Genomic DNA, 144,179 nt, shown 5'->3' with positions numbered 1-144,179 from the left:
TCGTGAGTTTCTTCATGGTATATTTGGGGAGAGCACTTCCAGCCCCTCTTCTGCCCACCCCCACCATCCTTCGTATGTCAGTGACTCGGTGCTGCAGATGTCTTGCCAGTCTGTTCACCTGCAATTGCCCAGAGGCTTTGATTTAAGGAATTGTTGCCAGAGGCTTGCGTTATGTAAGAAATTATTATGGTTACGAGAGTGTGGTGCTTCTTGCAAAGAAGACATCGCCAAAGAAAGATAAGTGTGGATGTGAAGCGATTGCTTTGTCCTAGCCCATTTCAATTGTTCTCCCAGAGTTCCAAGTGTGAGACACATGACTCTGCTAATAAACAAGAGAAAGCCTGAATGCATCTCTGGAAAAACCAAAGGGAGCCGAGAACAGAGCAGCGGGGGATAAAGTGCAGATGGAAAGAGACACTCTGCTTTTCTTCCCCCTTTGTTTCAGTCCCGATCAGCCTATCGGTGCATAAAGTGGACTAAAAACAGCAATTCAATATTTTAATTAATTCTGTATACAATAAAATATTCAAATCTAAGAATATTAGTACAATCAATGAATATATTATTATTTGCATGCTTTAAAAAGTTATAATTCTATAATGTAATTAGTTGTACTGGCAATCAACTTCAGTATGGTGGCCGTAATGTGGGGTACACCTCAATACAGCCATGGACACTTCTGCAATGCTACTATTAGAACTCAGTGGAATTGTTACAACCCAGAAGTGTCCGTGATTGTACACAGGGACTTTTAGTACTTTTTATGAAATATTTACAGGAAGCTATTAACATCACATGATTACAATTCCTATGATTACAAATGTTTACCTTTTGTACTTTCGTATACTGTCCTACAATCTACGAATCGTCGAAATGCAGCATTCTAATCTTAATTTACTGGGTGTTTCATAAATAATTGAGGGAATACAAAAATCTATTGCAAGTAAATTATTGAACTTACATTAACGAAACCAGTCCAGAAAGATCGAGGAACTCAAACAGTTTGTGCATGTATGTTTCGTTAAGCTGAGAGTTCATATCCCTGCCGCTAGGTGACACTCAAATCACCCACATGACTCACAATGTCTTGTGCAATGTTTTGGTTCCAAGGATCACCAGACCTTACACTGTGTGACTTCTTTTTGCTAGGTTTCATCAAAGACAGGGTTTTCGTCTCACCGATGCCACATGATATCGCAACCCTAAGGGTGTGTATCACCGCAGCGATAGACACTATCGACAGGCCCATGTTGATGTGATTATATTGGATTGATTTAGTTTATTTTACTTTGCGTTTTGTGCCTCTTGGCTAATTTGCGAAGATGGGGATGAGTGATGAAATTGATGAATGGACATTCACAAACAACCAAGCCTGAGGATTCGAACCTGGGACCCTTGGCATCGCAGCGCAATGTGCTAACCACTCGGCCACAGGGTCTGGCACCATGTTGATGTGGGTGTAGCAAGAACTAGACTATCATATCGATATGTGCCATATCACTCATGGTGCACACTTTGAACATTTGTAAGTGTAAAAAAAAAAACTGAGTTCCTCGTTTGTTCTGGACTTATTTCATTAACGTACGTTCAATACTTTACTTTCAATAAATTTTTGTAACCCCCTTAATTATTTATGAAACACCCAGTACTTCCCTCAACTCTCTTCGTGGTTTGCTCACAGGCACCACAGAAACACAAACACAGGCTTTCATTACGCTGAGCCCCGTACACACATGCACTTATTTAAAAATGCAATATCCTCCCACTGATGAGAGATGAAAGGGTCTTTGCGTCTCGTAATTTTGCCATGGAGAGGCCTTTGACAAAGATGTGCCAAGATCAGAACCTTTTTTAATGGCAATAAGACTCTGCAACTACTATTGTGGGAAAGACAATGTGACAGTGTGTCATAATAAAGGGGAAAAACTCTAGTATTTATATTAGGGTCTCATAAGTTTAATCCAGGGTGCCAATTAAGAGTGGTGATGTGGGGCACTTCCCATCTCGCAAAAAGAAACAGGCCAACGACCAGGAAAGCACTATTTCTCCTCTTCTTAGAGGGTGTCATTCCATTTGGCAAGGTAAATTGCAAATATGTTGTACAAAAGGCACTTTAATATTATAGATGTTTTTAATTCAATATATTTAATGACACTATTATGTATATGTACAACAGGAATTAATTTAACATTCTTACTTTGCTGACTATGTGTTCATATAAAATTTGATTCATATATTTTAGTTCCCTCTCAGTTGTTCGCTCAAGATAAGTCCATTAGATTCATTTGTCGTCTGTCAAACAAGTACCTTACATGTGCTAGAATCCACAGGAAAAGATTTTCCTTTAAAAATATTTTGAGCCTTGGCAACACTGATTGAAGTTAGGTGCGATTTGACGTTTGCACGGAATCGTCTGGCATTATTGACCATAACGTACTTCAAATGTTTTGTCAATAGCTTCATTTGTGTTGTTTATGTTGCCTTGGAGATTGCGCGACAACAATAAAATGGAATTAACTCGTGAACATTTTCGTGCGATGATTTTTTACGATTTTCGACGTGGATTATCAAGACAAGAGTGCATCGATCAACTTACTTTTACATTTGGCGATGAAACACCATCCTTTGCCACTGTGAAACGCTGGTATAACGAATTTAATCGTGGCCGCCATTCGCTCACCGACGAGATTCGCGAAGGTCGTCCAAAATCAGTTGTTGTTCAAGAAAACATTGATGCTGTGCAAAACCTAATACTGCAAGATCGTCATGTGACATACTGTGAGATTGAGGCAACCATAGGCATTAGTTCCACCAGCATATATAAAATATTACATGATCATTTAGCTGTGAGAAAGGTATGTTCTCGTTGGATCCCACACAATTTGACAAAAACTCAAGAAGACGCTCGCGTCAATTGGTGCAAACAAATGCTCAATAAATACAATCGTGGTGCTTCAAAAGACGTATATAAGATTGTAACAGGTGACGAATCATGGATATATGCATATGAGCCGGAACGTAAACAGCAGTTGACTGTATGGGTGTTTCAAGATGAACCTAATCCAACAAAAGTTGTTCGCGCTCGAAGCACATCGAAACAAATGGTCACCTGTTTTTTCGGGAAAACTGGTCATGTGGCAACTGTGCCTTTAGAGGTTCGTAGAACAGTCAACTCTGAATGGTACACAACAATTTGTTTGCCAGAGGTCTTCGGTCAAATACGGAAAACAAACAAACGACGTCGGATCATTCTTCATCAAGACAATGCCAGCTGTCACACATCTCGTCTAACAACCGACTTTATGAACAGTCAAAAAATCGAATTGATGGGTCATCTGCCGTACAGTCCTCATTTGGCACCCATTGACTTCTTCTTGTTCCCGAATGTCAAGAATAAATTGCGTGGAGAACGATTTTCATCGGCGGAAGACACCGTTGATGCGTTCAAAAACCGTATTATGGAGGTGTCTCAAGTAGATTGGAAAAACTGCTTTGACAAATGGTTCGAACGAATGCAAAAGTGTATTGACCATAAAGGAGAATACTTCGAAAAACAATAAAGCAGTTTTCAATGCCAAATTCCTGTTTTTTCATTGTTAGGCTCAAAATATAAATAGTGACCCTCGTAATCAGCATATTTGATTTAGTAAAGAACACTTTCTTTCATCTCGCGGCAAGACACAAAGTTCAAATTTGTTGCACTGTGTAATTTGTGCAGAATTCCTGGAATTCAAGAATTCCCAGTGAGCAGCCACCCTTATATATCTATTGATTTTGTTTTCAACATGTTGCCACTAACTGGTAGAGTTGCAGCACGTTTTTGCCAATGTGACATATTTTTCAATTTTTATGACATAATTACATACATATTTTACACTTGCATAGGTCAAAGTCCCAGGCCTAGTAATAAGTTATGAAATGTCATTACAAGAGGATAAAATGAAGGGAGATACTTCCACATAAAATTATTTAAATGCCTTGCTCTTCTTAGTTAGATAAGAAGAGGAGGTGGAGAGGCAAACAAAAACTCATTGACAAGACAAGACAGATTTCTGGGAGTCAAGTAATGCGAACAGCTTTTAACATGCCCATGAAACAATCTCCACCAATTTCTTTCCCCTGGTTTATGTACTGAAATTTGCCATTCGAAAAATGTTGGGTCAACATTGCTGTGTGGTTTTTACGCACACAGCTGGAAAATGGAAAGTACATGTGTAAAAGTTTGAATGTTTGTAAATGCTCTGGCCTAGGTTGCTTTTTGCTCAGTGGGCAGGGAAGCACACAGTTGTTTTTCCTCAACAGCTTTCCTGTTTTAAAGGTAACAATAGAGCCTTGCCCCGGTGGTTAGGGGCGGGCCGTTTGTCGGAGGTATAAATACCAGGTTCCGACTTGTTACGGACTCTCAGATCTCAGAAAGTTGCCGGCTCTCTCAGACTCTTACATCTCAGACAGTAGCCGTCACTCCAAAAACTCAGAGTTGCCGACTTTCTCAGATACTCTGATACCATACACGATGGATTGAGGCAGTTTTCTAGAGCCAGATGGATGTATAGAGATGCACAGAGAGGGAGCGCCGTATGTATAGGGAACTCTGCATGATAAACTGCAGGGGTAGATTAGCGCTATGCTAAATACTGCACTTGTAGAGTGAAGTCCTGGAAATCCTGTTAAGTGCATTTCTCTTTTTTTGGGTCAAAAGGCAAGGGAGCAGTTGTAATGGATTGTAACGGAAAGATGTATATACGACAAAGGGTAGAAGTGTAAAATAAATGTTGTATATATTGTGAAGAGAACAAGGGAGAAATAAAAAAAAACATAATTTCCAAGCCATCCATCAGATCTCGGTCAGTCATAACAAATAACATTCCTCTGCAAGATCAGCAGTGACGTAGGAAACGCACAACATTCCTTCAGTGCCGGGTCTGAAGGCTGAAATAAACAATAAACCCGGAACGATTAATAAGCAAAATGTCATACCACCAAAGGCAAATAAAAACCTAAATGGTTTTCGAAAAGTGACAGTTGCTAAGAATCATCCAAGAACCACAAGAATCGGCAAACTTTCTTGGCCTCAGGGCCGCAACAGCAAGACAGCGAGCATCATAGAAGACCCAGGGCAACCGCAGAGCATTACCATCGCCGCAGAGTCGCCGACTGCTTGCTGTCTCTTACCCCACGCTTCACGGGATTGACACTCGCTCTCATCATCCTTCAAGCCGCGACTTTCACAGGAGCTTCCAGATCCGATCGCAGCCTGAGAATCACACCAGTTGATCACGCCGAGGCCATTCCATTGAGCACCAGCCAACAGGCCGAAGTCCATTGTCCAGCCACTTCAGACGACCCACGATGGCCGATCGCCAGAACCTGGTTAGCACTACGCCTCACTGGACGATCATCGCCAGCCTGTCGAGGAAGCTGGTCGAATCTGCAAGTCCATCCCCGACAGACTCTTCAGACTGCCTGACCGAGAGGTGAGTTGTCTTTCGACTGTACATCCCTTGCTTCTCTCCACATCTTGTCACGGGGCAATCGAGGGAGATTGTAGGGTGACCGATGTACCATCTAACGTTCTATCGTCTGACTTCAAGCAAGTGTTCACCCATCGATCCCGGTCAGTAATCCAGAACCCGGTGAACGCATCAATGTAGACACAACTCCGTGAGAAGTTAATCTTTCCAACAACATAAAAAGATCTGTGTTCCCTCAAAACACTTAACTTTGTAACCATGATATAATGAAGCAGTTCACCTGAACAACAATGGTAGTCAACACCAAAAGTGGATCTATTCAAGTTTAGCCATATTTGAAAATTTAACAATACTTACCTACTTGTAAAGTCAATTTTCCTTCCACTGTCATTCCAACGTAGCCTATAGTTTCCATGGCTACTCCAAGCAGAGTGAGATCTTTGCTTTCTAGCAGCTCAAAAAGGGTGTTTACAACCTTAGGATATCTTGAAAATATTTTCTTTGGCCAAAAATGAGCAACATTCCCAAAAAATCTGATTAAGCCTATCAAAATAGAGAAAGTGGCATTAGTTAAAAGTTACTTGACTTGCATTTATTTACACACACACACACACATACAGAGAGAGAGGATGCATGGGGGATATGGTGCTTACGGTTCAAATAAAAATAACACCACCTTTCGACAAGTGGACAGTCATAAGTAAATATATATAAGTGTTACAAGTCATGACATGTATTTTCTTCTTTGAGAATGCAGGACCAACACAAAAATTTGAAATATACAAATGGAAGAGGACACTGCATGGAACTCAACAATGTATGAACAAGGCAGGTCATGTGTACCACGGGTTATTAGGGAAGTGCCAAAAAAATCATTAAAGAAATCATCATTCCACATGTGAGTATTCACCACAAGGCTATAGTGGAACCACACACAAAAGAGCCTGCGCAGACCCGCAACTTCTGTGCATCGTACTCCCATGTGGAGGGGACGGGCAGAGTGGAGCATGCTTCCTTATGGCCCAAGTTGAACGGATCGAGGGGAAGGTGCATGAAGGATTTTGGTCAAAGGTTCTTTTGTTCTTGGTTGCTCTATACATTAGCAGTACACAAATACAAGGGCTGCACTCAAATTGCCCTATCCCTCAAAGTAGTCCCACAGAGCATCCACAAAACACTGTCAATGGTGTGGGAATACCATCCACCTCATCAGATGTAAGTCAAGACATCTCACGTTTCACGGCGATGGCAATGTCTTCTCAAGTCTGAAACCATCTCCTGCAAGTGGTTGCTTTATTTTGCATATGAGGTCAAAATCACAAGGGCACACATCCAGTGAGTATGTTGGATGCTCTAGTACCTCCTGTCTGGGTCTCATTTGTGGCGTAGTGGTAACATCGCTGTCTTGTAATCTAGGGATCCTGGGTCCAATGCCCGGTGAAGGTACATTGCAAAGAGGTTTGGATCCCACTTTGAACTGTAGATCCAGTCTCGATAAGACTATATGTGCATAAAGTGGACTTGAAACAACAAATCAAATTGAAAATCCAAAATACCTCCCATCCCCAGTGGTTGGGTATCTCCCATACAAACACTGCTTTATGCAATGTTGCATTGTCTTGAAGAATGATGCATATTCCAAAAGGTCAGGATGTTTGTCCCTAATGGCTTCCACCAACTCCCTGTCGCATTCTCGGGCAGTTCTTATTTTCCATACGAATGCTGTTCACACCAAGTAACTTCCATTCTGAACAAAGGCTGCCTCACCACTGACCTTCTAGCACCCTCCATGCAATAACCCTACTTCCCATTGCCACCTAGTGATGATATGCTATTACAGGTGACTCACTTTTCTAGATGCAAGATCCTATTTGTATTGTAGTTGCTATGACTTTCTTTCGTTTTTGTGAAAAATATATAACGCATGTAGAACGATACTTTTTTTAATGATTTTTTTGGCACTTCGCTACCAACCTCTGGTCCACATGACCTACATTTTTCATACATTGTTCAATCCAGTGTCTTCTTCCATTTGCATATTTCAAAATTCTTGTGCTGGTCCTGCATTCTTGAGAAAAAAAAAATAGTTGCCATGGTTTATGTCCGAACCCTTGTACCACCACGTGACAGCAATTAATAAGGCATTTGTCGAAAACTTCAGATAATATGTCAGTTTTGTCTTTTTTGTTGTTTCATAGAGGGTAATTTGAAATTCCTATTACAAACTCCTGGGGCTTGTAGAGGGAACCGAACAGATGGGTTTTTGAATAGGAACCAATATCTGAAAACATGCCATGCAGCAAGAACAGCAAAATCAAAGAAATAAAGGGTTTAGTTGGGGGAAGCAAAATTCGGGCATGCTGGGTGAAAGGGCAATGACAGTGAACAAAGAAATGGTTTCAAGGTTGTCTTTGTGGTAGACAACCCACATTGATGAAAAACGGGGTGCTTATGACTTCACAGTGTCCCGCGCCATGGCCATGCGACTGCATTATGCTTTGGCTCCAGCTATGGGACATGCGCAGGTTTGAATCTCCTGGGAGAGAAGTGTAACAACTTTCCTCTTGAGATTTAGGCCTGTGTATGGGACCGGGGACATTGGGGAGGTGTAAATGAGTAGCGTAACCCGGTCATGGAAAACTACAATAACAACTGGGGGGTTCGTCGTGCTGACCACACGTCATCCTGTAACTGGTTGGATGGTCTCCCAACCCAGGTGAGTGAGTGAGTAGGATCAGGCAGGAGTGAGGCCAGCAGTCGGTACGCAGGCCCGGGCCCTCAATGGTCTGTTGTGCCACGAGTTATGTTTGACCTCACAGTAGGAGGAAGATCACCTGATGCCACATGCCTAGCAAATATGCTATGTTGAACAGTAATTCACTTGCCATTAAGTCTTCATTGAACATGCATAAATTTACAGTGAATCGCAATGTAATGGAAGACCTCATGTTGCCTTTATCTAGAATGTTTACAACATGATGTGACTCCAGCACACACCATTTTTAACAGAGTTGTTCAACGAGTTCACGAAACTGTGCCTTCACATTGAACAACGGCATGTGGTGCTCCTAGAAGAGGCCATACTTCTGAAGAGACACCATGAACAAGTACCTGGACCTGACAGCATCGTCTGGCATCTTCTGCAAGCACGTCAACTATGTCCTTACCACCTACCATGCACAGAAGATACACTTGATGGGTCCAATCAATTTTGTACCATGTGTAAACTTCTGTATGTGGCAATTGTAGCTTTCCTGGTGATGTGATTTGAACAAGTCAACTCAGGTTATCAGCCAGGTTATTTAGATGTGAGCATCCAACGCTTCAAGGGCATGCACGATGTTCTCACCGATAATTTTTGAAACTGATACCGATGCCGATATTTAACCGATTCCGATACATAAGATTATTAAACAGAAATGGGATGTTATTTTCAGCATGACAAAAATAAATTTGCTATGTACATTTCTATTGTATATCATATGTATATACATATATATTCTCAAGAGATGCGAATGTACATTTGCATCTACAAAAGGTTATGTGAACCTAGATATTTAACATTACTACACAAGCAGTTCTTTGAAATGCAAAATGAATTCCTGTTCTGCCAGATTCAACTTCAGAAACATGAGATTGGGAAGCACTTCAGGAAGTAACCTACTTCTTCTCTTATCTCAAATCTGTTCAGCAACACTGAACACTCAATCACTGAATACTGATTCAGCAGTATGCCCAAGTATTTTCTCAGGACTTGCTTCAGGTTTGAATATTCATTTTTGAATTTCCAATACAACAGCAGATCCTGGTTCAGCAATGTACTGTTTTTATTTCCGATTTATAGTTAGGTTGATCCTCTGAATGAGTTTGCAATAATTGTATTACAAAAACTCTACAATAATGACGAATCATAACCAAATTTTCAATAAATCTTACAAAACTAGAATATAAAACTTATTAGAAGGTAAAAACTCTAGTATAATCTGTACCGGTTTAAATATCGGATTTTTGCCGAATCCGATACCGATGTGTCAATTTCGGCCGATTTTCATACATCCGTAATCGGCTTCGGCACATCCCTAGTAAAGACCATCCACAGACCGCCACTCAAGACCAAGGTACTGCTCCGCTCAGTCAACGATGACCTGGAGCTCTGGATTCCAGGAGTGTACAGCATCCCCCGTGAATGTGGGACTCCATACATTGTACAAACAGGATGAGCCATTCATCAGAGATGATGAGGGCCTTCCCGATGGCAGTTGTTGCGTCATTGCCTTGTAATCAAGGGATCCCAGGTTTGATATTCAGTGGAGGCACATAGTAGTTTGGATCCCACTTTAAACTGTAGCCTTACTGTGCATAAAGTGGACTTAGAACACCAAATAAATAAAATAAAATCATCAGAGATGAAATGAACATCAAACCTACATCATGATCTTCCAAGCAGAGAAGTCAGGACTGGCAGAGCACAGCATTAACGAGAGTCATAGGATTTTATTTGAAGACACCAAGATCATATTAAAATGTGCTGGTTTCTGGGACAGAAGAATAAAGGAAGCCATAGCCAATCACGGAAAAGCAAGAATCTCAACAGGGATGTGGGACTCCAGCTGTTACGCGTGGAACTCACTTCTCCACAAAAGCATGACATTTGCCAACAAAACACAGGATCCAGAAAGAGCCAATCACAGGACAGAACCTAAGTTCTGCCCCCTCCACACTCACAAATAGAACTTTGCACTGTTCTGCAATTCAACATACCCTGATGATGAGAGCAATGTATGTGCTCGAAACGTTGGACATTAACATCGAATTAACCTGCCTGATAACCTAATAGCAATTGTTCTGTATGTGGTTCCTACACTTGGGCAGACAAGCGGTAGTTTCCACAGCTAATTCTCTTCACCGATGAACCAAATACACCAGTGAAGCTGTTTTGAACTGGCCAAAACAGACATGTTAGGTATGACAAAAATGCTCATGCCACATGGATTCCAGGAAAGGTTTGGCATCAGTGCGTGGGAAGATATCATATGAAGTTATTACATTGGGCAAAATGTTCTTCCACTCTGCCTAATGGGGGACACTTTATTGAGCTTGCTGCAAGAAGTATTTCCACAGTTCTTGGAAGACGTTACCACTGAGCATTTGGCAACAAATGTCGTTTCAACACAATGATGCACCAGCACACTTTGCACATGCCATCAGAGATCATCTCGACCAAACATCTGGAGTACGATGGATAGGTTGAGGTGGCCCAACTGCTCAGTAGATTTAATTCCACTTGAGTTATTCCTGTAGGCTCCACGAGACAGTGTGGAGTTGGATGAAGATTTGCTTGCAGGACTTCTGGATGTGACACAAGAGAATCAACATACACCAGGTATTGTTGAACAGGTGTACCAGAACATGCTTTGCACGTATCGACATTGGTGATCGCCAGATCAAGTAACTGTTGCAGCCTGCATTCAATGCTGAACAAACAACTGGAACTGCACAACAAACATGACCCCTGTTTCAAGACTTCACATGACATGTGATTGGATAGAACATCCTGTCCATACAGGAACACTGTAAACATTTGTTTATTGGGACTGGACTTCTCGTTATAAATGCTCTTTGATCAAGTATAAGCTGGAGATTTAAAACACCTGATCTGTTGTTTATTTTCTATTTGACTCATGGTGCATTTACAGACAAGTTTGTAATGGGAATTTCAAAACACCCTGTATATATATGAAGGTATGACATACTCAAATGTAAAACATACATTGTATGTTGGTCAAACAGTATGTTTATTTTTTAACCAAACTGAATTTTAAAGCACAGATTTTTCAAATGTATGGTTAGTGTTATAAAAAAATGCTACAATAATAACTATTTGTCATAGAGTTGAGATTTGTCTACTTTTTGATGGAAATGCCAGGGCTTTCACATGAAGTAAAATGTTGACATCCCACCTCGATAGAGGTGCAATTATAAGAAGAAAAGCATAAAATTGCTCCAGAAATTCCTTTTCAGGGAGACACTGCAGCCATCGCAATAAAACACGGTGAACAGAAAGATTCCAAAATGCAATACTGACTTGTACCTAAAATTGTGCTAAGTATTGATGAAAATTATCCTTTAGTTCATCATTTAAAAAATATATAACTGAAATGCACTACATGCATGCAAAAAAGCAGTGTTGTCAACTATATTCCCCAATAGGTTATGGCAGTGGCGATGCTAGATAAAGGGCAACTAGGGCACTGCCCCACAACAATTTTAACATAAAAAGTTCATCTGAAGAGACGATCGGTATATAACTAAAATTTTTGTTATTTCCCTCAACTCCTACGTTGCGTGCACCCTGTGCAAGGTTAATATATTTCTACGTCCTGTTGGAGAGAGTCCGATCTCAGCTCTGGATCAGTCAGTGATGTCATGTCTCAGGGCAAAGATTTACAGCATAGGTAAGGGACGGTATACCCTCACAATAGAAAAGTGCAAAATTCGTATCCGTCTTTGGGCAGTGGACGAGGTGCCCTGCTCATTCATGTTTCCCTCCTTAACTTTTCAGTGTTTTTAACTCTTGGCAGGCACTTTATTCGTTCTTCCAGCCTTTGTACTTTCACCTTCCTCAGTACGATGCAGCAATAAGCTACAAAAAAAATTCTTTGAATGCTTTTCTTCACGCTAGTCCCTCAGTGATTTCAAAAAGATCCTCCTTCCCTTCCATTGCATACGGATTTGGATTTGAGTGAGTTTGCGTTGCATTCCATCTGTGTGTGTATTGATCGCTTATGAAATAATTAGTTTATCGTGAGTGAAAGGGTTTATAGTTACTGTACGTGTGTATTTATTTGTGTGATTGTGCCTGTGTTCCAGATAACTTTAGATGCAGATTATCTTCATAAGTATAAACAAACTATTTTGGGAGTACATGGCCAATGTAAAGTGTTGTAACTGAACTTAACACTACATCATCTTCCTAGTTAGTTATTGATATCAGTGGATACTTGGTGAAGTAGAAACTTTAATATCTACGCCTTTCAATTCACTGACAATGGAAGAGAAACTGCAGATAAAGCGACTAGGACCACATCAACCAAATATTTCAATTCAGCATTCAACAACATGTAAGGGAAATCAAGTAAATCGGAATTTTAACATGGACTGGTATCAACGAAAAGTGTGGCTTTGTGGTTGCGATAAATGGAGTGCTTTATTTTGCTTTCCTTGCATTTTGTTTGGACACATACAGGTATAAAGGACATGAAACATTTGTCAGAAAAGATAAAAAGCCACGAATCTTCAGAATTGCACATTAATGCATGTACGGATCTTGCATTACTGGATCGTGTAAGTATTGCTAAACAACTGGACACATCATATCGAATAGCAGTGAAACGGCACAATGATATGGTTGACAAGAACAGGAAAATTCTATCAACTATTATAGACTGCATTACATTTTGCAGTGTATTTGAGTGTGCATTGAGAGGTCATGATGAATCTGCAGATTCAGTTAACAGAGGAATATTTCTTGGTCTTGTAAATTTTGTGGCAGAACTTGATTCATCATTAAAAGAACATCTTGAGTCTGATAGTGTATTTAAGGGAACCTCAAGCACAGTGCATTTTGGAAGTATGAAGAGAAGAAATAAGCATTCAGATAGAAAATGCTCATTTTGTTGCAATTCAGGCTAATGAAACTACAGATTCTTCTTCACAGCTACAACTTGTTCTCATTTTTTGCTATGAGAGATCTGGAAAAGTTTATGAACGATTTTGGGGATTTTTTAATCTTGCTCATGCCAGAGCAAACAATATTGCAGAAATATTGTTATCTGAAATAGGTCAGTTCTTAAAAGATAAGCCATATAAATTAATTGCTCAGTGCTTCGACGGGGCAGCTGTAATGAGTGGGCAACATGCAGCTGTTCAAACACTTATTAGGAAGCATTATGAATATGCATATTTTATTCATAGCTATGCCCATCAATTCAATCTCACCATGCAACATGCTACTCTGCATATAAGTGGGGGTCAGGACATTCTTCATGCATCTTACTGGCTTTGCATCATTCTTTTTGAGGTCACCTCAGAGAATTGCTGCTTTAGAATCAGTTGCATCAAAGCAGTTGCCCAGGATAATTCCTACGTGGTTGAATTTCAATAGCAGACTGGTGAACACAATATTTGAATACAGGACGGAAATTATTGAATGTCTTGAAAAAAATAGAACAGAGTGCCGAATTCGACTGTGTGACAATTCGAGAGGCAGCTGTTTTTTGTTATCAATTGAAAAACGACATCTTTATGTATTGGCTATCACTGTTTCACAAAATCATGCCGCATGTTGACCACTTGTACGCCGAAGTTCAGAAAACGAACACGGACCCAGTACAAGTACATGCTGCTATAAACAAATTCGAAAATGCAGTCACGGACGTGAGAAATGGCATATCTGGAAGAGAACGTTCATGCAAGGAAGGAAGTGATCCAAAACGTAGGCGTAAATCGAACTCAGCAACAGCGAAGCGAGCGGCATCTCTAGAAGTTTGCGATACCATAACAATGCAAGCCCATGAACGCTTCTCATTCACAGGGCATCTTGTTGCTTCAACACTTTTTAGCTCAAATAAGTTTGAGACATATGCTCTAAAATTTCCTGAATGTGAGGTAAACGCTGCTGTTGATGCATACTCCTTTCTATGTAAATAAGCCACGGCTGAAAACTGAACTAACTACGTTGTATACGACAAAAGATTTCAGAATCAGTAGTGGAGCAACCTCCCTCCTTCAGTTCTTCCTTCATAACAACTTAGAAGGGGTATACGCTGAAATTGTGAAGCTGTTACGTGTTATTGTAACCACTCCCATGAACACTGCGGAATCAGAAAGGTGTTTCTCTACGCTAAAGCGCATTAAAACTTTTATGCGTAACACCATGAAGGAGAAGAGATTAAATGCATTGGCCATGCTATCTATTGAAAAGGAACTTATTCGTGAAATTCCTGACTTCAACAAAAGAGTAATCGAGAAGTTTGCATGTTTAAAGAACCGCAGAGTGGACTTCTTATACAAAGACATAACACATTAATATTAGTTTTCATTATTGGCATGGTGAGGTACAGAAAGGAAGAGAAGCAAGACCCCCTCCCCCAGTGTTAAAAGTGTGAATGTGTGAACATTTGACATATTACTGTATAGTGAATCAACTACTCTGCACTAAATAACTTTGTGTGGAATCGAAGTCCATGCCCCCTCCCTCTATTAAAAGACAAGGAGCAGCCGCTCGTCTGGAGATAGATATTCACCATCATTGTCATCACAGTTCCTCGTGCGAAGGAAAATATTCCATCATTATAAATAAAAAAAAAAGTATTTTATTTTCTCTCATTTCTGTAATTAGTATCTTCACTTCTTCATTTTATTTTGTTATTGATGAGCAGTAAGGGGGATTTCACCGTCGTTGTTGAAAGTACGTTTGGCAATGCTTCCTTTCTCATGCCCTTTATAGCAGAGCTAACAGTGTAACATTTTGCTAACCATTCCAGTATCTACCCAAAAGTTTTATTGCAAGCATATAGGGTTCCCACCTCAGTAATCGAGGTTTTTTTTTTAATTCATGTAATTTCTTCCATATGTTGCTGATTTTTCGTATTCCTATGTAGTGAGTATTTAATGCTCTTTGGAGAGACATCTTGATCCGAATTTGTTACATTTCATTCCAAATAGTGACCCATTGTTATAACAATTTACTTACTCTATGTCAAGGAACTCTTCACAAAAACCTTACAGAGGAATATAGAGGTTAACTGCCCCCCCCCTCCCCAACCCCCCAAAAATGTGCCCTGCCTGCCTGGAAAGGCCCCTGGGTTATGGAATGGAAGATCTGGTGTGATTTTTTGGTGGAAAATACCAAGTTAGATCTCAACCCCAGAAAAAGCAGCAAAGTTACATAAAACACTCAACATTTCTTCATACCACATTTAATATCCAAATCTCATAAAAAGTGAAGTTAAAGACCTCTGAGTGACATCAAACACAAAGCAAAAATTTAATAACCATATGGAAATTGTTACTCATGTTCAGAAACTTTGATTCATAACCAGGTCAAGCAAAAACTTAACAAAAATAGTCAACAAACACTGTCTTCAACTGGTCAAAAATAAAATATGCATCAGTAATCTGGAATTCAACTGAAATAATTAATTCAAAGACATGAATGCATTCAGTCAACACAAAGCCCGTGGAGATAATGATTCAATACACATGCCTGTTTTCATTTTATGAAGTGAACTTCCTTTTTGCATAATATTACGAAATTAGATCAGAAACACTGCATATATGATTACAAGAAATACAAAAATAAAACAAAATAAGTAAAATATGCATTTATATTAAAAATCAGATTTCTGTTTTCAATCTTTTGAGTATTTGAACTCTACAAGTACGAATCTTGAATTTAATGAAAATTTATGCCTTAATTTAAGAAAAGAAAAAATCCTTATCAAGCTTTAAATAAACAGCCAGTTAAGTTTGGTGGTTGACTTGGTACAATCACATACACTTCTGGGTTGTAACAATCCCACTGTAAGTCAATGAGTTCTTTACAAACCCAGAAGTGTCTGTGACTGTACAACATTGGCACAGAATGTCAAGGACACAGGCTTGATCATCAATTGAGCCACAATTTCCATTAACATCTCAAGAAAATCTCATTACCTGGTAACAAAATAGAACCAAGAGGGTCTTCCTCGATGGAGGTAATTCTGTCGGCGAACATTGCTATTGTTCCATCAGATTCCAAAAATTGGCACCCATGCTCACACAAAGCCAGTTTAGTTAATAATTCCAAAACATTTAAATGCAGCAGCACATCATCTCCATTTAATTCTTGCATTAAAGATGATATGAAGTCTGTAGATTTTACAACTTCAAATGTTTGAGGCGAGAGTGTAGCTACAGTCAACACAACCTAAAACCAATTACAAGAAATAATATTCAAAAACACAATCATTATAATGTCATTGTTCATGACACCTTATTCTGACATTTCTGATACACAGATAGTGACAAAAACCTGATTCATTACATTGAATTTCTTTTTGTGTTTTGCAGGGATTGAAGATAAAATAAAACCATAGGCAACAATTAAAGAATAATATCAGAAATTAAATTCAGAAACTTTAGATAATCCTTTCCTGCTGAGACTTAATACTAGGTTCTGTGAAATACACATCCACCATGCTGAACCTGTAGGTTCTACATAGCATACAATCACTCTATATTTCTTATTGAAAATACGAGGGTTATTCGGAAAGTAACTTCCATTTGGGTATATAATAAACACCAAGGCATTGTGAGAGTTTTTATTATATACAACTGAAAGAGACAACTCTAAGCTATTTTTCTACATAAGCACCGTTTCTGTTGAGACACTTACGAGGGTCACTATTTATATTTTGAGCCTTGGCAACACTGATTGAAGTTAGGCGCAATTTGACGTTTGCACGGAATCGTCTGGCATTATTGACCATAACGTACTTCAAATGTTTTGTCAATAGCTTCATTTGTGTTGTTTATGTTGCCTTGGAGATTGCGTGACAACAATAAAATGGAATTAACTCGTGAACATTTACATGCGATGATTTTTTACGACTTTCGACGTGGATTATCAAGACAAGAGTGCATCGATCAACTTACTTCCACATTTGGCGATGAAGCCCCATCCTTTGCCACTGTGAAACGCTGGTATAACGAATTTAATCGTGGCCGCCATTCGCTCACCGACGAGATTCGCGAAGGTCGTCCAAAATCAGTTGTTGTTCAAGAAAACATTGATGCTGTGCAAAACCTAATACTGCAAGATCGTCATGTGACATACTGTGAGATTGAGGCAACCATAGGCATTAGTTCCACCAGCATATATAAAATATTACATGATCATTTAGCTGTGAGAAAGGTATGTTCTCGTTGGATCCCACACAATTTGACAAAAACTCAAAAAGACGCTCGCGTCAATTGGTGTAAACAAATGCTCAATAAATACAATCGTGGTGCTTCAAAAGACGTATATAAGATTGTAACAGGTGACGAATCATGGATATATGCATATGAGCCGGAACGTAATCAGCAGTCGACTGTATGGGTGTTTCAAGATGAACCCAATCCAACAAAAGTTGTTCGCACTCGAAGCACATCGAAACAAATGGCTGCCTGTTTTTTCGGGAAAACTGGTCATGTGGCAACTGTGCCTTTAGAGGAACGTAGAATGGTCAACTCTGAATGGTACATAACAATTTGTTTGCCAGAGGTCTTCGGTCAAATACGGAAAACAAACAAACACCGTTGGATCATTCTTCATCAAGACAATGCCAGCTGTCACACATCTCGTCTAACAACCGACTTTATGAACAGTCAAAAAATCGAATTGATGGGTCATCCGCACGTACAATCCTGATTTGGCACCCAAAGACTTCTTCTTGTTCCCGAATGTCAAGAATAAATTGCGTGGACAACGATTTTCGTCGGCGGAAGATGCCGTTGATGCGTTCAAAAACCATATTATGGAGGTGTCTCAAGAAGATTGGAAAAACTGCTTTGACAAATGGTTCGAACAAATGCAAAAGTGTATTGACCATAAAGCACAATAATTCGAAAAACAATAAAGCAGTTTTCAATGCCAAATTCCTGTTTTTTCATTGTTAGGCTCAAAATATAAATAGTGACCCTCGTATCATATCGGCGAACAAGGTTTACAATACCCATGTCAAAGAAATCTGCCGCTTGTGCATTCAGCCATGCAGTAACACTGTCCTTGAGCTCCTGGTAATTGTTGAAGTGCTGTGCCCCTAGCCACTTCATCATTTGTGGAAAGAGGTGATAATCGCTAAGGGTCAAATCTGGGCTGTAAGGAGGGTGGTCAAACAATTCCCACTGAAAATGTTGGAGAAGGTCCTTGGTTCGAGCAGCAGTATTTGGGCGAGCGTTATCATGCACGAGAACAATGCCAGAACTCAACATGCCTCATCGCCAGTTTTGAATTGCTCGTCGCAATTTCTTTACGGTTTCGCAATACACTTGGGCGTTGATTGTTGTGCTTCATTCCAGGAACTCCAACAACAGTGTCCCTTTTCTGTCCCAAAACACAGTTGCCATGAGTTCACTCGTGGCTGAATGCACAGGCGGCAGATTTCTTTGACATGGGTATTGTAAACCTTGTTCGCCGATATGACAAGGGTCTCAACAGAAACGGTGCTTATGTAGAAAAATAGCTTAGAGTTGTCTCTTTCAGTTGTATATAATAAAAACTCTCACAATGTCCTGGTGTTTATTTTATACCCAAACGGAAGTTACTTTCCGAATGACCCTCAGGTTATCTTAGAATATTTAAGCTTTGCGGACAAGTAGGAACTGAAAGGAATTAATTTCACACTGATTCCTATTCTTGAGTGGGATCTACAGAAAGAATCTGAAGTGGTGTGAATCATTACTGTTATTGCATCTTGCAAACCATGTGACTACAGGAATTCCTGAGACGGCATCTACCAGTAGGTTTTGTTATCTGCACTACCTTACAGAAGCAGAAATGGAATAATTGCTAACTACAAATAAATCAGGTGATGAACATTCTGATTTTGATGAATTAGTTCCGACAGTGAAGATTCAGATTATGCTGACATGGACACTTCTGGGTTGTAACAATCCCACTGACTTTCAATGCAATTGTTACAACCCACAAGTGGCTGTGACTGTATGAATGTGTCCCTTAGTCCACACACTTTAAAAGTACAAAATTCATTTAACACCCGCTTTAATTAATTTTGTGTAAGAAACTGTTACTTCCAAGACATCTGAATATTGTTTGATCTTCATACATTACTCTACAATCCGCACTTTTTTTCCAAAATTGTAGCCCCCAAAAACTGGTACACGGAATAATTCGGACAGCCAACATGAAACCATGCATGTTTTTACTAAGTCACTGTGAATTTCTTTAAAAAATAAACACAGTAACAAAAACTGAATATGAATAACACAGTACTTCTGGGCTGATCATTTTTTTTTTTTTTATGTATCCCTCTAATAATAACCTGTGACTCAACAACTCGGAAAGGGTCTTGGCCTATCTCCCGACTGCCAGTCTCCCTCCCCAATGGACATTTCCACTAATTTTTTAAGACCATTTTTAAAATCTATACAATTGACAAATAACCCCTGCAATTTCCCACGTTCATGTGCCTTCATTTTTAGGTAAAAAAAATTGACTTTCCAATTTTCGAGCTGAGCGTTGCGCACAAAACACACCTGCGCCATGTTGTGACTGTCGTCTGCATATTGTGTTGGCTTCATTTGGTATTAGGGCATGTCTGTGCCTGCTATGAGATAATTGATTGGAAAAGAAACATAATTACTAGAATCGGAAGTGGTAGTTACCACTGTCAGCGCTTTACCACAGTTTTCTCCACCGAGTTAACATTACAAATAAGAATATACCGTTGCCTTGCGCAGAAACAACAAGTTTCCATCTTGTGAGTTACAAGAGCCGAGCCACCTGAATTTTGTAGTTGGTTAGTGTTGTTGATATCACAATGGAAAATAAAGAATTATAAGTTGTGCATTTTAACATTATGCACAAAGACGAGTACCAGATGCCCCAATAAGTTATTCCTCCATGTACCCACGACTGGAAAAAGGCGACTTACTTGGTTGTGATTTGCATGGCGACGACACATCAATGATAAGCTACAAGAAAAATAAACTTGGTCTGTGAAAGTTATGTAAAAGTGTATATTCTTTTGTATTTCTAAAAATTAAAAAAAAAAAAATATTTATTACTTACGTAAAATGAGTATCTATTTTGTACACCGACAACGTTTCGGGAACCACTGTTCCCTTCTTCAGGCCTTATATTTCAGCTATCCGAAAATTGCCATAACCTCGTCAATTCATACGCTCGTCAGGAAAAGGAATTGGTACATTTTGGTAAAGGTAAAATATTTGGAAAACACTAAAACCTTTGCTTTACCCATGCTTACTGCTTTTTGTTAAAAATAATAACTATAAAACCTTCCACTTAAGAACCAGTGCAAGTTAAAACTTTTAAAAAAGCAAAGAAGCCCCTTATCATGCTATTCCCATGCGGACTGTCTGTGCTTTCCCTATCGAATGCGTGAGGTTGCTAGCGTGTCGACTCTCCCCTCCCCTACTTTGCCCCTACATTTCTCCTCCTCGTTACATCATTTCAAGATCAACATTGCGTACAACTTGGGCTTCGTGTATTACGTCACAGGTGACCTGGAATCCAATTTTCTCGTATTCCCGTTTCTCCCATTTTTTGAGCAGTTCAATCCATAGTTCGTCTATATTTCCATCTTCTCTGTTAAGCTTATTCTCTCTTATTTCTACAAATGTACGAGGCCTCATAGACGTTCCTCCTAAGCAATTCTCCTCTTCCCTTATTATTTCTCGTACTTCTATTTGATGTACTTCATCTATAATGTGCTCCGATAGTCCGGTTCGGGGAACCTCCTCCCTTATGTCTTTATCATGTTCCTTCCAACGTATGCTCATGATTCTACCTGTTTGTCCTATACACTCTTGATTCGATAGGGAAAGCTCAGGCAGTCTGCATGGGAATAGCATGAAAAGGGGCATCTTTACTTTTTTTAAAGTTTTAACTTGCACTGTTTCTTAAGTGGAACGTTTTATAGTGATTAATTTTAACAAAAAGCAGTAAGCATGGGTAAAGCAAAGGTTTTAGTGTTTTCCAAATATTTTACCTTTACCATAATGTACCAATTCCTTTTCCTGACGAGTGTATGAATTGACGAGGCTATGGCAATTTTCGGATAGTTGAAATATAGGACCTGAAGAAGGGAACAGTGATTCCCGAAACGTTGTCGGTATACAAAATAGATACTCATTTTACGTAAGTAATAAAATATTTTTGTATTTTTAATTTTTTGTCGGTAACGCGTCTGACTACCATGCTCAAGGTCCCGGGTTCGATCCCCGGCCGGTTCAAATCCGGGAACTTTTCTAACGTTGGAAGCAGCCTCGGTGCCCACCCAGCGTCGAATGGCATGGGTACCTGGGGGAAACCCTGGGGGGGTAAAGGCGGTCAGGGGTATGATGCTGATCACATCACCCCCACTCATGACCGGATCAAGGAAGTGTGGGGCATGGTGCTAAGCACAGGGGAGCACTTTACCTTTTTATTTTATTTTATTAGTTTATAATATTTCTCATTGTATAATAATCATTTCATTTTTTATAATTTTTTATTAATGTTATTACTTCTACTATTCAAGTTTTATCATTTTTCACTTTATTTTTCTGTTGCAATCATGGACGTCGAAAATTGTTCCCATTTATATAATAATAATAATGAAAATTGGAATAAAATTGGTTTATTTTATTAGTTTATAATATTTATCATTGTATAATAATAATTTTAATTTTATACATTTTTATTGATGTTATTACTTCTACTATTCAAGTTTTATCATTGTCCAGAGTTCCTGCAAAAAATTCTGGCAACGCACTTGGTTGGAATAATGTCTAAATGAAATTAATTTGTTATTATTATTAACAATAAAAATAACATACTTTCTGTTTCTTGTAACTTGAAATGAATGATTCCAACTTCTAGGAAGTGGTCAACGGATCGGTTCGAACACCCTGCCCCTTGCGATGCTCATATACATTACATTACTTTCGGATACGCAGAAAAAATAAAAAGATGCTGGTTTGTATCATCGTACAAACAGACACTGTAACATTTTTCTCCAGGTAAATTTATTGCACTGCAGTAATACCACCACTACTAATAATAATAAATGAAGATTAGGAACGATCGCTACTTAGAAAAGTCTTGCAACAGCATAATATTGATTGATTTTGAATATGCTGTCAATAATCGAAGTAAATGTAAAATGTGTGAAATTTCCCTTGCAAATCTTAACTCGCTGTCTTTGCTCCTCTCATGTCTGCTACAATATCATTTCTCCAAAACATGAAGCTACTGTGAATGCATGTACACATGTTAGATCACTGGAATTGGATTTTGTATATCTTTCGCCTGTTTATAATAGAAACATTAATTATGAAAATCACAGAAAATCTGTAGTGTTCTGTTCAGCGTTACAAGCATGAGGAGCATTGCCTTCTTGCACACCGTTTTCACTGCCAAAGAGAACTTCATAACTGCAATATCCAATCAGAGGCCGTTTCAATTTTCGTGACGTATATCATCAATCTGGTACAACTTCTAAGGTCAATTTTTAGCAAACTATGTCGAATTAACACAAACTATTTTGCATAACATTAATATAAAATGAATGGCATGCAGTGATAAAGTTAAAATGATATTTTAGGTTAGAGTTGAAATGTCTATTTCCTCACGATGCTGGGTTGCCACAGGTCCTATACATAGGCCAAAAACCCAGACTGAACCCAGGTGGACTCAAACCCATGCCATCCCGCAGTTGGGAGTCCAAAGCACAGCACAGACCGCACGGCAACAACGGAGGAGTACTTATGTAACCATCTATTATCCACTTTAACTTTGGGAGGCAGAATTTGTAATAAATTGTTATAATGGTGTGAAAATAAAACAAATAAAAAAACACAGTTTAGTTCTTTTACACTCAGAATAACAGCAGTGGAAAATATTGCAATGAAAAACCGTACCCGTCAAAATGACAGGTTAGTCCTAATTGGTAGCTAGGAAATCGTCGTCCCCTTACTGCAAATTCACACACAAATACATACAAATGCACTCACCTCATAGACTCTGAATCGAACTGTGTCACTTATCTCCATTTGCCTCCTCAGTGCTTCCATAACTTGATTTGAGAATACTGTGTGGAGTCCTCTTGTAGTTTTTGCCATGTTAACTAACAGGGATATGGCAAGCTGTGCTACAGACAGTTCAGCATCTCCCAAGCAATTCACAGCTGCAATCAACAATCTCTGGTTTTCACAAATTTGATTCACTCCCATGTCGTTTTTGGCTGCTCGCAAAAGCTGAAAAGATTAATATGAAATGTAGTTCTCAACTATGTACAGAGTATTGGCAGAAAGTTGAATTCAAAGTCCTTAATATATTGAAAAAAAAGTACCTGCTTATCCAACCAGTTAGCAGGACATTTTAACATGCAGGGTTTCAAAAGTCAGGTTACATAGGGATTTATGTGTGCACCTTGAACATTAATGCATTTGTGCAAGTGACATTTCCAGTTCTCCAGAACCTTTTGCAGAACGACCGGCATAATCACATCGGCACATTACACAATGTGTTCCTTCTGATGCTGGATGTTCTGAATCTTAACTGAGTAGACGACTGTCTTTAACCTTTTGTGTCCCAAGTATCTCGATCGAGATACCCAAAAGTAAGCCTCACGGTCCCAAGTATCTCGATCGAGACGCTGTGTCAAGGTCGTAGTTTTTACGTTATAACTTTTCTATTTTTGGCTAGAATTTCGATTTTTTTTATATATATATTTTTCCTAACACATGTATTTAACAGAAATGTTTTTTTGCATTTTTTTGTCTTCATGAAAATGGAGGGGAAAAGGTGGGAAAAGGGACTTCCCTTTTGCCTCTTTTTTCAAGGTCAACTTTTTGCCGACAAAGGAAGACCGGCTTTGTTGTTCTAAAGCAGTGCTTTTTCACTCCCTCCTATTAACTGCATTAACAGTATTCGATGTCAAAAAGTTTTCCGTGAGGGTGCAAGCAGGGGGAGGGGGAAGACTGGTTGTTGAATCTGGTGAGAATGGTTGAACACAGGTTACCCTGCATTGTCTAAAAATAGAATGTCAAGCAGCTGCAAGAATCGGCGCTAATTTTTCACTGCGTTCTAGCTTTTCGTCCGTGAATGTTGTGCGTAAGTGTTATTTTGTGCCCAAGTGCGAGGACATTTTTTGGGTGAAGTGACAATTTTTTAAAATTATTTTTGGGGGTATTCTCCCTTCCCCCTCCATATATACGCCAAATTTGCATAAATTTTGCATTTTGTGCATTTTTACATTTTTTTTCGGGGGGCGGGGGGAAACACCATTTTTTTACGAAAAGTATTTTTGAAGGGATTTTCCCCCTCCATATGTACGCCGAATGTGCATAAATTATATATCGTCTGAATCTGTGATTCATTCTGCGTACAACAGTATATCTTTCATATCTCTAGGGCATTTAGTTTCTGAGCTATAGTCATTTCAAGGTACCCCTGCATTTTGAAGCTTCAATCAGTGACCATTCCTTTTGGGGGTACAACTCAAGTTACATTGGTCATACGACAATGATGCAAATATTTTTCTGTTTCTTACATGCCAGCGATAATTTCTATGTGCATTTTGAACTTTTCATATCCTTTTTTTCGGGGGCCAGGGGGGGGGACCCCATTTTTTTAAAAAAGATTTTCAGGCGATTTCCCCCCCTTCCCCCTCCATATGTACGCCAAATGTGCATAAATTATATATCGTCTGAATCTGTGATTCATTCTGCGTACAACGGTATATCGTTCATATCTCCAGGGCAAATAGTCTCTGAGCTAAAGTCATTTCAAGGTATCGCAGCATTTTGAAGCTTGAATCAGTGGCGTGCCGACCATTCCTTTTGGGGGTACAACTCAAGTTACATTGGTCATATTATAATAATGCAAATATTTTTGTGTTCCTTACATGTCAGTGATCATTTCCATGTGCATGTCGACACTGTCATGTACTTTTTTCTTGAGGAAGGGGGGGGGGAACCAATTTTTTTTCCGAAATTTTGGAATTTTGAGAGTTAGCCCCCACCACATATACACCGAAATTGCATAAATTTCATATAGTCTGAATCTATGGTTCATTCCGCGTACAACGGTATATCACTCATCTCTCTAGGGCAATTAGTCTCCGATCTACACTCATTTAATTGAAACTCTGCATTTTGCTCAAAATCAGCTCGGGACCGAGAGGCTTACATGTGAAAATGGCCTTGGGACTCAAAAGGTTAAATGACCCCAAAAGGACAAAATCCATTGGTCCGGTAACCGTGGTGGCCACTCAACGGGATCACGGCAACCGATCCATGCACCAGGAAACTGGACATTCAACCATTCACGGAAAATTAACGAGACATGGAAAACTTCCTTTGTAGCATGACTTTTGACTCACTCTGTAGTACATGCATTCTTTAGGTGTCTGTTTAGAGTAAATAAAATCCATGGGTAAGAGAGATTACAAAGTGCAGAATAAAGGCCTGTAGAACAAGTCATATTATAACCAAAATTGCCATGAGAGTGAAAATCAGGAGGAAAGGTGGGGGGGGGGGGGAACATGTTGAAAAATATGTTATTCCTCATTTTATTCATATACGTACAGTATACTACCAAATCTTTTTTACAGATTCAATTAATGTTCAAACAATATTTCATGTTTCGTTCTCATTTTCTTTTCCACTGTGTACTTTAATTTTCAGTTCTTCACCATCATCAATCTGAGAGGAACTTCTTCAGGTGTAGAAAGAGATGCAAGTCTCTGGGTTGTAAGGGGAATGATAAGTAGATGTTTTTCATAAGGGTCTACAAACATTTGTGCGACAGGTGCCTTAACAATTGTGGTTAATATAGATTGTAGTTTCTGGTGTAAAAATTCTGGCAATATGGCTATAATGACTGTGAAAAACATGTGCCATTTTTGTTCACAGTGTGATGGAACTTATTTTCTAAATAGCCTGAGATTATAATTTGTCATTGGCTCCTCCTATTGTTTTCAGTTTCTCATGCAAATGAGTTGCTCCAGCATTTGGGTCAGTGGTTACTGTGCAACGAAGCCACAACTCCTAGATTTGAATCCTGGGTAAGACATGGATCTTAACTGGGCTTGTTCCTTCATCTTCTTAAAAGATTTGCCATCTTCAATGCTCTGATTAACCAACAAATAAATATGGCATAAAAGAACCTTGATCTCTGCACCAAATTTCCTGGGTTTGTCATCATCACAATTGAAAAAAGTAGCACAAAAACAAATAAAAAACCTACAGAGAAAAGAAAAAATACACCCATGTGGTTGCATATTAGGATTTTAGAATACAAGAAAAATACAACATACTTATCATTTCATAGTCCTTCTACAATTGCACTTAGTTTTGGTGAAGCAGGGAGTTTAATCCCCTTCACTGTGATTAACAATCAGATGTGTAGGCTAGGACACAATGTTATCTGAGCAATTCCTTTCGCTTCACTTCACTGATCTTTATTCTCACTTCCAAGTGATATATACTGAGCATGCCTAGGTAGTATGGGTTAGGCCCGCTTTAGACGAAAGCATTTTCCTTAACATTTATATGCCGTGACCAAATAGTTACCGTGTAAAGTGAGAAATGTTATGGCATTTCAGATGCAATGGCATATTTCATGGCATTTCTCAAGGATACAACCGGCTCTATTGCCGTAGCATTTTTCGTAGCATAACCAATCAGAAGCGACCTCATGGTCACGAGTGCTCATGTAATGGTGGTCGCGCGAGATGTAAACAACGTATCACTTCACACTTTTCAACGACGATAACTATTCAACCGAGAGGAATATCGCTTCGTATTAAATAGTTTTAGGTAGAGAAGAATGGCACCAACTAAATACATGCTTTACAACACTTACTGTACATGTATGGAAGAATATTTTAGCTCTTTCAATTGTAAACACCATGCACAAAGCATTGACGGTGTAACTCGACGTGCCTTTCGTGCTGTATGTATTGTACATTGTAATTGAAAAAGCTAACAGAAATGTTCCATAAAATGCTTTCGTGTAAAATACTATCTGCTATAAGATCTTTGGAAGCATTTACGTAGCATTTATGCTAACAAAAAATGTTAAAGGAAATGCTTTCGTCTAAAGACAGCCTTATTCTGTTAATGCAATTCTGATTGAAACTATAAAGTGAAATTTCAAAATTTCAACTCTCAGGAGTTTGATTCTGTAAATTTGTATGAGAAAACAAAATGTTATGGTCATTCCATGATTAGTAAAGGCATGCACATTTCATTTCTGACAAAAACACAAAATGTGAAATAACACAGTGTAATGTTAATGTTTCAGAAAGGTGTGAGGTGCATTTTCCTACCCTGTTTTGTGACAAAATGATGTGAAATGAACTGCAAAATGCAAAATAGACTGTAAAACATGAAATTTAGAGTTTATTTACTGACACTTCACTTTCTGAAGTTTGATTTATCCTGTGAGTTATGCAATTCACGAAAAATTGATTAATTATGCCGTAAAGCATATATTATTTAAGAAGCAAAAATGGATCCCTTTATACAGGAATAACTTAACACTCTGGTAACTATATAAATGTGCTATTAAAAGGGATATGTTTGTTTTGTGTAATAAGTGCAGTTTTTAAACCAAATTTAGGATGATATTCACATTTTAAAGCCAGAATGTCATTTTATGTACCACTTTTGATCCAATTTTTCACCGCTATAACACCGAAATTTTATTCTATTTGCCACTTTTGATCACAAAATTGACTCAGTTTTTGTACCAAAATTTTGTTTTTATTTACCAAAAACATGTGCCTCTAATGATTAGTCATCAAGTAAAAGGTGTAAATGTATACTGTCTAGATGTCTTTCCTTAGGAAGTTGATTGATTGAGTTGGTGTTTTAAGTCCACTTTCCGCACAGTAAGACTAATCGGGACAGGACCTACAGTCTAAAGTGGGATCCGAACCACTAAGTGCCTCCAGCAGATATCGAACCCAGAACCCCTTGATTACAAGGTGACGATGCAACCACTGTGCCAGTGGGGAGTACCTTCCTTAGGTAGTGTAAAGGATGTTACCATGAAAATTGTAAATTTGATTGATTCTTCACAGACACATGATTCTTTATGTCTGTTAACTTAGGAGTTGTTGCATAGGAAATATGATCGCATATCGCTAATAAAGTTTAACCTGTTGAGGATGGTTGGGACTACAGCTGTCCCAGCACTTCATGGTGGCATTTAACAAGTAATTTATTGAAAACAAAAAATGATATTTAGTAATTATTATCATTTGTTTGTTTATGTGTGCATGAAGGTACGACACACTTGAATTTGAATTAAATATGAGCATTGGAAGTTTTTCAAAAGTTGTTTTTTAATTTATTTTCCCCATGAGTGTGTTACTTTGAGGAAAAAAAAAAGAAAACCCACCACAACAGTTTTTCATCTATATTTTTTTATGACATGGAACACTGGAAATATTAAAAAGGCACCCTTAAAAATAAGTTGGAGTACCTCTTCTACCACTCCGCCGAAATTGTTCTGGAAACAGTAACTATTTGTGATAATACAGAATCATCCTGTATATATTACATGCTTTTTCTTTATTTTTTATAAAATTTTGATTATTTTTTCCTCTATATTTGTAGGTTTAGTATCATCTAATTTAATAATTATATTATTCATAATAACACTTAATATAAAATTACACTGAATTTCTTTATTAAGGTCAATCCTACCATATCATTGTGGCACATGCAAAAACTGCTGTTTAAGTACAAGAATAACTGAGTTCAGCTGCAACATACTGAACCCAGATACAAGATAAAATATTAGTTACCTACAGTTTAGGCCTAATGCAACCACATTTTACTCCACTTCGTCTCTGTTGTAGCATCAATCTCAGTAAAGTCCAAATGTCTAAGTGTTTAATGGAGCTTGCTACCATTGCATAGTAGAAAAAAAAAGTGTGACGTGAAGTCAGCACAACAAACCCCCGGTTGTTGTATTACCATCACACTACTCATTCATAGCTCCCCAATCAACTCACAATGTGGGTGACCACCAGTCCAAAAAACCTCAAGAGAAAAGTTGATACGCTTCCCCCAAGGAGACTCGAACCAGTACACATCACATAGCCTGAGGCCCAACATTGCACAGCCACAGTGTGGAAAATTTGACACGAGTCCTCCAAAAATAGCAATTTCCAAGTAGCCATGGCTGTCATTGACAAGTCAACGAAATGTTTAGTATGCTAGTGTGCAGTGGCATATTCTCCCATGTTATCTGGTTTAGTGCCAGTAAACCAACTAATATCATATGTAGAAATTGCCGAACTTCTGTTTTTTTTTGTATGCCTGCATTTGTATTTTACTTTCATTGCGCATAATTAATATATAATAAATATAGACAAAAAACAAGACTTGTTAAAATAAACCACGTCAATTTTTTAGAATACGCTGCCGCTAGTGTGCAACCAATCAATGCAAGGGCTGCCTTCAGGAGTGTGAATACCTATGGACACAACAAGAACCTTTTTTAAAGCAAAAGCAAGACAGAATATGCTATATGAAGGGATGGTGATGCATGTATGATTTATGGGAGGAGCGAGAGAAAGCCTATGACTTGAGTTTCTACTGGCATGATGATATTTCCATACCATACTCTGGTTTTAGTATGCTTCCTATAGAAAAAATAAATGACAGTGACAGCAATGAACCTGCCATGCATGGTTCATATATATTGGATAGAAATTGTTGTTTTTTCAAGAGGGCATTTTTCTCAGTGAGAAAAACTTTACTGAGAAAAGTTTTTCCCTCTTGATTTCCTGTACATACTGTGGAAGTTTGTTATTGTATGGTAACAATCGTGACAAAAATATATGTTTATGCCTGGGTTATTTATAGTGATGACAACAGAAGAGAACTTAAAATATAAGGTATGCCCAAATGAAAAGGAGACCTTCCTTTGCTGTAGTGGCGTTGTATCTAATCGAAGAAGGTAAATATGTTTGCTGATAGATGGTGCAGTGTTTGCCCCAATTTGCAGGTGTAGTGAATGGTTTTGCCTGCTGTTTCTTCAGTTGGCGAGAGTTGTTTTGCGGGGACGAGTGCATTATGTATTCCTCCAGATCAACTGTAATCCAATTTCTTCATGCAGAAGGCGAGCATGCTTCACAAATTTATCGCAGGATGAAGGATGTTTACGGAAAGCAGTGTCTCTCACGTTGCACCATATTGCGTTGGTGTCAGCATTATGAAAGTGACGTGAAAGCACCAAGGACTTGGCACAACGCGGACAAGCGCATGTTGCTGCTCCAGGATAACGCTAGGCCACATGTGGCCAAGAAGACCCTCGACCTGCTGAGAACATTCCAATGGGAAGTCCTTACACATCCTCCGTACAGCCCCATTTTTTCCCAATGTTACTCCCATATCTTCGGCCTCTTAAAACAATCACTGAAATGTCAAAGGTTCACCTGACGAGGAAGTGCATGACACTGTGGAAAACTGGATCCGTAAGCAACCCAGAAGTTTCGACATTGAAGCCATTCACTCCCTTCCTATGCGCTGGGATCAGTGCATCAATATCAATGGCAATTATGTGTAGGTATCATGTTACACATTAACTGAAATTCACATATTATGTAATGCAAATATTCTATATTATAATATTCTTTAGATATGACCGCAGTCTTCTTTTCATTTGAGCATACCTTATATATGAAAAGGAACCAACATGCAGAAACACACACATCACTTGGAGGTGATTTAAAACACACTCCCTTCCTTGGGTGACATAACAACAAACTTTAGGCACTAATACTGCTGAACTAGTAATTAATCATTGATCTTAACCCGTAAGGACATGAGTATGGGTAAAAATTAGCAACCCGGTTTTGAAATATATTTTTTGATAACTTCTGATATTTGTCTGACGCCCCCTTCTCAGTACCTTTCCAAGTGTCTGGATCTTGAATCACATGTCAGTTAGTTCGTTAGTTCTGCTAGCAGGCCTGTAGAAACACTGCCTGGGTAGATTTCACCCAACACATGCTCATTCGTTTCAGTTTGGTATTTCAATATGTTCTTTTCTTCTTGTTTCTCTCTATTGTATGATTCAATGCAAATGTTCAAAATTAATAAAATTACATTGATTAATGAAGGTATTACTATTTACATGCTTTGAACCAATTAAAAAAAATTGAGCAGAATGAGTGAGACGAGACTGCCAAAGCAGATATGGGAAGCACGTCCACAAGGAACAAGACCAAAAGGAAGACCAAGAAAGACATGGAATATGAGTGTCAAAGAGATTTTGGAGAAACGAAGCATAAGATGGAAAGAGGCACAGGAAAAGGCGTTAGACAGAAATGTCTGGAGAGCTCTCTGTAACCCCTCGACACAGGCAGGTAGAAGAGGACGCAACTAAGTAAGTAAGAAAGTAAGTACATGTGCCAAACAATATGCCATAACATATCAAAAAATGTCAATCACATAATTAGGTGTACTTACCTCTTTCAGTACAAGTTCTTTCACTTCAGGAGCTGCTTGTCCCAATGCCTGCAGGATGGTTACGTTGTACTGTTGCAAAACAAGAGTTGAATCCAAGGTTGAAAGTAGAGGACTCAATACTTCACAGCCTAGTTTAATCAGCTCCCTAAAATTCACAGCAACACAGACAGACGGTTAGTCTCAATATAGATTGTTTAATGAACTACGATAATAATATATTGCATATAATTAGAGGCATGCATATTTCATTTTTGACGAAAACACAAAATGTGAAATAACACATTGTAATGTTAATTTTTCATGTTTCTGAAAGGTGTGCGGTGCATTTTTCTATCCTGTTTTGTCACAAAATGATGCGAAATGAACTGCAAAATGCGAAATAGATTCTTAAACATGACATTTACTGTTTATATACCGACCCAACATTTTCTGAAGGCCGAAGTATCCTGTGAATTATGCAGTTCATGGAAAATTGATTAATTCTGCTATAAATTTTTGAGAAGCAAAAATGGACTCCTTTATACAAGAATAAACTTTATATTCTGGTAATGAATTAATGTGCTATAAGAAGGGATAGCCTATGTTTATTTCGTGTAATAGTGCAATTTTTAAATCAAATTTGGTATTATAATCACATTTTTTAAAACCAAAATGTCATTTTATATGGTGCTTTTTCACCGCTATAACAGCGAAATTTCATTTTATTTACCGCTTTTGAACCCGAAATTGACTCTGTTTTTGTACCGAAATTTTGATTCTTTAAATACCAAAAATATGTGCCTCTACATATAATTTATTACAAACATATCTAGATTAGTACTTAAAACCCACCGTTTTCTATAACAGCACAATTAAGATAAGTAATGTTCCATCCAATACACACTTGAATATTTCACTCGACAAAATATAATTTTTATACTTTTAGCTTTGTTTCTTGCACTATAATGCTCATTGTTACATTCAACTGTTTAATGGATGATAGGCTACTCAACTTGACCTCATCATGCACAGGGTTACCAGACGTCCGATTTTTCCCGGACATGTTCTACATTTTAGTCTTATGTCCGGCGTCCGGGAGGAATTTGAAAAATATCATAAATGTCCTACATTTTGAATGTCTCGTAATATTAATTAGGAAAATACTTGTTTCAGTTTAACAGAGAGAAATCATGAAAGTTACAAGTCTATGGACTGCACTCCCAAACTCAATAGTGAAATTCATTTTGATTCAGTCATTGCCCAAAAATAAAATAAAGGTTTCTGCTAGAACATTAAGGTCACATCTGATGATGTCATTGTTCACTGCCTGGGTGGGATATCTTGCCTTAGGGTTGGTTTATACTGATGGAACAAGGTGTTCCCATTCTTATTCAATATTTTGATTGTAAAGCAGGGGGTATAGATATCAAAGTTACTGAACTAGAAACTACCCTGGATGAAACTTCTGGAACCATTTCAAGTCACTGTATTTGTTGATATTTGTTTGCTACTCCAGGTCATAATGAGAGAGTATTTTCATTACCATCAGTACAACGGAGCCATGGGAGAAATATTCTTTTCAAAAATCTGTAAAAAGTTTGATACTGGGGTTCAGTATAATTTGAAAGAGTTTGACTGTTCAGTCTCTCATAAATATATTTTGACTATACGTAAAATTTTGATAAAAATTGACTCCCCTGAGAAGTTAAAACATGTAAGAAATTTATTGTTTAGTATTGATTAAAAGTTTGAAAATTTTTTATTTAAGAATTCATTAAGATGATATATTTTTTTTAAATCTGAAAATTTATTTGTAACATGTTCTGGACATGTGTATTATTTATTGTGAATATTTTGTGTCCTACATTTTGACTTAATGTCCTACATTTTCTAACATTATGTCCTTCATTTCCTTACAGCGATCTGGTAACCCTAATTACGCAGTGAACTCTGGGAAGATGAGCAAACAGATTCACATGTGTCAAGGAAAACATATGAGAAGCCTTTTTACAGCGAGAAAATTTGCATTTCATCACTTTACACACTTTCACAGTTTCTGTAAGGCTTAGAAGTTAAAAAGCGCACATTCCTGATGTGATCACGATAATCATACCTTGAATCATATGCACAATGCTCACCTGGCATATTTTTAACATAGGGTCTGATCTGTTTGCCCGAAATATGGCACAATGAATTGTGAGGGAATTTGTTCACTGTATCATAGATTACCATCCATTCATCCACAGCAGAGATAAATAGACACACTCAATATCAAACTACAGTAAAACCTCGTTAATCCAGACTAATGGGGGGGGAGGTAAGTTGACCGGTTTAACGAAAGTCCGGATTAACTGAAATAACCTAAAAGAACAGTAGAAAGTGTTTGGAACTCAGTTTATAGTAACAAAACACGTTTATTATGGTGTATTTAAAGGGCATAGGCCGAAATACACTATACAGTACAGTACAAAGTCTGTGGGAAACAGAATTTCATCAGTGGTTGACTGCCTTTTCTTTGAGAAGTTCTCTTGTTGACTTCTAGCCACATTTAAAACCTTGCATTCTGATTTTTTTCTTCTTTTTTTGTGCCTTTTGCCTGTCCATATTAAGCGAAGTCCAGCTTATCGGGGTCTGGATTAACGAGGTTTTACTGTATACTAGAACTTGGTACTCCCTTCTTTCCACAAAATGTATTTGTTGTACTTTAAAGAATGTAAACCGTGTTTTGTAAGTCCCCCTGGGATTTTGAAGTTTGGCCATGCAGCAGCAAACACACATACAAGATAGCAAAGCATGCCAATCAGTAGAGAAAATGTACAAGTTTGTTTCGTGACAGATGCCATGGCATAGTTACCAATTTCTCAACTAGGAGTCAGTAGCATGCAAACATGGCACTTTCAGCTTAACAGAAGGATTTGTTGTGTCCTGAAATTTGCTAAAACCAAGTCTATTGTAAGAGGGTGATGTGGTTTTCGAACCAAGTATCACACAGAACCAACAGACAATAGGAGACAATAAGACAAGTTGTACAAGGCTGCCTTACACCCTGAAGGGGAAAGAAGAATGTAAAAACACTACAGCAGTCAAACCTAACAATTTCAACCTTCTGTAAACATAAAAAACTAACACTAGCAAGTGAGAGTGTAGTTGTAATAATACTAACCATGCCAAACCTGAATAGCTAACCTACTCACCTAAGCATAAAAGAATATGATCACAGTAATTTTTAACAATTGCAATATAAAAGAGATGCAAATGCCATTGACAGATTTTCACATAATACATTCACTTTGCAGCACACATGTAGATGGCTGCACTAGTCATATCCTCGGAGACAGTCAATTAAAGGCTGCTCACTGGCAAACATGGGATCGGAACATCATCAATCATCATCAATGAGGGTCTGAGGCCAGACCTTTTCAGTAACCTTCCAGTGAAACATTTCGAGTGTCAGGACTTGAATCAGCTGTCCATTACTTCCACTCAGAGGGCTGTAGAAACAATGCCTGGGTAAATTTCACCCAACGTGCATCATTGATGTTCTTTCTTTGTCATTTTTATCAATTGTGATTCAATGTAAATGTTGAAAAATTAATAGAATTAGATTAATCAATGTAGGTACTGCAGTGACCAATCAAGGACCACGATGAAATTCAAGTATAATTCCCGTTTTCAAGGCGAATTTTCCAAAAATTCAAGGGTACAAGCAGATGATTTCTCTATTTCAACCTTACCTATTACCGCCTCTCACCACCCACCCGCCCCACAAATATTGTAACAATATAAAGGGCTTGTGATATTAAGTGTATCCAAAAATTCTAATTCAATTCAATTAAACGGTGTATATATTTAAAATATTTAATTTAACATGTTGACTGCCATGAGACCGAAATGTGGGTCTCAAGTATCGCTATTCGTGAAGCCGTAATACCCACTTTTGTGTCTCACCTCAGCAATTGCTTCAGGCCGCGATACCCTATATGGGTTCCACTTGTTATTTGCTAACATGATCAAAGATATTGTTTTGGCTCCAGAATGTTACACTATACTCGTAGCCTGGCCCTAGATAGCAACCGGTGATTACAACAATGGTGTACAAATGGCCGTAACATTGTAGTAATAAACCTAGTGTTCTGTAATTATTTATGATGACTTTATTTTGTTGATTTTCAATACAACAACTGATGCATTTTTTAATGCACCGTTGTTTGATATTTGTTGTATTGCAGGCTAGAATTAAACAAAGAAGGAGAAACATAAAGGAAGAAGAAATTTAGACTATACTCTGTGCGACTGAACGTGTAGATTGCATTTCGTGCAATATTTTATGGTGGATGCACTTCTGTTATTGTATGTTCTGTTGACGATGTATGAACAAGAAGCAGAAAATGTGCGTGCAGTACTGGACGAGCTTGATAGTTCAAGTCATGGAAGTTCGTTATTTGAAGAAACACAAATTATACTTTTTAATAAAAATTTGAGACACAGAAATGGGTCTCATCGCCCTCTGTTCAAAATTCTCTTCTCCAGGCCACGATACCCAAAACTGGGTCTAAAATTTAAATTGAATTTTCAATGTTTTTTTTGGCTTGTTTTGAAATTTCTTGTGCTTCACAGATCTAATGACACCAATTTGATCCATTTTCACAAATTGTTTTAACTTGCATTTTCAATGTTTTTTTGGCTTGTTTTGAAATTTCTTGTGCTTCACAGATCTAATAACACCAATTTGATTCATTTTCACAAATTGTTTTAACTTGGCCCCACGAAGTAATTCACACAATCTGGCCTTGGAAGTCAACGTGTTAAGGTGCGGAGTTTACATTTGGGTCATTCCATGTCAAGTGAACCAATGAAAAACACCTGACCATCTCTAATTTTATTCATACTTAATTGTCGTGAAGTACTACCTAAGGTATGAAAACTGCAAAATTTCAGATTTTTATCTGTTGTACTTTTCTAGTTAGAGCCCTCTAAAGTATGAAAAATAGCACAATTTGCCGCACACATGCAATCACAAAAAGTCATAAATCAAGCTAGAATTGATGTAGAAAGTTGGAATAAGAACCAAATTGTTGCTGTTGCTATGAGCTTTAATTAGATATATCACATGACTACTTTTCAATTTTTTTTCATATCAAGGTCATTCAAACTTTTTTTTGAAAATAGAATTTTTCAAAAACCTATACTTTGAATTTTTTTAAAAAATACACATAGAAACATACATATTTCAACATCAAGTCTTAGAAGTTTTGTTATGGGATCGCAATGGGATCATACTTCTTGACATGTATAAACGAATAGGTCCTATACACTAGGTAAGACAATACGACACAGGAATATTGCAATGTATTAGGTACAGTCATTAAATAACAGGAAATTTTATTATAACTTTCAGGGAGATTGATGCACAATGAAAAATTGTATCACTGGACAGAAAATGGTTCCTTAGAAATACGCCACATAGGTGTCGGGACAATCAAGCAGTTTGCACCTGCGCAGTAGTACATACAACATGGCCGCTTCTTCGCTGTCAACTTGCACCAAAGAAGAGCAACCAAGTGTTATTCGTTTTTTGTGGTCAGAGGTTGTGAACCCTTATGAAATCTACAGTAGAATGAAGGTTCAGTATGGAGACAAGTGTTTAAGCAAGGGGAGAGTGCACAAATGGGTGGAAAGATTCAAAAACTAAAAACAAAATGTGAGTGATGAACAGCGGAGTAGGAGAACAGTTTGCGTGGGAACTGAGACAGTGAAACAGCAGATCGACCAGCAAATCCGTGCCAACAGGCGAGTCACTGTTGATGAAATTGCCATGTAATTGAACATGAGTCATGTATCTGCATTCAATATCATCCATTATGACCTTGGCTATAGGAAAGTGTGTAACCAATGGGTACCAAAGCATCTGTCGAGTGTTCATAAGCGTGCGTGGCAGACAATCTCTCAGGAGCACTTGGACAGTTATGCTCATGAAGGAGATGCTTTTCTTCATCGAATTGTGACAGGAGACGAGTCTTGGAACCAGAGAGTAAGACACAATCGATGGAGTGAAAGCACCCAACATCGAAAGTCAAGAAAAAAATCAAGACACAGGCATCCACTGGGAAAGTGTTGCTAACGATGTTTTGGGATGTCAATGGCCCTATATTGGTGCACTTCCAGGAGAAGGGTCAAACTGTGAATAGTGCTCGATACAGTGACATGTTGGTAAGCAAGTTGAAGCCTGCCATACGATCAAAACGTCGGGGAATTCTCTCAAAAGGAGTATTGCTGCTCCACGACTACGCCTGCCCCCATACAGCTGTGCATACTATGGATACAATACATGATATCTGAAATTTGAGGTGTTGAAACATCCATTATACAGTCCCGACTTGGCACCATCGGATTTTCACTTGTTTGGGCCCTTAAAAAAAACATTTGCTGGGTCAGAAGTTTGCAGATGACAACGAGGTGATCAGGGCGGGGCAAAGATGGTTACACACCATGTCAAAAGGTTCTTTTTTGTGGAGGGCATCCGCAAGCTTGTGGACACATGGAAAAGTGTGTTGAAAAGCAGGGTGACTAGGTCAAAAATTAAGGCAAAAACCATTTCTGTACGTATCCATGTAAAAAAAGTCATAATACAATTCATGTTATTTAATGACTTTAACTTGTAAATTCCATTCATTTGTAAAGGAACTATGTTGTTTACCAAATTGGCCAAATGGTGAAATAATGGGTATGTAGAAAAGGGGCGTAACTTGGGGGTCTCGCTTTTGGGGGGGGTAAGTTGTTAGCAAATATTTGTTAAAAAAATATTTAAAACATTAAACTGAATATTTAAAATATATTTTAAAACAATAAAAAAATAAAAAAACACTTTACAATATTTTAGGGCTGAGCCGATAACGATACCGGCGGTATCGACATTGGTAAGTATCAGTTGATTTTCTTTTACCGATACCATCTGACACCGAAGATTTTCAGTGGCTAGAAGAGCGGGCAAAGGCAACAGCTCGACTCAACATTTGTCCTTCTTAAAGTTCGTTCACCCTTCCTTGAGAGATTGGAAGACCAGCACAGGAGGTTCCATAGATTTTCCTAGAAACACTGGATAAAACTCCACTAGATTGGGAAGCAGATGGCAAGATCAAAGGCATGGGTAAGTGAATGCTGAACCTAAATGTGACCATGAGGGGATGGAACTGCTTAGTTAATGCTGTAGGAAATAAACCATTCATTGCCAATTCTTGCTTGAAGATCGTGGCTGTAAGATACGTGAAAGTTTTTACCCCCTCTGCCACACTAATGCCAGGTCCTGAGCTGGGGAGTTCTTGGAAAAGAGGGATGAAGGTCACTGTTGAAATTAGCTTGTAGGCTATTATCTAATTCAAGCACGATGGGGAATCAGGAATTTATACTTATCCTCTTCACTTCTGTCTTTCGTGTGACTGACGGTATTGGCCAATGATGGCTATTTATTTACGCCGAAAGCCAGAGTGGTTAGCACATCGTGCTACGACGCCAGGGTTCGAATCCCGGCCTGGCCGTGGATGTTTGCGAGTGTCCATTCAAAATTTAATCACATCATCACTCATCCCCATCTTCACAAAATAGCCAAAAGTGGCAGAAACAGCGAGGTAAAATAAAGCAAATCAATCAATTATTTCCACGGAGATTAGATTGGGAACGTACGGCTTTGAATGGCAGTACTACGAAAGATAAGCTAATCGGGACTGGACCTACATTTTAAACTGGGGCCCGAAACCAATATCTGCCTCCACTGAGTATAGAACCCGGGATCTATTGATTAGAAGGAGACAGCGGTACCACTACACCCCTCTAAAGATTTATGAACTTTACTTTCATCTAATGGACATACCATCATTCCCTTTGTTATTCAATAAATATTAATTTTATTTACTTCTTTGACATGAATTTCCTTCCTTGTTTTTACACAAATTTTAGTGGTCTTAATTACATGTAAGCCAGATGATGAATATTTGCTGTTTTACCTCTGATTTTATAGCATTTTTTTTTTAATATTTATGTAATAACAATATCTTTTAGTCAAGATAGAAAGAACAAAATAAGTATTAACGTAGTCTTTCCTCTGTTTCTTAGCCTGTGGTTACATACAACAATACTCCATACGCATCGGAGAAATGAAGTACTAATTAATTAATTTTCATACAATTACAAATAGTTAATTAAATAGAGACACTTGGCTCGAACCTATTCCCCAAATTATATATTTCTAAATACATGCCTAGTGATGTGACGAGTTGGTATGACTCGGTAACTAGCCTTTGTTACTTTGTACTGGAATTATACAAGTATCGGTATTGGCAAATGGTGGTATCGGCTCAGCTCTACAAAAAATCAACTGATACCCCCGGTATCGGTATCGTTTCATCTCTAATATATTGTAAAGACATATACATTATTTCACAATTTGGCCAATTTGGTAAACAACATAGTTCTTTTACAAATGAATGGAATTTACATTGCAATATTCCCGTGTCATATGGTCTTACCTAGTGTATAGTATTTGTTTATACATGTCAAAAACTATGATCCCATTACAATCCCATAACAAAACTTCTAAGACTTGATGTTGAAATATGTATGTTTCTGTGTATTTTTTAAAAAATTCAAAATATAGGTTTTTCAAATATTCGATTACCAAAAAAAAATTTAAAAAAATTGAATGACCTTGACATAAAATTTAAAAAGTAGTAATGTGATATATCTAATTAAAGCTCATAGCAAAGGCAAGAATTTGGGTCTTATCCCAACCTTCTACGTCAATTCTAGCTTGATTTATGACTTTTTGTGATTGCATGTGTGCAGCAAATTGCGCTTTTTTCCCATATTTCAGAGGGTTCTAACTGGAGAACTACAACAGATACATATCTGCAATTTGCACATTTTGCTACCTTAGGTGGTAGCCTACTTCATAACAACTAAGTATGAATAAAATCAGAGATGGTCATGTTTAAAATTGACCAAAATTTGTTTACTTGACATGGAATGACCCATTTTCCATACCCGGACTCGAAATACATCTACAAACAAAATGTTTCGAGATATACTACAGAGGTTGTTTCCAATCTATGGTGACAATTTCAAACTGCTCCTACTTTAAGAGAAACCATGTCACCACCATCGAGAGTGTTTTATTTGGTGGCCCTGCATCTTGGTGATTGCCCGACAGCGAAGTTTCCACTGTAGGAGACTGGCACGAAGTGTAGTTATGCGCAGCCTCAACCACTCCTCCTGACAGGCTTTCCATAGCCCTTCAATGGTGCTGGAGACAATGCTTCCTGGGAGACAAGGCTCATTTCGGTAGGCTGAAGGTGCAAATGTCCATCGGTGAGGCATCAGGTGACTTCACTGGAAAGTCACGAATTCCAGTTTCAGCTGCAATTTTTTTGGAGGAAGAGGCGGCTTGAGTGAGATGTGTGACTTGACACCTTGTTTTGAGTTTATGAACACCCTCTTTGCGTTGCTTCTCCAAACCCAAATCGCGGTGAATGATGGTATGCACTGTCTTCAGTGATGTTTGTAGCCTGTTCGCGATACTTCTCTATGTGGCTGGAATCTCCCTGATGACCAGCATCCGGACATCCCAAACTGTAGCTGGTGTTCGGCTAGTGGCAGGCCGGGGGTTGGCCTGTTTCTGCCCCACAAGAATCATCCCACGCCTCGCCTTACCTGCCCCTTTCAACACCTGTGATATGCCATTTTTGGACACAGTGAATCCACGCTTCTTGCAGTTTTAAAATTGGCACTATCACTGTAGTTAACGTTGGAAAGTGCAGATATGTAACCCTCCCAATATGCACTGATTTTTGGTGGCATTCTTCCCGATACGCACAGTCAACGGTCCAACGTGCCCACACGACTGGCAGCTTCATTCTCTTCCCGCTTGGTGGTGCTGCAAGAGGTTTGCAATTTCGTCACCATAGATCGGAAACAATCTCTATAATGTACGAAAAATTGTTATTTGTATAAGAATTTCAAACTCAAATTTACTTGATCAACTTCAAGATATCGTATCTTGCAAATAATTCGTCTCTTTGATACATTTTTCTGAAAAGGACACTAAAAATGTAAATGGATTGAGCGAATACTCTTTTATTTTCACGCAGATTTCTTTTTCTTACTCAATAAGATTAAGAGCTAAACTAAAAACTTGCCTCAGGACATTTATAAATATGTATAAATTCAATAGCATTTCGATTAAATAAAGTAGAATTCATGCATAATTCCAGGACTTTAGAAACAATTTGCTTGTGGGTAATTTTTACCCAAACGCGAATTCTGATATCCTAGCAAAGAGCATGCTTACTGCCATAATACTGAATGAAATATATGTACACTTCCATTATTTAACTATTCAACCCTATAAAGTGTGGCACTTTATTATGGTTACAAGACATCCTCTTTTACCTGGATATGTCATCTTTTTTTGGTCCTAAAAATGTTCCAAGCAGGTTTTTATGAAAATGGGGAAATATCATCTTTTTGGGGGTACAGAGAACTGCTTCAACATCAAGATTCATAACAAAATTTTATGCTTGTAAATAATTGTTTCCAAAGTAAGAAAATACCACTCTCTCAGTTGCAAGTGCAAAGACAAGAAACTTTCTTTCCAACAAATAAAAATTGTTGGATGTTTGCATCTCTTCTGTTGTTGCCACTGCACCACATGAGGTTTTGATTTAAAAGCATTTGCAACATCTACTACTACATCCCGCAGTGAGCCGTAGTTTCTAATAATAGGTAAGAATATGTGAGATGACTTGATTTGTGTTTCTTGACATCAGAATTATAAAATAAATAATAATTTTTAACTGCTTTACTCTTATTTGTTGTATGGTAGTGGAGAAGTAAAGTTCTGTTGATCAGTGATGCCGAAGAGCAAATTTGCTTTTAATGACAACTTACAAAAATGGTTTCCCAATTTTAGGTCTGGTAGAAACAACACCGCGCAGAATGTCTTATCATCCACAAGGCACATTTGGGTAACTGTTTGATATGGGGAAATCGCTTTTCTTCAATCTTACAGAAGAAACTACTTACGGAAATGAGTTTCTGCTGTATTATCAAAGTCTGTGCAGGTATTTTCTTTCATCGTTGAATCTATTGGACCGGTAATTCATGTATTTTTGAAGAGAAATATATCTCCGACGCACAATTGCCGTTGCTTTTACTTGCTTTTGTTGCATATGTTAGATGACATAACCTCCAGTGTTTCCAACCACGCCGTTGTGTTGCAAGAAGGAAAAAAACTAATATGACCCCAAATTTTAACTGTTTGCCTAACCTAACTGAACCTAACCTAACCTTCCGTGAATGGTTTGTGGGGCATTTTTCGGTTAAAAACTATGTTTGCCTAACCTAACCTAGCCTTACCATGAATAGTTTTTGGGGTTATCCGTAAAAGGTTTGTGGGACATAGCTGTGCCCACCATACTGTCTTACAAAAGCGAAAAAAGGAAGAACAATATATACTCGTAATGTGAAAAATTGAAATTATTTTCGTGAGAAAAGCAAAGTTCCACCTTAAAAAATGTTTGGCAATGCATAATAGGTAAGTACCAATGTCAAACAAGAAGAAATGAACCAGTGAAAGGTGTTTTCCCCATACCAACAGGTAATCACATTTGTTTCAGTTGCTAAAATTATTAGCTATTCTGAAATGGTGTAAAATTACTTTACAGGATTGGGGGATCTACAAGGGTAAAAGTTGTATATCGGCCGAATGAATTTCTTCATTTTTACACAAGAAAGTACGGTAAGAAATTACTAGAAATTACACCTATAACCTCTTCGTTTCGTCAACTTTTGACATTTGTACTTACCTATCTGCTTCGCGGAACATTCCTTAAGGTGTATTAACGTTTTTTTGATCAAAGTAATTGCAATTTTTCACATTACGAGTACTTCTTTCTCGTAGTCTTTTCGCTTGCCTGAGACACAATATGGCGCATACATCTTCCTACATAATTGCGTGTCGTGCTTGTGTTTTGTCGATTTTCATTCGTTATGCAGTGTTTCAACCTTCGGAACCCAAGAAATACCCGTGAACAAAGCGCATTTGATCCAATTTTTTCTTTAAACTTTTTTGCATTGTTTTATGAAGAAAATTGTAATGTTTCGTAGCGCTATCCATGAATGGGTTTTGGGGCTATCCGTCCCGAAATCGGTTGGAAACAAACTAAAAAAATATTTTAATTTGAAATTTTTTAATCCAAATTTCCCACCAATTCCAGGCTCCGCCCCCTACCACTACCGCGCCTCCGCTCCGGCTTTCTCTATAGAGTCCCCATTAAAGGCATGTTAGAAACTGGCCGGAGTCACCTGCCTCCAAACTTTTAAATTTGAAGAAATCCATTTCCCGAATATGGAAAACTTACCTGAATTTCACCACGCATCCACGACACATCATGCTTCTAACTTTCGTTGCAAACACAGACAGTTCGAAACACTGGATACCCAATGAACATGAACAAAAGACAATCACGACGCGTGATGATGTACGAAGGTGTACGCGCCAAAGGCTATTGTCCGTCCCACATCACACAAAACACCTTCCATATGTTAGACAATGCCACAGGAAGTTATTATCGTAAGTAGTTTCTTGTGTAAAAATGAAGAAATCTGTCCGATGAATAGTAAATTAGTAGGCGCGTGGCCTACTAACCTATCCACGTGCCAATCGTTCGTGGGGCTAGCGCCAATGGTTCGTGGGACTATCTTTTTCACTATTGAAACCTTTGCGTGGCCTACTAACCTATCCACGCGCCAATGGTTTGTGGGGCTATCTTTTTCACTATTGAAACCTTTGCGTGGCCTACTAACCTATCCACGCGCCAATGGTTCGTGGGGCTATCTTTTTCACTATTGAAACCTTTGCGTGGCCTACTAACCTATCCACGTGCCAATGGTTTGTGGGGCTAGCGCCAATTGTTCGTGGGGCTATCTTTTTAACTATTGAAACCTTTGCGTGGCCCTACTAACCTATCCACGTGCCAATGGTTTGTCCACACCCGGCACAAACTTTACAACACACCCACCACACGTCATTCTCCAAACCCTCGATACACAGTTCTAACTCTCGTCGCAAACGCAGGGAGTTCGAAACACTGAATACCAACAAAACACAATCACGACACGTCATGATAGTCACGACGGTGTATGAAGGTGATGGTGTATGAAGGTGTATGAACTTCATGGTATACGCAGATGTACGCGCCAAACGCTATCTCCGTCGGAGAATTAATTTTCAACGAACAACATGAATTTCAGCTATGAAACATTGCAACATCACACAAAACACCTTCCCGATGTTCGACAATGCTACAGGAACTTATTACGGTAAGTAATCTCTTCTGTACAAATAAATAAATGTGTCCGAAGGATAGTAAATTTTTACCTAATACTTTACAAAGAGTAAGAAATTTCTCTATCGTCACGATGACAAGGCAATTACACACACGAACCGCACTTACCTATCACTTACTTCCAAGCAAGAAAAAATAAGTTCAAGCCGTGACATATTGGCAACATGTTTTAATTCAGTTGTACTTAGTGCACTCACTGCCGTCTTCAATTCTGCCAATATTATCAAGCGTCGCGAAGGATCTGTCAGTTGGGATAATGCTGACACAAACCAATCAGGTGTCATAGCCATTTTCACAGGCCAACTTTATAAACTAACAGTACGCAGCGAAAGAACAAAAAAAATATTTGAAGTTACTATTTCCTGTACTGTGATGGCATATATATGTTTTATTCTCTCACTGTTTGAAAATAAATCCTGTTCCCTACCGGCTTCTAGATTTCAGGACATCCACATTTTCTTCTTTTTTCTTCATACACACACACAGTAAAAACAAGCGTTCACGAGTCTGTGATCAGTGTTGCCAAATACGATTATCAAAAAAGTGTTCAATCGCAGCTACCCCAACCAGTTAAGCCCAAATGATGGCCGAGTGCACCAACGCCGATTATTTCGAAGTTCAGATGAGCGGGATCAATTTTGATTCACTCTAAATGAACTTGGTTTAAAGATTTGCATTGCACCAACGAAAAACGACGTTCAAGAGATTCCGTTCAAATGATCCGAGATTAATTTGTAAGGCTATACCTGATTGGTTGGCTAAAACAAATGACAATCAAGAACCCCACCGAATAGTGTGATGTGTTAAAGTATCAACGTGTAGGAGAAGAAAGTAATTCGGGCTGCAAACTTATCTGAATTTGAGAAATGTACTGATCAACCTTGTCGACGAGTACAAGGATGTAGTACGGTGTAAAGAAATAATAATCTTAAAAAAGAACTGACGGCATAAGACAAAAGAATAAGGAGAAAGCATGGAACCTTCTTCTACGGGACTTCAATGCCTTACGAAATGCATTCGCGAGAGAACAGCGTACGCTGAAACTCGCCCGCTCAATAAAGATATTTTATTATTATTATTACTGTATTGTTGTAAGTATTTGAATTTTTCATTTCTTAATTCTTATATATTTATATTGTCATGTCGTGTAGCAACACCATGTAGCAATATCGTAACATTACTCTGTTCTAATTTACCTTGCACTTGCACATGTTTTGTGTTCTGGGATAGAAAGTACAGTATTTAGAAAAATTTCGACTTTGCACCACAGAACCACAAATTATGATTATTATTTTGGCAGTTTTTAGTTTACTTTACACAACTCTCGAATTATCAGCATTGTACATCCAACATCTCTAGCGTTTGCACGCCCTCGATATCACTTTCCGCTTTGTTTATATTCAAAAACAACTGCCTGCAGTCGAAGCGTCAGTATCGTGAACCAGGATCGGCCACCAAAACGGTCTCGAATGGCCGTTCAGAAGATAAACTCGTTTTGATGTTCCTAGATCGCGATCAAGTGTTGAACCGTCTTCGTGCAATGGAATTTTCCAGTGATCCTTTCCCGATTCGAGTTTAAAATTTGATCTTCGTTCGTGCACACGGCCATGAGCCGGATAGGGGTGTTCCGAACCGAAGTTTATTAGTTGAAGCGGAAATTTTCGGGAAGTTCGGGACGGAAGTAATTCGCCATTTCCAGACCAACTCGGGAAATTTTCGGGACGGGAAATGTTCGAAATTTCCGGACACTGGTCTCGAAACTTTTACACATCATTTTCCCATTAAGTAATCATTTTTGCATTAACAATGGGCCCGTTCCGAAAGTCGCACGAGTTTAACGCGTTAAACGAGTTATGGTAACTGGCCGTTCCATAAGTGCATCCGTGCGTTTCGTGAGGTTCATTATGCTGTCCCAAAAGTCGCATTCCGTGCGTCTCGTGCAAAAACGAGATTCACCAAACGCACGGGCCAGGAAGCTGGTTTCTTCAGTGAGAATCGTCTGCTCCCTGCAGACACCGCGGGTGCATGATGCACTACTTCGGGAATTGTATTATAATTTTAACAGAGAGTGATATGAAGCAACATGCACAAGGTGTGTGTGCTTCAACTGTTCTTACAATGTGATTAAAATGATTAACAGTATCCGCAGTAGAGTTTATTTCTGTCAGAAGGAAATGCCTTCCGCTGGACGCCATGCGGAAAATTTTTGTAAACAAAACGCTGCGCCTGCGCTTTCGTCTAGAGCGTCCCATAAGTCTGTAAAATAACTGGTTTCACCTAGTGATGGGTACCATCGACTAATTTCCACCATCGACTAATTAGTCGTTAGTCGAAACAAAATATCGACTAATTAGTCGAAAAAATTAGTCGACTACTTTTTCGACTAATATTAGTCGAATTAGTCGTTCGACTAATATTAGTCGTTCGACTAATATTAGTCGAATTAGTCGTTTGACTAATATTAGTCGAATTAGTCGTTCGACTAATATTAGTCGAAAAAGTAGTCGACTAATTAGTCGTTTGACTAATATTAGTCGAATTAGTCGTTCGACTAATATTAGTCGAATTAGTCTTTCGACTAATATTAGTCGAATTAGTCTTTCGACTAATATTAGTCGAATTAGTCTTTCGACTAATATTGGTCGAATCAGTCGTTAACGACAAATATTAGTCAAAGTGGAACTATATATTTTTCTTATTATTTTCAAATTCCTCCACTCTTGTGCTGAGCTGAGCCAGGCTAAATTGGACTGTTTATAAACGAATGTTTATACACACACACACACACACACACACACACACATATATATATATATATATATATATATATATATATATATATATATTTCTTAAGTTTGACATTAGTTTTAAGTTTAAGAATATTTTCATTACGGTACAATGCTTTTAAGATAAGATCTCTAGTTCACATGAAGGCCATACATTGAGATTTAAATATTGCGATATCTTTCTTGCACCACTAATGATACCTAGGGATGGTTAGGTCTTTGAATTCCAAGAAATTCTCCAAGTCCTGAATGCGTATCTCTTGAGAAAAGACAACATTGTAAACAACAAATAGCCACATGAATGACTACAGCAGGGGCACCTTTCGCTTTCAATTTGGCATGCTGTGAGGCGGTACCGGAATTTTCCAGTCACTCACCTTTCCAAGAAATTAAATACACCTAGGCCATTCTCCCTCGCATCACTTCTTAGCGATAAGCCCTCTCTACTTCAGTGGTCTACGCTTCGTCTGGAAACGGAATCAGAATCTGTTGTGTTCGATTTCCACTGATATAAGTCGGAAATAAAGTCGATTTCGACTGAAATTAATCGTGTGACTATTTCGACTAATATTAAATGTGAGAAAATTTACTAATGTTGCGAAGTACTTACTTAAAAAAATAATTCTCTGCGTCCAAAGATCACGTGTCGCTCTAACTGGTTTCGTGATCTGATGCGTCAATGCGTTAATGCGACGATTGCGAGATGAAATATTATGCTTTCATAGTGTTAAGCCTTGTCAATCAAGATAGAATCCTCCCCCTCCCCTCAAGTTTTGGCACCCAATCCCATCTATGTTTGAGGGCCTCCCCGATGGCGCAGTGGTAGCGTCTTTGCCTTGTAATCAAGGTTCAATACCCGGTTGAGGCACAAGTGGTTCCGATTCCACTGTAAACTGTAGGTCCAGTCCCGATTAGCCTTTCGGTGCATAAAGTGGACTTAAAACATCAATCAATCAATCAATCAAAACCATCTATGTTTGACTATCAATTAACCAATCATGATAATTAGATGTATAGAAAATGATATATTTTTAAATTAAGTATGTGATAGCAATGATACTTATAATGAAGAGCATGTCTGAACTCCACGAACTCTCCCTCAGAGTGCCCAGACATAAAACACGGAGCAAGGAAACTTTCCACACTGCAACGCCCAGACTCTCGCTCATACAACGTTCAATATTCCAAAGGCTACCGAAACAATTCAACAACATCTCAAACCAAGTAGATATATTCACTGCATATTCGTCTTTTATCACCAACTTGAAAAACATTGTACACAAGTAATGCATTGTGTAAATAATCTGTTTACCTTGGTACTGTCTTGTCTTGTTTATTATTTATATTTTGTTTATTTTCTTTTCTTTATTATAATTTTTTATTTTTTGGTCTTGTTTAGTGTTTAATATGTTCGTTTTAACACCAGTGTACTTTTTACTGTTGTTTCTTTCCGGTTTAAAATGGCTTCTGCTGTACTGGAAATTTCAATAAATAATTAATGAAAAAAAAGACATTTTTTCATTGTGAACAGTGACGTGCACTGAGGAGTAGCTAGTCTAGCAGAGATAGATCAATCAATCTCACATCTCGAATTATATTCAAATCACAATATTTATTGTCTTGTTAAAGCCACCACAGCTCGTACGCAACACTTTCTTTTCCACGCGCCTCTCGTCCATCGGTGTTCTCCGCGGGCAAAGCTGGCTGGATACCCTAGCTCGCTCTTCTTGCGCCAGACCAGTTTTCAGGTAGAAATGGCCGGCCCAAGGAAAAGGAAGATTTCTACATCTACCTCTCTTGTCCCCTCGCCCCCCGCTGCAATGGTTGAAAGCCCAGGCTTTCAGGTCCCCCAGTCTATCTCCTATAGGACAGATAGGGGATTGGTTTCTCATAGATTTTTTTGTAAATCCTGTAAACAACTCAGGGTAAAATTTTCTGCAGTACTTATGTTCTCTATATTTACACAACCTTTTACACGTTGTACAATATGTGCGTATGTATAATATGGGATGTAGTTTTATTATTTATGAAATGGGAACGTGTTATATGCAGACAATGATGTTATGCTTTCTTTCTTTTTTTCTTTTACAAATATGGAATATATAATGATTAAATTACAAATATATGCTCAGGCTCTATCTGACTCTCGTTTTAGTAGTGTTTTATTTAAATATACTACTCTTGGTCTCTAACAGTCATAAATACGGATGTATTTATTTGGGCAAGAGAACGCGTGTTCATATTGTTGTTGGTTTGGTTTATTTTACTTCGCTTTTCTGCCACATTTGGTTATCGCGAAAATGAGGATTGAGTGATAATATGATGAAATTGGTTAAGGGACCTCATATGAACAATCCAGGCCAGGATTCGAACCCGTGATGAGTGCGCATTCTTGTCCTATGTGTTGCAGTGAATAATGAAATAATTTGGAATAAAAAAATGTATCTCAGAACTCAAAAAGTCAAATGAATATCATTGAAGAAACTACAAAAAAGTGTGTTGTGTTTTGTTACCTGTCACCAAATCAACCAAGCGTGGGGGACTGGTTATCATAGCGCGCTACGACACCAGGATTTCCGGGTTCGAACCCCGACCCAGGCATGGGCGTTCCCTGTGCTCGTCCCTTCATCAATTTCATCGTATCTTCGCAATTAACCAAATGTGACAAAAAAGCGACGCTAAGTAACAAAAATGAAATCAAATCATTGATTGATTGCTCAATTTGGTTCATTTTACTTCGCTTTTCCGCCACCTTTGGTACAACAAAATAGATGAAGGAACACACACAAAGAACACAAATGGCCAATCCGAGATTCGAACCCAGGATCTCTGGCTTAGAGTCCAATCAAATAGTTTTTTACTTTCGAATGTGGGTGGGGTTACGTGTACTTTTTTCTAGTACTCATTCATAATTTTGCAATCTTTTCCTGTTATTGAGATTCTCCTTTTTTGTAGGAATACTGGCCCTAAAGGATGGGGTTACCCACACCAACCCCCCCTCCCCTTGAGCACGCCACTGACTGCTACCCCAAGTGTCGACGTCACTGATCGTGAATGCAGTTCGAAGAAAGTCGGGACGGGGATTTAAAACAAGGACACTCTGGGCTGAATCCGGGCGTCTGATAGATATGCATCAATTAAACCTTTAAAGGTTATAATACTAAAATTATAAAATAACCAAATATTGTAGACTGCAGAGTCCTGGAGCCTATCTCGCTTCGCGAATAACCCATTCATTTATGTAAGAATAAAATCGAATTTCTTGCAAAATCTGAAAAATCGTCAATGTTATTTTCGTAGGTTTTACAGCTTCATATTAAAACATTTCATAGTTGGAGGGGGTAAATGACCCCATTGCCCCACCCCTTGAGTATTAGGCTGGACATGGATGTTCTTTTTGATCAATTCGTCCTCATCGTCGTGGTTACCCAAAGTGACATACATCCTCTATCTTTCTTTATTATTATCCTCATTTTACATCGCTTTTATGCCTCTTTAGGCTAATCGGGATGATGAGAATGAATTGTGATTACAGGAAATGGATGAGTGGAAACTTACAAGAAACACCCATGTCCACCACAGGATTCGAACCCGGAGCCGTAAAAGGCGTGAATGTGAATGAACCACCCTGCGCGCTCTGCCACCGATGTTGCTGGCAAATTTGTACCCCATAAGGGGCAGAAAGGTAAATTAACATCTAGCGACTGCAGCAAGTTTGAGATCGTTCTGGACAGCGTATATTTTAGTATTTGCCCCACGAACATAATTAATGTTTATTTTTAATTAAATTAATTTTACCTTACCTTGCATCAGAGCTGGTGGATTGTAAACTCTCTTCTTATATTCGACCGGTTTTTTAAGTTTAAGAATATTTCCATTCCAGTAAAATGCATTTATCATAAACCCTCTAATCCATCTGAAGGTCAGAAATGGATAGTTTTGCTTTTAAAATGTTGCGGTGTTTTTCTTGCACCAACAATGTGCACTGGCCTGTGAATACCAAGAAACTCTCGGAACTATGAATGTGTATCCCTTCAGAGAAAACAAAAATAGCGACATGAATGACGGTAGGCATCGCCCCCTGGAGGTAGGGAGGGATAGAGCTACAGCAGGGTCAGCTTTCCCTTTGCATACCAGCTCTGTCGCGGCATCAAGGGATAAAAGATTACAGTCACTGACCTTTCCAAGAAATACCTACCTGCTTTGCTTCCCTTCTTGACAATAAGCCCTCTGCTCAAGTAGTCGATTGTTCGTCTGGAAATGAGACATGTTCGGTCATTTCGACTAATATTAGTCGGAATGTTCCCGACTGAAATCAGTCGAAATGTTTCCGACTAATATTAGTCGAAATGTTTCCGACTAATATTAGTCGGAATGTTTCCGACTAATATTAGTCGGAATGTTTCCGACTAATATTAGTCGAACGACTAATTCGACTAATATTAGTCGAACGACTAATTCGACTATTATTAGTCGAACGACTAATTCGACTATTATTAGTCGAACGACTAATTCGACTATTATTAGTCGAACGACTAATTCGACTAATATTAGTCGAACGACTAATTCGACTAATATTAGTCGAACGACTAATTCGACTAATATTAGTCGAACGACTAATTCGACTAATATTAGTCGAACGACTAATTCGACTAATATTAGTCGACTAATTTTTTCAGTCGACTAATTTTCATTAGTCGATAATTTTTTCGATGGTTTTAATAATCGACTAATCGACTAATGCCCATCACTAGTTTCACCAGGTTCACGAGCCGTTACTTTCGTTCGTTTCGTTATGACTTTCAGAACGCACCCATTATCCGAGAGTTTCAGACCCTTACAATGCAGAAGACATCGAAAATTAAGCACTTTCAAACATGACAATTGGGAATTTCCTGTCAGTTCGGGATCGGGATGGTATCCCGAAAAGTCAAGAAATCATTAACCGGAGACGGGATCGGGAAGGGAATCTTTTCCTGACCCCAGTACCCACTTTTTTGGGATTCCGTACACCACTAGATGTAGATTTCCTACTAGCGCCGTGCTCTAATTGAAAAGTGCGCCGTTACTTTCTTTTCCGTCGCTTCCCTGTGTCCGTCGTCGCCTTGTAATCAAGGGGTCCCGGGTTGGATACCCGGTGGAGGAACATAGGGGTTCGGTTCCCACTTTAAACTCTAGGTCCAGTCCTGATTAGCCTTACTGTGCATAAAATGGACTTAGAACACCAACTCAATCAATCAATCAAAATCCTGTGCCGTCGATATCATCCAAATATGAATGTTGCCCCCGCAAAGTTACACCTACGTATGTGCAGGCCGTACTTTCCAGTAGTTCGATGGATTGGTCTGCAGCAATGATATATAAATAGCAATATAGCTGACTCGCCGTGGATGAGTGAAGCCACTCCGTGTACGGCAAGAACACCTCGGCTGTATGGCTGTATGCACGGTAGCCGTAATAATTATGGTTATTTCTTGCAGTGCATGCAATTGTATTACAACTGCATAACCCTGGGAAAGCCAGGGTGGAATGTTTCCTTTCATAGATATGTATTTATTGTGTACCTAGTACATTTCTATTGTGAAATACGTAACTATTTTATGTATATGATACTAGAAATGTGAGAATGCGTGAAAGGAAGCCAGTTCGTGTATCGCTCAACAAATTGTTATACTTTTATAAACCTTCTGCTCTCTTCAATTCCTCAAGAAGTATATACAGTACATTAAGGGTAAAAAAATATTGTCAATATTGCCCCAACCCCAAATATTTATATGAGGTTGCGGCTTGTGGGGACAAACCACGAATATGTTATGGATGTATTAATATTTTCCAACACACTACACTTGAGATCGAGGTTTTTTTGTTTTTATTTTGTGCAACCTGAACACAGTTTGAAAACTTCTTATAGAGATTGGCAAAAATAGAAGACAAGTATTTCTTTTTAATTCATGACATGGCATTTTTCCATGGCGACATATTTATTTTGTAACTGCTACGCAGTTTGATAGCCCCTGGATTAGTCGGTTAACTTGTCAAACAAAATGCAACTTAGGTAATTATTTCTTCTTTAAGAGAAATAAATGTGGCAACATTTTTCATAGTTGCAGGGCAGTTTGAAAAACCCCAGGAATTGTCCGTTAAAACTTCTTTAAAAAGGCAAGAGAGGTTATTTCTTTGGAAAATGTCCAATTAACATGTTTTTTTGTGCAATTTCAAAGAATTTTATATGTACAAAACCTGTTAACATTACAAACATTTCTATTATTATTTATTAATAAATTAAGCGAACTGAATGCTATATTTTATGTTTAGGAGGCACGTATCCAGAAATATATTTCAGAGGCTGAATATCTGAACCAAGTCATTCAGAAATAATAATAATAATCTTTAAAATTATACGTTCATATAATTTATATGTGTATTCATAGTTATGTGTAAATAAAAATATATTGTATTGTTGTTATTACATGAATACAGGGTGAACAGAAACTGTAGGGACAAACTTCCGGAGGTGATTCCTGACAGGTAAAGGAACAAAAAAGTTCATATCGACATATGTCCGAAAATGGACGGTGAGTCTGCAATAAAGCAATTAGTACCGGTACACATTACAAGGCGTGACTTTCATCCATGTTGCAACAGGTGTTCAAAGTGGATGTAATGCAAGCGTCCACACGTCGCATCATGGATTGCCTCACTCGTTCGAATGTTCCAGCCTGTACCCGAATAGCGTCACAGGCTACACGGACACGCTGTTCAAGGGTCTGCGCATCAGAGCGGGCAATGCCACAGGCCTCGGCCGATCCATCTTCTGGGGAAGATGTTGTTGATGTGTTAACGAGCAATAATGCCAAAGTGGGCTGGCGCTCCATCATGCATCAGCCACATTACCTGTTGTATTGCCAAAGGCACATTCTGAAGCAAAAGAGGCAGAGTGCTCTGCAGGAATTCCAGATACGTCTGTCCGTTAAGGCATTATGGGAGAACAAATGGTCCAAGTAGGTGGTCGCCAATAATCCCTGCCCAAACATTGATGCTGAACCGTTGGTGATGAGACGATTCAACCATTCCCCGTGGATTGGCTGTAGCCCACAGATGACGATTAGTTGACGATGCCATCCCTACCAAAGGTCGCTTCATTGGTGAAGAAGAATGACGACAGAAATCCCAATATGGTGGTGGCCTGTTGCAAAAACCAGCGACAAAACCGTTCCTTTGGAGGAAAATCAGCTGGTGATAATCCCTGCACACGTTGCAGGTGATAGAGATAGGAGCGTTTTTCATGCAGGATTCACAACACCGTCGCTTGGCTTGTATTGGGGTTGTTCTCAATATCGTGTAGTACACGTTCCTTCAGATCTGGTGTACGCACATGCCGCAACAAACGCACATAAATAGCTGCAAAGGTTTTGTGGTTTAAGTGGTGCTGTCTGTCCGGGTACGTGGCTCGATAAATCCGTGCGGCCTCTCGACCGTTTCCATCTACTTGACCGTATACGAAAACCATCTCGGCTTGTTCCTGGTATGAATAACGGACCATGGTGCTTCGACGTTATTTCCAATCACACAATCTGCAACACAAAAAAGCATCATGTGAGTGTTGTTATGAGAGGATGATGTCGTTCTTCAGTGCCATCTACCTTGGCAAATATGTGTTTCCGGACATATGTTGATATGAACTTTTTTGTTCCTTTACCTGTCAGGAAACACCCTCTGAAGTTTGTCCCTATAGTTTCTGTTCACCCGTATATAAAAATATTAGATTTAAGACTAGAGATATAACAGCTTGTATTCAGTATCTAGCTTGCACATACTTAAGACCGACAAAATTTATGTAAAACAACTTCTCTGGCAAGGAAGAAAAAAAATAGAGAATGGAATATGTTTTAAAAAATATACAGAATGGAATATTTATTGAAAAGTAAAGAAGTATGTTAGATCCAATTAACGAAAAGTAAAGTTCGTGAATAATATCTTATGCACATTATTATAAATAGTAGTGTACATAAATCTTCTTTGGTACTGCCATACAAAGCCGTATGATCGCTATATAAACCTTGACTTCCAGTAAGTTCGGTGGAAATAAATAAACAAGTTGAAAACAAGTACATTTTCATTATTTTTAGTACTTGTTAAGTCTTTCGGGGGGTCAAGACCCCCTGGAAGACGCTAAATACGCCCTTGTTTATGTTGCATTAAGGCAGTGGTTCTTTCAGCCTGAAAATTATAATCTTTCCGCTTAGCTACTTTCTGTAAAAAAGCGAAGTATTTTTGCATGACTTTCCACTAATTTAGTAGCAGTGAATGAATTTTATTGCATAAAAGCAATTTACAATGTGTTACGAATTCATTTTTCATACTTACAACATTCTTCCCAACACAAAAAATGTAAAATGCTCGAAATTGACATTCGTAAGCATAGCTTCTAATGAAGGATCCCGCTCTTCCTGCCGTACATGGATGCGCGCATGAGTGACTTCACCTGCAACCGTTGCAGAGAGGCGGAGCACAATGGCGGCGATTGGGGTCCAAAACCGGGAGGGGCAAAGACAGTATATTTCCGTTTGCAGTTGCATAGTGCGGGGGAAAAGTGGCGAAAAGTGGGGGAGCAACTGCCCCCTCGCTCTCCCTAATCGCCGCCACTGACATATCATTTGTCTGCAGCGGCCACTGATAACATCAGCATATCCTCATCCCGGTCATCTGACCATACAGTGTGCGATTTCTACCTGTGTGATTTCGTCAAAGACAATGTTTGAGCTCCTCAACTTTTACATACACTGCCGGAACTGCGAAAACGTATCAGAGGCGCAACCACGATTCTTTCTCTGGGGGGGGGGGAGTGTAAGGGGTACCTTCCACGTAGGCGCCCAAAAGTCAGCCTCACTTCCACGTAGTGCACCCTGGATAAGAGACTAACGAGGCTCTGGCGACTGGCACTATGGCCAGTATAATTTTGTTTGTATTGTCCTGTTCTTTTGTCCTTATGTGTGCTGAGTGTTCTTTGCAGCGTCAGCTTTTAACGAAAGTCAGAACATTTTAATATTTTATGATTTTAATTAAGCAACGTTAGAGTTGTTATGTGTAAAGATAAGGGGCTGGACCCCGTATAGTGTGACGGGTGCAAAATAGCCTTAGTGCTGACGCACCCAAAATTTTAAAATCAAAATCAAATCAAATCTTTCTCTGGGGGGAGGCAAGTACCAGGATAAACGTACCAATAATAATAATAATAACAACAATATTATTATTATTATTATTATTATTGTAGTAGTATCAAAGACGTTATTATCCTCGTAAATCACATAAAAAGGGTTAGAAGTCGGTGCTAAAGCATTAGTGTTGGCACAAGCGATTTGAATTTTATTTTCAAAACATTCAATTTTACATTAATAATGGAAAACAAGCACACAAACTTTATTTTTGGAAGACAGAAAATGCATGATAAACGCATTCCGAATAAAATTATTTTTTACACATAACATGTATAACTTTCACGTACAATATGTGTTTTACACATATGCAACATTTTGCGACGTAAAATAAGAAAAAACATGTGTAATATGCTAAAACTAATTGTGTACGTATTCAAATCTTCTTTCATACATGTACAGTACATTACATAATCAATCTATCCACCTCGTAATAAATCAACAGGTAAAAAAAAGTAAAGTGCTCCCCTGTGCTTAACACCACGCTATGAAGGCATATAGGGGGTGTGGTAGTAACGCTCCACACTTTCTTGATCCGGTCGGGAGTGGGGGTGATGTGATCAGCATTACGCCCCTCACCGCCTTTACCCCCCAGGGTTTCCCCCAGGTACCCGGGGCCGCTTCCAACGTTAGAAAAATAAATCAACAGCAAAAATTATATAAATTGTCTCTGAAATGTGCGCTTTCCTTCCCCTGCAAACAATTATTCATGCAATTAAGAGGAGTCTTATTTCTCTCTCTGGTAGTTTGCAACACATTACAGAAAACAACCATAAATTGCGAGCCAAGCGAGCAAGAAAAAGTTTAGATCTAATTATTTGCAAACTGAAAACAATGTTTATTTTATGTGGCGCAAATAATTTCACGGGACAGCACGGCATTCTCTCTTTTACAATCTTCTTCATTTACATCGGTCGGCTCCCAGCCTCTACCTAGAGCTCTGAACTTGGTAAGATTAAGAAAAGCAGGTATTTCGAGTAAAGCGTGCAAGAAAAGTTTACGAAATGTATATTTTTATTTGCATAAAATTGGAAATCGAGGTTGCGGAATGCCCTTCTGTGCCCCCTGCAAGTGCTCTTGGCCGTCAATGTTTGACCCCGCTTGCACCCTTAGAATCGATTTCCGCCAAAGGTTGGGGGAAATGCTCCCCTGCCCCCTGTGGTTCCCCATCGGAAACGTTACTCAAAACATGCTTCAGAAGGTTTGGGAGAATTGAAGTACCTCCTCGACATCTGTCCTGTTACACATGGGTCCAGGGACGTCGTTAGGGGGGGGCCTGCGGGGGCACCGGCCCCCCGAAACGTTCATGTGGCCCCGGCAAACTGTTCTACATTTGCTGAAAATTTTACTTTGATGACAAATATTGCAAAGTAGGATTTTAATAAATTTTGCTTTCAGTTTGAAACACTGTTCTTCAATTTGAGTTTCACGAACCCCCAAGCAATACCTTTCTTTCCCATTTGACTGCTACAGTGGTTCCGGCCAAAGAATGGACTTGGAAATTATATTTTTATCTTTTCCGTCGAAAGCCAAGGAGGGTCACACGAACGGCTGAACCAATCGACTTTGTCCAGTTGCCGTGGTGAGGGGAAATTCTCGTGGTACTCTACGTTGCCAAATTTTTAGTTTCGAGTCGTTTCCGAAATAGGTGGCACCCTCAACAAGGGCAAGGGCGGCGAAGCCTAAGGATAAAAATACAGTGAAGCACTGAACAAGTCTCACATTGCCAGAAACTCGCGAGGAGAAGTTTCAGGCAATTCAAACCCATGGAGTTAAATGGAGAACAGCATAGTGGAGCCCCGCTCCTGGCGAGAGGTTCCCAAGAACAAACAAGATTTGATCTTGGGTCCCTTTTTCCAAGTGGCAGCTCTGTGATTGGCCCACTCAAGGTTACTCCCCCTCCCTCGAAGTAACCCTTTCCTGCCCTTTTCACGTGCTACTGTGACATAAATAGGAACTGAAAATGTTTTAATATGAATGAAACGAAAGCTCAATTTGTCACGGTAAATAGAGATAAACCTGCGATATGCAATAAATTGCATGAAATTTTGATTGAATGATTGATTGATTCGCTTTATTTTATTTTGCTTTTTCTGCTACTTTTGGCTAATTTGCGAAGATAGGGATGAGTGATGATAGCATGAAATTGATGAATGGACACTCACGAACATCCATGCCTAGGCCGGGATTCGGATCCGGGGCCCCTGACGTCGTAGCGTGATATGTTAACCACTCCGCCACGGGGCCCGGCAAATTGCATTAAATACCGTCTTGCAAATGTTGGAAGCACGTAGCTCCATAGATCGGCAAAGAAAATGTTTAAGCGGCCTTTTTTACGGATATATGGAAAGATTCATAGAGACCGATATATCCCAACAATATTCCTAATTAATCATTTTAACTGTGTCCCTATTTTTAGATATTCGACGTCCCTTTCCTGCCACTTTGGCTAATGGCGACGAAGAAGTTGAGTGATGGTTAGATGTAATTGATGAAGGGGCACTCACAAGTAATACTTGGACTCGTGGTATCGTAGCGCGTGCTAACCACTCCGCCACGGAAATATACATTACTCTCGTAATCACCACCATAATGGCTCCATTAGTATAAGATCCATATGTGTCACAGAAGAATGTGTAACTTTTAAATCAATTTGTGGTATTCTCAGGTGGAATACTAGTTTTATTTATTTACACATCAAGCCTTACACCACATGAAATATTTAAATTAAGAGTAAAAATATTAATAATAATATAATTCCATACTACTCGCATTAGCAACACTGTATGTATTTGTAGACCCATTGTTATTCCATCCAAATAGAATTATTTACAGTAATTCGTGGCGTAGTGGTTAGTGGTTAGCCCAGAGCACCACAACACCAGGGATTCCGGGTTCGAATCCGGGCAAGGGCATGAATGTTTTTTGTGTGTGTCCCTCCATCAATTTCGTATCGTCAATTGTCCTTATCATCACGATTAGCCGAAGGTGACAGAAAAACGAAGTAAAATAAACCAAATCATTCAACCACTATTATTACTCGATTCGCTCGCGCCACATGCAATATATTGTGCTACGTATTTTTACGTGAACAATTTTACTTTCTACAATGAGACTATCAAATAGTAGGCTGCTTATATTTAAGTGGGTGGGGGAGCGGAGTCGGGCGATCACATTTTACTCCTAAGCTTCGTAATTGATAATTTACTTTTAGTTTTAGGCATCTTGGCATCTTAGCAGTGTCGAATTTATGCAAATGCAGAGGAGTAAGGGGGTTTCAAGACGTTCATTCTGCATATTTTATTTTTTCTTGAAAGTTTATTCACACGAAATTACACAAATATTCGAAACTAATGGCAAGCTAATCTTAATATTCACTACCAATATCAATTGACATTTTATCTAAAAGAAAATTACGTAACACGGTCACTATTGCCGCTCAACTGAAACAATTGGCGGACAGAGCGGTTTGTGCTGGGGGAGGGACCTCAAAGTGTGACCATCTGATCATTGGATCCCAAAAATGTTTATGGCCTGACCTGTCTCCGTGTCGATGAGAAAGAGTCCTTGTGTTTCACCGTGTTTAATGGTTAAATTGATGAAGGGACACTTACAATTACCCATGTCCAGGCCGGGATTCGAACCGCACCCCTGGCGTGATCATAAACCGCTACGAAACCAGAGGTCCCAGGTTCGGACTTTGGACAGTTATGGTTGTTGCATCATGTCTGTCCCATCGCCATTTCATCGTGTCATCATTCAATCTCATCATTGCATTTAACCCAAGAGGTAGAAAAATGGTACATTATATTAATAGCTTGTTAATTGTTAATGGTTTGATAGAAAAATCTTACATTTTGGATTTGGGCCCCCCCAAACTGATCAACCTAACTACGTCCCTGCATGGGTCACATATTGAATGAATTTAATGTCTCTGTGAAACTGCAAATATTCCTCTTCCAAATAGCGGTAATATAGTATACTTCTGTTCAGTATGAGTGAAAAGATGGTGATATAAAATCGTCCAATAATTTGTCTGTATATATATATATATTCTTGTATACCAAAGAAAAAATGAATGTACTTAAGGAAATAATTCCTACTGCATAGCCTAGTAATTGATGAAGGCACTTTTTATTACTTTTCAGAAAACAAATTATGTTTTACACAAGGTATGGAAAGTCTCGTATATATAATTACAAGTTCTTTGAGTAAGTAACAAGTACGTTGGGAACAATATATTAACGTGCTAATTTTCATCAGCTCCGAAAGAATATTGTAAAACACTTCCTTATTCTTCGTTCCTCATGTAATACTGCATTTTCACAGTTCCACTCCCAAAATACTCTCTCGCTCTAGAAGCACTTGCCACAAAAGGGTCACAAAGGCAAAACAATTTCACGAATGATTTTTCATAGTGGAAATCTGAGATCGGTGTGTTTCAGATTCTCTTCGATCCACCTGTCCGCCCGATCCAGAAGTTCTGGCGTAAACTCCTCATGCCAACCTCCTACCACACCTATAAGGAAAAAATTAACATGAAATAAATTTCAATTAATTTTATTCCATGAATGGTACACACGAGAGTGTGCATTGAGTTATTGTTCTACAAATTCAGACGTCTCTCATTTTCATTAAATAAATTTGTAAGACCTATACCTCTCTAATTGAGCGATACACCTATGCTTTTGTATTTCAATGTTCTACCCGTTATTCTGGAATAAAATATTCCAACTAAACACATTGTTCTCGTGATCCCCATCATACGTGGAAGTGTAGGTTAAAAAATATTTCCATAAGCATCTCACTTGTAAATTAATGAAGCAAGGATTAGATCTACCAATAAAAATCACATTATGAGTTTTACAAAGTCAAAAATGCCACCGCAGTTGCAAGAAGAGTTTGAGGTGAATGGCGAGAACTCTGTCAAATATTGTGCACATACACACACTCACACACATGGTAAGGGGGGTGGAAAAAGTTTGTCGAACACCTGGAAATTGGCATCCTTCATTTCAAGTTCCAAAAAAGCAGAAATCTTGTCATTTTTATTCTTAATAACATAAATAGAGTTAATTTAGTTAGTATTCGAACACAATAACCCAAATAGAAAGTGCATTAAATAGAAAAAAATAAGATAGTGTGCAAAACAAGAACCAGTTTTTTTAAAATATATATATATATATAATCTATCATTTAATCCAAATAATAAATGATTCTACAGTTTTCAAAATTCCAAAAAATATACCGGCTGATCCGTTTGAGATGTCAGAAAAGTAAACCTTTATACACAAGAGGTTAATGTACGCATCTCCGAGCAGCTTGTTGTAATATAAGCAGAAAGGATGTAACTTTCGAATGAGTGGAGGTTTACAGACTTCAGCCACATGGCGGCGCTAATGTACATGGTGATCACGCCACAACAGCGCACACAGTATGTCGTATGGTATGCGAAATTTTCGAGTATTACATGCATGCTACTGCCGCCACGCAGCTGGAGTCAGTAAACCTCCACTTACTCGACACTTACATCTTTTCTGCTTATATTACAACAAACTGCTCACAGATACGTACATTAACCTCTTGTGTATAAAGGTTTACTTTTCTGACATCTCAAACGGATCACCCGGTAGTTTTATTGAGAGGTCACACTACATAAACTTTATGAGTAAACTTTCCCCCTTAACTATTAAAGTCTTTTCTCGAACGAGATGTGCAAAATTTAACAACAAAATTCAATAACTATGAAATTCAGTACACTAACTCTATGAAATGTAAATAATAATCGAAAACAGTAATGTTGGATATCCACTCATCTTATGAATGGAGTAGCAAAGTCTCCTAATTTATAATAATATTAATAAGTTTGGAATGAAATTGGATTGTGTATTAGTTATATGTATATTAGTTATAATAGTTATTATTGTACAATAATACAGTTATAACAGTGATAATAATAATTATTGTTAAAATTTCTGGTAATCAAGTTTTTTCAGTGGCCTGACCGCCCTTACAAAAATTTCTGGTGACGCCCTTGTCAACACACATTAGATCTAATGTTTCTAATATGAGACGAGACCAAGAACGAGACAAGCATCCTTAGTCACCTCTCTCGGTACCATCTCTTCTCTACTGTATTTCTCACTTCTATCTCTTTTTTCAATCAACTAACCCTTACTTTATCAAACCACTGCTTGAATTTCCGCTGGAACCTTTCTTTGACAGTGAAACTAATGGCACGCTTTCCATTACATATGAGATGACATTAACCTGAATACGTGAAGGGTAGATATGCCATCGTGACACACACACACCTCTGGCACTAGATGGGGTGGGAGGATCTGTAGCTTGGAGCTAGGGCATACATTTACGAGTTTATTAATGTAACAATATATCATTCAATACATTAATTCGTACTTCTTGCACAGAGTACAAGTGTCATCCTGGGTTAGTATGAGAGCATGCAGTACATTTCTATGCTGGGGTGAACGAAGATCTCCAATTTTACACGCCAGTGGCTAAGGATGACTGGGGCAAGGAAAGTATCTTCCATGTTTTTTCCTAGTCATGGACCCTTTCTAGACCTCTGCCTCCATTTAGTTGGACTGCTCCGATCTCGAAAACCAGATGGGCGATGGGACTCTATGTGCTGACCACGCGTCACGCAATGAAAAAGCCACTCTGGCAAGCCCTGCCCCTTGGACACTGTTTTAATTTTAATTCAAATTTTACTTTTAATACATTTTCACTAGAGATTTTCGGTCCTTACAAGATTGCAAGGAGTAATTTTCGATATTTTAGAAATATTTTTATTATTATTACTTTTATTTTTGACCCATGGTTTGACAGCCCTCCAATGGCCTTGGTCTATCTCCCGGCTGGCAGTCTCCCTCCCACAATCCTACCTACAGTTGGGTTAGCACGTCGAACCCTCAGCCTTTATAGGAGAATTCCAAGACCGGGTTACGCTACTCACTTGTAGCTCCCCTAACGATGGTGGGTTGCCACCGGCCCTATACACAGGCCGAAGAAATATTATTACATTTCTTTATTAAAACTTCTTGTGAAAAATATTTGTTACTAAAAAAAAACCGTCTTATAAATGTTTCTCGCATTAAAAAAATGGATGTGACATGATTGTCACTTACAATTTATTTATTTTTAATGCTGATCTTCGAGGCGGATTGATTACCATAGCACGCTAGGACCAGGTGCAAATCCCCGCCTGGACATAGGTGTTCTTTGTGAGTGTCCCTTCATCAATGTCATCATATCATCACTCATTCTCAGCTAATTACAATGAGTCAAAACCGACAGAAAAGCCTAGTAAATTAAACTCAATCTAACAATCAATTATTTCTTTATAACTCTTCCATTCATGGAATTCTTCTTTAGCATGCGACTTTTCAAATTATAATACAATTCATAAAATGATGAAATGCTAAATGAGAACACGGGCAACTTTCTGTGTAACACATAAGTTTCAGATATGAATTTTCTCAATACGTTTGCACGTATACTTCGCTCTCTTTTAAAAGTAGCGCGTTTTTAAGTTATGTTACTAATCATTTAAAAATGAATGCCTTAGTACCATCACGGAGTATGGCAATTAACATTTTCCCCCATCGCATGCACTATTTTCAGTTAATTCAAATAATGCCTACATTGATAAGTTAGGAGGCCAGGTTTAGAGCTGTTAGCAACCAGTGGCGAAGATAAAGCATATATACTCAGTAGGCTGAAAAATCTGCTTACCTTATATTTTTTTATACAGCAGGTCCATGCGTCGATTCTTGTTGGTCGCAAAAGTATCTTGCTTGAAGACCCCGTAAGAAGATGATGACCATTCTTTTTCACCCCCATACAGAATACAGGTATAACAGTATAACTTACTTGTATTAGAGCACCCTGTTAGCCAAGGATATTTCTTATACCATGAAAACTGAAACTTTCTATTTTGTCTTCCTCCATCTGCTACTTTAATACCTAAATGTTATGTCCATCGCCTATCTTTGTAGGCACATTTGGTTTCATAAGTCCAACTTGAAAATGACGTCAATGTTCTCTCAGTATCAGCCATTTTTATAACATAAATACACCATGTGACACACACACAAACACATGCGCGCATGCACTTGAAGTAAATTAACATTCAACAATGCAGCGCGTGAACGACGCACTTTGCACAAAAAGACTAAAAGCACAACAGGTCAATTCTGAGGCTATCGTCGCTTACCCTCCCTTCCCACCTACACAGAGCTCACGCTATAGCTGGCTAGCTGCCTTTTACCGCGAGGCTTTTCGTCAAAAGCCTCAAAGTTCGGACCGAACTCGCTCTCCACTTTCTGGCCTGACTGCTGAGACATCTGGAAGGATCGGCGGAACCAAACGTTCGGATTACATAGTTTAATTCGTTTTAACGAAATTTGATTGTTACAGGGTACAAGAACATTTTAATTTCAACATTTCAACAAAAGCCTCATAGGAGCTTCGCCACTGTAATAGCAACCCATTTTCGCGACGTGATAGCTGGGTGTGCCCCGCTCTCAACTCTCTCTGAATATTCCATGGAAATGCTGCTTCAACAAGCTTCCTTGGTACATCCACTGTTTCGTTGGTTTCGTCACGCGCTCGTACACGATCGGCACTCTTCGGGAGGCGGAGGCCGGCCTCAATGCGTACATTAAAGTCGAGCGTGCCCCTGAAAGTATACTTTCCCGCATGAATTTCACGGGATGTTATGGAACCAGCTGAGGCACTCTTACTATGGGCAGATCGAGTATCAAGCAGGGATGGAAATTTGCTGGAAATATCATAAGATCTAGAATTTCGGTTTTCTTGTATGCAGCGTCCGCCGTCTAATGATATTGTAAGCAATAAAAAATCCGCAATAGATAAATATATTAGGGCAGGCCCGGCCTCCGGGCCTGTTATAAGGCTTCGCCACTGGTACCGGCAATTTCTGGAGCGAGCGAACGAAAATCAGTCAAATAATTTGGGATCAAGATGGTTTGACCAATTAACGTGTGAGAGGGAACGGAATTGCGTGGAGGGGGAAGACGGACTGCTGCTACCAGCGGTTTGCAGACCGTGTTCTCCTTCCCTCCACCCACTCAATTTCCCCCATTCTCTGTAGTTATACTCGGCCTTGCTCTAGAGGTTCCCGGGATAGAGTTGTGTTAGCGAGGGGCCCTTTAGAATCAACTGGATTTAGCGTGCACGCACAGGTAGCGCACAGAGAAGCAGCTCCCAATAGGAAAAAGTAGGGGAGGATGACATTAAACATGTGATAGCATAATACGTACAATACGTATAAATATTAAAGTGTAGAAAACATGCCATTTTAACAGATTTACACGTGTGTTACAGCTATTTAGTTAACTATTATTTAAATCTTCAATTGAATATGAGAATGTACATTTAGTACATTCATATGAGGAAATACAAGGTCTTCATAAAGTCTCGATACCATTACAAAAAACATTTACTACGGCATGCTTGAACAGTATAATTTCTTCCTCAGTTGGAGGAATTCCAGCCAACCATAATTTTTCAACAAGATGAAGCACCCCCTCATTGGTCTAAGGATGTTCGAGGTCTTCTGGGTAGGCATTTCCCTGGCAGGTAGATAGGCCGTGATGGACCTATTCCCTGGCCACCGCGCTCTCCTGATATCACACCCTTGGATTTCTTCTACTGGGGGTATGTAAAAGATTGTGTTTACCGCACTCCTGTTCCAGATGTTGCTACTGTTCGAAGAAGAATAACGGAGAGTATCCTAACTGTTACTGGTGATATGCTGGGGCGTGTATGGGCAGAAGTGGATTACCGCCTGATATTCTGAGAGCAACTAGAGGGGCGCACATTGAAGTGTATCGCATATAAACGTGGAGCGTTATAGCTCATTTTGCAATCAACAGCATTGTTCTATTGCATGTATTTTCGGAGCTGTGTTTTTTTTTGTAATGGTAGGGGACTTTATGAACACCCTGTATAAGTACTCATCCCATTGATCTTTAAAAATAAATTCCTCTGTCAACAAAATTTCATTCAATTTTTCATAAGATGTTCAGCCAAACTTCGTATAGAGTTGCCGCGTATGTAATTCGTACATGACGCACAAGCATATTATACACCAGGGAAAATATGAACAAGACTGTTCCAACTGCATACCTTTTCTCACAAATGGCTGCTCCCCTTTCTTGGTGAGCCCATTGATACCACTTCCTATGTCAACCGAAGGATTGTTTTTGAAGTTCTTGATGTCCAGATGAGTCGCCAAACGACTCACATCTTCCTCTGTACATTCCTTGTTCATAAACTTCGCCACTTTCTTTATTGCCGATGGCAAATTCTAGAAGAATACATATTGTCATTATCAGTAATCCACCTTTATAAGCATGTGCGTGTATGTATGAAATATTACGAGGCATGTCAGGAAAGTAAAAGTACAACGGATATTTATCAGTGGCGTAGCATGGACATTTCGGGTGGGAACGCCAAGTCCGAAGGAAGAGTCGGCCCTTTCTTGCTTAATAATTTACTTATGGTATTAGTCGCCACAGGTATTATTTGCCTGAAGTAAGCTGGGTTTTCAATAAAACATCATCATTGCATGTTTTAGCTAGAAAATTAGATGCCTCACTATGCCACAGATGTTTTGAACTCTGGTGTTCTATACCTCTTTATATATCTTTCTGCATGACGCAAGTCATTAAAAACCTACCTGAATCACAAGCGCCTCTGCACAACAGTAGACGTCATTGTTGTGGGCGATCCAACTACTGATTGATTTGGTTTATTTTACTTCGCTTTTCTACCACTTTTGGTTAATTGCGAATATGAATATGAGTGATGATATTGATGAAGGGACACTGACAAAGAACACCCGTGCTCACGCCGGGATTCGAACCAGGGACCTCTGTCGTCTTGGAGCACTGTGAAAAGCAGAGTGGATGATCCAAATATCGTACACTCTACCGACGTAACAGTGCCGATTAGTAATTCAGACCACTGTTTATTACATCTTGAGAATGCTGATAAACATTTTAAAATAATTTTCTCCAGAGACCATTCGATGTTAAGAGTTTTCAAATGAATTCTAAATATTTCCATTCACACAATATTAAGTAGTTAGATAATAACGAAAAAATACAATAAAAAATAATAGTTTTGCGGGTTAAGTGGTAGAGCAGCCACAGGCTGAATTTCTACCACGAGGACTTCACCAACTTATTTGACAAAAACTGTGTTGATCTTTTAGTTTCTAATACACATCGCTGTTCGTGCGATAAATTATACAATGCAGTGGCCATTAAGAAGCAGTATATTTGAGATTGGTAAAGTTACGTCAGTCAATATTGCGTATTGTAGCATCACACAGCACGAGTTGCATGAGCGCGAAGAGCGAAGAACCGGGTAGGAATTCTGCCGCTATCGTCTGCTTCAGAAGGCAGGAAGGGTCACATGAACCAATCACGGTAGACCTCTCGTACGCTGGCTTAAGAGAGCCTATTTACGCGCGTGCTGTAGAAATGGAAGCTTTCCCTCCATAAAGGCAGCAAGGAATATAGAGTCCTGTACGCCGAACCTGCTCGGCGTCCGGCCGGGAAAGGCATTGAAAAGAGATGCTAGAACGAGTGTTGAGAGTGGAGCGTTGCAAGCGGATCGCGAAAAATAGCCATTATAATGCCATGAAGGTCAAACATATATGAAATTAGTCACGTTTTACTTTATAATCACAGCATTTAAGCATTTTTGAAATTTTAAATCTGGGAACGCCGGGCGTACGGGCGTACTATAACGCTACGCCACTGATATTTATCTTAGGAAAAATATGTAAAGAATAAGTTGACAACACTGACAGTGATCTTGATCCTTACTCTTTCCAATAGCTTTCATTCGCAGTGTTGTGCTGAGCCTTGAGTGAGTCTCACGTGCTGGAAATGGATGTGGCGATAAAGAATCCCGCCAAATGTAAAGTGCGGGCTGTGGTGCGATTTCTCCTGGCAAAAGGCGAATATCGTCCAGCGGATATTCATCGTCACATTGCGGCAGTTTATGGAGCAATATGAATCTATCTATTTATTATTTTTTTGTTTTTAATTTAATCGTCAACTTATGACGAAGTGGTGTCGTGCCTTAAATTCCTTTAAGAAGGTCACCAGAGATCATAGACGGCCTCTCGCTCTTGTGTTCATCATAGATATCTCTGTCTTACCTCTTCCGCTGGACGACATTCGCCTTTTGTCTGGAGAAACCGTATCACAGCCCGCACTTGGCTAGGGTGGCCATAATATTTGGACCCAGAAACAGGACATCCAAAGGAGGCGAGCTTAACCAACCCCCATTTCCTGAAACGTCTGTTAGTCCTAATTATGATACATTTACTTAGAGTTTCAAGGTCCATTTTGATCATGAACTTTTGATGTTAGTCCTACACTGAAGTTGAGGAATGCCAGAAGCAATTATCAGAAGAACGAATCTTCTTGAAAAGAACTTTATTCTTCACAAACTATTCATAAAATCCCTCACATATCCGACACACAAAGCGAGATTTGTTTTTTGAGTTGGTGTCAGAATGCAGAAATTTAAATTCTTGTTGCTTGTTGAAACTACAAGCACGCTTCTTGGTCATGCTTATTCATTGATCTACAAATAACTGAACACGGATAGCAAAATAACTCGCGACGCGAGCTAACTTGCACATTAAACTTCCAACGACATTTTTATTCTTATGAAGTGCTTAAAACGCAGTCTAGCTTTTGCCACGGTGATGCCATGACAGTTTAAAAATCTCATCTACTTTTTATTTTTTATTAGCAATAAATGTCTCTCAAATTTAAATCTTGTTTCCAAGCTAACTCACAGACTTCGATAAAACGGGACAAATAGGACTTCTTAAATACGAAGAGCAGTAAAATATAGAAAGCAGAGTGTCAACCTTAAAAGTGTCATTAAATGTTTAATATTTATGCTATAGTGATGAGATTTGGTGGTGTTGTTGCTCGTACTTTACGTTCTCTCCCTGTTGGTGACCAGTCGTCGTTCTGGGAGCAGTTTCAAGATGGCCGCCCCACTAACAACATGCACCAAGGAAGAACAGCGTTCTGTGATCAGATTTTTGACGAGTGAGGGTATGGATATTCATCATACAATGAAGACGCAGTATGGTGTGTCACAGCAACAGGTATATGAGTGAAGTAGGAAATTCAGAAGTGATGTGACATCTGTTGCAAATGTTCTTCGCCCAGGCCAAGCACATCGAGTTGTGACGTCAGAGAATATAGCAGCTGTTGAGGCCATTCTACGGGATAACAATAACTAGTGCTACGTATTGTGATCTCATGAAGTACCATATGAAACCTGTAATAAGGTCAAAGCGGCGTCGTTAGGTGTCATTTTGCAGCATGACAATGCTGAGCCACATACTACCCGAATGACTGTTGCGACAATTAACGACTTGCATTTTAAGTGCCTACCCCATCCTCCTTACTCCACAGATTTGGCCCCAAGTGGTTACCACTTGTTTAGACCACTTAAAGAGGGCCTAGGAGGACAGACGTTCCGTCTGATGATGTGGTTACGCAGTCAATCAAAATAATATTTTTTCCGGGGCATACAAGCACCTTGCAAACGATGGAAAACTTGCATTCAACGTGGAGGGGATTATGTAGAAAAATGATAACAATTTGTTTCACTTCCACTGAATACATATATTTTTACAGCACTTTTAAGGTTTTAATTTGACTCACCCTCGTAATATCGGAGGGACGACCGGGACACGCCTCTGAAACGGAACTGTCCCAATCAAAACGGGACGTATGGTTGCCCTACATTTGGCGGGACTTTTTCTCGCCGCAGTCATTTCCATCACGTGTAACTCTCAAAAGATTCGGCGTAACACTGCGAATGAACGCTACTGGAAAGAGTAAGGATCAAGGTTGCAACCAGTGTTGACAACTTTTTCCTTACAAGAGCTTCCCTAAGATAAATATCCGTTGTATATTTACTTTCCTGACACGCCACGTACTTAAAGTATAGTATGCCATAATTTCATGTAATATTAACATGTTTAACTGAAAGAGAGAACTTGAATACAACATTGTATTAGTTTGGCTTTGGTTTAAACAGGACATCTTTTTTTAAAAAAAATGTATCCAAAACATAAAATTATTATAAAAAAAATAATTTTTGAAAAAAATAGCAAAAATTCTTCAGACTTAAATTTCAATAAGTGAATTAATTACTTGCTACCCTGTTGGAATTATTAATAGATATATCATTCAATTGATTTATTGATTGAGTTGATGTTTTAAGTCCACTTTATACACAGTAAGGCTAATCGGGATTGGACCTACAGTTTAAAGTGGGATCCGAACCACCATGTGCATCTACTGGGAATCAAACCCGGAACCCCTTGATTACATGACGACAACGCTACCACTGCGCCATCGGGTTATATCATTCAAGTTATAAAAAATAATATAATATGAAAAAAGCACTTCAAAATTTACCTTCTTCATATCTTCATAAAAGATGAAGAGCACATTGGGATGGCTTCTTTTCTCCCAACCTTGATTCACGTGTTTCCAATATGGCGAATAACAAACTAGAATAAAACCAAAGGGACTTACAAACAAGGAACAAATATCTAGGTATATATTAGTAGTTTTACATTTTAAGACACTAATTATAGTTAACAAATCAGAGTTACTTTATATTGAAGAATTAATATTCAAGTCATAACGTAGTATATGCGGATTAATCATAATATAGAATCAACAACCAGCATTGTTTATTGTTTTCCTTTTCACTTAAAATGTCTCGAACTATTTTCGAAGATTTTACCATATGTAAAAATACCATTAGACTCTACAATCTAAGGGCCAATCGATCATAACCTGTTGTAGTATTTTTAACACGTTTCCATGCGTTTTCTCTTGTGGGCTTATGATTATTATAATTGCCATATTTTGGTAGAGGCCTTTTCTATCACTGATCAACTATGTACGCGTATATGAAATTGTATATGAATACGTTTAATACAAAGTGTGATAGACGTGTTCTTTCCTTCAAGAGTTATAAACTGAGTTAATATGTAAAACCTCGTTACATATTTTATGAAGGTACTTGGTCCCTTACATTGAAAGAGGAACATAAATTGAGAGTATTTGAAAATAAGATCCTTAGGAAAACATTTGGGCCTAAAATGGATGAGGAGACAGGTGAGTGGAGAAGGTTACATAATTTAGAACTACAGTACATAATTTGTATTCATGTCCAGATATTATTAGAATAATTAAATCAAGAAGACTTAGGTGGGCAGGCCATGTGGCACGAATGGGAGAGGAAAGAAGAGTTTACAGGATTCTTATTGGGAAACCTGATGGTAAGATACCAGTAGGAAGACCAAGACGAAGATGGAGGGATGAGATGGACCTAAAGGAAATTGGTAGGAATGGAAAAGGGTATATAGATCTTGCTCAGGATAGGGACAGATGGAAGACCTGTGTTGCTGCAGCCATGAACCTTCGGGTTCAAGAAGCTAGAGAGTTAGTTGCTTAGTGTAAAAAAAATCACTTCACCATTACCTTAAAGTTAAAAAGGCAATGTAAAAACACATTGAGAAAGTTTGAAAGCACAAGTTGCAATATGACCTGCACAGGACAAACACAACACATTAAAAAATTAAGGATAGTTTAAACATTTACACAGACACAGTGTAAAACAACAGTTCTCAAACAGCTAAAAACATTTGAAGACCACAGGGAAAGAACGTGCTTGTCCAATTTCTTGATTTTACAGAAGAGTACATTATTGTCTTGTTTTCAGCAAGTTCTTTACCTGCATAAGCAACTAAAACCTCTTTGTAATGGATGAAGAAAGGACGATCTATTTTTGTACAATTCCTAGTTAGAAAAATCCTTTACAGAGCTATTTGATAGCATCTTTACCTCAATTTGGCTAAAACTGAACAAAGCATTTGTTAAAATACTCTCATAATCTCCAAAAATTGATGAAATTCGAAAGGAATATGCCGATCACTAAAAAGAACATTACATACACGACACAGCGAAGGGTCCAGCCCTTCCAGCAAATTACCATGGGTGAGACGCCTGTGTCCAATTTGAAGTTGAGTTAAGATGACTCTTCTCGACGGGATGAGGAACGCCATGCGCCAATGGTGGGCTTGATAGCGCGGAGCTTGTTACCTCGTTCCACTCTTACTGCCACGTGTCAAACAAGGAGCAACGAATCGAAGTGTAAATGACCATTCTTTATTATGGATACTCGTGCATTGTTACTCATGCCTTGTAGAAAACAATCATGGTCGTATTATTGCGAGAAACTTTACTTAGAATTTAGTGGGAGCGGAAACTTTTTAAATAGAGCACGTACAAAATATTTCCTCTCACTACATGACAGCAAAACCGGCTTTGATATGGATCTGAACGAGTACAAAGACATTCTTCTGCAGTACGTGATCGCTACGAGAAGTTATGTGATCGACACTTTTACTAAAATGGCTTTGAGCTGCCCGCACTGTGAAGTAAGCGAATGTGAGTTCTACGACATGGTGACGCAGTTGCTGCTACTTCTTCAGTTCGCAGAACTACGAATTAACACCCTGAATACCACTGTCGAGTGCTTGCCACAAGAAGAAGATGGACCCATCATTGTGGAGGTTGACGATGATGGACTGCCCAATAATCTTCCTCAAGCCTTTGAAATCTTGCAACAAGCAGCCGTTGCCCATGAGGCTTTCCTAGAAGTGGACCAAGTAGCGGCCGAAAATTTGATTCACCCGGAGAACGTGAAACAGGTTGCCCCTGGAAACATTTACTTTCACCAACCTGAGTATGACGCACCTCAGGAACCGGTCGAAGAAAATCTTCCGATGCCAGAGTATGATGATAACGAAAACGAAATTAGTGCATTCAACTGGGACAATATCGAGGGACCTATCCCATTTTTCAGCTCGAACGTGTCGGACTACTCCGACACCACGGATAACTCTGATGACGACGAATCATCTTCGTGATTCATGAAATAAATGAACGACTCTTCTCAAATTTTGAGATTGGCAACTCTGGGAGGTTACTTTGACCTTTCTTTTCATTCATTTTTATCCAGGAGATGGTTTATTTCCAATAAATACGAAAGCTTACATTACACTCAGTTACAATTTACAATCCATGAATATCCTTAAATTTAAAATAAATACAGAATCCCCTGTTCGTTAATATTCGATTCGATGAATCCAGAATTCTAATTTGCTGCATGTCTCCTTGGGAAAAATTCCAAATATGTTTATGTGCAGGGAATGGTTAGTTACGTGTGTATGTGTGTCGCTAGGAGGAATCCGTGCCAGGGAAGAGGACCCTGTCGTTTTTGCAACCGTAGACGAAGCTTACGGTCTACTATTCAGTAGCAGACAAAAACTTTCGTACGTGCCCCTTCCTACAGTATTGCGACCAAAATGTGTCACGAGTATCGATGTTAATATGGGCAGGATTTAAGCAGAATAGAATCTATGGGCTCCACTGAGTACTTGGGATTGAGAAAACGTTAGTAGGCAGAGCTTGCATCAAGATACACGCCAATGATGACATTTTTCATTGAAAAACGAGACATATTGCATTACATGTCTAGTCTTGCTTCCTTGCCCAAATAAGTCGGCGTTGAATAAATTTTGAAGAAGGCCAAAATAAAGTTCGAAGATCTGAAATTCTATCATTTATCCGTAAGAATGAGAACATATGGGTCAACAGTGACAAATACATGTCCAATAGGCAGGCGTCATTAACCTCAAAGGATTTCGGCCGATCCTAACCTGTCGTCCCATAACATTATAAATTTCGAAGTATAAATTTGCTTGTCGAAATACAGGTATCTTTATTCCCAAGATATTTTATTCATTAGATGTTTATATCGTAGAGCCGACGCTGATGGAATGCGTGCAAACTAAGCTCCGCATCTACTTATATATCTTTCCAATCGATGCTCACTTGTTAAGCATTACGTAATTTGCACAGCGCGACTCGCGACATTTCCAAAAACTAAATACTCATTAATATCTATATTCACAATCTCAATATCCAAGTTTAACTAATTTGCACGTTGCAGCAAAACCAAATAAAATTGTATAAGGGGAACGATTCATCTCTGTTAATAAAGACTAAACTCGAATCATTGCCCGTTGCAACTTGAACCTTATTGAATACATTAAACTTAAAAGAACAGATTCGATCTTCCCATTGTTGCTAAACGAAATCTATGTCAATCTAAATCATAAACATTTTTCTGCCGTGGAAGAACACAGATTTACATATCCAATATTAAAGATTCGGTCAGAAAATTAACATATGGTTTATTACATTAGGCCGCGGTTACACTTATTGTTACAATAAAGGAAATATTAGTGGATTATAAGCCTAGTAATAATCTTTCTATTTATCAAAAATTATGAAATATAAAAGATTACAAATACGAAATATTAATAATCAAATAATAAGAACCAACTAATATAAAATAATACAGAATAATTAACGGCACATGGATATGAGCCGTGAGGTTCATATCAGGCTTGACGAGTGGATGTAGAAGGATTGAGCATCGTTTGATCTTGGTAATCTACCCTTTGAGGGCTATGGGCAGATTTACTGTTACCTCCATCCGTTCGAGAGATGGAATGCTAGGATGGAGAAGTAAAAACATCGGGAACTTCACCAGAGTTCAGGTTAATGAAGAAACATATCCTCAGGAGAAATTACGTAATTTGTTAGCATTGTATACAGTTGCGATTGTCTTCTTGCCTTGGACTCTACTCTATGGAGGCTATGAGTAGAATTGCGGTTTCCACGACAGGCGAAAACACAACCACCATCAGCGACGAGTGGATCTTGAAGGACTGACCATCCTTGTATTATACCCTATTGAGGCTGGGGTAGAAATACGATTTCCTCCATCCGTTCAAGATGGAACGAATAATTGAATCCGTCGGAAACTTCTCCAGACGTCAGGTTAATGAAGAAACCTTTCCTCAGCATTCTATACAGTTGCAGTTGTCTCCTTTCCTTGTACCTTCTACACAACACCAAAGGTAGGCAAAGACAGATATCACCTAATCACCAGTGACAGACGAGTGAATATACTTAGAAGGTTGCTTCATGGTATTCTACCCTATGAGGGCTATGGGTAGAATTACTGTTTCCTATATCCGTTCGAGACATATAATGCTGGGACAGATAAGTGAATGAGAAATTTTTATCCTACAACCTTGTATTTAGTTTGCAACATTGTATTTTTCCTTGCACTTTCGACACAACACCAGCAAAGAAAATATCATCTAACACCAGTGACGAGACGAATGTATATAGAAGGTTTCTTCATGGCAGTCTACCCTATGAGGGCTATGGGTAGAATTACTGTTTCCTATATCCGTTCAAGAAACATAAAGAACTGGGAGGAAAGGGTTTACACCCTGTGGAAGTTGTAGAATATGAAAGCGCCAACGTTAGATTGTTCACGAACATCACAAGACTGCAGAAGCAAAACTTTCCTTAGAATTAACTTTTGGTCGTGCAACCATTGTATATAAGGTTGCAGAAATTAAAAAGCAACGTTATTTCACTGAGATGTTGTAGATAAAATATGTGTCAGAGTTTGTGCACAATTAGCGTTATATATTATAACCAGTAGTTAAAGTAATGTAGAGTTGAAAATATTATGATGTTGCAGTAAGAAAATAAAGCAGGAGGCCAAAAATAATATGTAAAACTGTTTTCTTTAATGTATCTTTTTACTCATATACTTCTTGGGAAAGACACCACAATTTGCAACTGTTAATCACACGGAATATTAACAACATACGTTACGAGAAGGATGAGCACACTTTTATGCAATTTAAACATCGAATTTCAAGTCCTCGGCGTTCCAATGTGTTTCCATAATATTATACTATAACTTAGGTTGCAAGAATTTAGAAGAGCACAGGTTAACTTCGTAAGGTATTATCTCACATTAAATAACCAGATACAAACTCAGTTGTACTTCTTTAGCATGACATTTTAAAATCGAACTTCTTTCAAACAAAGAAACAAATTGAAATCAACAACTTTAAAAATATTGATATTGACAGCTCAGAATGAGGTACTTAATGGAACTGTTGAACGTTGCACAAAAGACACACTTTCTCAACATGATCAAATTGACTTATCAATTTGTATTTGCTCTGTAGTGTGTAATCTGTGGAGAATGCTCTCCAAGAAGGTTGTCGACGTGTAGCACTGTACATCGCGTCGGGGTAGGTCGCGTTGGACACTAATAAAGTGTTAATTAACTGTTAACACGTGTTGTTACTCCTTGTAAAACCAACTACGGAAATATCCGCGCTGAGGTTCAACAGGAACGTATATACTTCTATTCGTGATTCAAGTTACAATTTAGGGTCAACTACTGTTGTAATGAGGCCTCCACGATGGCGCAGTGGTAGCGTCGTAGCCTTGCAATCAAGGGGTCGGTTGGGCACATAATGGTTCGGATCCCACTTGAAACTGTAGGTCCAGTCCCAATTACTCTTACTGTGCATAAAGTGGTCTTAAACACCAAATCAATCAATCAAAGCTGTTGTAATGAAGAGGACTCAGGTTCGATCACTGCTGGACGCACGTGGTGGTTATGATCCCACTATAAACTGTAGGCCCAGTCCCGATTAGTCTATCTGTGTATAGAATGGACTTAAAAGAATCTTTGAAAAATTGCCATTGAGGCGCCGCCATTATGACCGTTGAAAGTGGGGGCCAATATTTGATTTACATTTATCAGTACAGCGTAACGCGTGGTAAAGTTCTTTGCTCGCAGTAGTGGATTTTTTAAACTTAGTTGTCGTATGCTGCGAATCGCATGTGAACTCTGGGACATGTAATGGGAAGTATAATTTGTGCACAGGCTTCATTTACGACTATGATTAGTAGTAGGCCTTCTCTTTCCTGAGCCGCTTGGCTGAAGCCGAAAAGGCGGATGGGGACCAAGCCGCCAGGAGTTCGAAGCCCGGCCGTACCTGCACAACGCACATAAACGAATGAAAAGTGCTGAAGGGGAGAGGGGTTATGAGAAATTGTATAGGAATTTTGATTGCTAAATTGTAATAATATGAATGGATATTTTCATTACGATTCTCTGCGAGACGGACGAGGACTTGGTGTGTTCAATAATAATAATGAAAAGACAAAAAAAAAAACAGATTGATATGATACGATCGTACGGTTATAACGTAAAGTCCGCCCCACACTTGTTTGATCCGGTCGTGAGTGGGGGTGATGTGATCAGCACCACGCCCCTGACCTGCTTTACCCCCAGGTACTCATGTCATTCGACGCTGGGCGGGCGCCGGGGCCGCTTCCAACGTTAGAAAAGTTCCCGGATATAAACCGGCCGGGGATCGAACCCGGGACCTTAGACACGTTACCGACTGAGCCACCGCGGTACAACGTGCATAGTAAAATAGTATTGCTGTTCGCACCTCTTGTTACTGATGTTTGAGATATTATATATTATATATTAGATATATATTAGATATTATATGAGTTATATTAGATATTAACTTGAAGGAAAAAGGCTCTAACAGGTGAAGTGCCAGGTAGCAGACGGACAGACAATATCCTGGCACCTTTTATTATCAATGTGTTCCAGTCATTGGTTGCACTGACTCAGAACTGCTTGCCTAAATCAATATGGCAGGTCTGGATTCTTCTTTTAAATGTTTCATTCGTCCCTGCCACTGTCCCGGGCTGGAGTCCTCCTAGTGTCCCTTTCGTGCCGGTTAGTGTGTTATTTCATGTCGCTCCCGTTATATATTTTTAGCCAATCGTAGTACTGTATGTTCAACCTCGATTAGCCCATCTCTGCATAATATGCAGTGGCGTGCGGTGACATTTTCCGTTGGGGAAGCAGATCCCGAAAAATTAAAAAAGCAAAACAAGAATTCATTGCTTCTACATGGTACGTTATACTAAAAAAATGAGCACTCTCTGATACTGTTTCCTTAACGTCTCTGAACAACTCTGGCGCAGTTGTTCATTTCTTCGAATTTCAGTTGGTCTCTTGTCAAACGTATTTAATGCAACAGACGATCGCGGATGATTGAAACAAGTTTCAAGATCTTCACAGATTGTAATATTTACAAATCCACTTTGGCAGTTCTTTCCGTAGAAAATAGTAAACAATGCCAACACTAAAGTTTCTGAAGCAAACAAATAGAAATTCACCCGCCCGAAAACCAGTAACTTTTCACCTCTCAAAGTGCTTGAAAAAAGTGTGACCGCTGCCAGCGAGTTTTACCAACTCTATTTGGCGGATGTGCCCATGGAAATGTTAGCTGTCTTAACAGACCGAACGCCTTTAAACGTTTATCTTCACATAGAATATGTCATCCGTATGTCAGCAATCATATTTTTGTGTTTCTCCAGTGTTTTGAAACATAATGAATATACATTTTGACTATCTTGGTGGATATGCTACTTCGCTGACAGCATACAGTACACTTGGACACTTTAATCGCGCAGTACGCAACAGTGAGGCCATCAACAGACTGAACCGATGGTACTCTGGCTTTCCTCCCATTGGATCCTTCAAGGTCGCCTGTTGATTTTTCTGGCCCGTACTGGCTTTGGTGGCTACAGGTTGACCAGGGTGATGTTACGTAGATGTTTTGTCAACATGACACGAGATGGAGTTGATGGCCCCATATCAGAAAAGGACGAACCTTGGAGGCCTGAATGTTGATTCTGTTGAGGCAACACTGAAGAAATAACGAAGAACCAAAAGTTAAGGAAATTATTTTGTAACAGTTATGCTGTGTGCCAGCACTGCTGGCCTTGCTGTACCGGAGTGCACGATGGACTCATAATCTTATTGTTTATCAAAGATTGTATTAAGTTAGTACAATGTCACTTTCTTTCACTTCGTCCATAAAATTGCAATTTGCAAGTCCAATGACATGAAGTTTACTGGTTGTCAAGAAAAGCATGGAGGCAATCACAAGACTGCAAATTATGGCCCTGCGATAGTTTATTATCCCTTTTGCTGTCCCGCACCAAAGAAATGACATTCTGGGGAAATATACTCCGAAAATTAATTTCTAGATTTCTCTATGGAATGGACTAGCAATCAAATATCGGGTGATCTGTTTGAGAAAATAAACCGTTTTGTACAATAGGTTAATGTATGTACGTATCTCTTAGCAGTTTTGTTGTAATATATCCAGAAAGGCTGTAAGTTTTGAGTGAGTGCAGGTTTACAGACTTCAGGCATGTGACTGTACTAGTGTGCATATAACACTCGAAAATTTTACATCCCTTATGATACATTGTGCGCTGTTGTGGCGTGACCGCTAACTTTATCTACGATGAACGCTAGCGCCATGCAGCTGAAGTCTGTAGATCTGCACTCACTCAAAACTTACATCCTTTCTGCATATATTACAACAAACTGCTCAGAGATACGTACATTAAACTATTGTACACAACGGTTTACTTTTCTGACATCTCAAACGGATCACCCGATATATTAAAACATCTCAATAGATAAGGTTTATAGTATAAAGTAGTATAACGAACCTGACATGAATATCTTCCAGTTTCAATGTTATAAATGATCAAATTTATGGTTACTCGACTTTTGAAACACACTGTGCAAGGGTTAGCAAGGAATTCCTTTTTCTAGGCTAAGGTATTGCATACTTACAAGTAAGAACAAAGTAGTTAATTCTTACTTAAATTCTTCTCGAAATAGTCCCAGTACTTCGCAAAATCACTCTGGTAGCTTTTCACAGCAATCAGCCGATTGTGGTGGTAGAATGACACGGCGACATCTTTTGGGTTTCTCGCTATGTACACTACCTGATGAAAAGACATAGACGTTTCAAGTTTGGAGACGAAATTACTAGCAACAAAACACATACACACATCTTTACTAGAGGAGTTTATGAGATACGTGTGCATAAACACTTCTACGGTGTTGAAAATATTGCTACCCAAAAGGATCAGACTCGGAACTCTCTCAAAACAAATTTTAAGAAGTTACTATATCCATAGTTGCCACATATACAGGGTTACTTCAAACTCGACATATTCCTTTGAAGGCATGATAGTACAGCGAATTTGCAACAAATTTAACCCTAAAGTGCCTTATACCAAGGGGGTCCATTTTCGAGATATTCCAATTTCATGGATTTTGTTGAAAAACTCCCGATTTCTAGGTTCAAAATTAGGATAAGAAAAATGTGGTGATCGAATTCAACTTGTTTCAATCTGTATGTCATGTCAACACGTTGAAATGTTTTATGAACAGTAAAACAATCAAAAGCGCCGAACATTTTCAAAGAGCAGGTCAAAACTTACTTGATGCCTAAATTTTCAATGAAGTCGCTTACCAAAAAACAGCAAATATCTCAAAATATCAATAAGGTGAGCCGGATATTTTGGTTTCGGGCATTTTGGTGCGGACATTTTGGTGACCGGTCATTTTGGTGCTAGGATATTTTGGTGCCAGGTCATTTTGGTGCCTTTCTCTTTATAGCCTTTCAACTCTGTCATTCACTTTCAGCTTTCGGTGACTATAAATAGTGAACGTTAGTTACTTCCTCATCAATTCAAAAATGTGTTCTGTAGTGAATAGTTCTCATGGTGGAAAGAAACTAATCCATGATGGATTTTCGTATTTAAAAGAAAAGGCCAGAAATGATAAAGTGTACTGGCAGTGCTCTCTGAAAAAGCAGTGCAAGGCCCGTGTTCACACTGTGAACGGTGAAATTGTGAAATCTGTAAATGAACACACACACATGCATCAGATGTTTGTGGACTAAACGCCGGATTACTATACACTGAAATGAAGACCTGTGCCAGGGAAACTCAAGAAAGCAGTCAACAACTTTTGGGGAGATTTTTGGAGTCTGCTGAACCTGAAGTGGCATCTCATCTGCCGCCTATTGACACGATGAAACGAAGCAGCAGTCTATTACTGCGCACCAAATGCCTACCAGCCTTTCTGAATTGGAGATTCCAGAAGAATACAGAATCACAAAAACTGGACAGAAATTTCTGTTGCGCGATTCTGGCCAAGAGAAGACCGATGGAATTCTTCTATTTGGAACTAACACCAGCCTGGAACCAGCCGACCATCCCACGATTTGGCGGTTCCTGGAAGTCCTGCGTCGAGAAGTAGTTCTGAACGAAACTCGCTATGGTGGAAACGTCGAGCGGCCAAGAAAGAGATACAGAGACTGTTGTGTTTGACTAGAAAAACTCATTGCTGCATACCTACGAGGTGATGAACGTAACGTTTCCATGTAAAATTGCTTGTATGAAGGGACACAATAAAGAGAGGTTAATTCAAAAGTGCATTAAGTTATATGTTGCACCAAAATGTTCTGACACCAAAATGTCCTGGCACCAAAATGTCCTAGCACCAAAATATCCGGCACCAAAATGTCCTAGACCCATCAATAAGACACTAAGCTTACAAAGTACTACAACAACTTCCTTGTTTTATCAGCTGTCCGACGACGTATAATAATGTTCACAAAAAAATTAAAAATCTGGGAAAAAGTTCAATAACAACGGGAAAGGTAGGGCGCGACCATGAATTGGAAATTGAAAGAATAATGAAATAAAAGAAAGTTTGTGTGTAAGAATGGATTTAGTTCACAAGTCTTTCTCAAAATGTTCTCCTCTATGTCGAATTCACGCCCGAACACGATTTCTTACTTCTGTTTTAGTTACTCTTGAAGTGAAAGAGCGTCACATTTCTTCAGTCGCATCGACGATTCTTTGTTTGAGATTTTCCACGGAAAGCACTGGTGTTGCGTAAACTAAGGTCTTCATGTGCCCCCACACATCAAAATCGACAGTAAATAGTAAACGACTGATAAAAGATGGAAGTTTTTCTAGTAGTTTGTACGCTGTCTTATTGATATTTTGAGATATTAGCCGTTTTTTGGTAAGCAACTTCATTGAAAATTTAAACATCGAGTAAGTTTTGACCTGCTCTTCGAAAATGTTTGGCGCTTGATTGTTTTACTGTTTATAAAACATTTGAACGTGTTGGCATGACATAAAAATTAAAACAAGTTGAATTCGATCACCACTTTTTTCTTATTTTAATTTTGAACCTGGAAATCGGGAGTTTTTCAACAAAATCAATAAATGTGGAATATCTCGCAAATGGAACCCCTTGGTATAAGGCACTTTAGGGTTAAATTTGTTGCAAATTCGCTGTACTATCATGCCTTCAAAGGAATACGTCGAGTTTGAGGTAACCCAGTATATAGAGTTGAGACTGCTGTATACGTAACTCAGTTCTTCGTAATTCTGTGTTATACGTAAATTACACTAGGTCCCGGCAAAATATAATTTAAAACCTTGTTAATTAAACCGAATTTGTACGTTATGCATTTATACGTAATTCGGTGTTATACATACTAACTTTCATAAAATACAGTTGCTTTGTACGGAACCAAGCTACAACAATCTACAACAAAGTCACAGAAGTGACAGTTTTCAGTTGCTACTGGTCAGCCATGGACAACAGAAAGAGGAAAAGTTCCACCCTTCACCAGAAAGTAAAATTTACACGGGAAGTGGACGCTAATCCACATGAAAGTAAAACTGAAATAGCTGCAGATTTAGGCATTGCTTATATCACATTTTGTACAGTCATTAGTGAAAGAAATGCTATTTTAGACAATATTTTTAAAAAATTGAGTAGGAAAACTGCAGCGTTTACTGTTGTATTTAAGTATCAAATGTTCACTAATAAAATGGAAAATTAATGTATTTAAGAATCAAACATTTAGATTCTTTAATTTACTACTTTATGACAGAAATAACATGTATTATACTGGATCTTGTTTTCTTAAAAAAAGAGATACAATTACAGTATTTTAATATTGATATGACAAGGCATCTACGTCTGATTTGTAAGTAATTCTCAGTTATACGTATTGTTTTCTCTTCACCCTGACATACGTACAACTCAGGTTCAAAATTCGAGTAGATATAAATAATCGTAACAATTGGTGATTCCACGTTTAGTAATCTACGAAATCAATTTTAACAGAATATCTGTGCTTATTTTGTTGGAAAGCCTGTGTGAAGTTATAAGTTCTTGCATTTAATTTATAAAACATTTCCATTGAGTAGCTTGTGCTCAACACCATCGACAGTCAGGTGACTGATTGAAAGCTAGCGACAAGGATTTTTATTTATGTATTAGTTCTAATGGTGGCGTTAAAATAATTTCTTCACTTACACATTTTTAGTCCATGTTTTACTTTTTACTACTATTAGTATTTCACAAGTCAAAGAAATACAAAATAGTCCATTGAAATACACATAAGTATAATGTTACAAGCACGTATTAAGATTTTCACACACAATAACAGTACAGTTATACGTGGTACTTTTTCTGCAGTACTGAACGTCAGTAGTGGAGGTTTCAGTAATTTTTACCTTGCATATATTCTCTAGATTCTGGGGCAGAAGACTGAATGGCAGGTGAGTCTTTATATACCTCGGGGCAGTCGCTGATTCCAGAGCTTCATACGCGGGAGTGGACATTGCCTTCAGTGAGTCCAAGCCCTTCTGGTTGCCTTTGTTTGCTTCCGTAAGTTCCTCCAGGACTTCCTCGTCGAGCATCATTTTGAACCTAGAAGAGATTGCGAACTGTTAAAGCTCCTTCCCGTCTTACAGCAGTCGCCCACCCTACAAGCTGCCAAGGGAAGTAGGGAGCGGGGAAGCGAACAATCCAGCGCGATAAGATACGCAGCAGTCAGTAGAACGAGGTTCACGTAGTACTTTATCCCGCCACATCGTGTCTCTCGGCGCCACTGCTGTTGTCTGGTTGGTCTGCGGCGTAATCCCCGCTCCAGACTTTCCTTGCCAGAACTAGGACTGGACGTCGAAAGAGTGGAAAATACATTTTAGGTGAGGAGTTAGTTACCCACCAGTTGTGTATTTATATCAAAATCGCCCGAATGGACACTGCTACTCATGGGCGGAGTTTGAGCTTTTGCTTGGGGGGGCAGACTCCGGGATTGATTGATTGATTGAGTTGGTGTTTAAGTCCACTTTATGCACAGTAAGGCTAATCGGGACTGGACCTACAGTTTAAAGTGGGATCGGAACCACTATGTGCCTCCACCAGGTATCGAACCCGAGACCCCTTGATTTCAAGGCGACGACGCTACCACTGCGACATCGGGAGGCCCGCAGACTCCGGGAGAAGCATATGATGTACCTGAGGGTTGTTGAATATCTCCTAGCTTATAAGGGGTCCAGAGACCTTCCCCCGGAAATTAAAAACAACAACTTAAAAACACTGAGTTCTAGGTCTTTTAGATTTGCAAATGTTAAATTTTGTCGCTTAAGTAAACAAATATTAATTAGTATATTGGTTGTCAGTTTTAAAAGAAGCAATACAGTACGATTATTGCATTTTGCATTTCATTAATTTTTTATTGATACAATATTCGTATTATTTTAAAAAAGTTACGGTACAATAGTAAGCTTCAGAAATTTTAGAAAAATTAAATTGAAAAGTTCTTTTGATGCCTCAGCAGTAACTGTTGACTCAACACAAAGTCATTTTACTTTTTATTTCTTCAAACTGTACACATCAATCAAATCGTCTAAGTCCCGCTATTGCGGCGCAATTACCTCACATGCCATCATGCCAAACGTCAAGATTTGCGGTATGGCTTCATAACAAAAATGTAGTAACTGACCTTAATCATGTGTTATTTTTTTAGTCTTTTTTTAAGTTGGGGGACCAGGCCCCCTCTGGCCCCTCTAGAACTCCGCCTAGGTGCAGTACACGCTGCTGGGAAGGCTGGTAACTACAGTCGCTCCCCCCCCCCACTCCACGTAATTCCGTCTCTGTGTGTATGCCAGAGTATGAATTTCTCCGCATGTTGCAAGTGGAAGCGTTTTTTTTTTAATGTTGATTATTATGCTAGACACGATGTTTGAAAAATATGATGAATAAGAGTTTTCGGAATCCCATGTATTCCTTTTGGGAAAGCAACGTCAACATGAAGTTACGGAAAGGAAACTGTGAATACTTCTTGAAAGTGTCAACGCAGTTAGACGAAACAGAGTTAATATGAACCAACATATGTACGTAATACTAGCTGCAAATAGAGTGAACATCTTGTACGAGTACTGTTGTCTGTCTATTAGCTTTAACGTCTGACTCTACAGGCAAGAAAGACATTCTCTAGAGGAAATCATGAGTTATTAATCTTGCCCAGTGTCTTTAAGACGTAAATTACATACTTGCTTTGATTTATATGAAAGCCAACTTTTACGCTAATTCTAAAAATTAAAATTAAATAATTGAATCCTTCTAATCAATTAAGATTTTTGGTGGCTCTTATCAAACAAAAGCTATTATTTAGCAAATTTTGTGTTCTTTCATTTTGGTTTCACTATGTATGTACAATGCACCATTTTCGAGATCATACACATTTTTTTAATTTTGAAGGTGAACTTTCTGCGCCATTTTTTTCCAGACGGCGGCGAACCTGCAAGCCAGAGAGTGCTAGATACTTCAGGTGGTCAAAAAATTCCGTAACTCTAATACTGTCGAATACTGCTATTAAAATTCATAGTTGGTTTTGAGGTCTTGAAACCTGTCAGCTTTTCATTGGTTGTTAGGGCAAAAGGAGGTGGTTGCCGGAGAAATTGTGTTCAGAGAGAGAGAAAACGGGCAAATATAGCAAATCCCTTTGTGAGCTCGCAAAAGGGTAAAGGCAATTGTGACGTACCCCTGTGAAGTTGGCCCGACCCATTCGCGTTGCCCATTTCAAAACTAGTCAGGACGTTAGTTCTTCGTTAGTTCTCGATAGTTCTCATAAAATTTTCGTTAGTTCCGAAAATACATAAAAACTATTAAGGAAATAAATGGGTCGGGCCAACTTCACACTTTTTCGACCCATATTCAAATTCGAACCGAAAACCATCCAGATCGATTGATTTTCGTTAGTTCCCGTTAGTTCTCATAAAATTTTCGTTAGTTCTCAAAATTTATCCAATTTATTCGCCGAACAATAAATTGAGGTAATTTGCAGTTTTCCAATTTTGACACGGAATTTTTCTCAAAAAATGGTCCGTATTGGTAGAATGTAGAGAATATGGGTCAATTTTGTTGAAACTTTAGTCATTTTATCAAATTTATCCAATTTATTCACTGAATAAATGCTTAGAAGAAATGTGTTGGCCTGTACGGCTAAATTTCGTTGCCCACCTCAAACCTAGTCAGGACGTTAGTTCTTCGTTAGTTTTCGATAGTTCTCTTAAAATTTTCGTTAGTTCTCAAAATTTATCCAATTTATTCGCCGATTAGAAAATGGAAGCAAATTGAAATTTCCCAATTTTGACACGGAATTTTTCTCAAAAAATGGTCCGTATTGGTAGAATGTAGAGAGTATGGGTCAATTTTGTTGAAACTTTAGTCATTTTATCAAATTTATCCAATTTATTCACTGAATAAATGCTTAGACGAAATGTGTTGTCCTGAACGGCCAAATTTCGTTGCCCACCTCAAACCTAGTCAGGACGTTAGTTCTTCGTCAGTTTTCGAGAGTTCTCTTAAAATTTTCGTTAGTTCTTAAAATTTATCAAATTTATTCGCCGATTAGAAAATGGAAGCAATTTGAAATTTCCCAATTTTGACAGGGAATTTTTCTCAAAAAATGGTCCGTATTGGTAGAATGTAGAGAGTATGGGTCACTTTTGTTGAAACTTTAGTCATTTTATCAAATTTATCCAATTTATTCACTGAATAAATGCTTAGACGAAATGTGTTGTCCTGAAAGGCCAAATTTCGTTGCCCACCTCAAACCTAGTCAGGACGTTAGTTCTTCGTTAGTTTTCGACAGTTCTCTTAAAATTTTCGTTAGTTCTCAAAATTTATCCAATTTATTCGCCGATTAGAAAATGAAAGCAAATTGAAATTTCCCAATTTTGACACGGAATTTTTCTCAAAAAATGGTCCGTATTGGTAGAATGTAGAGAGTATGGGTCAATTTTGTTGAAACTTTAGTCATTTTATCAAATTTATCCAATTTATTCACTGAATAAATGCTTAGACGAAATGTGTTGGCCTGAACGGCCAAATTTCGTTGCCCACCTCAAACCTAGTCAGGACGTTAGTTCTTCGTTAGTTTTCGATAGTTCTCGTAAAATTTTCCTTAGTTCCCAAAATTTATCCAATTTATTCGCCGATTAGAAAATGGAAGCAATTTGAAATTTCCAAATTTTGACAGGGAATTTTTCTCAAAAATAGTCCGTATTGGTAGAATGTAGAGAGTATGGGTCAATTTTGATGAAACATAATTAATTTTATAAAATTTATCCAATTTATTCACTGAATAAATGCTTAGACGAAATGTGTTGGCCTGAACGGCCAAATTTCGTTGCCCACCTCAAACCTAGTCAGGACGTTAGTTCTTCGTTAGTTTTCGATAGTTCTCGTAAAATTTTCGTTAGTTCCCAAAATTTATCAAATTTATTCGCCGATTAGAAAATGGAAGCAATTTGAAATTTCCCAGTTTTGACAGGGAATTTTTCTCAAAAAATGGTCCGTATTGGTAGAATGTAGAGAATATGGGTCAATTTTGTTGAAACTTTAGTCATTTTACCAAATTTATCCAATTTATTCACTGAATAAATGCCTAGAAGAAATGTGTTGGCCTGTACCGCTAAATTTCGTTGCCCCCTCAAACCTAGTCAGGACGTTAGTTCTTCGTTAGTTTTCGATAGTTCTCGTAAAATTTTCCTTAGTTCTCAAAATTTATCCAATTTATTCGCCGATTAGAAAATGGAAGCAATTTGAAATTTCCCAATTTTGACAGGGAATTTTTCTCAAGAAATGGTCCGTATTGGTAGAATGTAGAGAGTATGGGTCAATTTTGTTGAAACTTTAGTCATTTTATCAAATTTATCCAATTTATTCACTGAATAAATGCTTAGACGAAATGTGTTGTCCTGAACGGCCAAATTTCGTTGCCCACCTCAAACTTTGTCAGGACGTTAGTTCTTCGTTAGTTTTCGAGAGTTCTCTTAAAATTTTCGTTAGTTCTTAAAATTTATCAAATTTATTCGCCGATTAGAAAATGGAAGCAATTTGAAATTTCCCAATTTTGACACGGAATCTACCTCAAAAAATGGTCCGTGTTTGTAGAATGTAGGGAATGTGAATCAATTTTGTTGAAACTTTAGTCATTTTATCAAATGTATCTCATTTATTAACTGAATAAATGATTAGGCGAAATGTGTTGGCATTAGCGGCCAAATTTCGTTGCCCACCTGAAACCTAGTCAGAACGTTAGTTCTTCGTTAGTTTTCGACAGTTCTCTTAAAATTTTCGTTAGTTCTCAAAATTTATCCAATTTATTCGCCGATTAGAAAATGGAAGCAAATTGAAATTTCCCAATTTTGACAGGGAATTTTTCTCAAGAAATGGTCCGTATTGGTAGAATGTAGAGAGTATGGGTCAATTTTGTTGAAACTTTAGTCATTTTATCAAATTTATCCAATTTATTCACTGAATAAATGCTTAGACGAAATGTGTTGTCCTGAACGGCCAAATTTCGTTGCCCACCTCAAACCTAGTCAGGACGTTAGTTTTCGAGAGTTCTCTTAAAATTTTCGTTAGTTCTTAAAATTTATCAAATTTATTCGCCGATTAGAAAATGGAAGCAATTTGAAATTTCCCAATTTTGACAGGGAATTTTTCTCAAAAAATGGTCCGTATTGGTAGAATGTAGAGAGTATGGGTCAATTTTGTTGAAACCTTAGTAATTTTATCAAATTTATCCAATTTATTCACTGAATAAATGCTTAGACGAAATGTGTTGGCCTGAACGGCCAAATTTCGTTGCCCACCTCAAACCTAGTCAGGACGTTAGTTCTTCGTTAGTTTTCGACAGTTCTCGTAAAATTTTCGTTAGTTCCCAAAATTTATCCAATTTATTCGTCGATTAGAAAATGGAAGCAATTTGAAATTTCCCAATTTTGACACGGAATTTTTCTCAAAAAATGGTCCGTATTGGTAGAATGTAGAGAGTATGGGTCAGTTTTGTTGAAACTTTAGTCATTTTATCAAATTTATCCAATTTATTCACTGAATAAATGTTTAGACGAAATGTGTTGGCCTGAACGGCCAAATTTCGTTGCCCACCTCAAACCTAGTCAGGACGTTAGTTCTCGATAGTTCTCGTAAAATTTTCGTTAGTTCTTAAAATTTATCCAATTTATTCGCCGATTAGAAAATGGAAGCAATTTGAAATTTCCCAATTTTGACACGGAATTTTTCTCAAAAAATGGTCCGTATTGGTAGAATGTAGAGAGTATGGGTCAATTTTGTTGAAACTTTAGTCATTTTATCAAATTTATCCAATTTATTCACTAAATAAATGATTAGGCGAAATGTGTTGTCCTGAACGGCCACATTTCGTTGTCCACCTCAAACCTAGTCAGGACGTTAGTTCTTCGTTAGTTCTCGATAGTTCTCGTAAAATTTTCGTTAGTTCTCAAACTTTATCCTATTTATTCGCCGAACAAATAATGAAAGCAATTTGCAGTCTACTCAATCAATGTAACACTTTCTGAGGGCAGTAGAGTCTGTGCTGTAGTTGAGGCAACATTCTTATGAGTTCGCTTATTAAATGTATTTTTTAATAACCATAAATAGGAGGCGGTCCAACACCATAAAGTTTGTTGAACTCTACCATGAACATAAATGTCTGTGGAATTTTTGTAGTGTATACACAGGAACAAACAGAAACAAGGGACGTATGAGGCCATACTGCAGGAGATGGAATTGTATGGATATGACGTTGGGATGAAAACTTGAAAATAAAAAAGAATACTCTCTACGTACAACCAACAACTAAAGAAAATAGAAAAATCAAAGAAGTCAGGTTTCTTCCTTTACATGTCCTTGTGCATTATTGTACTCATTTCTCATTAAAAAAGAACCTGTGTAACCCGTTGCAGGACCTTTTTATTCGCCAACGACGGTATCCATGGATTACGAATGGATTCAGTCTGTCAGACAGCACAAAATAGCTGAAGCCACTATCGAACTTTTCTAGACTCGGGTAGAAAGTGTGTAAGCAGCGGCTCCATTACTTTGTAACCCCATATTTTTGTACCATCAAAACCTCATTTGTCAAATTTTGTACTATTTTTGTACTAGTCAAAAATGTTAAAAATAATTTTTGTACCATTCAACTTACCGTCGAAAAACAAAAATCAATTTTGGGGTTACAGGGTAACGTCTCAACCTCATCATCGGTTTCGGTGAGTCATCCACATCAAAATATTGTACTATTTATGTACCATTTTGTACCACTATTTAAGACTTTTGTACCCGTCAGTAACAGCCAGAAAAGAAGGCGGGAAAATTTGTACCTTGCAACCATATACTTTTGTACCGTCTCGAGTTGCTTCGTAGAATATTATGCTATTTTTGTACTAATTTTTAAAATTAAACCTTCTACACACCTACTTTGCAATAAGTGGATATCCGATTAAATACCGTTCTTAAAAATCCCCCCCAAATTTTCAAAATTGTATTTATTACTTAGAGGCAGCAATTCACAGAAAAAATTGGACAAAATTTTGTCGAAAGTGTGAGGCTTTTATCTGCTTAATGTTGAAATAAAATCTTCAGAATAAGTACTTTCTAATAAGCCCCTCTTTGATAACTGTACCGTTACTGAAAACCGAAAATAATTTTCAAATTTTGTTTTTTTTCACATTGATGTACTAATTATTATGAATACATGAACAATATATTATGATATTTGTGAGGTTTAGAGGTCTTCAAATCATCAATACAATTTAAAGAAATGTATTTGTATCAAGTCCCTTTCCGGTTTTTGTACCGTCATGGAAAACCCGGGAAATATTTTAAAATTTCTCCTTCCTCACTAAGACACACTCTTTAGAAGAGAATATGGACGAAATATTATCGAATGTGAGAGGTATATATCTGCTTAACGTTCAAATAAAATGTTTTAAATAAGTACTTTCTATTAAGCCCCTTTTTCATTTTTGCACAGTTACGGAAAACCCCTAAATAATTCTCAAATTTGTTTCTTCACTTCGATGTACAGTGGTGGAAAAAAGTTCTTCCCCATAAGACTTTAATGGCAGTAAATAATGCCGGAAGGGTAGGCAACACACATTGCACCATTAGGTGATCGGGTGATTCTGTCTGTCTCAAGAGCAACTCGTCTTTCGTGCAAAAGCCAAGAGGCACAGGAAATGTAGGAAAGTCACGTGACTTGTCAGGTGGAATGTTGTTCGTCAGAAAATCGCCTTTTCTCAAGCCAGGTCGCAGAACCGACAAGAGCTACACGTTATATCTCCGAAAATGATTCCCCTAAAAACGTTGAACGAAACGCTAAAACAATTCTTGCCTTAATTACTGTATGTGCCGCAGTAGCACAGTGGTTAGGGCGTTTTATTACCATGCGAGAGATCTGGGTTCGATCACCGACGGGGGATAATCGGGATTTTGTCCACCTGTTCAAGCTGCTTTGGTGCCCACCCAGCGTCGTATAAAGTGGGTACCTGGAGGAAACTCTGGGGAAGGGGGGGTAAGGCGGCCAGGGGCGTGGTGCTGATCACATCATTCCCACCTTCGGCCTGATGAAGAAAGCGTGGGGCCCTAACTCTACTAACTCCACACCCCCTATACACCTTCAAGGCTTGGTGCAAAGCTAGGACTTTGCTTTTTAATTTACTATACAAACTTCCCAATCTCTACGTGGGCTTTCTCCCAAGTTCCGTAGGGATGTGAATAGGCTCCAATATTTCTTGACACAATTCATACATGTTATACTTCCTTATAAGAACAACAGCCGTTATATTTTGTGTGCGTGTGTGTAGGGGAAGGGGGTATAATCCAAACATGTGAAGTGATCCTTTTCCCACTACCCACTCCATTCTCAGAAATAAATCGCAATTCCACACACTGAAAATGAAGCACTTTCTACATCTTAGCATGCAAATATCTACATAGTAGCAAAGTAATGTGTGGAAAGAGAAAAATTAACGATTTGTAACGGCACTCTGGAAATTTTTTAGTTTATTTTTTTTTCAATTTGAACTGACATTCATAACATTCATTAACAATCCCAATATTGACAAGAGAATGTCTTAGTCGTTCTGCTACTTTCAATTCTTCATTATCGTAGTCACCGTAATTCTCTCTCTCTCTCTCTCTCTCTCTCTCATCCTTCCCGATGGCGCTGTAGTAGAGGAGTCGCCTTGTAATCAAGGAGTCCCCGGTTCGATACCCGGTGGAGACACAGTGGTTAGGATCCCAATTTAAACTATAGACGCAGTCTCGATTAGCCTTTGTGTGCATAAAGTGGACTTAAAATACCAAATGAAAATAAAAATTAAAATCACCGTAACTCTCTACAAAGCCAGAGGATCCATTTTTGAAACCTGTTGAGGTTTAGATGTAGCATTGCATTTGTATCATTACTAGGGACACTGAAATTTCGCGAACGCTTTAAACGCGAAATTATTTTCAAGTTTGTATAATTTTGTTTCGAGAGAAGTGGATAGGAGTTATGACCATGTTCGGCTCCAATTTATTCACGAAGTTCTGCGAAATACAAATCAAAATGCGAAATGAAACGAAAAGTGTCGAAGTTCACGAAATAACGCCGAAATTCAGTTGTCAAAACAAAAAAACACATTAATTTATCTTCTTTCATAACATTGGACTGTTATTTTGCTCGTGAAAGTTCAACATTTCATTACAGGTGACAATGACTGCGTAAAGTAGTTTTACATCATCAGAAGCGCAATGCCGCACAGTGCAAACGGTGTCAGTGATAAGTATTTAGCCGCTTTCTTCTCCGTTCGTTCATTTCTCCATTCCTGCAACTCAGGCTATCTCGCTCCAACGTAATGCGTAAATACGTTGATGTCATGCAGAAAATATGGAAATTAGTTTTCTGCTGTTAATGTTATGTTTTTGTAGCTAAAACGCAAATGTCTTAGTAGGACTATTTTTTTTCAGCCAAAGTTTGCGGTCCAAAAAGTTCCAATCAGAGGCCTACAGAAGATCGTGTGTAGTCTGTGTCTCCATTACGTGCCACACAAAAATACGAGTTTCAAGGATTTTCGTGTCCGTGCTTCTTGGGGGCTTGCTCATAGTTTCTTTGGCGAATTACAATGCCCAAAGTTATTTCAGTATTTGAACGTGCTCGAGAGTTCAAGGCAACAAGGCTTGTACAAAATTAAATGACTGGCTCCGCGAAGATCCAGTAAAGAATTTTTTTTTTGAAAATGTTAGTTTTATTCAGTATTCAAGAAATATTGTCAATGAAGACTTGTACGACATTTGCAAGAATGTGCCTATTCTAAAAACATGTTCACAATTAAATTTTTTGAGAGGGTACAAAGCTTTTCAGGATATGGTAAAGAGGGATGTGAAGGAGTCAGGTGTAACTTTGAATTTAATTAATATGCTGCTAGCACTTAAAGAAGGTAGCTGCAGACTACTTAACTTTGAATTTTATTTTCCGCTTTTCCAACGAAATGATCTTTTTTCACCGCTTTTATATACCGAAATTGTAACTTTTTAAATGCGAAATTCATTAATATTATTTACCATAAATCATTGTCCCTAATCATTACCCAACATCTTCATCGTCGCGATTATCGCAAGAGGTAAAAATGCGACACAAAATAACCCAAACAGAAGCTGGGAATCAATCTGAATATTGGTTACATTGGATACGTGGTAGAATTGTTTTAAATATCACATCCTGTGATATAATAGGGTTTTTGATAAGAGACCATTTGTATAATACATACCATTGTGGCGAACAATAAGTAGTTTCACGTTCACTACGCTCTTCGGTTGTTTAGAAATCGTAAGGAAGAAGTTCAGTGTAGATCACAAAAGAGATTTACATATTGTTATGATATCTTTTAAACACCACGAAATCTAATTCCAATAGAATACGATACTACTCCTTACGTTCCTGTAAATGTTCACCATTAGTCTGGCGAAAAAAGGTAACGAAGATTTCCGTGTTTCCTTGAGGAAAGATAGGCGCCTGCTTGTAGCAAGCAAGCAAGCACTAACTACTTCGATCAGTGACCTTCACTGCCAGAGTGACTCACAGCAGGCCTGCGCTCGTTCCAGTGTGCGTATAAAACAGGTATTTAATTTCCTTACAATCCACAGTTATATCAAGCTAACATTCTAATATTTTCGTAAAATATGTAGTAAACAAGTTTTATACATTATGGTCTTCCAGAGTGTTGTTGCCTGCTATTTACACGCGGGAGATGGGAGTGTTGTAAACATTTCTGAACCCAAAGGTCGAGCACGAAGGAAAAGTCGTGTAAGCATTGGAGGTAATAACAAGGTAATAGAAGTTGAAGGAAATGTTGGAATAAATTATATCAGAAATTGAGTAAAAACAGTTTCCATCACACGTAGGGCTATCAGATCACTCTTCAGCGGAAAGTAGGACAAATTGTCTCAAAATGTTGGACACGATCGTATTTGCAGTAACTATAATAGGTTACTAGGACATCTTAGCATATAACGAGAATATGACACATCTTCAGCTGAAAAATTAATGTTGAAGTGAAGGGTTGAGTTCAAAATTTCTCAACTGCTAACTAATAGCACGGCTGTATGTGATTTCAACTTGTGTATGTAAGACAGAACGTTGTTCGTCGATGTGGGGCCAGGAAGAGAAAACAATCCATGAATTCGGGAAGGAAAAAATTCACAATTTCGTAAATAAAGTCTGGAAGTTCTTGTTTATTAATATGTAAAAAACTACTATACACTGGGAAAAAACAGAATTGTGTGCCTTATTTCTCCAATAAGGAGAATAATTACTTGTTACTTCGAACAAATTACCGACAGTTATATCGATAAAACTTCACAAAGTAAGCACTTTTATACATATATCCGGACTTTTCCGGATCTAGAAAATCGTGAAGTAATTTGTGAGCTGGGATTGTAATTGCTTTTCCGAATATCCAGTAGCAACCATGCACACTCTTTGATTTAAGCATACTTCTCCAAGGAACCACGTTATCTCAGACTCCCCTCAGATTTTCTGTTTCTCCATCTAATTTGACGTTACGTGATGCCCAAAATACGTATAAGATTTCTTTCAAATTCCTTCCGGAGGCCAGACATAACTATGAAATGTAGGACACGTCCGGAAATAAGAATGATTCTTATAAGTCTTTTTATTTTCTTATTTAGCGTCGTTTTTCTTTCACCTCTTGCTAATCGCGACAACGAGGATGAATGATATGATGAAATTGATGAAGGGGCACTCACAAAGAACACCCATACGCAGGACGGGATTCGAACCCAGGACATCAGACATCGTAGCGCACTGTGCTAACCACTCTGTCACGGACGGAATTCTTATAGCCCTAATCGTTCCTCAAGCATTTGTCCTATCTTTAACTATACACGAAACATAAAGAACAATCTAAATAAACAGGTGCCAGTTCACACTCTAACCGTAAAAAACATATGCATGTGAAAATGCAAAATAATATTTATTTTTAGGTAGATGTGATTTATTATTGTATATTAAAGAAATATATTAGTGATAAAATGACGGAAGTAGAGGAACATCTCCAATGAAACACTCATGCCTTATGGATATTTGTATTTCTTGCCAAACAAGGTTCCGAGTTCGAGTTCCGACCAAAATGGGTTCATTGTGTATGTTCATTCATGTCTTTAATGTAATCATAAATCGTCGTCATGAATAATTTAACTTCAGAGGAAGAAAACTGAGGTAATTACTAATAAAAACAATAACAAAACAAATTTGATCTTAAAGCCCTGGCTTTGAGCTACATATTCCATCACGGGGATCATAGGCGTGCGCCCAGGGGGCCGGGGGTGGGCAGATGCCTCCCTAATCATGGACGTCTGCAGATTTTTTCCACGAAGAGACAAGGTATTTTTCCATGGGGCATATTACCCCGATAATAGTGTTGCATTATCGTATTCCTGCATCCTCAATATAATAATTAATGTAAATTATTATGACTGAAATCAAATTATACATGGGAACACGTACTTTTTGGTTGACATTCGTTTTCTAAGGGGAAGATGTGGCAATCCTTGCCCCCCTTCCAGACATTTATGCCCCTATATTATTATATTTTCACCTAGAAATTTAGGAGAGATGAATCCTATCGCCGTTATTAAACTATATTATACTATTAAAGAAAATTAAGTATTTTCAAGCCGATGAAAGTTCAAAGCAACTACGGGGGAAGGGGTGCAGTGGCGAAAACCCCCCCCCCACCCCCACAACCTTGAACGGAAATCAATTTTAGGGGGGCAAACATGGAAGTAAAGGAAAGGAAGAGTAGCAGAATGTAAGAGTAGCAGGACAAAAAGATACTCAAGATGGATTTTGTTTTCACGTCTTTCTTGCATTATTTCTTCCAGACTGCCAAGAGCACTTGCGCGGGGGGGGGGGGGAGGGACAGAGCTGCAATTGCCCCCTTGATTTCAAATTTTATACAAATATAAATACCTTTTGTAAAATGTTCTTGCACGCTTCGCTCGCAATGTCTGCTTTTCTTGCAGTCTAGTCAAGTTAAGAGCCGTAGCTAGGGATCGACGTGAGTTAACCCTGGACGCCAAACGATCTAAATCAAAAAAAATTGTAAAAGAGAATAATATGGCGCTCCATGAATTTTTTTCCCCATATTAAATCGACATTGTTTTCATTTTGCAAAAAAATGGATCTGAAAATTTATTGGTCGCTTCGCTCGCAATTTGTTTTCTGTAATGCATTTTAAATTACCGAGGAAAGAAGTACTGCTTCTAAAAGGTTTTCTCTTAAGTGCATGAACAATTGTTTGGAGGAAAAGGAACGCGCAGATTTGGGAGACAATGTATATGATTTTTACTGTTGGTATATATGTATATATATGTGTGTGTGTGTGTGTGTTGTATATATATATGTATGTATGTATTTAATATTTATATGTGTGTGTGGGGCGGGGGGAGGGGTGTATATATAAACACACCCATCAATGCAATAAAATTTAAACAAGTGAGATGAAATTACGTTATTCTTTTCCGGCCTGAAATATCATCAAGGCTATCCCCCCCTAATCAGAGGGTCTGAGCACGCCTATGACGGGGACTGGCACTTTACGTAGGTGTAGACACGCTTCGTACAATTTGATGATATCGCGATTACGTAATGGATGTGCAGCCACTTAACTGAAGCCCCCAAAATTCACATTTTATTACACTTTGTGGATTGTGCATTAATCAACATCAGGTTAATCGCGGCAGGCAAAGTGGAGGGAAAATGACAATGAAGCACAACGAGGGGGCCCTTGGTTCCCGATTAATGAAACTTTGTCTACATGCAACTGTGTTGCTGCGTGAAATCGCTGAAAATGTCATTTATTAATTTCTTAATTTTGCTTATTTTATATTGCTTTTCTAGCACTTGGCGTCAACAAAGGCGATGAGGATGATTAATGAAGTTATGAAATGGATGATAGGACATGATGATCCATGCCTTACACAAAATTCTAAGTTGGGACTAATGAATATCGATTTGTCTTATCATTTGTCAAGTAGTTGTTTTTAACTCCAATCTTTTTCAAGGACTTCTGGGTTGACAGCATGTGTGTTGCGCGATGATGATTCGACAAAAACCACCATTTCAGTTAACTTTCTTGAAAATGACTCTAATATCAGTAAAGAGAACATTTTCTTACGAATAGCTGTTGTTAAGAAACCAATTCCTGAAACTCACGGCACCCAGCTGTTGTTTGTTATGGCTGGGCTTGGGGGTATGACTCACGCTGCTGTCAATACTCAATCATTCCCGAGAATCCAGGTCCGCCAGGCAAACCCAAGCGACAATTTTGTTATTTGGGTTGCATAGACAACAGGCTTTAAGATGTTACGATATCGTAGGTCTCGTGGCCCAAGAACTATTTTCCATGACTGTACTACTTCGTATGAATACATGGACATAATGTTATTATATTTATGAGATTTAGAGCTCATTAATCCTTCAATAATATTTCATTGACTATAACTTTGTAACAAGTCCTTTTTTTATTTCTGTACCGTCACGGAAAAGCCTGGAAATATTTCTTTAACTCTTACTTCCTCGCTAAGGCACGCAGTTCACAAGAAAATATTAACCAAATATTATCGAATTTGTGAGGTTTATATTTCCTTGAAGTTTAAATAAAATCTTCTGTATTAGTACTATATATTAAGATCGTTTTTTGATTTTTGTACCGTCACGGAAAACCCGGGAAATATTTTATAATTCTTACTTCTTTGCAAAGACACGAAGTTCACAAGAAACTATGGACGAAATATTATCGAATGTGTAAGGTGAGTATCTAGGTATTGTTTAATTAAAATCTTCTATATTTGTACTTTCTACTAAGCCTGTTTTTTATTTTTGTACCGTCACGGAAAAACCGAAAAATATTTTATAATTCTTCCTTCTTCGCTAAGACACGAAGTTCACAAGAAACTATGGACGAAATATTATCGAATGTGTGAGGTTAGTCTCTAAGTATTCCTTAAATAAAATGTTCTATATTTGTACTTTCTATTAAGCCCCTTATTGATTTTTGTACCGCCACGGAAAACCCCTAAATAATTTTGAAATTTTGTTTTTCTCACTTCGATGTACTAATTCTTATGAATATGGATAAAATATTATTATATTGGTGAGGTGTAGAACTCTTTAATCCTTAAATTGTAATAGTCCATAAAATCATTGCATATCTTAAATACAAAGAACTCCAAATCCCAGCCATCAACCCTCCAGACAGGAAATAGCTAGAAACATCTGAGGAAAGTCATGTCAGACATTGCCAGGCTTCCTTGATCGCAAGCATTGTAAACAGGCGTAGAACAATCGCAGTCAAGGAAGATATTACTGCATTTGTTTAGTAAAATAAATAAATCTGATTAAATATATATAGTAATAGAGGTGTCAGTCGTTAGTTTTGAAGCTAGTAGTCAGTTACGAACATTGTGGAAAGAGAAAGAGAAGAACGACACCGGGCAAGACCGTATTGAGGCGAGTAGCAAGTCAGACTCTTTGTACCGTCGCGACCATAACCACTCTCCGCAAACTTCAGCTGTTGTACAGAGACAGGTATACCTTTTCCTTTAGCCATGCTGATTAAGTCTGTAGGGGTTTTAAACTCAAGTTTTGTGTTTTGCCATGAAGTGTGTAATTAGTACCTCTCGCAAATCACCTTTAAGCTAACCGTGAACAGCGGGTATGAAAATATTCAGTATGAATGATGAAAGAGCTACATCACCCAAGTTAGATCCCACATACCGAAGGGTATGTTACGTGGTGGAGTGCTGGGATTTTCATCTATTTCACCCGAAATATGATGAAAATAATAGAGCTTTGTAGCTTTTACTGAATGTTACGTGGTGACAGATGTGGCGCGTTATCTTCTCTTGTAACGCCTTTGCGAGAATGATACGTGGATGGGTAATGAAAAAAGTTGTTACGTAAGAAGTTAGACATCGTGCGTTAGACGCATCGAAATTTTCATGCATTTGACATGAAATCTGTAGAGTTGTGCACGAATTTATATTTTCTTAAGTCGAGATGTCGAGATTCCCTTCCGAGGATGGATTAGATTAAATTTTCGATCAATTACGTCGGAAGAAAAAAATAATTACAAATGCTAAGAGTAACTACGTGAATGTGTTTTATACTAAAATCGCCTTTTCCCATATCGTAAGTGTATACATTTGGTATAATTATCCCCTCCACATTAAGCAAATATAAACCTCACAAATTCGATAATATTTGGTTCGTATATGCTTGGGAACTGCGTGCCTTAGCGAGGAATGAAGAATTTTTAAAAATATTTCCTGGGTTTTCCGTGACGTTACAAAATTCAAAACGGGTCTTCATACAAATGCTAGTCAATAAAATATTATTGAAGGATTAAAGAGCTCTAAGCCTCGCAAATAAAATAACATTTTGTCCCTTTATACATACGAAGTGGTATATCGAAGTTAAAGAACTAAAATTTGAGATATTTTTCGGATTTTCCGTGACGGTACTAAAATAAAAAAAGAAGCTTAACAGAAAGTACAAACATAGAAGATTTTATTTAAGGAATGCTTAGATACCAACATCATACATTCGATAACATTTCGTCCACAGTTTCTTGTGAACTACGTGTTTAAGCGAAGAAAATAAGAATTATAAATTATTTCTCGGAATTTCCGTGACGGTACAAAAATCAAAAAGGGGAATAGTAGAAAGTACAAATATAGAAGATTTTATTTAAAGAATACTTAGATACTCACCTCACTCAATCGATAACATCCCGTCCATAGTTTCTTGTGAACTTCGTGTCTTAGCAAAGAAGGAAGAATTATATAATATTTCCCGGTTTTCCGTGATGGTACAAAAATCAAAAAGGGGAATAGTAGAAAGTACAAATATAGAAGATTTTATTTAAAGAATACTTAGATACTCACCTCACTCATTCGATAACATCTCATCCATAGTTTCTTGTGAACTTCGTGTCTTAGCAAAGAAGCAAGAATTATATAATATTTCCCAAGTTTTCCGTGACGGTACAAAAATCAAAAAAGGTCCTAAGTACGTAGAAAGTACAGATTTAGAAGATTCTATAAGAGAATACATAAATACTAGCCTCACACATTCGATAATGTTTCGTCCATAGTTTCTTGTGAACTTCGTGTCTTAGCGAAGAAGGAAGAATTATATATTTCCCGGTTTTCCGTGACGGTACAAAAATAAAAAAGAGGCTTAGTAGAAAGTACAGATATAGCAGATTCTATTTAGAGAATACTTAGATACTGACCTCACACATTCAATAATATTTCGTCCATAGTTTTTTGTGAACTTCGTGTCCTAGCAAAGAAGGAAGAATTGTAAAATATTTCCCGGGTTTTCCGTGACGGTACAAAATTCAAAAATGGGCTTAATTTATAGTACTGATTCATAATATTATATTTAGATAATACTTAGATACCAACCTCACACATTCGATAATATTTCGTCCATAGTTTCTTGTGAACTACGTGTCTTAGCGAAGAAGTAAGAATATAAAAAAATATTTCCCGGGTTTTACGTGAAGGTACAAAAATCAGAAACGGTCTTAATATATAGTACTGATTCAGAAAATTTTATTTAAACTTTAAGCAAATATAAACCTCACAAATTCGATAAAATTTTGTCCAATTTTTTTCCGTGAATTGCTGCCTCTAAGTAATAAATACAAATTTGAAAAATTGGGGGGGGGGATTTTTAAGAACGGTATTTAATCGGATATCCACTTATTGCAAAGTAGGTGTGTAGAAGGTTTAATTTTAAAAATTAGTACAAAAATAGCATAATATTCTACGAAGCAACTCGAGACGGTACAAAAGTATATGTTTGCAAGGTACAAATTTTCCCGCCTTCTTTTCTGGCTGTTCCTGACGGGTACAAAAATCTTAAATAGTGGTACAAAATGGTACATAAATAGTACAATATTATGATGTGGATAACTCACCGAAACCGATGATGAGGTTGAGACGTTACCCTGTAACCCCAAAATTGATTTTTGTTTTTCGACGGTAAGTTGAATGGTACAAAAATTATTTTTAACATTTTTGACTAGTACAAAAATAGTACAAAATTTGACAAATGAGGTTTTGATGGTACAAAAATATGGGGTTACAAAGTAATGGAGCCGCTGCTTACACACTTTCTACCCGAGTCTAGAAAAGTTCGATAGTGGCTTCAGCTATTTTGTGCTGTCTGACAGACTGAATCCATTCGTAATCCATGGATACCGTCGTTGGCGAATAAAAAGGTCCTGCAACGGGTTACACAGGTTCTTTTTTAATGAGAAATGAGTACAATAATGCACAAGGACATGTAAAGGAAGAAACCTGACTTCTTTGATTTTTCTATTTTCTTTAGTTGTTGGTTGTACGTAGAGAGTATTCTTTTTTATTTTCAAGTTTTCATCCCAACGTCATATCCATACAATTCCATCTCCTGCAGTATGGCCTCATACGTCCCTTGTTTCTGTTTGTTCCTGTGTATACACTACAAAAATTCCACAGACATTTATGTTCATGGTAGAGTTCAACAAACTTTATGGTGTTGGACCGCCTCCTATTTATGGTTATTAAAAAATACATTTAATAAGCGAACTCATAAGAATGTTGCCTCAACTACAGCACAGACTCTACTGCCCTCAGAAAGTGTTACATTGATTGAGTAGACTGCAAATTGCTTTCATTATTTGTTCGGCGAATAAATAGGATAAAGTTTGAGAACTAACGAAAATTTTAAGAGAACTGTCGAAAACTAACGAAGAACTAACGTCCTGACTAGGTTTGAGGTGGGCAACGAAATTTGGCCGTTCAGGACAACACATTTCGCCTAATCATTTATTCAGTGAATAAATTGGATAAATTTGATAAAATGACTAAAGTTTCAACAAAATTGACCCATACTCTCTACATTCTACCAATACGGACCATTTTTTGAGAAAAATTCCGTGTCAAAATTGGGAAATTTCAAATTGCTTCCATTTTCTAATCGGCGAATAAATTGGATAAATTTTGGGAACTAACGAAAATTTTACGAGAACTGTCGAAAACTAACGAAGAACTAACGTTCTGACTAGGTTTCAGGTGGGCAACGAAATTTGGCCGCTAATGCCAACACATTTCGCCTAATCATTTATTCAGTTAATAAATGAGATACATTTGATAAAATGACTAAAGTTTCAACAAAATTGATTCACATTCCCTACATTCTACAAACACGGACCATTTTTTGAGGTAGATTCCGTGTCAAAATTGGGAAACTTCAAATTGCTTCTATTTTTTGATCGGCGAATAAATTGGATAAATTTTGAGAACTAACGAAAATTTTACAGGAACTATCGTGAACTAACGAAGAACTAAGGTCCTGACTAGGTTTCAGGTGGGCAACGAAATTTGGCCGTTCAGGTCAACACATTTCGCCTAATCATTTATTCAGTTAATAAATGGGATACATTTGATAAATTGACTAAAGTTTCCACAAAATTGAATCATATTCTTTACATTCTACCAATACGGACAATTTTATAATAAAAATTCCATGTCAAAATTGGGAAACTTCAAAGTGCTTCCATTTCTTGATCGGCGAATAAATTGTATAAATTTTTAGAACTAACGAAAATTTTATGAGAACTATCGAAAACTAACGAAGAACTAACGTCCTGACTAGGTTTGAGGTGGGCAACGAAATTTGGCCGTTCAGGCCAACACATTTCGTCTAAGCATTTATTCAGTGAATAAATTGGATAAATTTGATAAAATGACTAAAGTTTCAACAAAATTGATCCATACTCTCTACATTCTACCAATACGGACCATTTTTTGAGAAAAATTCCGTGTCAAAATTGGGAAATTTCAAATTGCTTCCATTTTCTAATCGGCGAATAAATTGGATAAATTTTGGGAACTAACGAAAATTTTACGAGAACTGTCGAAAACTAACGAAGAACTAACGTCCTGACTAGGTTTGAGGTGGGCAACGAAATTTGGCCGTTCAGGCCAACACATTTCGTCTAAGCATATATTCAGTGAATAAATTGGATAAATTTGATAAAATTACTAAAGTTTCAACAAAATTGACCCATACTCTCTACATTCTACCAATACGGATCATTTTTTGAGAAAAATTCCCTGTCAAAATTTGGAAATTTCAAATTCCTTCCATTTTCTAATCGGCGAATAAATTGGATAAATTTTGGGAACTAACGAAAATTTTACGAGAACTATCGAAAACTAACGAAGAACTAACGTCCTGACTAGGTTTGAGGTGGGCAACGAAATTTGGCCGTTCAGGCCAACACATTTCGTCTAAGCATTTATTCAGTGAATAAATTGGATAAATTTGATAAAATGATTAAAGTTTCAACAAAATTGACCCATACTCTCTACATTCTACCAATACGGACCATTTTTTGAGAAAAATTCCGTGTCAAAATTGGGAAATTTCAATTTGCTTCCATTTTCTCATCGGCGAATAAATGGGATACATTTTGAGAACTAACAAAAATTTTACGAGAACTGTCGAAAACTAACGAAGAACTAACGTTCTGACTAGGTTTGAGGTGGGCAACGAAATTTGGCCGTTGAGGACAACACATTTCTTCTAAACATTTATTCAGTGAATTAATTGGATAAATTTGATAAAATGACTAAAGTTTCAACAAAATTGACTCATACTCTCTACATTCTACCAATACGGACCATTTTTTGAGAAACATTCCTTGTCAAAATTGGGAAATTTCAATTTGATTCCATTTTCTCATCGGCGAATAAATTGGATAAATTTTGAGAACTAACGAAAATTTTAAGAGAACTGTCGAAAACTAACGAAGAACTAACGTCCTGACTAGGTTTGAGGTGGGAAACGAAATTTGGCCGTTCAGGACAACACATTTCGTCTAAGCATTTATTCAGTGAATAAATTGGATAAATTTGATAAAATGACTAAAGTTTCAACAAAATTGACCCATACTCTCTACATTCTACCAATACGGACCATTTTTTGAGAAAAATTCCCTGTTGAAATTGGGAAATTTCAAATTGCTTCCATTTTCTAATCGGCGAATAAATTGGATAAATTTTGGGAACTAACGAAAATTTTACGAGAACTATCGAAAACTAACGAAGAACTAACGTCCTGACTAGGTTTGAGGTGGGCAACGAAATTTGGCCGTTCAGGCCAACACATTTCGTCTAAGCATTTATTCAGTGAATAAATTGGATAAATTTGATAAAATTACTAAGGTTTCAACAAAATTGACCCATACTCTCTACATTCTAACAATACGGACCATTTTTTGAGAAACATTCCTTGTCAAAATTGGGAAATTTCAATTTGATTCCATTTTCTCATCGGCGAATAAATTGGATAAATTTTGAGAACTAGTGAAAATTTTAAGAGAACTGTCGAAAACTAACGAAGAACTAACGTCCTGACTAGGTTTGAGGTGGGCAACGAAATTTGGCCGTTCAGGCCAACACATTTTGTCTAAGCATTTATTCAGTGAATAAATTGGATAAATTTGATAAAATGACTAAAGTTTCAACAAAATTGACCCATACTCTCTACATTCTACCAATACGGACCATTTTTGAGAAAAATTCCCTGTCAAAATTGGGAAATTTCAAATTGCTTCCATTTTCTAATCGGCGAATAAATTGGATAAATTTTGGGAACTAACGAAAATTTTACGAGAACTATCGAAAACTAACGAAGAACTAACGTCCTGACTAGGTTTCAGTAGGGCAACGAAATTTGGCCGTTTAGGCCAACACATTTCGTCTAAGCATTTATTCAGTGAATAAATTGGATAAATTTGATAAAATGACTAAAGTTTCAACAAATTGACCCATACTCTCTACATTCTACCAATACGGACCATTATTTGAGAAAAGTTCCGAGTCAAAATTGGGAAATTTCAATTTGCTTCCATTTTCTAATCGGCGAATAAATTGGATAAATTTTGAGAACTAACGAAAATTTTAAGAGAACTATCGAAAACTAACGAAGAACTAATGTCCTGACTAGGTTTGAGGTGGGCAACGAAATTTGGCCGTTCAGGCCAACACATTTCGTCTAAGCATTTATTCAGTGAATAAATTGGATAAATTTGATAAAATTACTAAAGTTTCATCAAAATTGACCCATACTCTCTACATTCTACCAATACGGACCATATTTTGAGAAAAATTCCCTGTCAAAATTGGGAAATTTCAAATTGCTTCCATTTTCTAATCGGCGAATAAATTTGATAAATTTTAAGAACTAACGAAAATTTTAAGAGAACTCTCGAAAACTAACGAAGATCTAACGTCCTGACTAGGTTTGAGGTGGACAACGAAATTTGGCCGTTGAGGCCAACACATTTCGTCTAAGCATTTATTGAGTGAATAAATTGCATAAATTTGATAAAATGACTAAAGTTTCAACAAAATTGACCCATACTCTCTACATTCTACCAATACGGACCATTTCTTGAGAAAAATTCCCTGTCAAAATTGGGAAATTTCAATTTGCTTCCATTTTCTAATCGGCGAATAAATTGGATAAATTTTGAGAACTAACGAAAATTTTAAGAGAACTATCGAAAACTAACGAAGAACTAACGTCCTGACTAGGTTTGAGGTGGGCAACGAAATTTAGCCGTACAGGCCAACACATTTCTTCTAAGCATTTATTCAGTGAATAAATTGGATAAATTTGATAAAATGACTAAAGTTTCAACAAAATTGACCCATATTCTCTACATTCTACCAATACGGACCATTTTTTGAGAAAAATTCCGTGTCAAAATTGGAAAACTGCAAATTACCTCAATTTATTGTTCGGCGAATAAATTGGATAAATTTTGAGAACTAACGAAAATTTTATGAGAACTAACGGGAACTAACGAAAATCAATCGATCTGGATGGTTTTCGGTTCGAATTTGAATATGGGTCGAAAAAGTGTGAAGTTGGCCCGACCCATTTATTTCCTTAATAGTTTTTATGTATTTTCGGAACTAACGAAAATTTTATGAGAACTATCGAGAACTAACGAAGAACTAACGTCCTGACTAGTTTTGAAGTGGGCAACGCGAATGGGTCGGGCCAACTTCACAGGGGTTTGAGACGTTTGTTCGGTTTAGGATCTTGCCCAACGGAATTTCTAAAAGAAACACGTCTGGTGGATTGGGATAAAACGAATGCAAGTAGAATATGTACATATAGGTAACACGGAATAATAATGATATAAAATAATATAATATACTCGCAGTGGCGGCGATTAGGGGGTATGGGGGCAGTTGCCCGCCACCTTTTGCCACTTTCGTCCCCACCCTATGCTAAACCTTATGTACTAAGGGAAAGTAAACTGTCATTGTCATTTTGGAATCCAGTCGGCGCCACTGTGTACTCGTATGAAAGTACGGTGTAACTGAAAATTTTCCAAATCTTTCTATTTGAGATATTTTAGTCTCCACGTTCAGCTCCTTCCAAATTAAAATTATGAGTGTGCTGCTAATAGCAACTATAGTATATTGAATTATCGTAATTTTTTAAATTTTATATAGCCTATAACTATAACCACGTATTGGAAGAAATATAAAATGAAATAATAATATTTTGATTATGGCTTATTTTAATTACAGTCTGAAATTTTAAATAGAATGCAAGTTATTCACAAAATATAGTTTACATTACGTAATCGGAGAATCTTTGGAGTTATTGGAACATTTAACTTTCTTTTTACTTCAAATGCTTATGCAGGGTGCAGCGGCGTTTACGAAATTTGAAATATGTATAGATATAGCTCGTACAGCGAAATTTCAATTGGCAATTACATGTGGAAATTGTATATTTTTAATGACCTTAGTATCTAAGTTTACAGGAAGGAATGCTATTTAGCAGCTATTGTTTGAATATGACCCGTAAAAAACGAGTACCGCGATGCGCCACACATTCTTCCAAGCGGCGTCGGACGCTGGTACATTACTCGTTCTGACATGTTTGTTGGGATACTGGGAAGAACTTCTCTCATGCAATCCTCCAGTTAGAATCTTGTGGCAGGATGTGTTTGAATTACTTCCTGTTTCAGGAAACCTCATAAGGAGAAGTCCAAACAGGAGAAATCCGGGTACCGAGCTCAGGGGCGTAACGAGACTCATGGGGGGCCCCGGGGCAGACTACTTGAGTAGGGCTCCCAAGTTACTACTATGATAGTGGCATACAAAATTGCTAAATTTTAGCATATGAGGTGAAGCAAATAACATTTCCCTTTATTATGATTAAAGATGTGTTTGTTTTTTATAAAGGCTAGAGAGTTGGTGTTATTAGTACACTTTACGCACAGTAAGGCTACTCGGAAAAAAAATAAAGACTAGAAAGGATAGTACAAAATAACTAATAAAATAGATATTGTGAAATACATAATTTACTCATTAACAAATTAACCCGCGATCGCTGGCGCTATTAGATAAAATCTAACAATTGCAAAACTTTTATTATTTCTAGATTGTTACTGGAGGTAACAATGCGTTAAGGCTAAAATGCCTCCTTACATGTCTCTACTTGTCAACACTGTAGCAAATGTTATTGAAATTGAAAGCGAAACCTTATTCTAGCGGCTTTGATCCTAGCCGAGTGCACTGTTAGATTTTTTTCTAACATGCGAGTTATCGCGTCACATTTCCAGCGAATGATTGTACAACAGTTTTCCTTTGGGAAATACCGCTTTCATTTATTATTCCGTCTGTGTACAGTGTAGTGGAAAGGTGCATTGGTTCTTCCAATCTGATGATTGTAGTTTTTGGCATTGTGTTATTGAAGAGAATAGCAGTAAAATGTCTGACAAACAAACTAAACAGTACATGATGTGGCTGGAAGAAGAAGACACAGATGAAGTGGACATTGGACCTCAAGACACAGGTTGGGAAACCGATACAGACGGTCCATCAGAACATGAGGAAGTGCATACCGAGACAGAACAGTCAGTTAGTGATTCTGATGATTCTGTGACAGTTTCAAGACATGTGAATCGTGATACGTATCGAGGCAAAGATGGTTCAACAATATGGTTCAAGCAAAAAGCCCCACCAAGTAAAATAGCCAGACAGAATATTGTCACACAGTTACCAGGTGTGATAGGTGGGGCCAAGAATTTGAAGTCAATTCTAGACTGTTGGAAACTGTTCTTTCCGGATTCTCTAATCACATGTATTGTCCAATACACAAACGTAAAGCTCAAGGAAATGGCACCTTCCTACTCACGTAATACACGGGACTGCCCTCTAACTGATTTTGAAGAAATTTCAGCTGGAGTAAAGAAGTCACAGCACCTAAATACAGATGAGTTGTGGGCCACAGATGGAACTGCACCAGACTTTTTCATCGCGTCAATGAGCAAACGAAGATTTCACACTCTTCTCCAAGCTGTTAGGTTTGATGATATCACTACACGAGCACAAAGGAAGCAAGAAGACAACCATCTCCAATTAGAGAAATATTCGATGACTTTGTTAGTGTCTGCATGAATAGTTACAGGCCAGGTGCTTACACTACCATTGATGAGATGTTAGAAACATTCAAAGGACGATGCAAGTTCAGAAAATACATTGCAAATAAACCAGCAAAATATGGCATAAAAATATATGCACTCTGTAATGCTAGAACATTCTACACTCTAAATATGGAAATTTATGCAGGAAAACAACCATCTGGGCCTTACCAAGTTCCCAATGATGCACAAAACGTGATCTTGCGATTAATACGTCCAATTGACTACAGCGGAAGGAATGTGACCATGGACAATTATTTTACCTCCATACCTCTAGCTAATGAACTGTACACCAACCACAGGTTGACACTAGTGGGAACTCTTCGATTGAATAAAAGAGAAATTCCACCGGAATTTTTATCTGTCAAGGAAAGGCTTGGAAACAGCAGCATGTTTGCGTTTGGAGAGAAACCATCTAATAATTGTCTCCTCTGCTCTTATGTGCCAAAGAAGAAACAGAAAAAAATGTTATGATGATTTCCACCATGCATAATGACGACGGCATTGATCCTGACTCTGGAGAGGCAAAAAAGCCAGAAGTGATTACTTTCTACAATCTCACAAGAGGAGGAGTGGATGTTGTAGATCGTCTGAAATCTGAATATTCTGTTTCAAGAATAAGCAATCGCTGGCCTCTCACAATATTTTTCAGCCTTCTCAACATTGGAGTAATAAATGCTCAGATAATTTACAAAACAAATACAGGCGACTTGTTGGCTCGTAGAAAATTTGTTACGCAACTTAGTATGATGCTTACAAAACCACATATGATGAGACGGATGTCAGTTCCAAATGTATCACTTCGTCTGAAGGAGAAAATAAAAAGTATTGCAAGCATTGAAAGTCTGCCGAAAACTGAGAGAACTCTTGAATCAGAGGAAAAGTCCCGATGTGCCTATTGTCCCAAAAGAAAGAATCGATTCACATATCATTCATGTAGTAAGTGTTCCTCCCCAATATATAAAGAACATACAGAAACAACTGTTTATGTTTGCCGTGAATGTGCTGCAAAAGAAGCTGACTCTGAATCGGATTAGAAACATCCTCAATTATAAAACATTTTGAATTTGAATTTATATCAATAATAAATTGTATTTTAATGTGCTTATTGGCATTAATGTTTTAAATATTCATAAAGAAGAATGCTGTAACAATGTAAAATGATTTCAATGTTTAATAAAACATGTTTGATAAAATATATTTTGCAAATATTAAGTGATAACTGAAAAAAAAACAAGTTGTTAGAAAAAATCTAACACGCGAGTTATCGCGTGACACATGAAGGCGCGAGCGATCGCGGGTTAAGGTTAATGATTACTTACAATGCTTATGCTATAGATTAATTTATTATCAGGGAACTGATTTATATGTAGTAAAAATGTGCTAAATATGTAAATATATTTAGTTATTTTCACCAAAATATGGAGTTAAATATGAAGATAAAATTGTAAAAATTTACCTTCCTACCAGCCTAACAAAAACGCCAGGAAAATCCATTATAGTCTTCCGACCTTTTGGGGCCTCGGGACACCACCCCTGCTGCCCCAGCCTAGTTACGCCTCTGACCGAGCTGGCCATGGGATGTCATCGTAATTAAAAAACACTATCTGTGGAAAGGTCCGTCGGCAAGAAATCCATGCGCACTCTTGCATTCCGCTGTTCCACAGTTTACTATAAATGGCAACTTATGTACAGTTTAACGACACTGTTGTTACCCGCACATTGTTGCCAGTATCATCACCATTTCCTACTTAAATTATGCTATGAATGCTGCCGCACCTTGTATATTTCGTGTATAAAATATCTAGTTTAGGAGTTTATGAATCTTTAGAATGTTTCATTGTATTTTATTAGGAAAATTTTGTATGCAAAAATATCCCCAAATGAACCTTCCCTAACTTGTTTATCATAGTGTACGCTCGCTTGTTATTCAATTGAAAGTTCTGCTTCGCAACATAAATTTTGCCTTCAGTGAATGTCGAATAGAAATTGGTCGTTGAATATCTACATTTCTAGAGGTTAAGAAGAAAATATCAGAATACTTACTCAAGAAATGGAACTCGCTTCGTGATTGGCTCCCTGCTGGCTTTTTCGTAGTTGAAATTGTTATCAAGCAGCCAAATTAGTTCTTGCATCCATGTTGTTCCTACAAATGTACTCAAGTTAACAATGTATTCAAATATGTAAGCAATGTTAAACAACAAAATTATTATAACTCATTGAAAATAATATATAATAGAAGATCGTGAGTCAAAAATTAAACTTACTCTGTCAGCAAGGTGGTTATTACTTAGTAGTAAATACAATAGGGACATTCCACGAAAAGTGATCCTAACCCCTGTAAATTTCGAAGTCAGTCAATTTGAAAATTATTATTTTTAATGCATTAAACCTTAGAGTTTGTAAATTAATATGGTTTACTTGAAGTTCTTCATTAATTAATAGTTATTTTTAAGGTTTTTACAAGTTGTCTGAAACATACGATTTTTGCAAAGACTAACATCTTTGTAAATAAAGAACTTTCAGAAGTACTGACTCAATAATATTGGGTAATTTATTATAATAGTCATTTTTTCCATAGTGGTACTTGCTATAAATTAACAGACATTTGTTTTACATTATTTGTAATCACATTTAGGGGAGTTAAACAATTATAATATAAAAAATATGTCACACTAGTAACAATGTTAGTTTCTTTCTTTCGTTCCTTTGCACAAAGAAAAGTTTAGAAGTAAAGTCTATTATTATATAAATTAAGGCTAATAGTTCTCTCAGAGAAATACATTAGAAGTGTTTGAATGCATTTGTATGATACATTAAAATTGTATAATTACACACAATGATGCATTGAAATAGATAACTTTTAGCATAATTATATCCGTGCTACTGTAGTGACTGAGATTTGATTTTAAGCTAAATTGATAGTTTTTTTTTATTATGGCGGACTTTAAACCTATCGTAAGTAAAATTCGAAAAATACACTTGATATGCGGTTGATTTGTGGATGGAAGTGCTAATATTGAAATAAAATTAGATTATTGAGAAGTTTATGAACAACAATATACTGATAATATATATGTACGTACTTCACAACAAGGTCATTATTCTTTAGATGTCGTACAGAACCAGTTAAATTGTTATCTCGTTTGGTCTACTATTTTTAAAATTATTATTTTCATTTAAAACTTCACGTTGAAACAGGCCAAGAATGCCAAATCTGATAATGAATAAAACTCATTCTTATGTTACTTTAAAAGTAAACACTACATGCATTTTGAGTGGCGTCATTAGTCATTTTTAAATATCATTTTAAGTGTATATTCTCTCAATACGTGCCACTTATGAAACATCATTAGGCCTACTTTCATTCTGAGGCTATGTTCATAGACAACATAATGATCTACTTATTGGCTTGATATTTATTTGTATTTTATTGGAGAGATGCTGCCATAATTTGTCACAATGGAATGGTACCACATTATGGAATGTTGTGAGCCCTGTCTTCTACCTAGTCGAATAGCCTATACTCTATCCGGTAATCTCTGGATTAAGGCCGCGCATAAAGGTAGAGAATGGGAAAGAGCGAGTGGGTGGAACGAAGCAGTACACGCTGTTGCAAACAGCTGGTAGAGTGCCACACACGTAAATTTGCCGTTGCGTAGAAACGAATTTTCGTTTCGTTTCCCTCTCTCTTAGCATCACGTGTTCTACCCTGCTCGAAAACCTTCGCTATTGTTGCCATATTGTCATTCCATTCCTGGACACACTCGCGCAAACATCATTGAAAACAATTGAATAGCGCTCCAGCTCGCGGTTCATACCGTTCGGCAGGGACGGTAATGTGGCAATATAGCACGGCGTAGTCGTTGCTTCTTTTATGCAGTGCATGTTCATTGGCTAGCTAGTAACTAGTGTTGCCAACCGTAATAATGAAGCACTATTTCTGTCACTGAAGGGAAAGGCAGGTAACGTGGCGGTGAGTTTTGTTGGATTGGAAGCACCATATTTTTATTTTATACTAAGTATTTGACCGGTTTGACGTTGTTTGCGTGTGTGTATGTAAAAGTGTGTGTTTGCTAATGAACATTAAATTCCATAATGCCTCCAGTTCTGTCAAAGTTGAAATCAAAAACCTTGCATAGCCAAGCTCGGGAAATTCTAAGCAATTCAACTCTGGCTCCGGCAGGTGTTCTTGTAGAAATTGCATAGAGGAGGCTGTCATTTTTGCTGCTTAATGCGATACATATTGTTTTCTGTGTTAAAATTGCCATGCTTTGATGGGTGACCAAGTTCATAGCAGGGCCGGCGGAAGGGGAGGGCGAACCGAGCTGCAAAATTTAAAGAGAAGAAAAAAATAAGCCTATTGAAAACTGTGATCGAGCGAGATATTCTTTTGCGCTGAATAGTATTGAAATAGCATAAGAAGTCTCATTATTTATTTTATATTTTGATGTTTTAGTTAGGAATATATTGATTTTCAATTTTCCGTTGCTGCGTAATGACCGGGGGGGGGGGTCGAAATAGAGCGGCATCTGCCGCCACCTCCCAGGGAGGCAAAATGACTAGCGCCGGCCCTGGTTCATAACAAAAGAAAAAGCCGCGCAGCTTATCGTCTAGTGGCAGTATATGTACTTGTTATTGTTGTCGAAGCCGGCATCCTTTGTAAATGTACAACAAAGGCAACCGACTGTCGCAGATCTCAGAGAGGAAATAATAATACTGTTTGAGGAGGAGTGTTATGGTGCAATTGTAGCGGTTTAACACGTTGGCATGTTATTATCTGCCGTTGCAGTTCCATACCAGTGTATACGGGTTTTGGGAGTGAAAAGTTAGAACGCCACCAGTGCATTAATGCAATGAAAAATAATATATATATTTTTTTTATTTTGTTTGAAATCACTCAAATAAGGAATCGTATGAAGAAGTCTTCTTTGCAGCATTTTTGGTAATTTTACTTATGTGTTAGTTCATATTTTGCGAATTTTTAGTCCATATGTATGTAGCTACATACAAAGCCACTTGTTAGTACATATTAATCCTAGTCCTGGTATAATGCATGACGTTTAAAACTCAACGTTAGATAGACCTGAATTCTCTAATTTTATTGTTGTACGTAACAGCTGTGCATCGGTGCACTGCAGCGATTTTTCTATCTGCTCCATTAGCAACACTGCTTCTTTAGTTGTTTCGCGCATCGCACGGCAGATATAACTGTGCTGGACTCTAGCTGCAGTTGCTTTTCCCTCTCCACGAAATCCCGTTCCCTCTCAGATATTCTCTTTCGAGTCACTACATGTACAGTCTTGTTTTCGTTCGCTCGCTCCAGATGACAGGGACAGAGTATGCAAGAATATGGCATAGAAGATACATTTTCAGGTGTCGAAAATAAGCATTTTAAGTTAGTGAATTACATACAGTAAAATTTTGAAAAATAAAAACCTTAGCAAGCAAGAACTAGTTTGATAGAATTTCGGTCACGCTCCCTGTGGCCACCTGAGCAAAATGATTTCGCGATGACACCGGCTCGTTCATCAGAACCATTTATTCGGAGAATTTTTACCAAGGAACAATTGAATCGGTCACACGAACAACGTTGTATTAATAAAAACTGTCAGTGAAAGAAAAAAAAATAGTCATGCTTCTTTCTCATACACGTTTCCCTTAAACAGAAGCCCCGTCTATAGTGCGCGTCAAATCTCCTGCATATGGCCATAGCCAATAGCAGCGCACTGCAGCGGTGCCATGTCGAAATCTCACACGGAAAAGAGACAGCGTGGTCGAGCGAAACGCCTTGTCACGGAGAGCACGGAACATTAGATAATATAACATATAATAAACTTAATGGGAGAAAAGAACATACCTGATTAAGGACTGCATAATTCTTTCAATATTCTCAAGGTGGAAGTTGTAGAGCCTTTGTAAGATATTTTGTCCCGTAAAGAGTACGTTATCTTTTTGGCAGTAGAAAATTCGCCACGATCGTACGTAAATTTCAACGAACTACGTCTTTTTTCAAAGTCATCTAAAGTTGTCGTTCTTTTCGGTATGTTAATGTGCTTTCTAGTCTAGGTTATTGAAACATTGGAGCAGGCCCCGATCCACATTGTTTTGTCCCCGAACATATCCGAGAAACGGTAGCTTGATTCACACCACACGCTTGAGCTGTTAGATCCTGGCACTTCTTAAGGCAATTTTATTTCTCTGTTCGTCACTCGAACACTTTTTGTTTTTAAAAAAAAATTGTACACCTGAAAAATCACCTGTCGTGCCTGGCTTCGTACAAAACTGTATTTTTCTCTCTTCTCTCGCCATCACTACCACTTGGTTTACTCAACGACATGCTGCACACACACACTAAACACAAGGAAAAAACGAACAATGACGGTATCCTCTTCGTCAACTTCTTCTACCATCACTGGGAACGAACGTGTCCTGTTCCCTTAGGTAATCGGAAAGTTTTGGAATGCAACAGAAACGAAGGGAGAGCAAAAACGATACAATGCAAATACGTTTATAATAACATTGCTTCTACAGAGGGAACGGTATAAGCTACAATCACGCTTGTTTTTCGTACATACTCGCAAATTCATTATCTTTCCATCTGTTGAACTACTGACACTTGAAATAATCTATTTATATCCGAGCGCCAGGTACACGATTTAGTAGCGAGGTGAAACAGCTTCTGAACTAGGCAACGCCGCACGTCCGTGATTCGCTGGTGCTGTTCAGTCGTTCAAGGCCATATGCAGAAGATTTGACGCGCACTCTAGTTCGCTCCACTTTTTGTAAGGCTGGTGCAAGGAAATGACGATCAACCAAGTAGACGAATAGCGGTGTTCAAGTTCAGAAGATTCAACAAAATGCCTCTATTCTGCTTTAAACATTCATTTGATTAGTTATCAAGCACCACGAGACCATATATCACAAGCTCCACCGCTCAGAACGTGGTGCAAACGGTGCAGACACCAAATACACTACTTGACACCAAATAAACGAAGTAGACGAGTCGGTTTCATCATGTAACCAACTATACTGATCGCAGACCCACCTGGCGGCTGACCTACATAGCTCTATCCGTCCACCAATCGTCTTCGGGGTTGTGTGGCTCGATGAGTGTCAACAGCCTCAGTTGCGAAGTAAGAGCTGTAGGGGTAACGTCGCTCTCCCGTTACAACGTTGCCAAGAGTACGTCTGTTTTTGTCAGTTGTGTTTATTGATTTTGTTGTACGTACAGTGTTGGGGTGTTTTGTGTACTAATTTTTCGTGCTTTGTGTACTATTGTACAACTTTTACCTAGTAACTGCGCTGATCAACTCTCTCTCTCTCTCTCTCTGCCATTTTACAGTACATTTGGCAACATGCTGTGTACCCGACGCTCATTTGTTTTGTCCTGCCAGGAATCTTCGGTGTCTCGTGACTCGAAAATGTCCGATGTCAGTCGAAGAGAATTCAACTGATTGCTGATTCGTTGTTTTCCGGCTGCCAGTGAATGCAGAGAGTCAAAAAGTGCAGCGAATTAAATTCGAATCACACGGAACTGGATTTCCAGTAGGAATGCCCTAGTTGGCGCTGGACTAGCCTCACACGATACTTGTCACCGTACTTGTTGATAGACTTTTGTTCCCATAAGACATTGGCGCTGCGGCGCCAAGGGTCCCGGATTCGAATCCCGCTCAGGCTTGGTTGTTTGTGGATGTCCATTTATCAATTTCATCATTTCATCACTCATCCCCATCTTCGCAAATTAGCCAAGAGGCACAAAACGCGAAGTAAAATAAACTAAATCAATCAAACCATAAGACATTGCTTAGAGCAGACAATCTGTAAAGATGGACGAGCAATTTGAAGAATGTTGTAGGAAAACTACTGCTTTGTGCTATTATTAAAAATTAAAAAAGAAAAGTATGGACTAGAAATTTGCTCGAAAAAAATACCACGAAGAATCTTTTTGATGAACTCGGGTATGCATATTCATATATGAGATTCGGAGGAATCATTCACAAAAAAAGGTCAAACATTTAATACACTCGTAACAATAAGGATTTTCATTTTCAGCTAATCATATTTGTCACGTACACATCTCATCGCTTTACATTAATGAACTGAACCCGAATGCACTGCACGTCATCTCTTTACTTTTTTATTGATAAACTGAGAAACTAACAAAAACAGCTAACACTCGGACATCACAGACAAAAAAAACTCCTTTGAAAACTCACAGATTATCTTTACATGGCTAAATTTTGCTCTGATTGGCTGTTCCACAGAATCCAGTCGAAGAAAACCAGTAGCAATTGGAACATGTCCTATTCCTCCAAACCAATCAAGCAGCCAGGCAGGCAGCCATCACATCCGGGCAGGTAGCCAGTTCAGCGCCAACTAACTGGATATCCAGTTAGGTATGATTCTGTCTTTAGACGGGGCTAGGAAGTTCAACGGTGCAGAGAACTCTTCAATATATTCATGTAGCATGCCACTGCTATATTCTATAAGCCGAAAACATTTTCCCCCATTTTAACGTCTCTACCGTCGCTGTAGGCAACACTGTTCGTTACAACGTTGTTCGTGTAACCAATTTAATTGTGAATAATGGAACGTCCACAAACGACTGCAAATTAGCTGCAGAACAAGTCAAGGTAGATAGAGAGAACAAGTTTTGCCTAACGATAGTTAAGAATACTGCACACGCCGAGGTATTCTTGATAAGACCCTTGATTAGCTTCGAACAATCTTTCCTGGAGCGTAACTTGTCAGTACTGAATGTCGCACTGCAGGTCGATTCGAAATTTCAGGAGCAACGTATCTGTCCACACATTTCGCCTTCAATTGAGTGTTTCAAGATGAATCTTGTGTTTGCATTCTTCTTAAAGTACTACTGACATTGTAATTATCTTACTTATAATTATTGTATTATTTGATTTGATTTGTATTATGTCAGGATATTTTGTATTATTATTTCCCGTCATAATCCTTTTCCCGAAAAAAATAATCCATCCCTATGTCAAAGTTATTGGCTAGAAGTTTGGGAATTCTATAGTCATTGATGATATGCAGGAGACTCGCGATTAACCGAGTCCCGATTAACCAATTAGTCCGGGTTAACAGAGGGAGTGGTTGGAAAACATCGCGCTTCACAACGCACCCCCTGTTTGTTACTACTAGTAAGTTGGAGTCAAGTCACCGTCGTTACATTGTTGGTTTATCCGATTGTTACGGTGGTGTTTAAATCTGTGTAGGCCTATTCTAAGCGAGTAATGTAGTAGGAATGGCACACGGAAAAGGTGTGTGGATTCTCTGGAAACAACATTCAACACAATAAAAAGGTTGGATAAAGGTGAGTCTATTAAAAAGGTTGCTGCTGATTATGGAGTCGGGGAAGTGACTGTTGGAGATTGAAGACGTAAGCGGAAGGACATTGAAAAGTGGGTGAGTCAAATTGTGAGCGGGGGCAGTGGTTTAGCGCGGAAAACGATGAAGAAATTGAATCTGAGCAGTCCAAAAAACTATGAAAGACTTTTTGGTTTGATTTGGTTTGAGTTGCTGTTTTAAGTCCACTTTATGCACAGTAAGGCTAATCGGGACTGGACCTACAATTTAAAGTGGGATCCGAACAACTTGTGCCTCCACCGGGTATCGAACCCGGGACCCCTCGATTACAAGGCAATGACGCTCCCACTGCACCATGGGGGAGGCCCTAAAAAATACTTTTGGAAAAAGTAATCTTCTCATTTATGTTGTACTAGTAATAAATAATTACTATACAGTTTCAAGTCTTGTTTCGTCATTTAAGACCTATTAGCACATTATCTCCGCATTATCCGAGCTTTTTCCGTATCCGAGGTAGTCTCGGTCCCAATTAGCTCGGATAGTCGCGAGTCTACTGTGTAATGTAAAATGATTCGGTGTCATCTTTTAGCATCTTGTGAAATTAAAACTCACGATTTTGTGGATCCGTGTCAAAAGTACAGAATGTCATTCAATACCATCCTGATACCATAAAGTCAAGAAAAATTGTTGAACCATGTAATTCAATTACATCTGGGAGGTTGTCTAATTAATATGAGAACAATTTTTCAGATTTCTAATGCTAAAATGATACTTCTAAAATGGCAACTTATATCATATCTCGTGACCTATATTATGGAGTCTTCTAAACTATATTAATTAAACATTGAACATTTTTCTTTAACTGCCGTCCTTTCCATAGTGCCTTACACTCAAAAAGCCTTACGATTTTCTTAAGTTTTCGACTGGAGCTAATGAGACTAACGAGGTCGTGGTATCCTTTCAAATAGCGTTGTAAAAACCCTGCATGGGGCTTCATATGAAGAACTGCAAGTGCCAGAGTGTTGCAACTTTCAATGACAAAACATTGGTAACAAATCTATATTTTATAATCTATGGAACACATTTGTATTTTGTTTAAGACAGTTACGAGGAAACCCAAAATTGTAGCTACGTTTTTCAACCTGGAATAAAACATAATTTGTCCCTGCATGAAAACCTTAAACACGAGACTATGCTTCATGTATTTTATATTTTCGAGTGCAAGGCTTTGCCTTCAGATGATAACTCAAAAGCCACCCACTTCCACGTAGTACACAGCTGTAATTCAATCTTGCAGGCTAACAAGGTCTTAGCGCCTGTATGAACCTCTCTGGTGTACTGCATTCACATTTGTAGTCTCAGTTATTAGCATAGGCAAAGAAATTTTAGTCTCAAGATATTTTATTGCTTTTTGGCTCTGTCAGGGGTTTGTCTTCCACAATGAGTTTTAATTAATTAAGTTGGTGTTTTAAGTTCACTTTATACACAGTAAGGCTAATTGGGACTGGACCTACAGTTTAAAGTGGGATCCGAACCACTATGTACCTCCACCTGGTATCGAACCAGGGACCTCTTCATTACAAGGCGATTACGCTGTCACTGTGCCATCGGGGAGGCCCAAAGAGTTTTAATTCAGAAGGTATGTTTTACAAGACCTGTCCTTCATGTAGTTATTGATAAGGGGCTTCTCCCTGTATATTTTGACGCAAATAGCTGTCGTAGCGAGCCACTCAAAAACATTTCAATTTCAATTATTTCCATGCATATTTATGACAAGAAATGCTGTTTTTTCAGAAGCCTGTTATGTTTGCTGCAAATATATTTCAAATGCTTCCAAGGATATTAACGAACTTCATCATTGATATGTAAAAACAATACAGCTAAATAACCAGTGGCGTAGCGTTATAGTACGCCCGTACGCCCGGCGTTCCCAGATTTAAAATTTCAAAAATGCGTAAATGCTGTGAATATAAAGTAAAACTTGACTAATTCCATATATGTTTGACCTTCATGGCATTATAATAGCTATTTTTCGCGATCCGCTTGCAACGCTCCACTCACAACACTCGTTCTAGCATCGCTTTTCAATGCCTTTCCCGGCCGGACGCCGAGCAGGTTCGGCGTAAAAGACTCTATATTCCTTGCTGCCTTTCTGGAGGGAAAGCTTCGATGTCTACATCACGCGCGTAAATGCTCTCTCGTACGCCAGCGTACGGAGCTGCAGCAGAGGTCTACCGTGATTGGTTCATGTGACCCTTCCTGCCTTCTGAAGCAGACGACAGCTGTAGAATTCCTACCTGGTTCTTCGCGCTCAGTCAACTCGTGTTACGTGATGCTACAATACGCAATATTGACTGACGTAACTTTACCAATCTCAAATATACCGCTTCTTAATGATCACTGCATTGTATAATTTATCGCACGAACAGCGATGTGCATTTGAAACGAAAAGATCAACACAGTTTTTGTCAAATAAGTTGGTGAAGTCCTCGTGGTAGAAATTCAGCCTGTGGCTGCTCTACTACTTAACCCGCAAAACTATTATTTTTTTATTGTTATTATTTTTTCGTTATTATCTAACTGCTTAATATTGTGTCAATGGAAATGTTTACCATTCATTTGAAAACTCTTAACATCGAATGGTCTCTGGACAAAATTATTTTAAAATGTTTATTAGCATTCTCAAGATGTAATAAACAGTGGTCTGAATTACTAATCGGCACTGCTACGTCAGTAGAGTGTACGATATTTGGATCATCCACTCTGCTTTTCACAGTACGCCAAGACGACAGAGGTCCCTGGTCCGAATCCCGGCGTGAGCACGGGTGTTGTTTGTCAGTGTCCCTTCATCAATATCATCACTCATATTCATATTCGCAATTAATCAAAAGTAATAGAAAAGCGAAGTAAAATAAACCAAATCAATCAGTAGTTGGATCATCCACAACAATGACGTCTACTGTTGTGCAGAGGCGCTTGTGATTCAGGTAGGTTTTTTAATGACTTGCGTCATGCAGAAAGATATATAAAGAGGTATAGAACAGCAGAGTTCAAAACATTTGTGGCATAGTGAGGCATCTAATTTTCTAGCTAAAACATGCAATGATGATGTTTTATTGAAAACCCAGCTGACTTCAGGCAAATAAACAATACCTGTGGCGACTAATTTCATAAGTAAATTATTAAGCAAAAAAGGGCCGACCCTTCCTTAGGACTTGGCGTTCCCACCCGAAATACCCATGCTACGCCACTGTAAATAACCCCGTGAAAGAAACACTGTATAAAAACTAGAAATTATACGAGAAATTGCATTACATTATATAACGAAGAAACGCAGAACTTTGGAGTAAACTGCTTGACATACCGGATCTAGGAAATGTAGCAATCCACACGTCGTCCTTTCTCGGCTGGAAGTTATAGATCTTGGCGGCAATCTCTCTGTATCCCCAAGGCAGCAGCCACTTCTCGGGACCAACCTGAAACCATCCTTTTCTCTCCCCTTGAAAATCCCTGAGGAGCTGCTGATTGGCCTGCGGATCCAAGTCCTTTATTTCATGAGGAAATGACATCTCTCCTGTGCTACAGAGGGAAGAAGAGACACATAGAACCTCAGATACTTGTATGAATGATAAGTATGAATAATGCACGAGTTATAATTTTTAGGTGCGTCCGCACATATGACCATTTTGCACCATTCAGAGTGTACGAAGAAAAGTCCTTTTACGTAAAGTATGGGTGTATAGAGCCCATTGCGAAAGTTTAAAAATGCAATACTGTACGAAAGCATTTTGTACAAAAACCATAAATGGGAATGAAGAACATAGTTCAGACTATTCACACTTCGTCACTACAAAGATAAAATATACTAACCTTGTAATAAATACCACAACAAAGGTTTGTTCCAAGTTCATTTCTTACTGAGATAGGCCATTTGAGACTGTGCTTTGGTTCAAGCATCCGACCACCGAAATGTTATCTTACTTTGATTTGAACCAGACAAGAAATAGTCTGAGCTAAAGCCATAAGTCATGAAACATGAGTACAAGTAGAGGACTACTCCGCAGATAATACACTTTATTCAAACAATCCATTCAAACATAGGAGAAATGATACTATTCAATAAAAAATTGAAAGTTTAGTAAGGAACTGTTACACTGGTTAGTAAACACAAGAATAACTAAAACCAGGAAATAAGTAATTGTAGAAAAACTAGTAATCGGTGATGGTGATATATTACTTCGCCTTGTAATCAAGGGGTCCTGGGTTCGATACCCGGTGGAGGTACACAGTGACTCGGATCCCACTTTAAATTGTAGCTCCAGTCCAGATTAGCCTTACTCTGCACAAAGTGGACTTAAAACACCAAATCAAACAAACAATAAGAGAAGTTGACAAATTCCTTTCAACTCGCATGAAACTTACAAGTCATAACTCAACTTTGATCCGACACTCTCCCTGTAATCAACCCATAGACACAACATTATACACAGCGATAGCCTATGCATGGGGGATAATCTAAAATAATTAACAAAAGACAACTACAAAGTACACATTACCTCGAAACAACTCCAGCTAGATTGCTCCTGAACATCTAATTGCAGTGTCTTTCGCTATCGTTTATTACACAAACTTCTTAACGCGCAGAGTCCATAGTGTCATATGTATTTTGTTTACATAGACGAGATAAGATATTTCTGCACGTGTAGTCGCACTTCATTTCTGACAAAGGATTTCTTCACGTGTGTGATATAGCATTCTTGGAAAATTCAATATTAACATACTCATGGCCATTTTTAAAAAATGGCAGTAAGGTGATTTTACTTGTAAAATTGAATAGAGGCAGATTTGATTGAAGATTAGGCACACACAGGAGATGTACTACGTATAAATTTTCAGCGAAAACAGGTAAAACAGCGATAGCGAAAAATCAGGCGATGCCAGGCCGGCTCGGTAGCTCAGTGGTTAAAGCAATGGAACGGTATGTCAGAGACGCAGTTTCGAGTCCTGGTCGAGCCTGCATTTTTCGCTGAAAATTTCTACGTAGGTAGATTTGACGTTGTAAATTCTTCCCAGAGACCCTTTTTAGTTATGTTATTATAATAATTCACTATGTTCCATAATACCTTGTCTATTTTTATGTACTATAATAAACTTGACTCAGTTTATAGATGTTTTGACAATGAAATCACATACTCGCCACTGAGTGTCCCTAGAATACACCATGTATCCACTTTCACAATTCCAGCTCCCCTCCTAAAAAAAAAGTCAGCTGATGCCGATGCCACCGATACCAAAGTTCCAGGGTTTGAGTCGTAAGCAGTGGCTTGAGGTGACATTTTCCGTTGGGGAAGGAGATCCCGAATTTTTTTTTTTTTAAAAAAAAAACAAGAATTCATTGCTTCTGTATGGTACGTTATACTTAAAAAAATGAGCACTGGGTAAATTTCTTATATCCGGAAAACGGCTGAAATTTGCTAGTTCATTTATTTTCAATATTCGTAATTACGTATTCTACATTAAGAAACATTGTTGAAGGTGGCATTTCGCATATTTCACGGGAATAAGCTATATTTTCGACATATCGAGTAAGTTTTCTTGGTTGTTCCTTCCCTTCCGTAACTGTGGCGGTCACAGTTTCACTACCGTAGTCGGCATGCAGTGTTTCCACCCCACTCCACCCAAAAATACCTACGTAGCCCCACGAACCATTCATGCATAGCCCCACGAACCATTTCCGGTAAGGGTAGGTTAGGTTGGGTCACGTTTAGGTTACAATAGTTAAAAATTGGTTTAGAAAAAAAATGCGTAGCCGCACACACCATTCTCGCAAAGCCCCACGAACCATTGATACATAGCCCCACAAACCATTTGCGGAAACGTACCTTCTTCAGTTACAAAAACACGTGTTTGGAAACACTGACCGGGATACGTCATCAGACACAGGCAACATCCGGCTGGAAGGAAATGGATGCAACAGCTTTCGTGCATGGGTCACACATTTATATCGAAAAATACATGATTTACTGGCAGAATTCAATGAATGAACGATGCGAGAAAACACTTCCCCCAACTTCCACAACTATAAAGAAAGTAAGTAATTTCTCCTGTAAATTTGAAGAAATCCGCTTTCCGGATATAAGAAATTTACCCGGTGGAGACACCAAATACACTACTTGACACCAATCAACCAAGTAGACGAGTCGGTGTTGAGAGAGTGAAAAAGTGCAGCGAACCGAAAGGGGCTTGGCTCCGCCCCCCTCCTTCCTATCCTTCTGCGCAATTTTGCTCCGTGATCGAGTATAAAATATGTTCAAAAATAGCAGTGAATTGCATTTCACGTTACACTTACCTTTTTCGTTGTGTTTCTCACGTGTTGCGCTGTACTCTTTCTCAAGCAGAATGAAACAAGCTCCCTTTTCCTTGCTGCGAGTTAGGACTGACTGACCTTGACAGATTACACAACACCCGTGGGAATACAAACAGACGGTATACAGAAATACTGCAGCCTAGTATTGCCATATGAAAGAACGTTTCCCTAAACACAGGGAAATTCGTGCATGCCTAGCCGGATTCGTGTATAATGGATGTTACGTCACATGAGCGATAAACGTTCACAGGCTGTAGAGAACGTGAAAAAACATTTATTTCCTCAATGAAGAATGTGATAAGTAGCATTATGTGTGCGTGTGTGTGTGTGTGAGGTGATAAATGAGTTATCTGAAGGAGAAGGCAATATAGAGCGACCACAAGGAAAATAACCTTCGGCTAAAAGTTCACCCTCCCCTCCATCGGTTCAACTCGGCCCATAAGGAAGCATGCTCCACTCTGTTCCTCCCCTCCACGCGGGAGGACGATGCACGTGAGTTGCGGGTCTGCGCAGGCTCCTTTGCATGTGGTTCCACTATACCAGTGTTGCCAGTGTCTTCATCCTGACAGTGCCTGTATTTTCCATAGCGTATTGCCATTTTAAGAAATTTATTTCACCCCAAAAGTAAATGCCAGTGGCAATCACAAAGCCATTTCGTTGGGTTGTATACATAAAGCAAGGAAACCTTCCCGATCGCTTAGTGGTAACGTTGTCGCCTTGTAACCAAGGGATCCCGGGTTCGATACCCGGTGGAGGCACATATGGCACAGCGGTTCGGATCCCACTTTAAACTGTAGGTCAAGTCCAGATTTGCCTTTCTGTACATAAAGTGGACTTAAAACAATAATTCAATCAATTTAAAACAGTTATCATTTATCAACTATTTGTAGCATCGAAATAAGGCCTCTACACTCCGTCCCGGAAATATGTGAAGCCAGCAATATATATTTATAGTCTCAAATACAATTTACAGCTTTTATCTCATATATATCTAGAATTAAATTTTGTATACTTATAAATGAATTCAAATTTGAACTTTTGCTTTCTATTGATTATTGGTGTTTCTTATTTAAATAGTGGTATTTGTATAATTTCTTTATTATTCTCAAGCTTTTATAGTTTGTTAGGCCTACTTGTTTATTTTTTGTTACTTCTGTCCTTTAGTTTTCTCCTTTGTTCAAAATATGTAATATATGTATGTTATTTTTTGTATTTGTGTAACTTTTGTATTTGTATAACTTTTTGTATTCGTATTTATTTAAGGTTTTGTGTAATAACTACTATGTGTTTGTATCATGTATTATGTATTTATGTAAATTATATTGTATATAGCAAATTGTAATGCCTATTGTAATTGGAGCATTCGCTCTGTTATAGGCGACTGGTTAATAAATAAATAAATAAATAAATAAAGGTCTCGCATAACAGTAGAGAAGGGGAGAAAATAAGTGCGCAGAGAAAAGCATTGCGCTCTGCTCCAAACAACTAGCACCGGCAGCCACGTTTTCCCTTCCACGTACTCTCACCCCCTCTCAATTTTCGAGTCCGCTACAGTGTTGCCACAATCTCAGGGCACAATTTCCCTTTCCTTTTTCAATTTCCCCTTTTTGGACCAACATTTTCCCTTCACCTAAAGAAATAATAATAGTAATTATTATTATTAATATTATTATTAGCAGTAGCAGCAGTAGTAGTAAAATTTCCGTTGGTCAATCTTTGTATGAATAGAAATGTTACACACATTTTTCACATACATGTAAACTTCATCGCTTTCTAGTCAAATGTTTTGAATCCTGGTCAGGAATCCATTAAATCGTTAATCCTCATCGTTACAATTATCCGAAGATACAGAAAAGCGACGTACAATAAACTTAAAATAAATATAAATAGATACGGGAGTAGAAATAAGAAGGAACAGAAAAAATCAAAATGTGAAAATGAAATTGGAGCTTAACATAAACTGCAATAATGTAGAGTCAGAAGTCTTAAAATTTCCCTGAAATTGTTATATTTTTAATCGAAATTCCCTTTTCCCACTTGGCTAAAATTTCGGTACGAATATCCCTGCAAAAGGGAAATTTCCCTTCATGTGGCAACACTGGTTCGCTAGAGTGATTGATTGATTTGGTATTTTAAGTCCACTTTATGCACAGTAATGCTAATCGGGACTGGACCTACAGTTTAAAGTGTGATCCGAACCACTATGTGCCTCCACCAGGTATCGAACCCAGGACCCTTAGTCCCGTCGAGTCAGTACTTGAGCAGACACTTGTGTTCCATATCTTGCTCCTTATATTCCCGGGACTGAATGCACAAGTAAACCGTTGCTAAGGAAGTTTTTCGCTCTGATGTTTTCTACACGCAGAAAAAGAACTCGGTATTGTACAGTCACGGACACTGCTGGGTTGTAATGATTTAATTGAAAGTCAATGGTGTTTTTACAACCCAGAAGTGTCCGTGACTATACAACGACACCATGTGTATTTGTACTCAGAACAAATATAAGTACACCGAACGGCAAAAGAAACAGTAGGTGAATTGTCCATCACAATTTTCATTCTGTCTGTATTGCACAATATGATGATAAAGAATTGAAATAAAGACGTCAAGAAGCAGAGGGCAATGCCTGTTTCGCACCAACATAATTATATTCCTTAAAGCAACACAGGATGTAGAATAAAAAGTAATGAAAATAGCGATGGGAAATATGCCTACCATTATCTTTGCCGTTGACTGTACCACACTAAATTACAATATACAGAGTCGCGATTGATTGATTGATTTGGCGTTTTATGTCCACTTTGTGCACAGTAAGGCTAATGGAGACTGGACCTACAGTTTAAAGTGGGATCCGAACCACTATGTGCTTCCATTCGGTATTGAACCCTGGACCCATTGATTACAAGACGACGACGCTACCACTGCACCATCGGGGAGGCCCTATACAGAGTCGCGAAAATTATGTTCATATTACAATACACTGTGTTCTGTCTATTAAATGTACACCCAACGGCGAAAGAAAAAGTAAGCGAATTGTCCACCACCGTTTTCATTTGGTCTGTATTACACAATGTGATCACAATGAATTGAAATAATGACGTCAATAAGCAGAGAACAATGCTTGCTTCGCACCAACATACAGGTAATGGACAAAATAATATGAACACCTTGGTTTGCAAAGTCCTACGTATATACGCCTTCGTGGAAAAGGAACAACACTCAGCAGAGATTTCAACCATCTAGTGGCGATGAAAGCAAACATATCAGTCTATCAGAAGCTGGTGTGAGAGTTGCATGCGAGCAGTCAGCTATCCGTCAAATGCAGGTATGTCCGACCTATCAGATTTCAAAAGAGGCATGATCATTAGGGTGATGACTTTTTCATTTTTTTTCTCAAAAAATATTTCCTGTAGCACAAATGGATGAACTTTTGCCTATTAATAACTAAAATGAGGTATATTCCACTGAAATATTGAAAAAGGTCACGCACAAACCATTTTTAAATTTTATGTATGCCATTTTACCATTTCATAAAATTGTATTAACAATATTTATATATAATATAATTCAGCAAACAGAGTTATGCAATAATTTATGCACCAGAGAATTGTATGGGATATTCCAGAAAATCATAGAACGCTGTGCGCCGTCTGGCCGGATTGTGACGTCACGGTGACGTAATTACATGGGAAGCTTCTGTACAGTACTAAAATTTTCTTCAGCTGTTTCGCAGTGTGGTATAAACTGCTATATAAGCAAAGTGTTCAAAGCGGGTAGTTGAGTTTTGATTAGATTAATTTGGTTTGATTGATTGATTGTTTTAAGTCCACTTTATGCACAGTAAGGCTAATCGGGACTGGACCTACAGTTTAAAGTGGGATCCGAACCACTTGTGCCTCCACCGGGTATCGAACCCGTGACCCCTTGTTTACAAGGCGACGACGCTGCCACTGCGCCATCGGGGAGGCCTAGATTAATTTGGTGTCAACATTATTATTGCCTTATAACTATTGCGCAATGCGCAATTTCGCATTATCCAGAGTATATTATAAAGAAATCCTTGTATTATTTGGTGAGCTACATTGAACTCTCTCGCTAATTATAATTGAGCATCTAATATATTATTAGTGTCTGTCTTTTTTTTTATTTTCTATAATTGTTTTTTGCTTGTTTTTAAATAAAATATATGGAAACTCAATAACAGTTTCTTTAATTTGTTACGTATTTAATATTTACGTTAAGGCCTTTTCTATTTCTGTTGCTGAGTAGAAGACAACATGTCGTTTAAGAAGACCTTTTCTAACACGGAGAAGAACAAGGAAACCTGGACAAAGAACTTAGTCCAGTTTCAAGCGACATCAAGAAGATGCGAAGTGGCAATTTATGAAGCACCCTTGAGTGAACGGAGTCGCATTCCCCTGAAAAGCCACGTCCTTGGATGCTTCAAATTTCTTGAATACACTGCCAAAGAATGGAGAGAGAGGATCAGTCTAATTTCTGTGGAGCTTAAAGCCCTATGGAGCAAAACATTGAACTTCCCGCATGTATCTGATCAAGCCATTTGTGCAAAACTAGCAAACCTTCTGAAAGACTATGAGCGATGCAGAAAGAAACAAAACTTTGATTCATTGAATGAACTGTTTGACGTGACCAAGGTGAAAGGCGAATGGATGTGCAAAGAGGATGAGAAAACCTCTACAAACTGCAAATTGAGAGCAAGTGCCAGGTTGGTTATTCCAGTTGCAAACATGCTAGTGGAAAGACCATCCACCCATCCAAGCGAAAGAAGGCAATGGAAGCGACTGTGTCAACACTTACCAGCTCAGTGTCACCTGATTGTTCTGACAGTTACACGGACTCATCCGACAACAGCAAGGACAGTCCTTGGGAGGATGAGAATGAAGCATCAACGAGCACAAGGAAGCATAACCCAACAGGCATTGCAAGATGCCTTGTTACAAGCTCAAAGCTGTCGTCCCACGGAGCAGCAAAGGTGTGCCGCCAGCTTTCTGGTGAGGGCATTGAAATCCCAACACCATGTCAGTCAGCAATCCACAAGTCTATCTACACGAGAGCTGCTCAGATGAAGAAGCACTTGGTGAGCACGCTTCATCTGGAGAAGTGGAGCATACACTTTGACGGCAAACACATTGATGGCTTTGAATATCAGGTCGTGGTCCTCAAGAATGAAGCAAAAGAAATTAAGTTGTCTGTACTCAAATTGAAAGATGGGAAAGCTCAAACAATCGCAGAAGGACTCCAGGATGGGTTAGAGGAGTTCAACCTGTGGGGATCAAGTGTGATGATTGTTGCTGACACAACAAGCGTGAATACCGGCAAGAAGACGGGCGTTGTTGTTCAGCTGCAGCAAATGTTCGAAGAGAAAGGTCACCCCAAACCCAAGTTCATCAGTTGCCAGCACCATGTGCTGGATCGCGTTCTTCGTGTTGTCATGGACGATGAGCTCCATGGTTCGACTAAATCACCGAACATCGAGTACTTCTTTGTGCAGGATTTGATGAGCAATTACGATAAATTGAAACCAGCCTTCAGCAACGGTAAAAGTGAGATAAAGGAAACAGGCAGCTGGAGAGACGACATGAAGTTTCTCTACTACCTCACTCGTGTCTTCCGTCATTTCACTGACAGGAATGAGATCCCCTTCATGAAGTTTCAACAGATCCCAAACATCAGCAATGCACGATGGAACTCTCGTGCCATTCTCGCCCTTCTTGAGTTTATTCTGATGCCTGAAAGCCGGAACAGGCTGTGTCAAATTTGTTCATTCATTTCCTACTCATGGGCTGACCATTGGTTCAGCAGTCAATTGTTCAGCGCTGAAGTTTTTGATGAACTATCTGCAGTTCTGAATGACTACCCAACAGGTCTCAAATGCTTGAAAACCCACTGGAAAACAGACGAATCTCCAATCAACATTGCCCAAAGCAACCAGTGCTGTGAGCATGCGATCAAAGTTATGCAAGACTTGTACGACTCCTGCCGCAACAAGGACAACCTCCCACTGAGATTCATCCTGTCCAATGACATTATCGTGAATAATTGACTTCCTTGTGTGTTTGATGACCCAATATAGTGTTGTATATATGTAACTCTAAAGCTTGTGTTCAATTTTATATCTGCTTAGAGTGACTTCAAAAAATGGGCAAAAAAACTGATAAATAAAATTTTTAAAATCATTTTGTGCGTGAGGTTTTTTTATCTAATCACCTTGAAAGTAAGATTTTATGTAATCTTTAATGAAAGCTCATCAAATTATGATACAGGGAAATGAGGTTGTAAAAAAGTCATCACCCTAATGATCATAGGAGCCCGCCTGGCTGGAGCATCTGTGACAAAAACAGCTACACTTGTTGGTGTAGCACGGAGCACAGTGTCAACTGTTCTGACAGCCTACAGACAACATGGAAAGACAACGTCTGCAAAGGAGAATAGTGGGCGAAAAACAAAGTTATCCAACAGGGATCGACGTGTGTTGAAGCGAATAGTGACTCGAAAGCACAAGACAACACTGTCCCAGATAACCGCAGAGATGAACAATCACCTCCAGGACCCTGTATCAACGAAAACCATTCAAAGGGAGCTGCATTCTGTGAACATTCATGGCAGAGTTGCCATCCCCAAACCGTTGGTGACTCCACGTAATGCAGTGACATGAAGAAGGTGGTGCCAAGAGCACAAGAATTGGACACAGCAGCAATGGGAACATGTGATATGGTCAGACGAATCGTCTTTCACATTATTTCAGACCACAGGACGTGTTTATGTGTGGAGAACTCCTCCTGAAGCATTTGATATTGACTGCTTAGTGCCTACCGTGAAATATGGTGGGGGTCTGTGATGGTTTGGGGGGCTATATCTTGGAATGGTGTTGGCCCACTTGTCGTCCTGCGTGGGAGAATCAACGCAGAGAAGTCCTGCACCATCCTGAGTGACCACCTCCATCCCATGGTTCAGACTTTGTTTCCCGATGCATGCCCCATCTTCCAACATCCAACATCACTGCTAGGTGTGTTGATGCATGGTTTGATGAGCACAGTGATGAGGTAGAACATCTCATCTGGTGTCCACAGTCCCCCGATCTTAACATCATTGAGCCTTTGTGGGGTATTTTGTAGGCCAAAGTGCGTAATCGGTTTCCACCTCCAATGACACTTTCGGAACTTGAGACTGTTTTGTGCGAGGAGTGGCTACGTATTCCAGTTCACACTGTACAGGACCTTTATTTGTCTATCCCACGTAGGATACAAGCTGTCATTCAGGGAAAGGGGGGGGCAACCCCCTACTTATACAAGTTTTCTGCAATTGCATTGGTGTTCATATTATTTTGTTTATTACCTGTAGTTTCATTCCTTAAAACAACACAGGATGTAGAATAAAAAAGTAATTAAAATAGAGGTGGACAATTTGCCTACCATTATCTTTACTGTACGTTAGTCCAGTGGAGCAACTACAGGGGGGAGGGGCATTGCCTCCCCAATCTTCGACGGAAGTAAATTCTAGGAGGGGCAAGGGGGGCAAACATTGACGACCAAGGGCACCTGTAGGGGGGCAAACATTGACGACCAAGGGCACCTGTAGGGGGGCAAAGGGAAGAATTCTCCCCTTCTATTTCAAATTTTATGCAAAGAATACATTTCGTAAAATATTCTTGCTCAGTTTCGTCAAGTTCAGAGCCGTAGCTAGGTGGCGGCACGAGCCGGCCATGGGTGCCGAATTATCTAAATGAAAAGAAGTTGTGACAGAGAAAATGCCTTGGCACCCCGTGATATTATTTGCGCCCTTATGGGGGCACAATATGGGGGAGGGCAAACACTGACGGCCAAAGGCATCTGCAGGGGTGCACAGAGAAGCAATTGCTCCCTTCGATTTCAAATTTTATGCAAATAAAAGTACATTTCTTAAAATTTTCTTGCTCGCTTCGCTCGCAATGTGATTCTTTTTTGTGATCTAATGTATTTAGATAAATAATACGTGTTGTATATAACATAACCCCACAGCTCTACAGCACCTTGGCGGGCCTTGGCTTACCTACCGACTGCTGGTCTCCCTCCCACACTGTTCCGCCGTCACCTGTTATAGCGTGGAGGTTTCAGACCAGTGTTGGGGTGACGGGTGATCAGCCCGACGAACCCCCAGCCGTTGTTGTAGGTCTTCTCGACCGGGTTACGCTCACTCACTCGGAGCTTCCCAATTTCCTCACGATGGTGGGTTGCCACCGGCCCTATACGTAGGCCGAATAAATTCCGACCAAAGCCGGATTCGAACCTACGACGTGTTGTATATATGTATTGAATAAACTTTGAATACGTACAAAATTAATTTTAGCATGTTGCATATGTGTAGAACATCTGTTGTAAATGTAAGTTATGCATGTTATATGTACAAAGAGAATTATCTTCGGAATGCATTTATCATCCATTTTCTGCCATTCAAAAATACCGTTTGTGTCCTTGGCTTCCATTATTGACTAATGTGAAATTGACTGTCTTGAAAAAATATTTCAAATCGTTTGTTCCAAACAAATGCTTTAGTACCGACTTCTACCCCCTCTTTGCGTAATTTATGAGAATGATAACGTCTCTGATACTACTACTACCACCACTAGTAGTAATAATTATAGTAGTAATAATAATAATAATAATAATAATAATAATAATAATGCCTTATTATTATTGTGGTTGGTACGTTTATTGTGTTACTTGCCCTCCCCCACAAAAATTCGTGGTTGTGCCTTTGCGTCAGTCACAATCTCTCAAACATTTTACAAAAAATTCTGGCATCTCCTCTGGTGTAACGTGGACTTTCCTGTAATAAAGTAATACCAAGGGGGTATTCCATGTCAAATCTCAATTTTTAAATCTACGATTGTCATTTGGATAAAAGTTGAAGTATTTTACATAATTAACTTAGAAGGAATTTTACGTGTTGTTGCTTTATTTTAACCTTTTATTGAATTCTTGGTATAAGTTCACTCTATGCACAGAAAGGCTAATCGGGACTGGACCTGCAGTTTAAAATGGGATCAAAACCACTATAACGTGTCCCAGCTAACTGTGGAGGAAGTCCTCGCATAGCGTTAGAGAAGCGAGGCAAATCGAGAGGCCAGACCGAAGCAGTACACGCTGTTGGAAAGGTTGGTAACTGCAGTCGCCTTCCCCCACTCCACGCAATTCGGTCTCTCTCGCGTCTTCATTGGTGGAGCCGTCTCGCGTCACTACTTGCGCAGAGACTTGTTTTTGTTTGCCTGCTCCATAGTTAGCTGGGACAGAGTATATGTGTCTCTACCGGGTATCGAACCCTGGACCATTTTAACTTTTTGATTTATTTTTGTATTGTGTCCTTCCCGAGGCACCAAGAAACAATTAATTTCTCCTACAACTGTTACATTTTACTTACAACTTCACTAGAATATCCAAAGGTCAATTACTTTCTCTCTTTGTCTTAAATAATTTATTTTTCATCGTTATGGCGTCTAACTACCATGGTAGAGAACCGGGTGCGATCCCGGCGTATATTGTTTCTCCACCTGTTCAAGCGGATCTGGCGCCCACCTAGTGTAGATACCTGGAGGAAACTCTTAGGGGTCAAGGCGGCCAGGGGAGTGGTGCTGATCACATCACCCACATCTTCGGCCGGGATCAAGAAAGTGTGTGGCTCTAACTCCACATCACCCACATGCACTTTACTTTTTTTTTATTTTACATCTGAAAATTCACATATATTAAAATAAATTTCTTATTAAGTAAAGAGGCAGTGACACAAAATTGTTTACTTATAAATTTGGGAAAGTATTCTAAGGGTAGTTAAGTTAAATCAACACTACAGTATTATGTTTGAAAATTCCTCAGAAACTGTAAGAAAAATATTGATCAGTATAATAGTTACTTTAATATTAAAAAATGTAGTCTGTGCCTCCCCCCGTGACAATTTAATTCCCCTAAGATATTATGTGACTGACAACTGTAGAAGTGCATCACTGCGTGCCTCTTTTATTTCAAGAAGTTAGAATTAATATCATAGAGGCGTTGAACATCATTCCCAGAATTGATCCATCCCTCTGTCAAATCATTGGCACCCACAACAACCATATTGCGTCAGGAATCAGCAGTAGGAGTCTGCTGGATCGGGAAATGGGGAGGGAGATGACATCCATATTCGGGATGGATCAGTAGCGTACGCAGGATTTCATCAAGGGGGGTGTTATTTCTAAAACTTTTTTTCCAAATTCACATTACCATTGTGTTATTATACTTTAATTAAATAATAATAATCACAATTAATTAATAATACTTATAATTAATTAATTAGCTGAATTAATACTAATAATACTACTAATACCACTACTACTACTGTTAAGTAGTAGAGATCTACATAAATATAGTATTTATGAAAACAATAGAATGAAATTACTTTCTGGTCATTCGATTTTTTCAAATCCTGGGAGCATTTTTTTTTTTTTTGTTTCTTTGTTACGAAATAATTGTCTGGTCAACGAGGTGAGACATTTTGAAGAGAGACATTCAAACGTGCTGCGGTAAACAATATAATGAGAAGGCGAATTGGTGACTGTGTTCTTGTCCGCCTAGCCATAAATACAAGAAAATATATTAAAATAAATTGAAATAATCAAAGTATGGGACTCATCCAAGGAGCTGCGGTGGTCTGGTCGGTAGAGCGTCTGACAAGTGACAATCACGCGGGAGATCCCGATTCGATTCCCGAAATTGGTTGGATTTTTCCGGCTTTTTCCCCGCATAAATGTCCCCGATAATTCACATCTGGATTATCTCGCTGTTCTTGCCAACAAAACATTTTACAATAGTTAAGCTTATTGTCGTTTGAATAATTGTCTAGTCAACAAGGTGAGACATTTTAAAGAGAGACATTCAAAAGCGCTGCGGTAAACAATGTAATGGGAAGGCGAATTGGTGACTGTGTTCTTGTCCGCCTAGCCTTTGTCTATACATTAGCCTCTTACAACGTACCAGTAACTTTATTTAGTTAATTCTCATTGTTCACACAAAACAAAATACATGTTCGTTGAACACTTGGCGTACGTAGAGGGGTGCCCGATGGTGTTCCAGCCCCTACCAAAATTATGAGAAAATCAGAATTTTCAAATAAAAGTCAGTTAAGAACTTTAAAAAATCAAAATGTGTAAATGCGAAGCCTCTTTTAAAGTGAATCCCGATTAACATTTTGTCTTTGAATACAATGACTGCGGAGATCGGTGCAGCCATTAAGGACCGCAATCATGCCCTAGATCGATTCAATAGAAACCACACTGCCGCAAACCTCGAGCAGTTCCGCATTAAGCGTGCCCGTGCCCGTCGGCTCATTCGAGCCAGTAAAAAGGCGTGCTGGGTCCAATACGTGTCTTCTCTGACGAAGCAGGCTTCGTCGAAAGCCGTTTGGACCAAAGTACGTCGCTTCCAGGGGGGTGCATCTACTCCTCTGAGCGCTCTGGAGCACGATGGGACGTTGTACACTGATTCCGGAGACATAGCTAATATCTTGGCCACGCAGTTTTCTGATGCATCTAGCTCTGAAAATTATGAACCACGTTTCCGCCGCGAGAAGGACCGTCAGGAACGACGCCGTCTAGATTTTCGAAGTCATAACACCAACTCTCCATTCACTGAACGGGAGTTCGATCAGGCGCTTCGAAATTCTAAGAATACTGCTCCTGGAGTGGACATGATCCACTATGAGATGCTTCGTCATCTGCCCATTGGCGCAAGAAATTTCCTTTTGACGGTATTCAACAGGCTTTGGTTGGAGGACTCTTTCCCTACTTCCTGGAAAGAAGCTATTATTGTTCCCATCCTGAAACCAGGTAAACAACGCACCGCAGCCTCGAGTTATAGGCATATTGCCTTAACTAGCTGTGTGTGCAAGTTGATGGAACGCATGATCAACAAGCGTTTCACCTGGTTTTTGGAGGAAAACTCATTGATAAGTAATTTTCAATGTGGTTTTCGCCCCAACCGTTCCACACTGGACCATCTGGTTCAGCTGGAAACACACATTCAGGATGCATTCCTCAACAAGGAACATTTAGTTGCAGTTTTCTTTGACCTCCAAAAAGCATATGACACAACGTGGCGCTTTAGCATCATCAAGCAGCTCCATTCTTGGGGCGTGCGTGGCCATATGGCGTACTTCATTCGAAACTTTTTATCAGATCGTTTTTTCCGCGTACGTGTTGGGAACTCCTTTTCGGATCTACACGAACAAGAGAACGGTGTCCCGCAGGGCAGCGTATTAAGTGTGACTCTGTTTGCCATAGCAGTGAACAGTGTTATGGCAAGCATTGTTGCCCCTGTACATGGTCTTCTGTATGTAGACGACCTCACGATCTTTTGTCGCTCACGGAATCTCGCGTCAGCTTCTCGTCAACTCCAACTGACGATAAACCGTTTGGTTGAGTGGTCCTCCCAAACAGGTTTCACCTTCTCATCCGAGAAATCCGTGTGTGTTCACTTTTGTCGTCAACGTACATGTCATTTTGATCCTGACCTGTACATGGGGAAATCTCCCCTGTGCTTCGTGAATGAGGTCCGCTTCCTGGGCCTCATTTTCGATAAGAAATTGACATGGCTACCTCACCTTCGCCAGTTAAAGTTCTCTTGTCTTCGAGTTCTCAACCTTTTACGTGTTTTATCTCACACTTCCTGGGGTGCTGACAGGATGGTACTGCTTCGCCTGTACCGTGCACTGATCAGGTCGAAGCTTGATTATGGATGTGTTGTGTATTCTTCTGCCCGCCCATCTAGACTTCGCATCCTAGACACCGTCCACCATGATGGTATACGTGTGCGCTCTGGTGCCTTTCGTACCAGTCCAGTCGCCAGTTTGTACGTAGAGGCATCTGAGCCGTCGCTGTCTCTGCGAAGACAGCGGCTGGTAGTGAACTACTTCCTCCATCTTAGCTCGATGCCTTCACATCCTTCATTTGACACCATCTCAGACGAGGATAGGCTGGAAAGGTATCGGCTCCACCCTAGTGTCACTAGACCATTTGGTGTTCGTGCAGATGAGATCCTGTCAGCACTTGGTGTTGACAGTGATCTTCCTGGCGTCTCTCCACTCATTCCGCCTCTCCCTAGCTGGGAGTTTCCTGCACCTTCCATCGATTTTTTTCTAACTGCTCTTCCAAAAGCAGAAACACCAATGGTTGTATACCAGCAACGGTTTTTAGAACTTCGTGCGAAGCACCCCAATTTTAATGTGTTTTACACGGATGGGACCAAGACAGTTGGTTGCGCCTTCGTCCTAGACTCTCAAAGTTCCAGTTACTCGCTTCATCCTGCGTGTTCCATCTTTACGGCAGAGTTATACGCCATTCTAAAGGCACTGGACTTTGCAGACGTCAATGGTCTGAAGAAAGTCCTTGTGTGCAGTGATTCGACCAGCGTGTTGCAGACCCTGGATTCGCCGTATTCCCGGCATCCGGTAGCACAACGAATATTCAGACGGCTTGTGTCCTTATCTGCCAGTGCGGATGTACACTTCTGTTGGGTCCCTAGCCACGTGGTCATTCAGGGGAACGAAGCAGCTGACGCTGCCGCCAAGTCTGCTGATGCAGACGGCGATGTTCTCGTCCACCTTTTGCCAGCTAGCGACCTGCAGAACATGTTCCGTTGTCGCCTTCTTGACACTTGGCAGGCCGAGTGGGATACGGAAACGGGGAACAAGCTTCACGCTATTAAGTCCACCACAGGTGCTTGGCGTTCCTCGTCCCGTACCTCTCGGCGAGAAGAAGTCATTCTAACCCGCATGCGTCTAGGACACAGCCGTCTTACACATAGTCACTTGCTACAAGGGCTGGACCCTCCGTTATGTCGTGTCTGTAATGTTATTTTAAGCATTCGACACATTCTCGTTGAATGTGTCGATCTTGCTTACCTCCGGCAGACTTTTAACCTTTCCGGCTGTTTGTCATCCCTCTTGGATGATGACAGCAGTATTTTATCAAATGTTTTTAGTTTTTTACGAAGAGCTGGACTCTTCCACCGTCTGTAAGGAGGTTTTTAGTTTGTTTGTTCTGACTTTTTAATGTGTTGTGTTTGTATCGTGCAGGTCTTTTTACAACCTGCACTTTTATTTTTTCCTAAGGGGCTATTTACACCCCTTTTTTAATTTTGAGTCAGAATTTTAGATAAGGGGCTATTTCCCCGTATACATAGAAGGGTGCAAAATGGCCTTAAGTGCCGACGCACCCAAACAATTTTAAATCAATCAATCAATCAATCAATACAATTTTAATAGACTGAAAAGCTCCAAAAATACGAAATATTTTATTATGCATCCTGCCCTCCAAAACGAGCCATGTGCTATCCACATTTACTATTCCAGCCCCTTCCGAAAAAAAATCCTGCATACGGCAGTGTATTGAACATTGTTGCAACTGAGATACAAAACAATTTTTTTATCTTTTAAATCATAGTTACCCTAACCTAACCTCATAAACTCGTGTTTATTTTCAAGGCATCACTCTGAAAGACGCGTGTGTTTGGAATGCTGTGCTTTTTTCCATGCTGCATGGAGATAATAATTCAAATTATTATTATTGTTATTAGTAGTAGTAGTAGTAGTTGAAGTAGTAATAGTAATATTATTGTTCCAGATCTTTGACTAAAAAATTGGCCATTTTTTTCCACAGCATTTTTCATATTTCACAAGCTCAAGGGGTGGGGTTTCAACCCCGTACCCCCCCCTTGCGTACGCCACTGGGATGGATAATTTTCACAATTTCACGACAAAGAATGCTCACAGTTTCCTGACATTGAAAATCTCGAATTCTGCATATTTTTCTATAGGTATTTGATGTGACTGTTTTCGCACTTATGGAAATAAGAAAATTTCCTTTTCCAAGAAATTTACGACTTTTACAGCGCGGAAAACTCGCGAATAATGCACGTTTAATACACAAAATTACATGAGGTGTAAACTTACGCCAATACCTGATCATCCTTTGTTCCTGTGACTTTCATTCTACTACAAGAAATATTTACTAACTGTTAGAAATTCAAGTTTCTTTAGTTCAGCTGGTTAAAGAGTAAATTTTAATTGATGCATTTAGTGTGCATTTTTTTCTAGATTTTTCAATGTCGTGCGTGTGAATATACAGTGCCTTTCACGATCGAGTTGGCCGTGGAGAGGCAGCTAGCGCGCCGGCCAGTGAGGGCCCATCTGCCGGCATTCAGACCCACAGCTGCACGCTGACGTTGACACTAGACGGGTCAGTGCTTTAGTATCCAGATAATGGTGTCCAGTTTGCACGTGTTTGTGAAGTGTGAAGGTGTCAAGTGTTTTTAGAGGGTTTTGTTATAGTTTACGTATTACTCGTGCTTTTCTTGAGTCTAATAACGTCACGCTGTAAGTACAATTTAAAACAAAGAATTTTTGTGTATAGCTCTTACGTCATTACGAATTCTTGCAGATACGCCAGAATGAATTTCGAGACATTGTTCGAAAACTTGTGAACAAATTTAGGTAAACAGTGTTTGTTCTTTATAAGAAGCGAAGGGTGTAATGTGTGTGTTTACTGAGGAGAAACTATAAAGCGATTGGATTGGAACATACTCCTCTCAAATGCCTCCGGTGCTTTGCACAAGAAACAGACATTTGCATGGCATGTGCGTGGTGAGCTACGAATACTTTTAAAACTGAAGTCATACATTAAAAGAACTGAAAGAAAACATCAGGAGAGAAATTGAAGCAATTTCAGAACAGGAACTGAAATGTGTTAGTGAAAATTTCCTTGAAAAAATGCCATGAATGTGTGGAAACAGGACATCATTTCCAACATATCTTGCAACAAGGTACGTGCTCATTTTAATTGTAACTCTTCATGTAATTGTACGAGCTTATTTCATTACATAGCTAGCGGTTCCAGTTACGCGAATGTTGCATCCAGTTTGCCGGCAGACGCGGTCTCACTGTCCGGTTCGCCGAACGCCGTTCCACGGCCAGCTCGACTGCGAAAGGCACTATAGTACTCAATATCTCAGTCCTTTCGTTAAAATCTACATCTAGAGGGATATGTGATGGTGTAAATAAATTTATTTTCAGAAGAAGGCATTCACTGCTTTTGAAAAACTTAAATACTGATTGCTACATTCTAGAAATAAGCAACCCATACTTTATACAAAGAAAGTAATGTGTTGTAAACTCTTGGAAATAATGTTGTGCTCAGTGATGCAATTATATTATTCACTTGTGATAAATGTTTTAAATCGTAATTATAATGTACAGGCACTTAGCTTTTTGGTATTTTCTGCACGTTGATCAATGGATTAGCGAATTCATTACTAATTTTTAAGTGACAGTGATGTTATGTCAGGAGATTATTCTGTTATGGGAAAGTTCCATTTTTTTTCAATTAAAATCGACTGGATAATTAGAATTACAACACAATTTATGAAAATATTGCTGGCTATCTCTTCCTCCTCACTCATGTGTGGGTAAGACACTCAATTGTGTGTTACCTAGTTCTTGAAGTCATTATTTTGAATTTCGAACATAAAATTGACTTTTGGATATTTGTATCTTATTATCACCGTGATTTGCTTACATCTTGATGTAGGTCATGAGAAATGAATATTGTGTAATATTTTAGACCCTGTAAAAGTTTCCCTCCCCTGTAGGAAATGTCAAAGTTCAAGGTCAGACCGTCTACAGTATTTTAGATGAAATGTGAAATACAGGGTTAGTTTGGAATGTTCTATCTTTGGAAAGCAAAAGCACTACAAACTTCTGCTTTCATATACTGTTAGTATAAACCTTCTTGCTTGTACACAGTCACGTTTTGATGAGGCATTGTTGCTTTCCGTTGTTATGCACCAACAAAGAGTGTCCAAAATGCAAATATTTGCCTGTTTTTAAGCATCAGTACCCCATAGATTTGTTCACTGGGCATTGAAGAGCTCACTGTTAGGACAAGCTAACTGACATATCACTATACTTGGATATTGAAGCTGAGAGTAGATATAACCCTTTAAATACTAAAAAATTGCGAAATCCGCAACTTTAGAATTACACCTATCTCAAAATAGCAGCAGGACAGAAAAAAAACATCATGTAGCTGAATACTACTAACACAAGGAAATTAAATAAAACCTTGGGGCCTCGTTTCATTATCGAGAAAAAAAATTAAAATGTTAAGAAACGTCAATGCAAATTATCACACTTCCTCCCCCTATTAGAAAGTGGAACATCCCTTTCTCCTTCCTTTCTTTGTTCCAAATGGAACAGTCCATTGTGAGACAGAATTAGGTTTTTCTTTCTTTGATGGATAGTGTAGTGGTGACGTCGCCTTCTTGTAATCAAGGAGTCCCACGTTTGATGCAAGGTGGAAGTACGTACAAGGGGTTCAGATCCCACTTTAAACTATAGGTCTTCACTCTTGAGTAGCCTTCTTGTGGGCTTAAAAACAAAACTCTACGAAAACTATTCGTGTGTGTGTGCACGCGAGTGTGTGTAACATGGCATATTTTATATTTTTTATGGTTTAAATATGTTTTCATTAAAAAGAGAACGTTCCAACCTGTCCACACACATCATATCAGCAAACATGTTCAAAAGTAAATATTTATTAAATAATTTAATAAAAGTATGTTCTTATTTCACGATAAGTTATCAATAAAAGTAGTGCTACTTTCTGATATACCCTCGTATGTAGAACGGTGTATTTACAATGAATATGATGACGTTGATATTGTTAAAGTGGTAACAGCACTTTGTGACATTACCACAGATGTATGAACTTGAAACAACATTTTTGTATAGCCTATAAGGCACATAATTCTCTGTTGAAATGTGGTGGAAAGCCTTTATCATTTTACATATCTTCTGATTAATGTCAACAATGCTTGACAATAATGCTAATTATACAACAAATAATGAAAAGGTTTCTAGGGTGGCGAAAATATAGAAGTAAGTAAATGTTAAAAAAATTAGCTCTTCATATATATTATTATTAATAAATGTAGTTGTCACTAAACACGTTGAAATTATTTTAAATTAATCCCAATGAGTTGATGACTCATAATAACATTTAAAATAATGTGGGAAAACTTGAAAAGTTTTAAATTCGAATACCCCAGTGAAGGGTGT

The 144,179-nt window shown here is 38.5% G+C and overlaps 2 protein-coding genes across 4 annotated transcripts in view; both read right to left on the bottom strand.

Moving 5' to 3' along the window:
- The window catches only part of LOC145977842 (26S proteasome non-ATPase regulatory subunit 5), a 66,652-nt gene extending 21,053 nt beyond the window's left edge, over positions 1-45,599 (bottom strand). Inside the window, exons 1-5 of one of the 2 annotated variants that reach the window (XM_083110165.1) lie at positions 45,537-45,599; positions 31,734-31,878; positions 23,253-23,495; positions 16,188-16,440; positions 5,829-6,014 (exon numbers count right to left, since the gene is read on the bottom strand). In XM_083110165.1, coding sequence (XP_082966291.1) covers positions 5,829-6,014; positions 16,188-16,440; positions 23,253-23,495; positions 31,734-31,878; positions 45,537-45,583 — 874 coding nt within the window. In that variant the 5' untranslated portion in view covers positions 45,584-45,599. Of the gene's footprint in view, positions 1-5,828; positions 6,015-16,187; positions 16,441-23,252; positions 23,496-31,733; positions 31,879-45,217 lie in introns of both variants that reach the window. The other variant, XM_083110164.1, reaches the window with a different exon arrangement.
- A 15,623-nt stretch (positions 45,600-61,222) lies between these two features.
- Positions 61,223-126,158, bottom strand: LOC146005358 (sulfotransferase 1B1-like). Of its 2 annotated transcripts, none has more exons than XM_083144557.1 (8): positions 126,021-126,158; positions 123,036-123,250; positions 112,391-112,490; positions 84,623-84,818; positions 80,887-81,013; positions 71,627-71,721; positions 67,284-67,464; positions 61,223-61,629 (listed from the first exon to the last, which is right to left on the bottom strand). In XM_083144557.1, the coding sequence occupies exons 2-8, from the start codon at positions 123,238-123,240 to the stop codon at positions 61,523-61,525; spliced, it is 1,011 nt and encodes a 336-aa protein (XP_083000683.1). In that variant the 5' UTR covers positions 123,241-123,250; positions 126,021-126,158; the 3' UTR covers positions 61,223-61,522. The 2 variants fall into 2 exon arrangements, with proteins under 2 accessions (XP_083000683.1, XP_083000682.1); XM_083144556.1 differs by lacking the exon at positions 126,021-126,158 and adding an exon at positions 124,228-124,279.
- Between the last annotated feature and the right edge of the window lie 18,021 nt (positions 126,159-144,179).

This window comes from Lepisma saccharinum, chromosome 23 (genome assembly GCF_977018435.1).
Source record: "Lepisma saccharinum chromosome 23, izLepSacc3.1, whole genome shotgun sequence".
Lineage (NCBI taxonomy): Eukaryota > Metazoa > Arthropoda > Insecta > Zygentoma > Lepismatidae > Lepisma > Lepisma saccharinum.
The sequence above is the reverse complement of the archived record's forward strand: the minus strand, read 5'-3'. Positions and strand labels throughout refer to the sequence as shown.

Coding starts and splice junctions, on each gene's coding strand:
- LOC146005358 (XM_083144556.1), bottom strand. CDS start 124,262: ATGTTCAGGAGCAATCTAGCTGGAGTTGTTTCGAG. Junction 123,251..124,227: donor CTAGCTGGAGTTGTTTCGAG/GTAATGTGTACT, acceptor TTCCCTCTGTAG/CACAGGAGAGATGTCATTTC. Junction 81,014..84,622: donor ATCTAGAGAATATATGCAAG/GTAAAAATTACT, acceptor TCTTTTCATCAG/GTAGTGTACATAGCGAGAAA.